This window comes from Mytilus trossulus, chromosome 13, assembly GCF_036588685.1.
Source record: "Mytilus trossulus isolate FHL-02 chromosome 13, PNRI_Mtr1.1.1.hap1, whole genome shotgun sequence".
In the NCBI taxonomy this organism is placed as follows: Eukaryota; Metazoa; Mollusca; class Bivalvia; order Mytilida; family Mytilidae; genus Mytilus; species Mytilus trossulus.
In genome coordinates, this window is record NC_086385.1 from 6,687,032 (window position 1) to 6,831,210 (window position 144,179).

The window sequence follows — 144,179 nt, forward strand, 5'->3', positions numbered from 1 at the left end:
GTCATTTCTGAGCTGTCCTCTGTTAAATCGTCTTCAACTGTGGGTTTCTCCATATCCCCCAGTGATTCAGTTTCTGCCATTTCAATGTTCTTGTCCTTGTTGTCCTCAATTCCTGCCATTTCACTGATATGTGTTTAAATGATTCTCAATTCACAGTTTAATATCTCAAATTGCAAAATATTGCGACCCAAGAATTAGATAAGCACTGAATAATATCTTAAGGCAGATAAATCCTAAATAACAGCTTTTATGTGTGACACAAGACAACAAATAGGGCAGCTTTTAATGAAAGCTACTACTGCAGCTTTTCATGAAAGCTACTACTTTGTGTATGAAATGACAAGCAAGGCAAAATCAAAAAGGACAGAACTGGGACAGATACTAAATGACACTATACATCAATAAAATGCTTATATTCAGATCAATTCTCAATAATGGAAATTTGCTCCTTTTTAAGGCGGCCATTTTGTATTTCAAAGATAGATCACAACAAAATCACCAAGTACACCAAGTCATTCAAATATGTTGATTTTTGTGCTTCCAGCATCAAATCCACTGTGGTTTGTGTAATACTGGAAAATATTTTAGAACGTACGGCAGCCATCTTGAAATAAGCCGCAATATTGAATTTTGAGGGTGGGTCCAAAGCTAATATTGCTCAGTACACAAAAATGTACCATCATGCAAAAATTGGTGCTTTCCTCATTATTTGAGCAATTTTTTCACCGATCGGCCGGACTATACGGGTCTCGAGGCCAATACAGCTGACCGAGAATCTATACCAGTGCCAAAACAGAAACAGCCAGTTTATAACACTTCTATTAAATGATTATAAGAAAATTAAAAACCGGGAGTGAACGTCCCGTATTAGGTCTCTTTGAACAATTACATTCCAGTCTATTGAGAACAAAAAACCAGAAGTAGACATTTTGATCGATACCACACAGCCTGATATTATAATAGGTACTGAAACCTGGTTAGATCCGAAAACATCATCTTATGAATATTTTTCAAAAGATCATTACAGCAGAATAAACGCAAACTCAAAGTCAGCCATAATTATTGGTGGAGACTTTAATTTAGGAAACATCAATTGGGAAACAACAAGCGTCATCCCTGGAAAAGCAAATCCAAAACAACATCAACAACTTTTAGATACAATAAATGACCATTCATTAGCACAAGTTTTTAACATACCAACTCGAAATGATAAAATTTTAGATCTTGTGTTAACAAATTATCCCGCCATCATTGAAAAAACTGAAACCATGCCACCATTAGGGAAGGCAGACCATGATATTGTATATATAGAATGTTTACTTACATTAAAAAGATGCCAAACCAAGCCACGTAAAGTATACAGATATAAAAATGCAAACTGGCAAAAAATAAAAGAGGATATAGATGAAATACATCAAAAGATCATACATAAAAAAGATAGTGCAGATACAAACACACTTTGGTTAATATTTAAAAACTAATTACAAAACACTATCACTGAGAACATACCACCGAAAATGATGAGAAACAGCAAAATTTACCATGGATAAAGGACAGTATTAGACGACAAATGAAAAAGTACAAGAAAAAATATCAAAAGTACAAATTGAAAGGCAAAGGGAAACAAGACCAACTCAAAAAATTAAAACATGATATACAAAAACAACAAAGAACATCTTATTAGAATTATATTGAAAATATGATATGTGGTATACCAGTTGATGACAACCCTACTACCATATCAAAGAGCTTCCCAAAAAAATTGTTCAGTTATATAAAAACACAGAAGTCTGAAAGCATTAACATACCACCACTCCAAAAAAAAGGGCGCACTTACATCTGACTCAAAAGCAAAAGCTAACATTTTAAATGAACAGTTCAAAAAAGCATTCACATCTGTAATAGATGACCCAATACCAGATAAGGGCGTCAGTAAACATCAACAGATGCCTGATACTCTAACACAACAACAGGGCATAGAAAAAAATGATATCAATATCAACAAAGCAGCTGGACCTGATCTCATTCATGGAAAATTTTTAAAAGATTGTAAATCATTTATCACTCCCATCTTATCAATCATATTCCAAACATCACTGAACTCTGGAAAGATCCCAGACGACTGGCGTCACGCAAGTGTATGTCCAGCATTCAAAAAAGGCGACAAACACGATCCTATAAACTATCGCCCAATATCATTGACTTGCATCTGCTGCAAACTATTAGAACATGTTGTAGCTAGTAGTATAATGAAACATCTGGAAAAAAATAAAATACTACTAGTATATTACTTACAACATGGTTTTCGATCCTCCCGCTCCTGTGAAACTCAGCTAATATCATTTATTCAAGATCTTGCAAATTCACATTATCTAAAAAACCTGTAGTTGTTAATTTCTGTGTCATTTTGGTCTCTTGTGGAGAATTATCTCATTGGCAATCATACCACATCTTTTTTTATATGTATTTGCTTACTATTTGTATGGTTCTATTTATATTACTTTGTGGAGGATCGTCAGTATCATTAGTAAAAAAAAATGTTAAAAGGTCGAATTGTTCCTCAGATTAGAATACATTTATTGGTTTTTAGTAATGACAATGCCTGACAAGATGCTAGGGGCTAGATGAGCTAGGAAGTAAACTTCTGTGCTGATTTTTATCAATTCTTTGATAATATTTCCTCCAAAGCTGGTCGAAGCAAAAATAAATTGACAAATATGAAAATGATTTCACCAAAAGAACTTTTTTGAGCATGCTTCAAAGACTCAAAACTGCTCCAAAAGTAATCTAAAAGAATTTCAGGCATGTCAAGTGGATATTATCAACATCTAATTAATTAGTCTTAATATGTCTAAATATCTAAAAAGTTAAAGTATACAAAAAGGTATTGCAAAATTATTCTCTTTTCATTTTTGTTTGTTATATAGATACAAATATAAGTGATACATGTACCACAAATACAGTATTTGTTGTGGTATGAAAGTGTAGTAATTAACATTTACTGTTACAATGTTAATTCACACAAATTTATTAGAAATAAACAATTGAATGAAAAATGTTGAACATGTACAATGAAACATAGTTTTAGAAATCAATTAGGCCAGATAGGCCTTATAATTTTTTTTAAACATAATCGAATGACCATTTACACTCAGGACCAAGTCATCAGTAGGCAGTACAGATGTATTAAAACAACCTAGCATCATATTGCTAGTAGCGGGAGAAGAATTGTCGGGTAAATTTGTTCTTTTTATAAAATTTGGTCAAAGGACATATAATGTTTGGTTCAAATCGATATATGCTTTTTATCTCCCTATTACTTACATTGAAGAAAGAGGTGATACTACTTTGACAAATGCTTGTACACGAGAGTTGTCTGTCAAATCTTTATTTCACAAAGAATGAATTGCATAACAATGAACTGAGCTCAAAGCAAAGTACTTTAATAATACACTTAGACAAAGAGCTAAATCCAGTGATATACTTTGTACTGCAGGTTCTTCATGAACATCCATTGACCAAAATTAACCATATCTCAATAAAATGCCATATACTACATGGTTGGATCAGAAGTCCTGAAAAAGACATGTTTTTTTTATCGTATTTTAAGTTTTCACAGGTTAAAACTTTCTTGTGGTATTATCATTCAGTATCTAGCAACTATCAATTTGCTTCATGCACAAATTGATATAGGTTGAGCGCTCCTCTGTTGGAAATAAGAACACACCTCCTGGCTCCACCTAATTTAAGTCAACTGATGAAGAAACATTCAAAACTATAAAGACTTTTCAGTGTCTATTTACCATTGCCACTGAAACAGTGATATATTTGTACACATATATAAGACCAAAACTGATATTCGGTCTTTACTACCGGTACATCTTCATTCCCCAAGTCATTTTCAAATTTTCCAAATTTAGCTATATTTAAGCGATTGAAAGATTGATTGCACTTTGAATGTATAGTTCAGACTGAGACACGTGTTACATGAGGAGCTGCTTTGTTTACAAATAATAATGTCACGTGATCACTCTCTGACGTCACAATTTGCATCGATCTTGCAGTACACTAGACAGTTCGCTCAAACAGTACCCATTATCATGCCCGCCCCCCCTTCGTGGGAAAAATTTGGTTGATTATATAGGGAATCATTGAAGCATGACTGGAGCGGGCCCCCTCTTAGGTCAGTCAGCGCCCCCCCCCCCCCCCCCCTTTTATGAAAAGTTCTGGATCCGCCACTGATTGCTTTACGTAATAAAGTTTGAATAGAATTGAATTTGACTGAAGTTCAGCATACAAAAAAAACGTGGATATGCAGAAGCATGACAATATATTACTGATAACGTGTGTACTAGTATATATTTCTGTAAACGAAGTTGCCTGTATACTTCACTTGAGCGAAAGGATATCTCTATTTGTGAATCGGTTTATTAACCCTTTGAACCCAGGGTCGAAGTTCAAGATGTTAACATATTAACGGAAATTTTTTGGGTTGCTTTTACATCATTGAGGCTATCTTAATTCTATTTTCATTGCGGGGTTTCACATATTTCAAATGGAATTATAGAAAAAATAGAATGTTGTTAGCAGAATCAAAACAGAAAATGATGAACACTTGATTATTTTTAGCAATACATAAATCTGGATTGAGGGTCTGTGTATTCACATTATTTGTAAAACTCTCCTTAATTATTCCTGTGAAGCGTGTGCTTTACATCGAGGCTTGCTATGCTTTACATCGACGCCACAGTGCTTCAACCAATCAGGGAATGTTTATTTGGGGAATTCGACCTATTCTAACTCTGATTTTTGCACATTTTAATCCAAATTATAGAAAAATGGAATATTGTTAGTACATATAAAATAGAAAATGATGAATACTTTTAGTTAAAGATGAATTGGATGGGGGTTCTGTGTATTCACATTATTTGTACAACTCTCCTTACTGATGCCATATTTTGGAATTTCCGTGACCTAAATGGTTCGCGAAATTTAATATTTTTATATATAGTGAAACGAAATGGGGGGTCCCTTGAAATGGAACTTGTTTTCCCTAAAATTATGTGATGATGTTGTTAAAACCTTACCGTAAATTTACTGTTCCTATTATATATTTATTGTACAACTTTGTGTAAACATTGTTAACTTTTTATTATTCTTTCCTTTGTTTTTTACAATCGGAACAGCTGTGAATTGTTTACTTCAAATGAAGTACACCAATGACGTCATAACCTATTTTTGTTATGACGTCGGCTCTGGGTTTGGTAATTTAGGTAAATGGTAAGCCAAAATGGTAAAAATGGTAAGCCGAAATGGTAAATGGTAAACCATTTTGTATAAATAAATACGATGGAGAGAAAGGATAAGGTTCAGTACGACTTTACCCTGGGCAAGTAACACACGCTAATTCCAAGCGATTTAAAATATACATGTACCGAAACCATTTACCAGACTAAGTAATAACCAGACTATTTCCGTATAATGTGGGCTTGTTAGTTCCATAAAAAGTTGTATTTAGAGAATTACTTCTCGAGAGAAACGTTATCAGTTTTGACATTGAATTTCCGTTACCATTTGCCGATTACCAAACTATCTTGTTCGTAAACTTTCTAGGTAATACCGTATTTATGTATTATAGTTCCGCTATCCATTTTCTTTACGATATTCTAATAAAGTAAGGTATTTATTTGTTAAACTAGAATCCTGTTACTTAAGTTATTTATTATGTCTACGAATTGCTGATATTTATTGCACGTATAAAATACAAGTTGATTTTTATTCGACGAGTCTGTTATTCTTACAAAAACCTAAACGGAACCAAACTAAGATCTATCAGAATACCACAACGTACCACAAAACCTATACAGAACCAACTGTAGATCTATCCGAATACCACGATACCAGAGAACCACGTTACCAAAGAAGAGTCGCCAGTTATAACTCTAGTTCATATATTCCAGTCTTATAGCAACACACTAAGGGTTCCAATATTTATAGTTAATACCAAAGCCTGACCGCTCGGTTTTCGTTACAATAGTATAGTAATTAAACTTCAAAAAGTAAATCGGTTCGATTGAAGTATTATACGGCGGCTTCACTGTTGTGCCTTTAAAATACACCTAGATACTGCACGTACAAACTATGCCGAGTAGAGGAAAAACGATGATTTTTCAGAGTTATTTTCAACCCTTTTCAGATGCATAAAGCATTATATTTAGGACTATTTGGAAATGCCCTTAAATTGTATGAAGATCAAGAATAACTGTATTTACCAATTCCATTCACAAATTATTTCTAGAACGGGTTTGTTGTGACGCCTCCGGGTGTGGGAGCTTCTCTCTGTATTGAAGCCCCATTGGTGGCCTTCAGCTGTTGTCTCCTCTATGGTCGGGTTGTAATGGGTCTTTCCCGCATAAGCAATTTCACACAGCAAAATAAAATGAACATGTTTACTTTTATATACAGTTTCTTTAATAAGGGAGTTTATTAGTAAATTGAGTTGTTTTCGCATCACTTAAGTAATTACATGTAACGAACTAACATAGGTCCCAGTAATGTGCAGTGGCTGATCCAGGGGAGGGTTTTCAGTTGGAACCGCCCCTTTTTTTGGGTGATCAATGCATTTGAATGGTTACATGGTTGGACCCCCCCTTTTCACCAAAATGGCCTGATGTGTTTCAGTTTAGATTAGAGTAACTGAGACAGATCCAACCATTTTTTAAAAGGGGGACCTCACCCAGGATAAGCAGAGGCGGATTTAGTAACTTTTCAAAAAGGGGGACCTACAAGGCAATGTTTCCCCATCGGGAAAATACTCCAAATCGGGAAATGTTACCCGATTAGGCAACATGGAGAAGAAATGTTACTCGATCGGGATACTGTAGACAAATTTGGGCATGACCCCTTTATAGGTGACAATAAGTTGTTGCTTTCTCACCTGGAATTCTGTAACCTGTTTGTAAGGATGAAATTGAGCCCTGGAGATATTATTTTATTTTGGCAGGTCAAAATAAAAAATATATGTATGGAGATAAAGGCAATGATTCCTCATGATTCCTCATCGGGAAAATACTCCAAATTGGGAAATGTAACCCGATTGGGAAACATGGAGATTAAATGTAACTTGATCGGGATACTGGAGCCAAATTGGGACATGTTTAAAAAATGGGTGACACTAAAGGTTGTTGCTTCCTCACTTTGGTTAAAAGTGAGTATAGGTGTGCTGCTGGAATTTGAAAAACACCTCGAGTCATATATTACCCATGACAGATAATCACAAAATTTCTGTCTCAGTTATATGTTTGTCTGATAAGTTGAAAAAGTGATCCATTCATTCAAGTGGCATGCCTGTATTTACCTGTAGTTGAGGCCTCATATCATGGAAATCAAATTCCACATTATTTTCAGTACTTGATCATTTTATTGACATAAATATATTTCAACAGAAAAAATTGTCACTTGGAACACAGTTAGCTCTTTTCATGTGGTGTACTATGCTGGAAATTGATGCCTGTGATTCATATTCAAGCAGATATATGACTTTAAGTTTAGGGCCCTGGTGATCATGCAAATTGCATGTCTTAAGCATCTTTGAACCAACATTGGGATGCTAATAATGTTGCATACTAGTTTTGGCACATGCCCAATTGTTTGGCCAAGAATGTCCTGCACAACCTGGTAATTTGGATGTCCTCTAGTTATAACATCAAGATCATCTTCTGATATATCTCATCTATGCTGGGAGCCATAACTTTGACTGCATGTCTATCAAAACGATTAGTTGGTTCTGGTACACATTTCATCACAAACCTTCTTCCAACCATTGGTCTCCTTTTATATATATGGTACCTACAAACAAATGATAACTAACCATAGAATTTGATTGATCTTTGATAGTTCATTTTTACACCAGGTGACTTTGACCTAAAGTTGAGGGATGATTTGGTCAACTTTACAAGCCTTGCAGAAGACATAAGACAGAACTATATGAGGTCTTTTATCAGTACATCTAATGATGAAACCTCCTCACAACATGTTATTTATGTTTCAGAGAAAGAAAAAGAAGAAAGTCAAAAAATAGAAAATATGACAAAAAAAGAAATTCAACAACAAATATTTCTCAAATTAGAAGATTTGAATGACTCCCAGTTGTTGGAAGAAATGTATCAAAAGTCTGTTAAACATAAAAACAAAGAAGCATATATTGAATTTTATTATAGTCTGTTTAAAAAAAAATTAACATCTATGTGTCTGCCTCTTGAGCAAAAGCGAGACATAGGCATGGTTTTACTAACGAAAACATTAACATTGCATCAAAGTTTGTCATTTAATATTGATTTTTTTTTATGATTGAATTATTTGGACATTTTAGCCCATGCATTTCTGACAGTTGGAACAGTCAAGACATACTTGAGTATATACCTCTTCTATTAGTAATCTTCTTATAGTTTTAGTCATTTTTTCAAGTGATAAAAATGAATGAGTTCCTAAAGAATGTGCCGAAGTTTTTAATAGCAACACTAAAAGCACTTCAATTATGATAATGATTTTTATATCACTCCACAGGAACTTAATTACAAAAGAAAGTGATTCACATCTTCTTTATATATACTAGAACACACCCGTGATATCGCGGGTCGTGACTGATATATAACTATGCGTATGCCTTATTTTAGTAATTGGTATTGTCATCTGATAAAGTCATGTCGATTATAACATGTATAAGGTGCACAGTTTTCTCTGCTTTCAAAATCTTTCTGTTTGAACCCGTCGACCTGGAACCTATCAGTTATTGGTAATATTAATAATTTGGAAAACAAAAGGGCCTGGAATGGAATATTTTTTACTCAACAGTATACAGCAAAATTCTAAATACACTTTAAAGGTTACTTCAAGCAGATGCCTTACAGTATAATTTTTTTTTATCTAGGAGTAAATGTAAAGAAAAGTAATGTTTTGTGAAGTTTTGAGAAAGGAAATATATATGCATGAGGTTTTATCAATTACTAGTATATTGAAGATATATTATTATTATCAAAAGAAACAATATTAATGTATATTAAAGTTTTAATATGAACGACAAGACTTTTTATTGTTAATATCAGACAGTTATTCATTTAGAACTGTTCTTTACCACATGAAAAAAGAAGTATAAAGTGAAAAGTACCCTTTTTGTAACTGGTCCACTCAAATTTTCATATGAAATGCTCAGGTCTGCTTCCTCATCTGTTGTTGACCCAATTTCCACTTCTGTTGCCCCATGAACAGCAGTTCCAAAAATCTCCAATGGATCCTAATCAAAAAGTAATATTATATCATTAGCACGGATTTCAGAAAACTTAACATAAAAATTAATTGATTTTTTTCAACATAAATGGAAGTCCTTAGTTTTAGGTCAACATCTCATGATTTCTTGACATTTTTTTTGTAACTTGTGTTTCCCAGTAGACTTGTCTTGCATAAAAAGACCATTGAATTATTACATAATGCAGTGTAGGGTCCTGTTGGCTCATGTTCTACATAATATATGAATTACTTGGTTTCGTTGAGTTCTTGGTTTTATAAGGTGATAGACATGGTATGTGAAATCTTATTAGAAGATACCCTTTCCATTAGACACCTTTTTTTTTTAAATAGACACCCTAGTAATGATTGTGGCCAAGTTTGGTTTAATTTGGCCCATAGTTTTAGAAAAGAAGATTTTTGTACAAGTTTACAGACGACGGACGACGGACGCCAAGTGATGAGAAAAGCTCACTTTACCTTTCAGGTCAGGTGAGCTAAAAAAATGAACAAAAAACAATATGTAACACCGCATCAAACGACAACCACTGAATTACAGGCTCCTGACTTTGGACAGGCACATACATACAGAATGTGGCGAGATTAAACATGTCAGCGGGATCCCAACACTCCCCTTTACCTGGGACAGTGGTGTAACAGTACAACATAAGAACAAACTATACAAATCAGTTGAAAAAGGCTTAACTCATCAGATGGATACACATAGAAATACATCTAACAAAAACACAGAGTGGACGGGACCGAGTACTTGTACATCCCATCAACAAAAAGACACTAAGAACAGATCTTAGAGTACTCGCAGTTACTGACAGCTAGTTCAAAGCTAATAACAACTAATAAAAAAAGTGATGCATCTGAGACTAAATTATCAATCATTTCACATCCAACATCCAATGGCACTGTAAACAACATCTCCGTAAAAATGAGGATGTGCTATCCCGTTTGAAATAGGTTTTCTACAGGTAGAACCAAACTTCAAAACCAAATCTTTACATCTACGGAAGAATTTAGTAAAGATTTTAAGTGATTTGTGGTAACGAAATCCCTGACTTAATAATTTACCAGTAATACATAGATTATGTCCATTAAAATCCAAAACGTTACAACAGACACGGGCATAGCGGAGGAGTTGTGATACACAAACACCGTAAGATAGTGCCAAAGGAACATCACCTTCCAAAATAGGAAAATTAACAATAGGGAACGAAGTATGGAAAGCAACACAAATACTTTTAAAATTATCACTACACTAGAACACACCCGCGAAATCGCGGTCATTCAGAACGTATTTGAAAGGATGTAAAGTGTTGTAGGAAGAATTTTGTAAAAGATTTAATGACTTGAGAATTTCAGGAAAAGTATCAAAAGTCATAGGTACTTGGGGACAGGAATATGTTTTTTTTAACCCTCCTCCTTTATTTCCAAAATTCCCATTTTTTGTTTTATTTTAATTTCATTATGAACATAGTACATTAAGTGTACATGTATTATGAACATTCCAGTCAGGAGCCTGTAATTCAGTGGTTCAGTGATATTTGTTTTTCGTTCATTTTTTGTACGAAAATAATTAAGGCTGTTAGTTTTCTCATTTGAATTGTTTTACATTGTCATTTCGGGGCCTTTTATATCAGATTATGCAGTAATTTGGGACAGGATAATTGTTTTTCTAGCCCGGCTCCTCCTTTTTCCACAAAAAAAAATCCTTTTTTTGGTTTGTTTGTTCTCTATTAATTTTAATGACACCCTGAATAATTTTAGCACTTTATCTGTATATTATGAACATTCATTCAAAGGGGGGGGGGGGTCGGGGCAGAGGTGGATTTAGGGGGCCCGCCCCCCCCCCTTTCTGCAAAATAATTGGTTGCTTATATAGGGAATCACTGAAGCATGACCGGAGCGGGCCCCTCTTAGGCAGTCAACGGGCCCCTGCGTATGCAAATTTCTGGGTCCGCCACTACGGAGGGGCCCTGATCCCATTGGCAATATCCCCGGCTTAAAAACATGAAATCTCGAGGTTCTGAATTTATTATACAAATTAGATATCTCGACATCCCGAAATTCGAAAAAAGAAATCCCGGATCCCGAAATGGTCAATCCTGAAATTTCGATCTTAAAAACACCCGTTCCAGACGTCCCGAAAGTGTATTTTCTTTTTACAGTCAATTCTCAGTTTAATAATTGATCCACAGGGGCCATTGATATAATATTCAGACCCTCTCTATTAAATAAACCCTGTGACTGTCGTGGATAGTAAACTTGAAAATGATATCAGACAGAAAATACACTTTATTCGTAGTATATGTATTTGTTTCACAGTAAAAAGAAAAACGCAAACCGGAGGTCTAATCTGACTTAAATTTCGTCCAATGACGGATATAAATATCGAAAATAGATAAATACTTTTTGCTTGGGTGGATTTGGATGACTTTTAAATAAAATGACCATAAACTTAATGAAAATCAACAAAGCAGCTGACTAAAGTGACCTTTAATGAATAAACTTTTTTGGGCAATTTTATCAAGTGAGATGTAAATATTTCTGTACTTAACTTTTAAATTCCACTTATATTTTTTTTCATGTTAAAAATTCAATATCCTTATAAATGCATCAATATCCCATATCCCATTTACTTTTAGGACAAATATCCCATATCCCTAAAATTAAAATGGCAAATATCCTGTACGTATAGACCAGCGGTAGAATCCAAAAATATTTTTTTTAATGCACCCACCGAACACACGGCTAAATTATATATCATTGAAAAGATAAAATTGTTAACTTTAATATTAATGATGCCGTAAGCATGAGAAGTGGTCGGAATTTTGCATAATTGAGGTCAAAGGTCAACAATTGAATAGTACAAAATTTTGTCTTTACTGTCTATTTTGGGCTAAATTTAGGAACATAAAACATATTAAACAATCAGGGGACAATATTTCATTCAACATATATGGAACCTGTTGTGAATACCAATTTTTTTCTAAAAATCGTCATGTTTAACGTTAAAATTGACGTTTTTCGTTATATGATACATTTTGTTTATTTATGACTTAATTTAGTTTCCATACAAGGATGACCTTGAACTTTGGTAATATTTTTTTCCCATAAAAATGAAGTCTGAAGACGACTTGCTACTATTCAAAAGGTTAAAGTCAGGTAAAGGAGGGATAAAAGTTAATTTCATTGATTTCAGTTTCAATGGTCATGATGGTTATTTTCGTAAATTTTTTACATTTTTTTTTTCAAATAAAGGCTGCCATATATATTTTTGCTGTAAAATCAAAATGAATTCAAATAAGGTTTATAAAATATGTTAGCATCATATCAACGTTTTTTGACGTTTTTTAACATTCGGAATGCCCGATCGTCCTTCCATAATAAACGGAAATAGCTTCAGTGTCAAAGTTAACTAAACGTGTATTAAATCAACAGAAAAGGTGGACAAAACTAAAAGCAAAACAAGTGTATGTATGAATTAGCATTATTAAGACGTAAATAGGTCAGGTAATCAAGCATCATCATCATCATCTATATCTTCCAGGTGTGTATTGATGGTTTTACAAAGGTCTGATGCTTGACATTGACAAAGTTCAGTACAGGACAAATTCTGTTCAAAACACACACAACTTTTTCTGCAAACTGATTTTCCTTTCCATGTGCACACCAAATCTTGAAGGAAGTCAGATGACATTTGACCTTCAAACAAGACAGGTTCAAGACCACACTATCCTTCTTTCCAACCAAACTGCAGAAGCTATCCAATAGCAGACTTGGCGATATGTGTAGTCATTCAGATATTTGGTTTTGAAAGAAGACCTAAGGACGTGCTGTTTGAAAGATGCTTCACAAGGAGGGAATCGGACCAAGCTAGAATCTTTACATGTGGCTAATTTCACCCAGAAACTGTTCAGATTATTATGGCAGCCTTTGGACTTTCCTTTAGGATCATAAAGCCTAGTTACGAGTTTCCGACTGACGGCTACTGAATCTTCTATATCTAATAAAGATATCTGGGACAAGTCAATGAAATCAACAGGCACTTCTTTTAGTGCCTTTAGCATGATTGGATTTCTTGCCTATGCGAAATAAAGACGATGTAGTATCACATCCTGTAATAGCATGTGCAGCTGGTAGAATTTTGCACAAAACTGAATTTAACGACCCACACAGCTCGTGAACAGGAATATAACGCCGACAATCCTTAATGCTAGGGATCATTCCTGTTTGAAACCACAATTCAGATATATGAGTCATCTGTGGGAAATAATGTACTAAAAGTACTAGCACGTCAGTATCCGGAGACTTTACAATAATGCGACCGTTTACACCGTTTTCCCTGTACAGTTTGTCACATTCAATGCATGCAGGATAATATGTGTATCTGCCTCTTCTTGTGTACTTGCCAATTCACTGCAATCTGATATACCTTTTGGACTTATTATTTTCACTATTTCTGGATTGGGAAATGATCCAGCAAGGTAGTTTTTGTCCATCCATTAGACAACTATTTTCTTTAATATATTGCAAAGTGATTTCACCAAGAAACTTTATAAGTGATTGCTTGTTTTCACCTGAACTAAGAAACGGAGTCTTAAGAGGCTTCACATCTTTCTGAACAAGATTGTTTATCACTATATGCATTCTCACGACGGGGAGGCTCATGACGCTCTTTTGGCTTGTTGAATGGTACACAGTTTATCAAAGACATTGTCTGCTCGTCGACTGGTAACGATTTTTCCTGTCCTCGTTTACCTTTAACCTGTTCAGCATGTACAGCGCTTGCATCTGTCATTTAAATCTGCAGTTGGAAAACAGCCCTAGCCATAGAATGGAAAGTATCCTTGTCATCCACCGTTTCCGTGTTTATGTCAATGTTATCTTATCCTTCCTGGATAAGACAACCATTGGACGACAGTGGTACAATACCGTTTGGAACATACACGCAATATTTGATCCTATCAATTTCCTGACTTGAATAGCTTGTTAGGTAACGCCTTACCTCATCATACGAACTGCAAAACCCATGAGCATTTAACGTTTCCACTAATTGTTTTGATCCAAATTCGTGATACAATTGGAATGCAAGACCAATTTGAAATGGAGTGATAACATTAGTACTCATTGAAACTATGTTTTCTGTAAGCGACATACATTTTCGCATTTTTTCTACGGTAGTATGATTTTGGTTTGTAACGGCCAGAAAAGACGTTTCATTTATTAACCAACAAATAAATTTGGTCAGGTTGGGGGGCATTGATTGAATTGACAACGGCAGAGAACATTCGGAAGGTGTTGGGTAATAATCATTGCTTAGATCAAGGCTATGTATATCACGCCTTAAAATATTGGCAGCGGTGTGTAAAATCTGTTCTTCACTTGTTGTATTTTTGGAACTTCCAATTTCCAAATCTAACTGTGCTATTTTGAGTTTAGATATTAGCTGACTTACAGCTTCGATTGCGTCACCGAAAGATATAGAGCTGCTGAACATGATATTTGATTTACCCTGGCCTTGTTGTGGTTGTATGACAATTGCATCGCCGTAATAATTCATTAACCTATTTTGCAATTTATATGTTGTGTATTTATCGGCATAGTTTTGTGGAAGCAAGACACGAAATTTCTCAAGCAAGGTGGACATCATAAAAGCCTTATGCTTTACCATCAGGTCTGAATTAATTTCTGATACCAGCTTCACAAATGCAGTATCGTGGTCAGAAGATTCTGCTTTTGCTTTTTGGGTGTTTTCAGTAGATATTTAGTTATACAGGCCGAATGATAAAGGGCATTTTCAGTAAAATTTTCATGTAAAACCATTGACTCAATTTCATGATCCGAATTTTTTCTAGCTGCCTCAAGTATATTCTTAATTCTGTCTTCTGATTCCACTTTGTGCAATTCAGCATCTTTTTTGTAAGTTTAGTTCTTACAAAAAAATGAAGGCTGTACTTTAACCTATAATGGTTTACTTTTTAAATTGTTATTTGGATGGAGAGTTGTCTCATTGGCACTCACACTGCATCTTCCTTTATCTAGGAATACCACTCTGATCGAGTTGTGATTCTAGTTGTGCTTGCAGCAGGTGAAAAAATGCTAGCACCACCTATATTCTCCGTTTCCATAAATTCTTGTTTATAACAAGATAGATTCTGCTTACTGGTGTAAGATTTACAACAAGATCTATGGTATTTAACATCAACATTTTCCGAAAAAAAATGATTAATAGAAGACAACTCTTCTTCAATCTTCAATTAGATCTCATCTTTCCGTAGTTTAGTAGCTTCAATGAAACTAACTTTGCCTTTGTCAGTGAAAATATATAATTTTTCCGGGCTTTTAATCTGACAAATAATGCATTCCAGCCATTCTAAGGAAGACTTCCCTCTCTTGGCACTTGTTGGGATAAGTTTTAAAGGACTACCGAACTGTGACATTATCCGGAAAATTTTCACAATAGATCCGGAATATTTTTTAAGCGATTACTTAACACAATGTAAACAATGATAAAAAAAAATAATATATTACCACTCTGGGTATTCCAAATAACAAAAAACAATGAAATCAACAACAAAGCAAATATAAAACTAGTGTAAAGACAAATTTAAACCCTTAAACTGATATTAATTAAACAATTTCAATGTGAAATGTAATCGACATTTGCCTTGTTCAGTGATAGAACTGAATGGAGTGAGGATTAAACAAAAATAAACGTCCCGGACGGTAATTCCGGAATTAGATAAATTGTGTAACAGATTGATGTGTTACATTCAAATTAAAAAAAATCTTGTAAATCGAATAAGAAATGTTCCAAACGAAAGTTGTTTTGTATAAAGTAAATATCGAAGTGTATCTTTATGCCAAATAAACACAAATGAAGTGTTTTATAATTATCCTGTTATTAACGGAAATCGGTAAAAATCGTGTTAACCACAACTACTGAAGTAAAACGGTTTTTAAAATGTTGATTGTAAATATTTTTAAAACAATTATTGACTAGTTTTATCGTCAGTTATATATTCTTACATTATAAAATAAAAAAAATAGCCGTAATATTGTGATTTGTAATAATAATTTACATTTTAGCGTATCAGGGAGTTTTTTTATACACTACATATCGCTCTAAAAAGCCATTTTTACGGAAATTCGACCATACGATTTTCTTACGGCATGTTTAAAATACAAGTTTAACATGTACAGTGGCGGATCCAGAGGGGGGGTTCCGGGGGTCCGCACCCCCCCTTTATTTTGGCCGATCAATGCATTTGAATCGGGACATATGTTTGCACCCCCCTGCACCCCCCCTTTCGAAAATACCTGCATCCGCCACTGATGTATTCTTTCATTTTAAAAAAAATCCAGGTGTGTGTTCTTTGGGTGCATTAAACTCCTTAACTAAGCGTCTTTTCAGATTTCGCCGCTGCACTAGTATACGTATCCCAATATATACCCTATACAAGCCTCTATATCCATGCTGCTGCAAGGGTTTACAAAAAAACCATAAAGGATGTTTTTATAACATTTCTAGTGTAAACTGTCATGACTGTATATATGTATCACAAAACATTCACATTTAAGATAATTATGCAAGTGTTATTTTGATATATTTTGTTATATTTTGATATATTTCATGATTTTGACCAAATAACATAGTTTTGCATAATCCATGTCTTTTTTGAATGACCCATATGACCAGTCAGTGGCGGATCCAGAAATTTTCATAAGTGGGGGCCCACTGACTGACCTAAGAGGGGACCCAGTGGCGGATGCAGGTATTTTCGAAAGGGGGGGTGCTAGCCCAGGGCAAAGGGGGGGTGCAGGGGGGTGCAAACATATGTCCCGATTCAAATGCATTGATCGGCCAAAATAAAGGGGGGGTGCGGACCCCCGGAACCCCCCCTCTGGATCCGCCACTGGGACCCGCTCCAGTCACGCTTCAGTGATTCCCTATATAAGCAACCAATTTTTTTCCCAAAAAGGGGGGGGGGCGGACCCCTGCCCCCCCTAAATCCCCCTCTGCCAGTCATTTCCATGTGCAAAAAATATTGATCCCCCACTTAGAATTTATAAAAAAAAATTGAAACCCCCTTTTCCACACACAGAAAAAACTTGATCCCCCATCCCAGATCAAAAATGAATTGATAAGCCTAAATACACCTTATCGCTATTTCCGCTTGACCCGAGAATCTGTTCCGCTTGAACTATTGGCGTCATACAACAATCACTTTTCCATTGTGGCGTCAGATATTTTGAATTATGACGTCATAATTTTACTGGACCCTGTGTGATGTCCAGTAATGGCGGACAAATAGCGATAAGGTGTATAAGATCAAACAAGATTCTTAAAAATTGTTCTTACATGTTTAATAAATTTCGAAACACATTACTTTTTAATAATAATTATAAATTAATAAAACTGACGGTTTACGATTTTAAACAGAACATACATTCCCGCCAATTTACCTGTAAAAAAGATGTGTATTCGGTCGCGACACCTGTTGAAAAACATGTGTATTACTAGAAAAGTAGAGTGCAATGATTGATGACGTCACGAACATGGAGGCCATCAGATAGAACTTTGACAAGTATGCTTTTTAAAACTTGAATCTGATTGAGTTAAGCAGATAGTAAGTAAAACTTTCAGTTTTGAACGAATACGTAACTCGCAAATTATTCGTTGAGAGCACATGTCAGCATATAAACCAAAACAATCTCAACGTGGTTCTTGGTGGTGAAACCTTTCATATCGGTGAGATCTCTCGACCTATTTATCTCCCACACATTTTAAAGAAAATATACAACGATCAAGAAATCAAAAGTTACAGAAAGTGATCCACGAGTTTACAGAAAGTGATCCACGATTATAACGCAGCTCAGTAGCTTTTCTAAACAAGTTATTGAAACGGTAATTTTTCACATTTATATCATTCCTCAGGCTCAGAGCACAGGAGTTTATAGAGACTGTACTGAAGCTATATTTGTCCACGAGTTATTACATTGTTCTATGTGAAATCAAAACAGTATTGAATCATGACTACAGAAGTGAATGTTTATTTTAATTCTAAAAGTTTGGGGATGATCTGCAGGCTCAGTGACATAAATGGTAGTTCTTAAATCAAAAATGTGGGTCATTATGGGGGTACCTTCATGATGAACAACTGATGAATAACAATAACAGTAAAAATAATTGCCAAATGACGTTAAAATTATACGTATTTCTATGAGACGATAACAAATTAGACTTGAGTTTAATGAATCATGTCAATTTAGAAAAAAAATTAATGGTAACCATGATAACTATTTGTGACCTTTCACAAATCACAAAACACCTTATCGCTCTTAGTCCACCATTACTGGATATCACACAGGTTCCCGTAGATTTTACGTCATAAAACAAAATATTTGACACCACCATGACCATAGTGGAAAAGTGATTGTTGTCATGGTTGTGTGCCAAAGTTCAAGCAGCAGGGTCAGATGAGATGAGCGATAAGGTGTATTAGGATATTTTGACAATTCATAGTTAAATTTTAATGGTAGCCAATAACAAATGAATAATGACCATTTGAAGCATTCATGAAAAGAAGACAGGATTGTAAAATTACATAATAAAATTTATGACATATGGAACCTATTGGCTATCATCAGTTACCAAGGTTACCCTAGTCCTTGTATTCCAAATAATTATGACATCTTGAAAGGCTATTATACTTTTTTCTTTAAGCCTTATATCACTGCCACAGAGCTTAAATTTTAAATAGCCTTCCCCATTTTCATTCTCAATTTTATTCCAAGACATCATAATTATTTGGACTACAGTTACCCCCTGTAGTTAATTTAAGTCCATATGGCCATGACAGCAAATATCCCTATATTTTGATCACTAATTATTAATACATGTAATAATTATATACAAAAAAGAAGGGGGGAGAATGTTTAGATCAGGTGTTTTTAAGCTCAGGATTTCAGGATTGACCCTTTCTGGATCGATCTGGCATTTCTTTTTTTTCGATTTTCGGAATGTTGAGATTTTAACAGAATTTCATGTTTTAAAGCCCAAAATTTCTGGATCAGCACCCCTCCGACTTCCCTCCTAAATAGATCTGTTATATGCGTCCCTACTTTCTACATTTTTAATTACAGCCTTTTATGGTCAATTTATTTGATGTGTGACACTGTTATTAAAGCCAGAATATACCCCTTAATCATGTACTAGCCTTTGGTTGGTCAGATTATTAATATTGTTTTTGTGCATGAACAGTCTTCACGATGAACTGTTAAATCTGCAGGCCCGTCAGTGAGGCCCAGAGATCATTTTTATATAGATTCTATTGGCCTCAAGATATAATTTTTACAGGCCCGAGAGCAATTTTACAAGTCTGGGCTGCCACTCAGCGTTAAGACTGTGTGAATCCTTCTAGCGATCATGACGGTTCTAACAAAAAATCGATACATGAGTTTTTTTACTCATTAATCCACCTACATTTAATGTCTATAAAAAAGCAATTTTGAACATCTGTACATATACATGTAAAAAATGCTGCTCTAATAAATTCTACAATCATGACAATTTGTAAAACATAAATATTTCATTTAAGAAATTAAATTTACCACTCTTGTAGCAAATAAACATTACCACAGCAATATTTATATTTGTTGTCATAGCAACAGTTATCTTGGTTACACAACAAACAGTTTTGTTTTGTTGTGGATACTGTTTAGAAGATGTTTGATATAAAACTGATGCAACAAACTGATAAATGATGAAAGTAGAGGGTGTACATACATGACATATTAGTTGTACAATTGTATAAATATATATAGGCATGCTCTAAAATGTGGTGTGCGCTCTTTGATATGGACTAAAAAAAAATGCAGTTTACTATAATCTAAACAATGTTTTAAAATTCCTCTTACAGTTTATGATTACTAATTAAAGTTATGATAGTGTTTTCATTTTTAAGCAGTATGTAGATCAAAACTTGTTATAGGTCACTCAAGCTCTTTAGAGAAATTTCTCTTTGACAAATTGTATAATTTACAAATGCCAAAACTCCTTCAAATAATGCATTTTCATCATCACAGGTTGACAGACCTGTATGAATTTCTCAACAGTAAAGTTTAAAGAATCATGGTTTAAGAAAATAGGGAATTAACCGATTAAATATCAGCATTACCCCTAGTGTGAATGATTGTATAAATTCTAGCTTAAGTTCCAAGATTACATGTACATCATTGTACATTACAATCTATTTTGTTATGTACAATGTAATGTATGTCTGTAATTAATTGAATGATGTTGTGATCATGGTGCATGTGGGGATGGTTATGATTTGAATTTTGGACTACAGAACCGTGGATAGTCTTAGAAATCCTGTCTGTTATTTTGCAGGTGGCTGAGTGGTCTTGAAGATTGGTTTCATAGTGTTCTATGTGTGTATTTAACTGTTGGATGCTAGTTTTAAATTATTCTAATGTATAATTATGCTATAATCTTATATGAGCTGGGTCATGCATTAATATATATACATCTACAGATATCTACAACTATTTGAAAATTGAGTTTTAATGTACAGCACAGACCAGGGACTTTCCATACTAAGGGGACTCGTCTCTATTGATTTAATTAAATGACAAAGCCGCCCAGCCTAAGGTAGCACCCAACAATAAACATAGTTAGTACAGTCAGGGGTTCTACTTATACAAGTGTATTTTATTTACTTGAAGAAGTAAAAAAAAATATACACATATAAGTAAATTTGTAGGATACTTATACAAGTGAATTTTATTTACTTGTATAGGTAAAAAAAAAATATTCTGAGTTATGTCCCTTCGGCATTCAGATTTTTTTACTTGTATAGGTAAAAAAATCTCCCTTTCTTCTTTTCTTGAATTCTGAATATTTCTTTGCTCTAATAGAATTTTAAATTGTGTATCCTTTGCAGATGTCTTTACTAATCATTTAAGTGTAATTTCATGGACAATGAAAGTCCCATTTGTCTGTTATCTTCTTAACACTGCTTATTTACAAGCCCCAAAGGAGCAATTTTTGAAGGCCTTGCACAAATATACAAGATCTTTGCTCAATCAGTTTCTTTGATGAATTAATGAGATGAAACATTGAACTTTAATGAAAAAATTTGAGCAAACCTGGGAAAAATCATTAAAGGCATGATTTTATATATCAAAACTTGAGGATTTTTGTGGGATTGTAAGAAAAATTTACTTATACAAGTAAATTTTTCAGAAAATTAAGGGGAGATTATTCTAACATGATTTATTTACTTATATGTGTATATTTTTTTTCACTTCTTCAAGTAAATAAAATACACTTGTACAAGTAGTACCCCTGACTGTAGTATAGAAAGTCCCCACACAGACCAGAGGTCATCTTATATTTTGTATTTCAATATTCCAAAATCAATCTTAGTCTTATACATACATGTACATGATGTACAAGATAGAGAGGGGGGATGTTGGATGGGTACTGATTACCAAATCCTGGGCTTAAAAAACATGAAATCCTGAGGTCTTGAATTTTAAGAAATTTAAATCCCGACATCCCAAAATTGGTAAAAAGAATTCCCGGAACCCGAAAGGATCCATCCCGAAATCCCAAGCTTAAAAATACCCGATCCTGACGTCTCGTAAAAGGTCCTGCCCCACTCATCATACTACATGTCTTTTACAGGTTGAAAAATCTCGACAGAAAGTCTACAACTTTTTTTTTCTCCCAAATCAATCAAAGTCTTATATATATTTGATGTCATGATATCACAGTAGCATGGCCATGGGTTTGAATCCTGGCGAGGGAAGTACCAAAAAAAAGCAAATTTACAGATCTAACATTGTTGGGTTGATGTTTAGACGAGTTGTATATATATACATGTACAACTCGTCTAAACATCAACCCAACAATGTTAGATCTGTACAAATATACATGCAAATGTACATGCACATGCATTTCAAGGATTTGTAAGGTTGATTTCCATCCGTCACAGCTTATATTAAATTTTCTCCTCTGCCACAACATGTGCAAGAATAAAATTGAGAATGAAAATGGGTAATGTGTCAAAGAGACAACAACCTGAACAATACATGTATATTTCTCAAGTTATATAACAATACAGATTTAGCACTATTCCACTAAATTGACAATGAAGTAATGAAGAGCACCCGTTGACACTGTTCAGATACTTGTCTACAAATCTAGCTCAGTGTCATCTTTTATAAGCTGCAAGTGTATTAATATCTCCATCTTACTTCCAAAAGATTAAGATTAGGGGCATGTTTTCTTTGAAGGAAAAAACAAGAAGTGATAGGCTATTCTTTGATCTTGTTAATGTTTTGGCAGACATTCTTTGGTCATTGTGACTACGCTGCAACAATGCATGTGATATTGTGTAATGTGCACTTCACAGATAAGATATAACATAGGGTTTCTTAAGTACAATACAGGTTTTTTAACGTGAGCTTATACTGTATACATTTATATACTAGTACTTTTCTCAGATGTGTCTCTTTTGATGTTTTTAATGGTTTTTTTTGTGACCACTCTGGCTTTTTTCTAGGCTAATTTGTATCTTGCAGACTGTTTTCCCAACATAAATTCAGATTTCTGTTGTTCTCGTGTAGTCTTCTCTAAAATTAGTCAGATCCGGTTGGTACTGAACATAAAAAATCAGATACATTTTGTTATTATAAGGTTCTCCTATTTAGAAATATCTTTCCATTATTCAAAATTATTCCAGATTCAGAGAATTGCTTGTCATAACTTATATTATATTTGTTAAAAAGTCATGGTCACTGAGGAGAGTGGACTCAACAACTGCATGATAGATACTTATATGTATATAATGTTTGTTCTTTTGTTGTTATTTTTGTATGATATATTGTGTTCATTTATATATGCCTTCAACCCCATTGGGGTATAAATGTGCATTTATTCAATAAACATAAACATTAATTTTTATATTTAAAAGTGTTGGTGATTTTATACGTGAGGGGGGTTAGGAGGGGTCTTGATCCCGAAATCCCGAAATTCTGGGCGCTTAATAAATACGAAATCTCGAGATCCTGAAATTCTAAAAAAGAATTCCCGGATCTTGAAAGGGTCAATCCTGAAATCCTGAGCTTAAATACACCAGATCCTGGAGTCCTGATAAATGTCCTATCCCTCCTCATACTTGTTTATGCTTTCTGGTAAAGCAATACAAAAGTTGATATGGAACCAAAAAAGTATGGTGTTCATTGGCTTTACCGGTACAACCTATACCTATTTATTATGATGTGTACCAAAATTTTTACTTTATAAAAGAGGACCACCAATTTTTCACTTGGACCACCAGATTTTAAGTTGGGTGTTCCTATAATGACCATGATTTCTGTTTTTTGGGGAGTAACAACCCCTGGTTGAATGTTTTAAACATTTATTAAAAGGGATACAGTTTTTCTACCTATTTTCAATGATCCTTTATGCAAAAAAATAAATCTAGTGAAGTTGCATTTCTGTTTAAAAGAGGACTTTCAACTTCAATGTTTTGGCTTAGAGCTGTCAGCCATAAAGTTCATAATAATATATACATTGACTTAAACTTGATCAATGCATGAATGCAATGAGCCGATGCATAATAAATTAAATATGAAACCCCTTGCAGCTTGTAAAGAAATGTATTTAAATACTTTTATAATATTTTTTTAATCCATCATACATTTTATTGAATTACTTTTAAAATGTAAGATTTTGAATTCGCTGAAGCGTATTGCTCTACACCTGAAGTCTCTGTATATATATCCTATATATTGATCACTACCAAGATGCATGCATCCGAAATGATTATCCAGTTTGTTTTGAAATTTCGTATACTTTTTAGAGCATGGTAATTCTAAATCATTTTTCGAATATTAAAAATTAATAATAAATAAATAACCATTTAAATGTAAAAAAAAGAAAATTTATTAGGCCAATTATAATTTCAGTGATTAATGGAGTGCTAGACATGCTAGAAATACACAAATGAGATATTCAAATCTGGTACCTTATTTCAAATATCATGAATATGGTCATCCTTCAAAAATAAATTATGGAACTGCATAATAGGCCCTCATTTGTATTTTGGCTAACAAATTTAAAGGCTAAATCATAGGAAAGAAATAATACATGTATATGACTTTATGCCTTTTCTCCTCACTTATATAGGTGATAATGATATCACTTGTGTAAGTAGCACCCCTGACTGTTTCTCCTCACTTATTTGGAGGGTGGCAGGACCTTTTTTCAGGCAGGATCAGGTGTTTGTAAGCTCCCATTTACCCCCCTCTTATTTTGACTAAATTTGCAAAATTTTGTTTAGAAACATAAGGAAAATGTCTGAATTTTGGTCTTCGATCAGACTTAGTAGTTGGAAAACATTTTTGTGCAGACTGAAATTTTTTTTTTTTGGTTTCGTAAAAGTATAGGCTGCAAACATACTATTTCCCCTGGCTTAATAATTAAGAAAAGTTAGTAATTAAATTGTCCAAAATCTAGTCATACAGACAGCGGTAATAATGCTTTAATATGGGCTTTGCTAGGAATGTCAGTTTTCCTATCGAAGGTCTGTGAGTGAGTGGCTTTCTCCCAAAAAAAAATGAGCGCTATGAAATAGCCTAAATGTGGTGCTTAAAAGTGGCGTTAAAACACCAAATATCAAAATCAAAACCTATAATTCTGTAAAGCCCATCCAGATCCTTATACTATAGAGTACAAACAATAAACAAAGTGTAATTGTTGTTTTTTCTTCAACAATTACATCACAGCAATTTAATCCTTCCCACTCATAATAATACATGTACTTTTTGTAGGTCATGGTAAACTAAGTACTGTGAGGTTTGTCATATTTTATTTCATTGATAATAAACATTAAGTTTATTGAAATCAATGTAATCGGCCATCATATATAATGGCAAATCACTAAAATTGGACTCAACTTAAAACATTCATTTTGCAGACTAATCATTAAATGTAGCAATAGGAATATTTGTACTCTATAACAAAACAACAATTAGTAGTTTATCTCAGCTATCCAGGCCTTTGGTAGTCTTGTATGTTTTTTTAATTTTAGTTCATTTAAAAATGTTAAATGTATTGGAGTTTAGTATGACGTCCATTTTCTCTGAACTACATAGTCATGGTAGTACAAATTCCTATTAAGGGACCAGCTGTACCCCTCCTTACGATGCTGAATTTTCTTTGCTGTGTTAAAGACTGACCAGTGGCCTTAATTCAGCTGTTTTCTTTGGTCTGGTTGTCGCTCTTTGATATATTTATATATTTTGGATCCCCATTGCCATTCTCATATTATCTGACCACTTCCACCATAAACAGGAATTATATTATCCACTTGACATGATGCATTCATCCCTTCATCTCATTCTGTCCATACTTAACGTCTTAAGTTTGTGTAATTCATGCATACATATTGTAAATTGTGACTTGGATGGAGAGTTGTCTCATTGCCATTCACACTGCATCTTCCGATATCTGTGGATTATTCTCAGATCATGCAGCCTGTAAGAAATGGCTTGTAAGTTGTGACTTTCATGGATTTTTTCAAATTTGTCAAAACAATTCATGTTTTCGTATACATGTACTTTTCATGAAATAGGTGGTATGATTACATGACTGAAGCTGAAACAAAAAAGAAATGTTCTTTGAAATTCCCCACATAACTCCTCTTTTTCATTAACCACTGCACTTTATCATGTTTATTGAAAATTCATATATTTGGTTTTAAATAGCATTAAGGTCATGGTTCACTGATGATTAAAATCCTAGATCTAATCATCTATACATGTTTGAAAAAATTTATGTAATAATTCACAGGCAAGAAAAAAAATAAACTTTAAATGATCAGGAGAGAGAAATAAAATCTCATAAAATTGATAAAAGGAAGATTTAATTTGAAAGGTATATCTTCATATTGATAACTTATTCAGGATATGATTGCAAAGGAAGATTTTAAATTGAAGATGATGTTTGCATATGTATTCTAAATGTTTATGTTTGGAAAATTTATTTTCAACATGTGCTCGTGAAATGTCACTTTTTTTAAGAATTTAAAGGAGTTATGTAAAATACAACGAAGATTTAGTGATGTAAAAATTTAGATTTGATAAACTTGAAAAGTTTAAATAGAGATGAATTTGATTTGCACAGGTGAGTTTAATGTTTTCTTTATTTTTTGCTTTTGTACGTCATGTACATGTAATTGTGCAGTAGTTTTTGCGTCAATAAGCATGCATGCATACACCTAACTAAATACATTTTGTGGTTTTTAATAAGGAAAGGCTCAAACTGTCTTTAAATAAATTAGGAAACAATTCACATCTTTTCAAAGTACTTTTTATTTTCTCTATAATATGTGAGGGTCGTGATTTGATTCGTCAAGGCTGCAAAGAAAGTAGTGAAAGCAATATTTAGCAATCCTACATTCCGTAGAAGTTGGCAACGTCAACATTTGGGATCAATTTTTTTTTTCAAGAATGCAAATTTTGTCAAACTTTTATAGAATTTTAAGAAACTTAGACAACTTCTATATTATTCAAAGACAGTATATAATCCTGTTAGCAAAACATTAAATATTTTTAGTATTCTTTTATGCTTTTTTCTTTCTATAAAATTCAAAATAATATGTTCCTGATATATTTATCTTACAATTTTATAAATTATATTGAGAATGATAGCTGGGTAGCTCAAGGTCTAAAAATCCTATAGAAATTCGTTCAAGATATATATATATGGCAATCGTCAATGGCAGTCAGCAGGGTTAAAGAACATCAGTTGTTCGACCTGTTAGTCAAATGCGTTTTGTTTAAATATACTTTTTCACGTTTTTGGTCTTTTGGAAAATGTTGTTTGTGCTGTTTTTAGATCCTTCTATAACAAAATTTGTTTGCCATGCACACGTATAAAAATTGCGGTTTTTATCCAACGCAATCATAGGTTTGAACGTAGTTTTCAATTTAGACTCGTTTATATATATATATATATATATTCACATGTGTTTGGAGTGTGCTTCACTAACTTAAGTTTATTTTATATTATCACCTTAAAGCATTCAAATAAAAATCTCGCAGTTGAAGTACAGCATAGTAAGCCTGACTACAAAAAAAGTAAAAGCCCTTATAGCAACAACAGACAAGACAAATTAGACTTATGTAGCCTTTGTGAGTCTCAGTCTGATGTTTAGTCTTCTGATGTCAACTTAGAAGGTATTTTCTTTCCTTGATCAAAAATTTGATCAGAATTAAAATGACATCTGATATGTTTTAAAGCGTAATGATAAATTGCCTGCTATAAAGAGTGGGAGTAAGGCGAAGGTGTTACGTTAAAATGTGGGTTAATTTTTACTGTAGCTTGATACATTTTTTTGCACACAAAAAAATAAGGAAAACATGAAGAAAATTAAGTTTAATAGCTTTTTAAATTGTTTTCTTTGTATTGTAATGTCAAGAAGTATGATTTTTGTTATAATTGTTGAACCATTATTAATGTACTTGACATGTGATATGTGTATTAAATGGAATTGATCATTCTAAACATGTGCTAAATATGGGTTTTATTTGTGGTCAGGTGGTGGGAGGTATAGGAGGAGAAAACAACAGCATAATTTTCATTTATGGCTCTTATAGATTTCATTACTTATTGATTAAGGAATTTTCAGATTTTCTCTAGGAAAGGTACACAAGATGTAAAATGTTAGTTTTCTTGAGAATTTTAATTCTGGATACCATTTCAATGTAAATGGAAGTTGAATCACATTTTATATTTAAATGCTAAGTCTTAATAGATTTTTAGCTCACCTGTCCCGAAGGTACAAGTGAGCTTACAGTGATATTGTTTGCCTTAAATTAGTGGAGAATACAGGCTTTTTCCCCTGGAGAAGAATCCCAATTTGAAAAAAATGGCTTAAAATTATTCCCAAAAAGACAATTTGTTTCCCAATTAGTGCAGTCTCAATAGTAATTGTACATGAATACAAACTGAAAACACTCATTTAAAGATTTTTCATGCCTAAAATGACTATAGGTGCAGATTTGAGGGTCTATTTATGTATCATCACTGATAAAATAGGGTCTTATTTTATAGCAGGGTTTGACTTGTGAAAATGGGTCTGTATATTGAAGTTTCAGTCAAATTCATGGTATATTTTAAATTTCCCAATTTGATGAAAATGACGCATATTTTCCCAATAAAAAAGGGTAGAGGTAGTTTTGAAAAAAGCCAACAATATCACTGGCTTATGCCATCACTTGGCGTCCGTCGTCGTCCTTCGTCTGTCGTCGTCGTCGTCTGTTGTCGTAAACTATTTCAAGAATCTTCTCCTCTGAAACTACTGGGCCAAATACTTTCAAACATTAACTGACTGTTCCTTAGGGTATCTTATTTATAAATTGTATCCGAAGTTTTGATCTATCAACAAACATGGTCGCCATTGCTAAAAATAGAACATAGGGGTCAAATGCAGTTTTTGGCTTATAACTCAAAAACCAAAGCATTTAGAGCAAATCTGACATAGGTAATATTGTTTATCAGGTCAAGATCTATCTGCCCTGAAATTTTCAGATGCATCAGACAACCTGTTGTTGGGTTGCTGCCCCTGAATTGATAAGTTTGCTGTTTTTGTTTATTATCTTGAATATTATTATAGATAGAAATAAACTGTAAACAGCAATAATGTTCAGCTAAGTAAGATCTCCAATTAAGTCAATTTGACCAAAATTGTCAATTGACCCCTTAAGGAGTTATTGCCCTTTAAAGACTTTTTTCACAATTTGTTCATCATTGTTCATCATGTTGACTTACTTTAAAAAATCTTCTCCTTTGAAACTGCTGTATCAATTTCAGCCAAACTTGGGCTAAATGAGTTTCAGAGTATCTAGTATAAATTTTTTATTTTATTTCCTTGTATGTCAAGAAACATAGCTCCTATGGCTAAAATAGAACATAGGAGAAAATGATTATTTTTCTTTGGCTTTTGAAGAAAATAGGACGATCCTATCCTATCCTACGACTACTTTTCTTTTTACCCCCTGCTGAAATCCTAGGGTCAGATGACATTACCCACAAACCCACTGCAGATTAGCTATGGTCAGGTGACAGTATATAGCTACTTACATGTTTTGTTTGCATGATCATGGAATGCAAGCACTTTTGAAAGTTTTGAACCTAGTCCTAGTTTTTGCTGGTTTGGACTTTGGTCCCAATTTATGAAGGCTCCTTAATATGATGCAATTGCTTGTGAAACAGGACTATGGTCCAACTGATTATCATTTTCTGACTTGCATATTTTTATTTTACATGTTTAATGCAATATGTCCATTGCAATGCAGAAGTGTGTTTAGATTGATAACTTATTGATAATCTTGATATTATTATGATTAGAAGCTAAATGTCACAGAAGAGAACTATAATCCCAAATCTTAAAGATAAGTAATATATATTCAACACCTGTAGATTATGGAGGATAAATTTATTATTACAAAATTCAAATTTATTCAGAAAATAATGAATAAGTTTGTGAACTTTCACAACTTATATGAATGAAATTGTGTCTCAAGGCCAGATTGATATAAAGATGATGTATATATCGTCAAAACTGTTTTCCCGAGGCTTGGAAATATCGTGGAAAATTGATTCGGCAAAGGCCTAATATAGCTGACTTAGGATTAATCATTCAGTAAAGTTCAAGCATCTTGAACACCTTGATGACCTCTTGCAGACGACAAGTTGTAATCTCTGTCACTTCAACTCTTTTTGATGTATACATGTAAATATATATGTAAACAATTCGTTTGAGATTTTCCGACAATTAGAGTTGTAAATAAATGTGCATTTTCTTAAATGTTGAAAACGGCAGGATATTTAACTGTGTCTGATAATAATGTTCTTTTACCTGGTAAAGATTTTCATACTACATGTACATGTAAGTTTCTGCACTTGATTTGTGAAGAAAATAGTTCATTGTATGGAGAAAGCACATGAAGGAGTTCTAAAAAAATAGTGTTCGAACTGATTGTTTCAATGTCAACATGACCTTATTAGGAGCTTAGCTAAATGTAAGTTTTTGGTTTTATTATATATGAGGGGGATAGGACCTTTATTGGGATTCCTGATCAGGTGTTTTTAAGGTAGGGATTTCGGGATTGATCCTTTTGGGATCTATAGCTGGGAATTCTTTTTCAAATTTCAGGACCTGGGGATTTCATGTATTTAAGCCCAGGATTTTGGGATCAGGACCCCTCTGACCCCCTCTTATATAAAAAATATACTTGAAAACTTCCAGTTAAGGCACTAAAAATACAGGTAATTTTTTTTTTTATTATAGATGTTAAAAAAAAAATACACTAAACTAAAGGAATTTCTTTTGCTTGCAATTGTTTTCTTAAATATTTACATGAAAACAAAAAGTTGAAGAGGTATTGAAAATCGGTAATTGTTTTTAATGATACAGAAAGTGGTCTATATCGATGACAGTACTCAATCATAGAAAACTATAGTACATTTAAATATGGATATCGGTAGCTATGATTCAGATCAAGATACTTAAGTGATACCTGAGAACAACTATTATATATTATCTCTTTTCGTACCTCACAATGATATTAAAAATATCTTGGTAGTGATAATGGGACCTCAGGCACAGCATTTAAACGCAGTCACCTTGACGTCACAGGTAGCCTAAAATGATAGAACAGTTTGATAGTTTAAACATGGGAAAAAAAATTGTGAGGACTACATTTTCTGATCGCCAGGATCATCTTGATCATGTGAATTTTATTCATGATACAGCATCTTAAGAATGGCATATTGGAAAATGTGGATGTTTTTATGGACCGGAATATAATTTTATGAGCATCAATGGCAATATGTAGATACATGCCTATAATGATAATGTTCTATGTCATGATTTGAAATTGGTGATTTAATTTGTAAATTACAACACATTTTAGATTTGGGATATTGAATTAAGTCAAATGCTAAATATATATTTTCTCTATTTATAGTGACTTTTATTGGGTTCTCAATGCTTCTGTATCTTTTACCAGTTCATACTTTAGAATAGGCCCTCTTCAAACTGATAAGTTTGTTAACTGGCACGGCTGCTTTTTCATGAACTGACATGTTGCATATATACATTTATACATGTACATATATATGTTTATAAGGTTTGAATCTTACTTAGATTAGATACTTATAAAGACTAAATTGTTTGCATAAATCCAAGTTTTTTAAAATGTTTTCTTAACCTACATGTCTTCTGTCCTAACTATAGATTTTCTGAGGACATAAACCTGTTCTTTTAATAGAAAATGAAAAATGAAAAGAATGATGGTTTAAATGTAATGTTGACAGTCAGGACATTATAACATATTTGTAGTTCCTGGATGTAATAAAACTTAAAAAAGTAGTAAATTATAATCTCAATATCTTCCTTTACCAAAATGTTTCCTTATTTATATAAGAACCAAATATGAATTACTTAGAAAAGCATTGTTTTATATTTAGTCGCCACACAAAATAAAAGGAATTTTAGACATATAAAAATCTGACCGAGCTCTGATATAAACAAGTCAGATCTTTGTGTTTCATGCTCATGTATTACCTTTCGCTTCATATATTTGTTTTCCTAAAACTGACATCAAAAAGTTAAGATGAGATACACCATGTTGTATGATTTAAACACATTATTTTCCAGATTCTTATCTTTTGGTGCCATGTATCTTCCAAGTATGAAATTTACACTATTGTGTCTGTCTAGTTCTTTCACCTAGACAAGTCATCAGGTGTTTTCCAAAAAAAAAAAGACTCACTCACTAACTGATCATGAGGAAATGAAAACAAGACTATAAAAATATGATTACAGCACATAATTAATTGTCTAATTTAATAATCAAAGTATAACTTACAATGATATTTATAAACTCTTTGTATATTATGATTTGTTTGTAAAAAAAAACTAATTTCAATGGTGTTTATTAACTCCTTGTAAATTATAATTTGTTTGTAGGAATTAAATCACTTTCAATGGTATTTATTAACTCTGTGTACATTATCATTTGTTTGTAGTAAAATACAGGTATTGAATTCTCATCTTAAGTGTGAAATCTTGTCTACTTTCAGATAAATTAAAGAAACCATGTTGATTGAAGCAGAGATGATGTGAAAAATGAATGAAAAAAAGTTGTAGTGCATCAATGGGGTGAATTGTGGGATAAATTATGTTGTCTTTCACGTGGTGTTGTTGTGTGGATTATAATTACTATGTTTTGTGTATTCCTTAAGATTTGGATTAAATATAATTATGAATAATGTTAATTGGATTAACTAATTATGGATGTTATTGATTGGATTAATTAACTAATTATGGATTATTTAATTGAAATTGAGTAGTGAAAACTTGAATCATATCACCTTTAACTATGGGTAAGTTTTGGGTAATTAAGATTTATAAATTTGTTACCATCAGTCATTGATTTGAGAGTGGCAAACTTGAGTTTACTGAAGATTCATTACGGTCTCCGTGCCCAATAATCGAATATGAATTATCATTGATATGGTCATAATTATAAGTTTAAGCTGTTTACAAAAAAATCAGAATTTTTGAAATACTGAGGCTTTTAAAATTTTCTACCTCAGGAATAATTACCATAACGTGTATTTGGCAAAACTTATAGATTTCTTTTAACCTAAGTGCTCTTCAACTTTATTTGGTCTTTTTAACATTATTAAATCCAGGGTCACTGATGTGTCTTTTGAAGATGAAATGTGCATCTGGCACAAAGGTAAAATTTCAAACCTGGTATCTATGATGAGTTTACTGACATATATATGCAATTTAGCCAGTTGATAATCGCTTTCATCAGTTAAATTATAGACTGACGTATGCAAATTTTGAAGTCGGAATGCAGTGTTATCTCAATTCTAATGCAACTTATCTTGATTCTAATGCAACTTTTTTTAAAAATCAACACATGCACATGTTGGATTTGAGAAAGACCACTTATTTATAAATTTCTATTGAAATTAGATAATTTGTCACTGAATTTGTGAAGTTATATCAGTACATGTACATCATGTACATTTATCTAGCATGGTAAAAATTATATTCGGTACTCCATATTTATACATAATGAACATGATGAAAGGCTAAATAGTTGAACAGCAATTCTAGTTATATTTAAAATTCTTTTTATGCTAAAACTGACCCTTGTGTTTTCTCTTTTGCAACAATTTTATGAATGATGACCGTATTAAAGAGTGTGTCTTCTTGTGAGTTTAAATCCCAGGCCCTTTTCCCCCAAATCACACTTAAAATAAGATGCAGTGTGTAATTACTTAAAAAATATATAACCCAAACAGACAAGTCATTTCCCCCCTTCCATTAAACAGTCAGAGTCTCTTAAATCAGCATAAATAGCCTTAACTATAGTAGATAGAAGATTTATGTAATAAAGATGATATCATCCCCCCTTTTTTCCCCCAAATATCTGTTAAATCAAGATGCAGTGTGTTCCTTAACAAAATATATAACCCAAACAGACAGGGCCATTCCCCCCTGCCATTAAACAGAAACTGTCTCTTAAATCAGCATAAATAGCCTTTACTATAAAAGATAGAGATTTATGTAATAAAGATGATATAATCCCCCTTTTTTCCTGAAATCCCTGTTAAATCAAGATGCAGCATGTGCAGTGTGTTCCTTAACAAATATATAACCCAAACAGACAGGGCAATTTCCCCCCCTTCCATTAAACAGAAACTGTCTCTTAAATCAGCATAAATAGCCTTAACTATAGTAGATAGAGATTTATGTAATAAAGATGATATATTAGATGTTATAATTTCATTACTTTGCCTCAAGTAGTTATGTATTATCTCTGGTTCATGGCCTTTTCTTTTATTTACCTGCCTTTGATGAAATTATAGAGCACCTGTGAATGAGAAAAAAAACCCACAACAAAGAGTTGTTTTCGTATTGTTTTTTCCCCTGTGAAAAGAACATTTATGTAAGATATAGCTAGGTTTACATGTATGTGTATAAATACGAGTAAAAATTGATATGGGATAAATTTCAAAGAGACCACCACCCAGCTAAGGTTTTTTGCACTGTCATGATTGTTATACTGATGAGGATCGTAGCTAGCTCATTTGATACTGATAGGGGCAAAACACCCCACTTTTTTTTCTTTGTTCCCTCTGTCCTTTTTGGAAAGATTAGAACTTGTTCTAAATCTTTACTTAGGCACCACCCTCCCTAACAACAGGACAGGTTAGCTACTGTTACTAAATGTATTCACACTAAAATATAGTTCCCTATGGTTCTCATGTACATGTGTGTATGTGCACATAATACACATATAAACTGAAAAAAATGGATATATTATTGGAGTAGTTCATTCAAGAATGTATGTCATTAAGGTGTGTTGATGTGCAGGTTTTTTTAATAAAATTTTGATTAGGTAGGTGGGTATTGATTCAACTAGTATGATTGACAACTGTCATTATCAAACAATCTAAACAATCAGAGACAAGGTGGACCTTTAAATACAATGCCCCACCTTCTAAACTGCTAATCAAACTGACCACATTACCTATCAACCTCAGTCTTACATAATTATACAGACCACTCCTATATGCATCTAATTCTTAATACACAAGTATTTGACCTCATAATTAAATACACAGATGTGTATATTAGATGTTTGATATTTATAAGGATGATAGATTTATTAATTGCAAATTACTTTTGATTTACATTACATAAAGTGATTCTGTAAATTATATCTGAAAGATAAATGATTAATGGATTAACAAGATCTTAAAAAATGAAATATGAATATAAATATGAATATATGAAAGGTATTCAAGTATGGCCTATAATGTACTTGATAAATTTCCAATAATCATCTGTAATTAATTAACAATTTAGATTAGTGCACTTTTTTTTATCAGGAATAAGCTTGAAACAGTTTTAAAATTTTAAAACTTTTAATTATAACAAACCATTGTTTATTAGTTTATTTCCCATCAATCATTATGTCTATTTTAGTCATTTGAATTTTTATTAGAAGTAAATATAGATTTTTGCAATCAAGAAAGAATCCACATTTCAATAAAATAAGTTTTTTTTGATTGGTTTACGTTGAAAAATAAAATTGAAGCCTTGTGTTGAAAAATACTTTAAAATTTGATCAAAAGACACTCTAAAAATTTTAATCTTCAATGCCATATAACCTCTGTTTCAACTTACAAAATGCCCTTCAACAACATTTTTAGATTATTTTTGTTGGCACTTTAAAGCTTTTATCTGCTGGTCTAAATTTATGTCTTACAAGGATAGTTGGTAGCATTTACTAGAAGAATTTTTGCATTTTTCTTTTTTTGAAACATGTTCAGAAACGGCAACATAATTTCGATTAGATATAAACTGCAGTTTAAATGAAATTGTGCAAATTTAGAGACCCATATTATTTAATTTGAGCTCATTTTATCCTCATACTGGAAAAGCAAGTTTCCTTCTAAAGACTTGCTGTAAATGCAATAATGCTTTATAAATGTTCATTTTTCAACACCATATCTTAATATGAAATAATGCAAACTACTGTTCTAATCTTTCCATGAGTGATATCCATCACTTTGATTGTGATCTCCCTTTAAGTCCTGCCAAAGAATTCTTTTGGTATTTTTACTTCCCCTGTGAAAAGAACATTTTTGTAAGATATAGATAGGTTTACATGTTACTTTTTTGTAATTTGTATGTGTATAAATTTGAGTAAAAGCTTAAAAAGGTGAAGTGGGATAAATTTCAAAGACACCACCACCCAGCTAAGGTTTTCTGCACTGTCATATGATCAATATAAATGATTATACAGCAGTATCTTAGCTGGGTGGATAGACATGAAAGAAAGGGGTGAAGTAGTTGTCACTTTTTTCTGTGGTGCCCTCTGCCCTTTCTAATGGTCCCCTCTTCACCTTGTCTGTGGTTCCATCTGCCTTTCTGTGGTTGTCTACCTTTTCTGTTGTTCTGTTCTATGTTTCTTTAATTTTCGAAATATATTCTTAAAATTGAATAATTTATCACTTCTCAGACAAGAACCAGGTTAAAAGTGTCCATTTTAAAATTGTTCCCTCTAAGCTTCCCTTTAATCTGAATTAGAACACTGATCAACTGTACAAATGCATACACCAGGCTCTTAATTTAGAATGAGTAAATTTCAATGACACAAATATATAACTAAAACATTGCAAAAGGCATCTGCAGATAAATATCAACAAAAAATTATAGTCCTCAACAAAAGTTGAAATTGTTGCTCATGGATATGTTAAGTATGTATAATGGGAATAAATTCCCTCTGACTTTTCATAAATCAACAAAACACAACATGGATTTATAAAAAAAACTTCTTAACTTTTAAGAAGGGCCTATCATAAATTTATTTTAAGAATACTATAATGTTTTATTATCTCCCCTTGGATTGAAAACTTTTTTTACACAGTTATCTCCCATGGTCAAATCTTTCAAATTCTGTGTAGGCCAAGAGTAGTTGTCATTTCTTAAAACCATGTTTTAAATGAATGAATTTCTAAGAAAATGATAAAAAATTTACAGAATTTTTTACAAGATTTATATTTTCAATTCATTTGACACTAATTTTCATGCATATGTTAACATGCTTTTAATTGTATACAGTACAGGTACATGTATTGAGCATGTTTTACGGTCTCAAGGGTTGATTGGGTTCAGATAGTTACGTAATTACTTATTATTTGCCTTGGTTATTACATAAACATGATAAACAAATTCATTTATTTGGCTTTAAACATGTTAAAGATGTACTTGGGTAAAATGAAAAAAATCTAGAATTTAAAGTTGAGATATTTTTAAGTTGGAAGAGCAGTTAAAATATTGATAGATTAAGGAGCTCCTTTTTTGAGATGGATATTTTGCATCTTAGTCAATTAGTGGCATGATCATGGTGGCAGGATCATGCCATTGAACTGTTTGAATTTTCATCATAAACATTCTAAGGCTTCGTACATGTTGTATACACATGTTTTTAATTTATTTGTTCATAGTTAATAAACATGATAAATTGACAGGCTGAGAAGGACCATTGATAAAATGATTGGCATAGCCTTTGAAAAAATAAATCTCAAGGTTAAAATGAAAGTGACATTTTATTGGCGAGTTAATTTATTCAGTGCACTTTTTTGTGTTGACTGTCTGTGCATCTGAAAGTGGGTCTCATTGGGGTCTAAGCATGACAAGGGATTGACAATTTTTTGTAAGCGTGACACATGAAAGTCAAATTATTGTGCCATGAAAACGGGAAATGAAGGCTAGCAGGACACTGGAAATTACAAAAAAAAATAGAATTGCTTTTGACTTACGTACATAGTGTAATTAGGGGGGATACAGGAATCTGACAAAACAGTTAGCGGGATCCGGGATCAGAACCCTCCAATGAGACCCCCCTGAAACACCATGAGAACCTTCCGATCAATTCTTATAGGATAATTTTATCATGTTTATCAACTTTGTTAAAGTTAACGAGAACTAACTCACTATTAATAGGCCAAAAAAATAATACATCTGTATCCTAAACTTAAATGCTAGCTACCCTACATTTACACTTTTTTAGCCATTTTTTTTCAAGCACTGTTAAAATTACATGAAAAAAAAAGATTGATTCCTAGTACATTTGTAGTAGTATGATAGTAACCAGCTAAAAAATGTTTGTTAAATAAATTGATATTGTGTAGCCTTAGTCACCTACCCTATTTTTTTCAACACATAAGCAGAAACACATGTATTATTTTTTTGGCCTAATCTCATTTGCATATTTAATCAGACATGCCGCCATGGTTGAAAGAGATCTTTTAATTTCGAAAAAAGAAATTTCATATGCAATTTGTTAGTAGGCGCTTTATCATGTTTATATGGGAATTTTTAACTTTCGCTCAGTTAATAAAATGACTCAGTAAAAAAGTAATATAAGCGTCTTTATCACTCATCTCCGCATGTTTAATACTTGTAAAAAAACTAAAAATTAATATAACGATAGTTATGTATTATCCCACGACCTCGCCACACAATGCCAAGGTCTGACATGTACATAAATCATCTTCTTTGAAATGTACAAGTTGCATGTTTCATGTATGATGTATATCATTTATATCTTTCTGGTTTGATAAGACCCACATTTTAGAATTGTAATTTGGAATTTCCATACATTCATATTTTTTTTTACATTGATATACATGTACATGTCAATGTATGTTACTCCATTTTATATACAAAGACATGCCTGTACCAAATCAGTTTGTTGGGGTTTCAGCATCTCTACCATTGTGCCAAATGATAACTAAATTTTAACTTTGTCATTTAGTCTGATTAATAATTGGTCAAGATGTTAATGAACAACAAGTTAGTTACAATGTACTAGATAAAAAATCCATTCACAATGCCCTCAATTTATACATGTATATCATAATATCATTTAGCTATTCCATATCTTAAGTAAAAAGATTGTTCCTTTTTGTTACTAATAATTTGGGACTAGATATTGTAAATGAACCTCTGGAGACTCTTATTATCATATTTATAGAATCCAAAACTGTCTGACTGACACAACTAGGAAATATAAGACTTCAACAAAAAATTGATTGAATTAATAATTATACATTTTATTTTCCACTCTAGGAGATATTATCAACCACAATTTTGACCTACTTCAGGTTACTAAAGTCAGAGTGACTCTCTCTTGATACCCTATACTGTGTCTCCTCTGTAATCAGATATACCATTATGACCTTCTTTGACCTTGTTTAGATGAAATTGATTAGAAAGTTTAAATAATATTTCCATTGTGATGGATAAGAGATTAACCTGGTTCACTTTATAAGGCCATACAAATAAAATGGCCTGATTATTAATATGTATCATGTTTATATAGTAAATCAATTAGGTCAACACAAAAAAGTGTGTGCTTTATAATTAAAAGGTTTTATACTTCAACATAGAAATAGTCATGATAGTCAAGCGTCATTAAAAAAAAAGCGTCAAATTAAAAAAAAAAAAAAATGTACAGTTTTTTTACAATGTTTTTGCTAAACATTCTTAAGGCCATACAAATGAAATTTGTTCAAACAAAATGTATTAGTCTCAATGTTTTCCTCCTTATACATGTAATAAAAATCAGTAGATCATGTTGGATAAAACAATTTGATATTTTGCTTAATCAGGCTTATACTCAAAACAATGTTTGAAAACACATTCAGAAATAAATATTTAATCATGTTACTGTCATCTGCATACAGAACTAACTTTACATTTATCAGATATAAGAATTTACAGTAATTGCATAAAGAATTAAATTTGACAAACCCTATTTTATTTTCCTATTAGGTGATAAGAAGAATGATTTAGATGAGGTGATGGGTAATATTGAGACCCAGTTACTCAAAGGTCTGCAGTCTGGGAACAAAACTGCAGCACAGAGGGCCTACACAGACCTACAGGTATGTTAATAGTTAGACCCAGTTACTCAAAGGTCTGCAGTCTGGGAACAAAACAGCAACACAGAGGGCCTACACAGACTATTTGACCACATGGTTACCATGGTTACTATAGCATAAACAGGATAAAAAGAGAACTTTTGAAATATTGGATGTTGAGTTACGTTAACGAAGGATAACATTTTTGACTGCTGCACAAATCATGGAATACACAATTCTGGATTATAAAGAAATAAGAAGATGTGGTATGAGTGTCAATGAGACAGCAACTCTCCATGCATCCAAGTCACAATGTGTAAAAAGTAAACAGATAATAGTCAAAGTATTACCTTCAACTTGGAGTCTTGGCAATTGACGTGTGTACCGAAACAGGAAGCTGTTAATTAAGGGACCCAAAATATATGCCAAATTGGATGGATGGGATAAACTTGGACAAGTGTATAGCACTTACACATATAAATTTCAAGGGAGATTATTCCTTTTCCTAATTCTTTCAACCTTCACAGTCAATTTCTATTTGCTTGGTTTAACATAAATAAAATTGAGAATGAAAATAGGGAATGTGTCAAAGAGACAACAACCCGACCATAGAAAAAAACAACAGCAGAAGGTCATCAAAGGGTCTTCAATGTAGCCAGAAATTCCTGCTCCCAGAGGCCTGTTTGATTGTTAAATTATGTGATAAATATTTGTTGGTCAGTTAACATGGTAAAATTGATCAGGCAATAATCATGATAATGCTAGTTGGTATGCAGGTGTATTATAGCATTAACACATATCAATTCTATAAACATGATAAAAATTACAAATGTGGTTCATTGAGTTTTTTTGCATAATTTTCATGATAAGTTACTGCTATTTTAGTTTTGACATTTATGTTTATTATCAAAATTGAATGCAGGCGAGACATACATTGACATATATCTCAGAATTAAAATTTTATCATGTTTATATTTTGAATATTGAGGAAGAAGACAATAAAAATTAAGAATTTATAAAACTTAAATCAATATGAAAAAAAATTCGTATTATCGAACTACACATCACCAGACTAATGTAACAGGAAAATTGTTGGTTGTAAGCTTATGAGGTGACTTCAATAATATAACCTAATGTATGGCCTGGGAAAGCACTTTCTAAGTAAGGCTATACTCATGTGAAGTGGATTGATTGTACAAATATTGTTTTTGAAATTGTTTTCGTAACATTATCATGTTGATCTACTTTACAGAAATTCACCTCACAATCTGTTCATGTGATTAGGAAAAATATTAACTCCATTCTTATTTTTGACACTTCATAAGCTTAAAATTTAATGTTTATCTTTTTTCAGAAAAGAGAACAAATTTTACGGATTAAGTGTGAATACAATGGCGAAAAGAGGTAATATTGAAAAAAAACTACAGGTAGCTAAACGAGAAAATTATAAGTATTAGAATCAGTGCCGACATTTAAATGTTTGGTTTGATCTCTTTAATACATCTTTATATATATATATATATATATGATAAAGACAGCTCAACACTTCATAAACACTGATATAAGTGGTGTGTTGTATAAGAGGCCAAAACTGCCTCAGGAGAGTTTGATTAAGATATGGCTGGTTGTACCTGGTTTTAAGTAGTGCATGGTTAACTATGAGTAGTCAGAATATGAATGGGGTTTATAGAGTAGATATTGATTGGGTTGGGGGAGGGGAGAAAGTGCAGAATAAAATGAAAAAGGGGCAAATGCAAAATAATGATTATGGTCAAAATGAATAGAGAAAAATTGTCTTGAGAATTGAAGAAAAAAAGAAATGAATGACCCCCAATACAGACATTCAACTCTAGGATTTTGCAATTTAAAAACTGCTAAAAGTTGGTTCTATATTTTCACTAAAAAGTGCAAAATCATGACATAAATACTCTTACAATTTTGCAAATCTGTTACTAGGGGGTGCATTTCTCTGTATTCGTTATCCTATCATATGCTTTTCTATTCATGAAGACTTAAGCTTGTGACCCTTATGAAAATTTAATGAATCGCTTATTATTGCAAATTCTTGACCTCTTCCAAAAATGAAAATATATTTGATGGGATTCTTGAAACATGATGATTGAAATAATGAATGCAAGTTTTATTATAACAAAAATTCACATCATGAAATAAACATCATTATTTCTGAATTTACAAAAGACATTTTTTTTTTATTTTTCAAAATCCATGTTCATGATGTTTTTGATCTAGTCTTTTGATGCTATAAAAAATGAAAGTTAAACGTTAAATACCAGTGAACTTGTTGACCTGAGAATATTTCAGTTTTGATCAATGAACCATCTTTACTATGATGTGTCTATAGCTATAGCTATAAATAAGGGGGAAAAAAAGAAACTTTGAGCATTAAAAAAGTCGGTCAAAGATCTTTTGAACATATTCACTTCTATAAAGTTTTTTAGGTGCTTATTGCTCTAGGCCACTATACAAAGAAAAATAACAAAGCTTAACAATTTATAATTTATTATTATGGGTTTTTTGTTGGCTGAGAAAATATACATTAAGTAATGCACAGTTAAACCAAATAAACTTCATGTTAAGTAACTTATTTTCAAATGTATCTTGGGGTGGTGTATTTGCTGTTAAGACATGTAAGATGTTGAAATTCTAGGGAAATTATTTTTTATATTCATATTGTTAGATAGTTTTGATTTGCCTGTGTTGTTGGGTTGCTTTATATACCATGTATACCATTATTCAGAAAGGAAATCAATGACCTCAAAAAATTAAGTATATTATAAACTCATCATAGATATCAGGACTAAATTTAGTATATATGCCAGACGCATTCCTGCTAACATGCTGAAAAAAAAAATACAGTTAACATGGTTAAGTAGGTAGGCAAAATATTAAAAAAAAACAAAAAACATTTTGGCTTAAAATTATGCTAGGAAGGGTGGAAATGCAAGTTATTTTATTAGCCAATTATTAAACACATATGATATAGATGAAACAATAATTTCAGTTTAAACTTCTTAATTATGAGGATGATTGAAGTTTTGAATGACCTTGACTGGCTATACAGCCCTCACATGGTTGGATAATTATGTCACTTAATAATTATAATTATGCTTCGTTTTATGTCCATTTAAAACCTTTAATTCTAACCTTGACCTAATTATTGATCACCTAATTGCACCTACACATAATTACCTTGACCTAATTATTGATCACCTAATTGCACCTATATTACCGTGTCCTTATTCCCAGGTCAATGAGTCACAACATCAAATGCATATTCTGCAGAAATATGTATCACTGGTTACTGCATCAGTAATTATATATCTTGTGTGTTCCTAGCAGAAAAAAACGGAAGAAAAATTTCTATGTATGGCAAGGGGATTGATTAAAAACAAGAGCTCAGATGTGTATATATTTCTAAAAAGACTGTCTTATTTTGATCTTATAATTAACGATGGCGCAAGAATTTGAACGATGGCGGGGCCATGGAGATCCCTGCTTAAATGTTATTAAAATATCCTTGAAAAATCTTTTTTTTTCACTCTTCCTCAAAAATTGGTTTCCATCCTGAAAATAAATAAATGACCGAAGCCATGTAATATTTGTTTTTAAAAACAAGAATTGTATATCTGATTTATATTTTGATATGAGCTTCACTGATGAGTCTTATGAAGATGAAATGCACTTCTGATGTACTAAATTATAAGTACCTTGATAACTATTATAATTAATGAATTCTATGTGCAATCCGCCTGGTCCTGTAAAAGTGATGTAGGACACTGTCGTGTTTAATAATGTCTTTTGTATCTTTTGCCTCTCTTTGAAATCTGTATGTTGAACATTGACCTACAAATTAATTTGTATTTTTTATGTCAATAAACATTTCCTTTAATCAAGTTTTTTTTCGTATTGATTTGTATACATAGTATACAGTTGTATTTTGTATACAAGTTTATATTTTGAAAGATACTCAAAGGTTTAATTAAGGCCCCAACTTGAAATTAAACTCAGACATCCACTTAAACTGACTGGTTTTGATATTAAAACAAAAACAAATCTTGTCATTGAAGAAAATTAGGTTTTTGGCAATTCGTTTTGTCTGTTTATATACTAACATGTTAATAGGAAGAATTAGATCAAATTTATAACATTACTACACTTAGTAAGAGGAAACTTTTCTCCAAGGCCGCGATCAATGAGTTTGTACTGCCTAAACTATATCTCTGTAACATATCTTATGGATGTTAGCCGATATTGTTTTTGACTTTTTGTCAGAAACTTTTGGAGTACTCTCTAGTCTTAAAGAATCTGGCTGATAACCTGATAACCGCAATTTACTTTTTATAATTTGAATACATACTTTATAATGTTTAAGTAGCTAACTTTGAAAATTCTTTGTTATTTGTTCCTTGTTTTTGAAAAAAAAAAATGCTAATGTCATGAATGTAAATAAATCTAGAAAGAATCATTTCCATCAAAATTTTCAATGGCTTTTATCTCGAAAATAAGGACACAGACCTTTTTTTCTGGTCAATTATATACAATCAATTTACAACAGTCTTATAAAATGCTTGTTGTTTTGAAACAATAAAATAACTGTGAACATCCACAAGTCTATGTGAATTAAGAGATCAGATATTACACAGCAACTTGTTCTTGTTTGCTTTAGTTTCTGACTTATTTATCTCGTAATTAAATTTGTTCAAACATTGGATTCAATATTATTCGTAGGATACCAATTTTTGAAGACTTCATGGGTACATGTACACCACAAATTTTAAAATTCATCAAAGTACAACTTTATGAATGCCTTAAGCTTGGACGAAGACTTTGGCAAACCCATCATGGCAAAAATTCATAGACATACAATTTTTTTCCATCCACAAAAGTTAGTCATGTTTGTAAATTCAACAATAAATGATTCAAAAGTATGCAGCTTTTTATTTTTTTTTTGAGGAATTTTGACATTGGTTTAATAGTTGAATGCAAAAGTGGATATGAAAAGTTTGAGGAATTTTGACATGGGTTATTTGAATGCAAAAGTGGATATGAAAAGTTTGCAGAAGGATTAGAAATTTGATAACACAGACTTTGACCAGACTGGGAAATTTAGATTTGTACCGTCATGACCGTTGTGATGGCTGTGTTTATTATATAATAACGGAAAGAAAATCGACGACAAACAAAATTAATGCATTGAAACATTTAAATATTTCTCTAGATCCGGAAAAGTTTATTTACATTATTTAAGGAATGTGCACTTAACAATGTTAATCTGTAATGAAATATGCAGTTTGCATAAAAATAAAATGTTTAAAAGGGAGGTAATCATCTTTAGTCAATGTTAACATGATAAAAGAAAACAGATATAGGGGGAGAACTGAAAAATGATGGGGGGCCAGAGTAAAACATTAGGGACATTCACTAAAAACACAATTGGCCTATATGGATGATTTTGATTGAAAAAAAGGGGGGGATCTTTGAAACGTAAAACAAGTAATAAATCCCAAATATTTGACACAGTTTGACCTGACATGCATAGATGTAGTTTTATTATAGTACCTATAAGGTGTTTCACTGATTGACTGTGAATTAAAGGGATTTGGCGTTGAGTCTTTTTCTTTACTTAGACACGAAAAAAAAGAATCGCAAAAATATTTTTTTATTTAAAAAAAAAGGTTAAAACATTTGCTAAGTAAAAAAGGGAAAATAAAACATACTAATAACTAAATAGCTACACTCTGCAAAAATATACCTTATTGGGTTGCTATAGCTAGTTGGTTAATTATGTTATTCCTTTTGGTCATTAGTCATCTCTTTTTCACGAATAGATGGTAGGCTACATTCTGCAAAAATATACCTTATTGGGTCTGTAGTTGGTTTATGTTATTCCTAATGGTCATTAGTCATCTCTTTTCCCTTATTATTTGTTAGGTTGTTAATATCTATATATGTATGAGTAACACATCCCTGCTCTAGCAGTATGATACTAATAGTAACTAGTCAATGATGTTGTTATTTTCAAAAGTGGATGGGTGGGTGGTCGTGAGTTTAAAAAGAAGTAGAAGAAATTTTTTTTCAATTGAACAATTTATTCATATATAAGTAAATTATGTATGATTGATAACTGGAAATAGAACGTAAAATTATGTTCGGCATATGATTGATGATTTCATTGATAACTTATGAATATTAATTATAGGATAATCGCTAATGAATATTCATTTAGATACATGTACATCAGATATATAACAGTTTTTTGTTTTTTTTGTTCGATTCATAAGGAATCATAGGGACTTAATATCTTGCCAGTTTACTGTTTCAGAAATTTGAAAACTCATTTGATATCACCGTCAATCCAAAAGTTTGATTAAGAAATTTGGTCATATTTAATCATTTTGTCAACTGAAGATGGTAGCTAGTACATTGGCAGATCCTGAAATTATCATAAGTGGGGGCCCATTGACTGCCTAACGGAGGGAGTGCTTCAGTCATGCTTCAGTGATTCCCTATTTAAATCAACCAAATTTTTTCCCAAAAAAAAGGGGGTATTTAGATTCTGTCATATTTTAGCAGACAATGAAATTGGAAAGCCACCAATCATGCATGTAAAACCTTTAATATATTTAAAAAAAAAATCGAACTTATCTCCAATAAAAGATTATCATATTGGGTAAAATTTAATTTGAACAAACATTATATAAACCAATATTGTCAAGAAAATTATCAAAATCCTTAAAAATCCAAAAAAAATAATTTTAAAAACAAACATCACCAATTATAATTCATTTTGAAAATTATCAAATCTTCACAGGTGCTATTCTCTTTATCAGATGAGAAAAGTGCAAAAAAAATTAAGAAAATAAAATGTACTTTAAAAAATGGGTGAAGATCGCATGATAAATAAAGCGTCTGGTAAAATATAGGTAAAATTATGCAGGCTAGTGACACTGTAAATATTTACTTATCATTTTTTACAGAGTATGTAATATCAGCTCCTTAGTAAACCATTTAGTCAGATACTTAATCAAGAAGAAAATTTTACGGGATTTAAATAATGTTTATTGAGACTGCATCAAATGATAGATCATTAATGCATGTACACACTGCATGTATTTTAAATCGGTCTTTTTCACTTCAAACATTTTGAGAAAGGAGCTTAAAAAAATGAAATATGCTTTTTATAGATTTTGTTTGATGTTCAGTTTGACACTTTGAAAAGACTCTTTCATATTGCCATCTTTTGACTATTGCATGTATGGAGTACATGTATATAATTTTCCGACTCAGATGTGGGACATTTTCACTTCAAACATTTTGATTAAGATGCTTAAAAAAAAATCAAATTTGCTTTATATAGATTTTGTTTGATGTACAGCTTGACACATATTGAATAGACTATTTCATATTGCCATCTTTTGACTATGGCATATATGGAGTACATGTATTTAACTTTCCGACTCGAATGTAGGACATTTTCACTTCAAACATTTTGATTAAGAAGCTTAAAAAAATGAAATATGCTTTTTATAGATTTTGTTTGAGGTATAGCTTAACATATTTACATGTATTGAATAGGCTACATGTATTTCATATTGCCATCTTTTGACTGGCATGTATGGAATACATGTATTTAACTTTCCGACTTGGATGTAGGACATTTTCAGTTCAAACATTTTGAGAAAGAAGCTTAAAAAAAATCAAATCTTCTTTTTATAGATTCTGTTTCATGTACACTCACTCTGCTTGATGATGATATTGAATTTAGACATTTTCATATTGCCATCTTTTGACTATGGCATGTATATGGAGTACATGTATTTAACTCTCCATCAGGTTATTGTCTCTGGTGAAAGACATTTTCCCATCAAACATTTTGAGAAAGAAGCTTAAACAAATTATCAAATGCTTTTTTTTTCGATTCTGTTTTGATGTACAGCTTAACATATCATGCATATTGCATACACTACTTTTATATTGCGCTCTCTTTACTAAGAAGTACATGCATATAAGTTTTTGACATGTTAAACCTACTTTGCATACTGTAGGACATTTTGAACTCATCCAATACTTTTAGCCAAGTAACAGCAACTGAACGACAAGATAAAAACAAGCTTGCAATCATGGCAATGTAGAGAAGAAAACAATTGATTTATATTTTCTAAGCATTTGCTAAATCACAATAAAATGAACGGAAATTTTTAATTGTGTAATGATTGTAAGCTTGACCTTTATAAGTCTGTTAGATTCTGTTGCTTGACTAAGTACCAGGATGTTTTTCTAGAGTTGTAAAAATTAAAAACTCCAGTCATAAGTTGGTACATTTTGTAACATGATTATAATATAGGTTACAAACACCTGAAATAAGGTATTATATAAAAAAAAAAAAGAAGATGTGGTATGATTGCCAATGAGACAACTGTCCACAAGAGACCAAAATGACACAGACATTAACAACTATAGGTCATCATACAGCCTTCAACAATGAGCAAAGCCCATACTGCATAGTTTACTAAGCTATAAAAGGCCCTGATAAGACAATGTAAAACAATTCAAACGAGAAAACTAACGGCCTCATTTATATAAAAAAATGAAATAAAAACAAATATTTAACACATAAACAAACTACAACCACTGAATTACAGGCTCCTGACTTGCATTTTTCATGTTGTCCTCCACTCAGATTATTTTAATTTTGTTGTTGTGTTGCTGTCTCAAATTAACACATGTTATTCATCTCCTTTATTCATGTGTTTTTTAAAGCTTTAACAAATGATCTATTAATTTGCTGTTTTGTTATTTTTTAGTTGTATTTAAGATAAAAAATACATCATAAAATATACATTTGTCTAGTGGGAAATTGTCCTCAGGTCAACCAAAGGAGCAATTTATTATAAAATATATAAACAGGCTTTATTTATCCACATGAATCATTTCTAAAAGGAATATGTGTTTAAGTCTTTATGTTTTTTTTTATCAATCATAAGTGAGAGTCCATTTTCACCACCGAAACTTTTCACTATGAATTTTCATATCTTAGCAGTACAATTTTAAATATGAAAATTGAACTGTTTTTGAGGAAAATATTGTACCACATTCAATGCAGTGCTAAAAACTATATTATCTGCACTATTTATATTTTTCTTTGTCAATTATTTTGAGAAAGGAGAAGAATTCAATCAGTTAGCTATAGAAAGGATCATATTCTTCATATGTAACGACCTTGACCTTGCGTGTCGTCTGCTGAGTGACTGCACACTGCAGACGACACATAAAAATGTCATATAAAGTGTGTGGGTGGCAGGATTGATTGACTAACAGGACATTTTATTTTGATATTTGTATACTTATGATAAGTATGACTTGAAAATGATGACAAAAATAGATTTACTATCGTTTGTGCTTCCTTTTGTTTACTTGGGCCATGTTGTCTGGGGTATTGAAGTCAGAAAACTAATATTTGTGTACTTTTAAACAGCTTTTAAGTAGCAACTTCAGAATTTTATAAGTTGGGAAAAAGAATATAAATTAGGTATCTTAATGTTAGGGTGAAATCAGTGAACTTGAAAATCATAAAGAAAAAGAAATAGCTATATTATCCTCTGACAGTAAAAAGACTGACTCTTTTAATTTTAAAATGAAAAATGAAAAAAAAATTAGTAATTTCTTCAGCGTTTTATATTAGTCTAAACACATATTAGCTTTGAACTGATATAACTTGCATAAGTTTTCTTCCTTCACAATTTTCTTTATCAAATAGAAGTTTGAAAACACACATTTTATTGCAAACAAATCTATTGGAAATTATTTATGAATATAAAAGTCAATCAAAAAGTTTTAAATTCTGAAAATTGTAAACATTTCGGTAAAGTTTTAAATGCCTTTACATCGAAAAATTATTGCAGTTTGAATAAAAAGTCTTTCAAGTATTGATTGCCATTTTAACAGAGTAATATCATTGATGCAGTGGATTGTGGTTTTATGTACGTTTAAACAGGACAAATTAGTTGTTGTTATCAAACGTGGAGTGTATTTGGTGCAAGCGTCACAAAGAAATAGAAATGCAATTTGTTATATAAAACTGTTTTTGTAAAAGAACAAGGTTTAATTGTATTAGTGAGGATCTGTAAGGGGATTGTCTGTTAGGGAGCTACCATTCGATTTTTATAAAATTCAAATGGTAGCTCTCTTAGTTTGTCAAGATCTCAAAGATATTAAAGATTTTAGGTTGACAGCTAGTTGAAAGTTGTCATTAACAATGGTTAAATATTTTGTTATAGACGGTATGACCTAAAACAGGATTTATATAACATGTATTAATTGATAGTCTTAGACCATATAAGACTAGATAAGTTATGTCTCAACATCTTTCTCCTCCTTCAAACTCCCTCCCTGGGACACTCTAGCGACTAGTCCAATACCCCAGACTAGTAAAGTTTTATTCAGACTTTTGAAAAACTTTCTTTTGACACATAGCAAAAATATCAGATTATATTGGTCTTTGTCTAGTAGTCATAAAATGATTTGGTGCTGAATGACCATGCCCCCCCCCCCCCCCCCAACCCCAAACCCCGTCCCCTAAACCAAAAAGATACTTTGTTATACCATGGGATCAAAGTGTTTAATCCTGACTTTCATCTTACAGATTACTCTCCTTTAGTACCCGTCAATAAAGGGGAAAAAATAGCAGCATTTTATACATTTTTGGATTACATTGTTTACCAAGACTTAATGTAGAGGTGTACTAGCAATGTATGACATGTTTCAAAATTTAAAAAACACATCTGAATCAACCTTGAGCATCACCCTCCTCTCCATCCCTACCCCCCTTTTCCTCTAAAAAATAAATAAAATAAAGCAGCCTATTATCAAATGGAATTGCAGTGTTGATCCTTAACTTAATATGACGATTTAACCTTGCAACACCTCCCCCTTTACCCCCTTAAAAAAGAAAAAAAACCAGTCTGTAATGTATCGTTAGATTTCAGTGTTTATCCTTGACTTAATGTAAAGGTGTACTGTATTACACAATTTAAAATGAAAATAACATCTGATTTAGCCTTGAGCAACACCTTCCCCTCCTCCAACCCCATTACAAAAATAAAAAAAAATAAATGAAAATAACATCTGATTTAACCTTTAGCTACATGTATCCCCTCTTCCATGTCAGGGGTACTACTTATACAAGTGTATTTTATTTACTTGAAGAAGTAAAAAAAAATATACACATATAAGTAAATTTGTAGGATACTTAAACAAGTGAATTTTATTTACTTGTATAGGTAAAAAAAAAATTGGCTGAGTTATGTCCCTTTGGCATTCAGATTTTTTTACTTGTATGGGTAAAAAAATCAACCTTTTCTCCTTTCTTGAATTTTGAATATTTCTTTGCTTTAATAAAATTTGAAATTGTGTACCCTTTGCAGATGTCTTTACTTATCATTTAAGTGTAATTTCATGGACAATGAAAGTCCCATTTGTCTGTTATCTTCTTAACACTGCTCATTTACAAGCCCCAGAGGAGCAATTTTTGAAGGCCTTGCGCAAATATACAAGATCTTTGCTCAATCAGTTTCTTTGATGAATAAATGAGATGAAACATTGAACTTTAATGAAAAAATTTGAGCAAACCTGGGAAAAATCATTAAAGGCATGATTTTACATCTCAAAACATGAGGATTTTTGTTGGATTGTAAGAAAAATTTACTTATACAAGTAAATTTTTCAGAAAATTAAGGGGAGATTATTCAAACATTATTTATTTACTTATATGTGTATATTTTTTTTCACTTCTTCAAGTAAATAAAATACACTTGTACAAGTAGTACCCCTGATGTCTTCATACCCCTTAAAAAAATTAAAAAAAGCTTGTTATATCGTGAGATCTCAGTGTTTATCCTTGACTTAATGTAAAGGTGTACTGTATTACAAAATGTACAGGATTTTGAAATGAAAATAACATCTGATTCTTAACCTTGAGCAATTTGTTTGATACAAGTAAAAGTGCATTCAATTTCAAACAGTGAGAAAATGAAGTAAAATTTTAACTTTTAAATCAAATTACGTGATCAAAATAGATAAAAATCTTCGACAATTAATTGTAATGTTATTGCTCAGTACTTTATGTAAGAACGAATGTTATGGATGGATGGGTTTGAAAAGCAGCTGAGATTAAAATAGGATCGAAATCGTAATTTATACTGAGATTGAAAAGGTTAAAATTTACTTAATCCGGTGTTGATCAGAAAAGGGTTTCTAATGAAATGTGAAAAAGACCTAAATGTTGGACTTTGAACTTGGAGAAAATTACGTGAACGTTATGATAATATATTTATTTTTGTATAAGGTCATTTAGTGACCTTTATTTTAGGGTCAATATAAACAAGATTTATTAGATTTATTTGAAATGTTTGACTACTTAGAATAGTCTGTGAGAAAAACTCAAACAATCAACTGTCCCAGTTAAGTGACCATATGCAGATTTTGGCAAAACATCAAAACCTGTTCATTGCTGTTATGAATTTTCCTTGGATTTTTTTTTTGTAGTTATTTTACAGTCTAATAATTGCATACAAAATTATAATATATGCTAGAAGTAGGTTAGCTTTAAATTTGTATCATTGAGAAAACAACCTGCCTTTGGTTTGGTTTGGGATGGAATTCCATCAAGTACCATCAAATTTCCATCAATTGTCCATCAAGTGATGATGGAAACTGAAGAAATTGAGTGAAGATCTAGGGAAGGGTACTTCCGAAACTTAAAAAAAAACATAGAAATTTGCTGGTCCTGCTAGTAGATCATATGGTCTTTGCATTTAACAACTTTTTGATTCTGGTCAATTATTTCTTGCTTAACAGTATTTGACTTATTCAAGTGGTATTTTGTCTTGCAATGAAGGGAGACAAATCCTAAAACTTACAAATTTAGACCTCTATGAGTCAAAAGCAGATTCAGACTTATTGATGTATGAGCTCTGACTGATCAATATGTTAAACATATCAAACCTGACTTGATTCTACACTTTAATAAAGTACTAGTGGAATTGGTTTCATGACTAAATATCTGTTTTGTTTTTCAGGAGCATCAACATACACCGACCATTGACATACAGCCACCTGAGAATGAAAGTATCAGAGATGTATACTATGGATTTAATGATATTCTTTACGCAGGCAAATGGAGAGGTGAACTTTTAAGGAAACATTTAGAGAAATATGAACACATTTATTGATAAAAAGAGTTAATTCCCTATACCAAAGTTATCTCCCTTCATTGTGATGTTTGTTTTCTTGGTTAATTTCACAATGCTTATTGGAAACAACAGGATTTCACTAAAAATGATCTGTCTTGTGCTGACTCTTATCTAATGAGCCAGTTATTATTTTCAATATATAGAAATAAGAAAATGTGGTATACATGGTATAGGTGCCAATAAACAGATTATCATTGGTCATATCAACTCGATTGCTTTTCTCACATTTTTCACCATTCCAGCTGAAGCAAGAAAACCAATCTTGTTGCGATGATCGATGATAATCCATAAGTATTTCCAATATGTTTTGGTAATATGTAATATAAGCTTTTTCTTCATTTGAAGGTACACATACCAATCACAAATCAAAAAGAATTAGACGCAGCCATTGATCTAGTGGACAAGAATGAGAAAATCACAAGTCTTCGGCTATTCCTGTCTCCTCCCGCTGGCTGTGGTTATACTAATGTCAGAAAACATCAGTCCAAAGACTCGACTAGTGAGAGTGGATTTGGTACAATGGTAAGTACACTGTACAGGCAGCCTTAAAATGCCATTGATTATTTCAATCACAGATGTATAAATATAACAAAGAGCAACATTGAAAATCATATCCATTAATTGTTTGAATGAACTTGTAGTTTAAAATTTATTCTATTTGAAAGTTTCTATGTGAAGACTTCTACTGTGGATTCATTTATTTTCGTGGGTACCAATGCAATTATCGTGGATTAAGGAAAACTTGCATATTTTTGTATATTTAATTTTGTGGTTTTGCTAAAGTCTGCATACATGCCTGTAGAAAATTTGTTATTCATTGAACATTTTTAATATCGTGGTTCCTCTGTACCCATGAAAGCCATAAAAATTGGTGTCCAACAAATAATAATTAATGCACAGTATTCCATTTTCAGAAATTTACCATGCAGTCCTATTTCAGCTTTTGGTACTTTAAACTCAGAAATAGTGATATTTTTATTATGGCCAAACATTTATCAAGGTTATAATCGCAATGATTTAAACTCACGTTTTTTGTTTTTATTTAATGAATTAAACAGGATTTTTCTCAATAAAAAAATTGCTGAATTTGCTATTATCACACTCTAACTATACCTTGCCACAACCAAATGTTATGGACACACAATACAATTTACCAACAAACACAGATGAAAAATCAATTTGAGTTGGACCACTCTTACCTTCTGGAGTTCTGGCCTTTAACAAATAGAAAAGTTACTGAATGTAGAAGTAGGGGCCAGACATCTGTGTCCCATGGACAAATACTTTATTTTTTTAAACTTTTTGATTTTTGTATGCTTATCATGCTTATTGTGAAGAAAATTATATATGATTATTTATTTTTTTCAGTCTTCCAAACATTCTGACTACAGAGAATCACCTAGCCCACCCCCTGGACACCTGCCACATGGAATATCTCATAGTGTTTCACGTACCTCTGTTAACAGTGAGGGAGAGTTCATTCCTGAAGATGGGGATGAGGTAAGATGACTCTTGGTATTAATTAGGTCAGAGATTTTGGCATGTGTTCATATGAGGGTCAAACTGTCTAGCTTCATAGGGCTTCTCCAAGTGAAGTTATTCGTAATTTTTAAAGGAAGTATGTACTGAAAAATAAACATGATAGAAGAAATTTGAAATAACAACATGATTGATACCATTCAATAGATTGTTCTCATCATTTTCATTTAGTTGAAATGAAAAAAAATCCTTTAAAAAAGGAGAATTATTTCTCAAATTTCTGTGCCAAAAGAGGGATGAAAGATATCAGAGAGAAATGCAAACTCATAGTTGGAAAATGAACTGACAATGCCATTGCTATTAAAGAAAAAGACTAACGGACGAATAATAGTACACAAGACACAACATAGAAACTAAAGACTGGTATTCTCCATGTCAACAGAAATCCTGACATGGTCAAATGTTTTTGTTAATGATTCAATTTATTTTACTCAAGCATGTTACAGTACAATTAATACTTATCTATTGGCAATACTGGAAATTTTAATCGGTGATTTTTGTAGGGTGTCTATCATAGTCCAGAAGGATCAGGGAAAATGACCGGTAGTATCTCCTCACTGGACAGTGGAAGTTATGCCAGTAGTAGCCAGTAAGTAATTAGTATATCTACTGAATTGCCTCTAGATTTTATTCACAAAATTTAAATGTAGGGAAAATTAATTTTGAATGTCACTTTCTCAAAATGGAAACTGCATCTGTAAATCCATAAGAAGTAATTTTATCCATGGTAATTTAATGTGTCTAAAGTATGTATGTTTTTACAGTAATGGTATGAGTCTTTAATATCAAAGAACTTATCATAAATTAAAAAAAGAAAGAAAAATTGAAAACACCATGGCTCAAGTTATAAAAAAAGAAAACTTTGTTTTACCTGAGCAATGGTATCTCAAGAGTTGCAGAATATTTTCTACATTTAACTCTGATACAAAAAAGCATGCATTGGTCCTTTAGTACCAAATTGTGATTATGTATTATGAAGAAACACTGTTTCATCCATGGGGATATATTGTCAAAGTATATAACAAACATTATCCTTTCACTGATGGCATTGAGTTGGAAATTAATAAAATAATGTAATTTATACAAAATCAATTTTCGTTTTATAGTGGTGACACCTACCCATTTAGAATAAGAGCTGGTTCACGGAGAAGTGTATTAACTGATGCGTCATCCAAAGATGAAACGGCGGGTATGTTGTACAATGTTATTTGCAATACTGTGGATTTATTATTGTTCCTTGTATATCAATTTTCGTGGATTTCATTGATACAGGGGAACAATGAAATTAAATGTTCAACGAATACAAAATTTTATATAGGCCTAATTTTGTATGCAAACTTTGGTAAAAACAACGAAGTCAAATATCCATGAACCTATATGTTTTCCTTAATCCACGAAAATAAATGAATCCACAGTAGTATTCATAAAGTGAAAGTAAAGGCAATCACTCCTATACAGTGTCTACTAAAGACTTCTGCAAAATCTAACTTATTCGTAGTTTTTCTTACTAATAATTTTTGTGAAGTATCAGGAGTTATTGAGTTACATACACCAAAAAGCAGAAAAAGAAAAAGCAATCAATGATTAACAGGATTGTAGGCAAGACAGACAACCAAATGTTACTTAAAATGATGATTTTTTTTGCTTTGTTTGTGTTTTTGGCAAAAAAACTTAACAAGACAAGAACAATCAAAACCAAGGAGTATACAAAGACTCACAAAACCAAAAGACATTTACATCAACAGTTATAAATAAAAAACAACACAAACTCCTAAAAAGTGTGTGTGAAATCAGGTGCTCTGGAAAGGTAATATAAAAAAGAAGATGTGGTATTATTGCCAATGAGACAACTGTCCACAAAAGACCAATTTGAAAATGACACAAACATTAACAACTATAGGTCACCGTACGGCCTTAAAAAAATGACCAAAGCCCATACCGCATAGTCAGCTATAAAAGGCCCCGATAAGACATTGTAAAACAATTCAAACGAGAAAACTAACGGCCTTATTTATGTAAAAAAATGTATGAAAAACAAATATGAAACACATAAAAAAAACGACAACCACTGAATTACAGGCTCCTAGCATTTCCTGCACCATATATGGCATATAGCCATGGTAGAGAAACTTTCAACAGAAAAATTAAAATAAAAGAGATATTGGTCATGATTTTTTTAATATTTTCAGCATTTCATTTGAATCTTAAGTCGAAGTTATAATAACAATGATGCTATTTTGAGGAACTACAGTCAAATCCTAAATTATTAGAAAGGTTGAGTGGAGTGAATTATTCAAAACAGAACATTTAAAATAAACAGGGAGATGTCGTCTGCTATTTTGCAAATTATTGCCAATGAACTGATCTCTAACATTATCCAATCAAAAATGCCATTACATTTCATATTGCATGAGAACTGATCTTGAACATTATCCAATCAAAAGTGCCATTACATTTCATATTGCATGAGAACTGATCTTGAACATTATCCAATCAAAAGTACCATTACATTTCATATTGCACAAGACATATAATAATCTTTTACAATTGTTTTGTTTTCAGATGGCAAAGTATGGTTTGATACGTTTCCACGGAATTACAATGTAAACACACATAACACTCATGACATTGAAGGCCACAGAACATTCCCGCGTGCCAGTAATATCGTACAGAGACGGCCTGAGTTAGGGAGCACACTTTTATCCCGTGGGAGTTCCGGTGCTCTCAGCAATAGTAGTAGCAGCAGTGGATTCCCTCCTGATCCAGACATGGACTCTCCGGAGGGCCGACTCAGTCTAAAGAGAAATAGTGATATAGATAGCCCTGTGTTCAATCCTGTATCAGATTTAGCCTTCTCTAAATGTAAGTAAAGAAAAATTGTAAAAAGTAAAATATTTTCTTATTTTAAAAATATTTTGCAGGTTGTTTTTTTTCGAAAATTAAACATCATACTAGACGGTTCATCCAGACAATTTTGTGATGAATCACAATTAAAGGTCCTACAAAAGGAGATTGATCACCTATCATGGCTATAGGTACTAATTACAAAGATACAAACAATAAGAAATAACCATTTAAAGAACTCTGTTTCCAAGGAGCAATTAATTTTTGGGCACATTAAAACTGGCTTTATAGGACTAGAACAGGGCAGATACTCAGTTTTAAAATGGTCCCAACCCAGGGTAAAAGGGGAAGGGGAGGGCTACCATATGTTTCCATTCAAAAACGTTGATCATCAAAATATAGGGTGGTTCCTTTTATACAGTTATTTGCAAGGGGCCATCATCTGTGTCCCATTGACATGTTTTCCATTTATTTTAGCATACCATACAGGTTTTTTTCAATGAAGATGTAGTGGGATTTAAATTTAGAAAAGCTTTTTTTCTAATCAGGTGCTAAGGGCTATAATACTTGCAGTTAGGTGAGAGTTGTGGTGTTTAAGACCTCAATGTGACTTTGAGGTGATGACAGGCAATAACAGTTGTTCCTTGCTTTTTGTTATTTTTTGTGTGTGTATGTGTATATAAGGATTTTTTTTTCTGATATTGATCAAAGTTTTTGTCAGATAAAAAAAGAAATAAATTAAAAGATAAATTAACAAATGAGAAGTTGGTTAGCCTGAAGTTGAAAAAAAACTTTGATGAAAACAAATTTTATATAAATTTTGATGCCAACTGTTTAAGGTCTTACACCGGACAAGCGTATGTATAATTATTTATCCCATTATAAATGTACTCTAATTTAATTGTAATTATGTTGTGTGCTGTGTAGTTTATGGTATACCTATCAATAATGTGTATTGGACACACATATATATGTACACACATGTATGTGGGATGATCACATGGCATTTAAAATTTTAATCCTAATAAAATTGAGAATGGAAATGGGGAATGTGTCAAAGAGACAACAACCCGACCAAAATAAAAAAACACAACAGCAGAAGGTCACCAACAGGTCTTCAATGTAGCGAGAAATTCCCGCACCTGGAGGCGTCCTTCAGCTGGCCCCTAAACAAATATATACTAGTTCAGTGATAATGAACGCCATACTAATTTCCAAATTGTACACAAGAAACTAAAATTTAAATAATACAAGACTAACAAAGGCCAGAGGCTCCTGACTTGGGACAGGCGCAAAAATGCGGCGGGGTTAAACATGTTTGTGAGATCTCAACCCTCCCCCTATACCTCTAACCAGTGTAGAAAAGTAAAAGCATAACAATACGCACATTAAAATTCAGTTCAAGAGAAGTCCGAGTCTGATGTCAGAAGATGTAACCAAAGAAAATAAACAAAATGACAATAATACATAAATAACAACAGACTACTAGCAGTTAACTGACATGCCAGCTCCAGACTTCAATTAAACTGACTGAAAGATTATGATTTCATCATATGAACATCAGGCACAATCCTTCCCGTAAGGGGTTTAGTATCATACCATCATAACATATATGAGAAGAACATAACCCGTGTCATGCCAACAACTGTTTTTAGAATAAATGTGTTTAGTTCCGACGCAAAGACCTCATCAGTGACTCAATATTAACGCCAAAATATGCAATCTTTAATGACTTGACAACAGTATCGTAATTATATCCCTTCTTAATAAGTCTATTCAAAGGTTTTGTAAGTTTATGAGGTGAATACTGACACCTTTGTGCTTTATAAAGAATATTTCCATAAAAAATTGGATGTGAAATACCTGAACGTATAAAAAGTCTGCATGTTGAGCTATATTTACGAATGATGTCTTTATACCGATGATAAAATTTAGTAAATGTTTTGACTAGTTTGTGATATCGAAAACCCTGGTGTAATAATTTTTCAGTAATACATAAATTTCTCTCGTTAAAATCTAAGACATTGTTACATACATGAGCGAATCGTACAAGTTGAGATATATAAACACCGTAAGATGGTGACAAGGGAACGTCACCATCTAAAAACGGATAATTAACGATAGGAAATGAAAAATCATCCCTTTTATCATAAATTTTAGTATTCAGCTTTCCGTTAGTGATATAGATATCAAGATCGAGGAAAGGGCAGTGGTCGTTGTAAGTATTAGCTTTATTTAAAGTGAGTTCACCAGGATAAATTTCATTAATATACATACTGAAGTCGTCATTATTGAGAGCCAAAATATCATCCAAATATCTAAAAGTATTATTAAATTTGTTTATCAGATGTTGTTTTGATGGGTCTTTGCTTATTTTTGTCATAAATTGTAACTCGTAACAATACAAAAAGAGGTCCGCAATAAGTGGTGCACAGTTAGTCCCCATTGGAATTCCGATAATCTGACGATATACGGAATCCCCAAAGCGAACAAAAATGTTATCTAGTAAAAATTCAAGGGCATATATAGTATCAAAGCATGTCCAATTAACATAGTTTTTTTGTTTATTGCAACTAAAAAATGACCTAAAAGAGTTTGAACATATATATTCACATTCTGATTTTTTGAATGCCCATTTAATTAGATGTGTGAATTTTTTCTTAATGAGAATGTGAGGCAATGTGGTATACAGGGTAGAAAAATCAAAACTTTGAACAGATTCAAAATCACCAATATAAGCATGCAATTTATCAAGTACTTCCAACGAGTTCTTGACACTCCAAAAGTAATTTATTCCACTATTTTCGAAGGCCTTATTTGAACAATTTATTATAAGGTTTTTAATTGTACCAAGTGTGCTGGTAAGAATAATAGACAATTTAGTAGTTGAACAATGGCTTGAAGACGAAATAAATCTATATTTGTAAGGGGTTTTGTGTAGCTTCGGAAGCCAATACATAGTTGGAACTTTCATTGTATTTGGCTCTGCTTGTAAAGCGGTGGCTAAAAGTTTATGTTTGTTACAGATTTCGTTTTCTGAAAATGGAGTCAGTTGGAATGTTGGTGAATTGGTGATTTCCTTTTTCAGAACCTCGATGTAAAATTTACGTCAAACAATAATAATATTATTAGCAGCTTTATCGGCCGGGACAAAAACAAATTCCTTGGCTAGTTCTTTTAGTTTATGTTTGATACGAGAAATAGGTTTATTGTGGTTATTGTTAATAGTAAAATGTTCTTTAAAATGTTGAATACGTATATCAACTATCTTCATTACTGAATTAAAAAAAGAGTCCAAAGATTTTTTGTCAGCTTTTTCCCGTTTTATCCATTTCATACAGTAAGTAAGGAGTGAGTCGTGGATGATATTACGACACTCATTCCAATTAATAATTGACGGGGGACGATATTTAGGTCCTTTACTGAGAAATGATTTTAACTCTCGGTCTTGAACGATGTTAAGATCTCCTGTTATAACATGGGAAATGGGTCCATAAATATATTCGGAATTACTGCAATTACATGAAGTAGGTGTATTTTCACTGATATTAACATCTTTACACAATTGACTATAATTAAACACAAATTTCCGGGTAGATTTCTTGTAAATATAACAAATAAGAGGTAGCTCAGTATTGTCAAAATATCCAGGAATTTGTTCTTTAACAGAATGGTCGTTAAATATACCGGCAATATTTACAAAATCAAAGCCTTTGTTGACATACTTAATTTTAATAAAATGTTTTTTATGATCTTCAGGGCGATCAATTTTGGGAAATAATTTAGAATAACAATATGCCATAATAATTTGAACAATTTCATACTTAGGACTGCTATATGAAATTGTGTTGCAATCCTCCAAAATTTTATTTAACTTATTAACCGGTAAAGAACAGAGTTTTGTTAACAGATAATGTCTGCCGTTGTTTTTTGAAATAGAAATAAGGTCCGAAATATTGGTATGATTGGCCCGAAATTTTCTTTGATTGCGATTTGTTCTACAACCGTGAGAACGGTTTTTACGAACAGTTTTAGAAACAATATCCAAAATGTTAACGGAATTGGTTCTAGATATATTACCAATTCCCATGATATTATCATTTAGACCGAGAGGGTAAACTGTCTGTAATTTTTTAATCCAATTTAATTCAATTATTTTCCGTGATCGTACAAACTTTGAATGCGATTCACCAGGCTGCTTATTTACTACTTCTAAAGGTTGAACTGCTAAATATTTAAAAGGATGGTTGTGCTTCTTAAGGTGTTGGTAAATGATACTTTTGAATTTATTAGGTCTTTTAAAACGATACAGATGTTCTTGAGTGCGTTTTGATAAATATCTCCCAGTTTCTCCTACGTACTGAATACCACATCCCGGTTTGTTTCATGTGAGTAAATAAATAATACTGTTTGTTTTTCAAGTAATATCAGTTTCAAAATTTAAAGAAAATGTGCGACCATTAAACGTGGACCTTACCGTATTGTTGGTGGAAAGACGGGGACATGTAAGTCATTTTTTGGCATGACACTTATCGATAGAAGGGTAACCACGATTTTTATTGTTAAAAATGTTAGCGATGGTAGTATTTTTAGATAACCGATTTTGAAAATTGAGACGTGTAGATACCCTTTGAACAAGTTTAGTATTTAGTATTTTTCCGTTTCTTAATTTCATAATTGTTTAGTTAGTGAATTACATAATAAAGGAGCAAAGATTGGCGTCCAGAATATGAACCAGCATACAATAATTAAGTTAAGTAAAAGTGATAAATTTGTTCGGCTGAAAATGTCGAACGCTATCAGTATTAATTACCCGAAAAAGATAGTGTATATCAGGGTATGACTGATGGCTGACCAATTAGTAGAATGGGGCTGAATATTGAAATACTACTTTTTGATAAACATTCCTAAAGTAATGAACTAGAGAAGTTCTCGCTCGGACACACACTCCATAATCTAGTATATTATAAGAGCATAAACCTGAACATGGAACATTTTGTATTCAGTTTTGATCATGCATGCAAATGATGTTATTTTGTTCACTGAAGTCGCTCTGTAGATGTTCTTTGGTTATTTGTGATATATTTAATAGTAATCATTTAACATTAAGGGACTCTCTTTTTGATATTATTAAAGATTCTTAATTTTAAAGACGGTTTCTAATCATATATTCAATGTATACAGATGTTTAGGCCTAGACATATTTTCTTTAAATATTCCAGATTTTTAAAAATTAAAATTTTAAAAATTAACTCGCATGAATATACTTGTACTCAAAGTAAATCTAAACTAAAAAAGCTGTTTACAATAAGTGTGTTCAACACAAATTTGGTTGTTTGTTTATGCATTGCAATTAAAAAATCCAAAAAACAGGTTGACTACTGTAAATACAGAAATTTTTTGAACGATGAACACAAATGCGAGATTAACGATTATGGTTTTAGGTAAATATGCATACAGATGGATGTTTCAGATATCAGAATGCGAGTTATTAATGTGATACTCAACTCACATTATTTGCATTACTGTAAATTTAGAAATTATCGCGAGGTTTTTATTATTGAGAATAATGCGACTGAGTTGTAAACGCAATAATTAAAACTCGCATTTTGTAATATTTTAACTGAATTAAGCATGACTTTTCTCAAAATCGTAAAAATTAAAATAGCATTCAAATGTTAAATGACAAAATCACAATAATAAAAGCACGCAATAATTTCTGAATTTACAGTAATAAAAATCTCAAAATAACTCTTTAACAGTTAATTATTTTTTCCAACTAATTCCAGTATTCTGTATTTCACCTTTACCAATATATTTAGGCCAGGAAGTGTCTAATTTATCTGTAACACTTTAGTGAACCTTGAAACAAACTTTTAATACCAATCTTTAGTGATTATGACTTTAGGAATGAAGGAAGAGCTCTAAACCTACCAACGACAATGCTGTACATGTGTGACAATAGTTATTTGATATGTGTACTGTTTGTTTAATTTGTTACTTGCAGCTTTTCAAATTTATAATAATGATTAGTGCTATACAAATACTGTTAGACTATGTTAAAAATACCATACAGATTTAAAATAGCTTAATATCAAAAATATTATAGAAGATTTTATTTTAAAAAACAGAAAAAAAAACACTTTGCCCATGAAAGTGTTGAAAAGAGAACCTAATACCAACTTTAAAAAGAATAAATGTCATCAAACTCTGGGAGGTTTTGTTTTTTGAGTACAGTGATATTCAACCACAATTTATATAGTAATGATAATTAATATTAATTAAGAAGACAATGTTATTATTTATTTCAGCTCCCCGTGCTCCAGTAAACTGGCAGATGGGTAAACTGTTAGGCAGTGGAGCTTTTGGAGAAGTATACCTTTGTTATGACAGGGATACAGGTCGAGAACTGGCAGTCAAACAAGTCACTCTAACAAGCATGAATGCTGAAGCTTCTAAAGTATGTTGAGATAAGGAAGAAGATGTGGTATGAATGCCAATGAGAAAACTCTCTACATTTTTAACAATTTGTAAAAGTAAACTATTACAGGTCAGAGTATGGTCTCCAACACAGGACCTAAGGCTCACACTGAAAAGCAAGCTATAAAGGGCCCCAAAAATGATTAGTGGAATACCATTCAAATGAGAAAACCAAATGTCTAATCCTTTTAAAACAAGAAGCAAGAAACACTTATGAACCACATCAACAAACAGCAACTACTAAACATCCGGTCCCTTACTTTGGGTGTTTTTGTCAAACATATTATTTAGAGTCAGTATAAAAGCACCATGGAAAAGTTCATCAAATACAATTGTAAGGGACCTAAGTACAATGCACATTAAGAAAATTTAAGAAAATTTTCCCTTCTAGTTTTGATTGAAAGGTGTCCTGGAAACCAAATCAAATTACTGTATCATCAGTTTCTATGGTTTGATTAATATGCTGAAAAACTAAGCAATCTGTTCAACAAAGGGACGATAAATTAAAAAAAAAATACAATTCTGTGGTAAAAATAAAAAATCCTTAGATGACAAACAATATTCCACATCACACTACATTGAGTAACAAAAACTGAGCAACATGAATCCAATGAAAAAAATGGGAATATATCTCAGGTTAACTAGTACTGGAAGAGTTGGTAGATCCTACACCACAATTTGTTCCTGTTTTGCTGCTCATGGAAACCAATCTGCACCATTAGCCATTAGTCTGATTTTAAGCAGATCAGTGCCTTACAGACTAGTAGTCACTTGTCCTATTTTAATTGGACTAGTATATTTTTGCAAAATTTTGTTTTGACACAAAAGAAAAATAATGGAAATTTGGTCTTTGGACTAGTAGTTGAAAAAGATCTTAGTGCAGCCCATGAAAGTTCAAATTGAATGAAAAGTCCCATTCAAAAACAAGAGGACCAATAAAATCATAATTGCATCCATAAAATCATTTATTGTTTCGTGGGTATCAATTTCCGTGGATTGAGTAATATTTACATTTTCATGGATATTTGATTTCATGGTTTTGCCATCTCTGCATACAAAGTTTATAGAAAATTTGTATTTTGTTGAACATTTAAATTTGTGGTTCACCTCTTCACACGTAAATTAGTATCCAATTAATGATAATATTGAATCCACAGTATAATAGTGTTTGTATTTTTAGGAAGTGCGAGCTTTGGAGAATGAAATACAATTATTACGGAATTTCCAACATGAGAGAATTGTATCTTATTTTGGTTGTCAACAGGGTAAAACTAGCTTATCTATATTCATGGAATACTTATCTGGGGTGAGTATATATAATCATTGATATTAACATTAGATGTCACTAAACTAACTCAAATTCAGTCGTTATATTCAGCTGATCTATGATTACTTCATTAACACCTGAATGCATAGACTGTATTGATTACTGGGAAGGAATATTAGGGTTCCTACTAAATTGACAATATGAAAATAAGATAATGCCAATGAGACAGCAATCTACTATAATTTCTAATATGACGTCCTTATTATGCTTTGTAAACAAAGCCGTGTTCTAATGAGCACAAAATATGTTTGACACATGTGCATGAACTTACTGTTTATATTAATGTTATTTCCATCGTTATCCTTTAAAAAATATACATTTAAGCAGCTAACATAAACTTTTATTATATTTTTTTATGAAACAACATATATTTACACTGCTCATAGTTTTTAAACTTATCAAATATGAAATGCAATGCACAGAGGTGGAAACGGGAACAGCCACACATTTTTACAGTAATTTCGTATGAGTTGACCTATAAAAATACTGTATTTGTCCTATTAAAATCGAAATAATTCCTTCATGTCATACTCCATGCTAATTTTAACATGAGTAGGCATTATTTTTGACCACATTTTACACCTCCCTAAGCTCAGTGTAAAATATCGACAAATATAATGCCTACCCATGTTAAAATGAGCATAGAGCATGACATGAAGGAATTATTTCTTAATTAAAATGTATTAAATGTATTCAACTATTGGCCATTTATCTTACTTCAACAATGAGCAAAACGTATACTGTAAAGTAACTTTTAAAGGCCAGACAATTTTAATGAGAAAACTGATGTCCTAAATTATGATTTTAAAAACAACCAACAGAAAAACCAATATGACCACATCAAACAAGAATTTCTTAATTACAATCTCTTTATTAAGAACTTATTGTATAATGTACAGCTAACGTTTTTTGTAGATTCTGAATCGCATATCAAGATTCTATCTTCTGCATATACATGTATGAAGATGTGGAAAAGACTTTTATACATTTCTTTAAAAATAGTATTATAGTATACATTTCTTTAAAAATTGTACTATATAGGCAAAAGCCACATGTGGAGTAAAAGAGTGAACATTGTTTAGCTTTTATTTTATTTACATGTCTTTTCGTTATGTGGATATTTATATTAGTGAACTTTAATTTTTTCAGGGTTCGTTGAAAGATTTACTTAACAAATATGGGGCATTAACCGAAGTGGTTTGTCGCAAATATACTCGCCAAGTGTTAGAAGGGCTGGCCTTTCTTCACAAAAATGTTATTGTTCATCGAGATATTAAAGGTAATTAAGAATTGATATACAGACGTCATTGTAATGAATTTTCGTTGCCAGATTTGGTTTTGTGCATACGTTAAGGAAAGTTTGATAAACTATGGAAAAAGTATATTATGGTATGATAAAAAGAATAGAAGTTGAAGATGGAATAATCTGCCATTGTAAAAGAAAAAAAGAGGCAACCAAAAAATCAACTCTCAAAAGAATATGTCTAGTGCTTCATATATTGTAGCACCTGTCTTTATATTTGAATAAATGTGTAGACAAAACGTTTTCAATGATCAGAAAAAGGAAGGAAAACAACTCACAAAACTCGGCAAAAAAGAAAAACCAACAAAAGATATAAACAAATTTGAAAGTTTTAAATAGAAATGCTTTATATTAATTTCATAACAGTTATTAGAATGATATTCTGTTTTTGTTTTAGCTGCTAATATTTTACGTGACAGTGAAGGCAATGTTAAATTAGGAGATTTTGGTTCTTCTAAACGATTACAGACAATTTGTAGCATAGCAGGACTTAAAACTGTTGTTGGTACTCCGTACTGGATGGCTCCAGAAGTTATCAATGGAGAGGGATACGGCAGAAAAGCTGACATTTGGTAAATAAATTTTCTTCTATACATAGTGCTGTTGATTCATTAATAATTGTTGGATACCAATTTTTGTGGATTTCAAGGGTACAGGAGAACCACAAATTCAAATGTTCAACAAATTTCGAATTTTCTCAAAGAATAAGTGTAGACTTTGTCAAAACCATGAAATTAAAAATCCACGAATATGTCAGTTTTCCTCGAACCACGAAAATTGTTACCCACGAAAATAAATGAATCAACAGTATAATGAAAGCATAAAATTTTCTCATATATAAGGGAACATGCCTAAAATTTAGAATGTCAAATTATTTACTGAACTTTTAACATTTAAAAGAATACATTTTCATAAAAAAGGACAGGACAGTCAAATGAATATAAACAGTGTTTTTCACTTACTAACACCAAGAAAAATATTTTATACATTTTACAAAATTAATTAAAGATATTGAACATACATCAATGATTCTTTCAACAACCCAACAATGCAAAAAAAACAAGAGCGTAGGGAAAGAACACATTCTAATTAAAATTGAAAGTACCAGATATTTTATGTTATACCTCTAGGTGTATCAAAAACAAGCTTTCATAGTCAAAAGTCACAAGGCTAACTTGCTATGGTGCAACCACTCTGAGGAGTAAGAACATAAAAACAACACTATATCACAGTATTGACAAAAAATTCACTAAGGGACTTCAGTTTTAATGAAAATCAAAAAGGCAATACACAGTTTGCATGGATTATGAATTTCTGATATGACATTGAGGAGTGATGGAACTTTATTCTTTAAAAAAGTGACAGGCTTATGTGCTCATGGCACAGCTCTTTATTATTATCTGATGGGCATTATATTTAACACCAATTATCATTAATGTGTGCATATATCTAACACCAATTTTCACAAATTTATCTATATTTTCCAGGAGTTTAGGTTGTACTATAGTAGAAATGTTAACTCAAAGACCTCCTTATGCAGATTATGAATCGATGGCAGCCATTTATAAAATCGCCACAGAAGATCATCCTCAATATAAACTCCCTAGTAACACGTCAAAAGAATGTGTACTATTGTTGTCCTCAACTTTTAAGAAAAACGTTAAAGATCGGCCAACAGCAGAAGATTTATTACGGCATAGATTTGTGGTCAGTGGGCCGACGTGATCTATATATTTATCAAAATATTGACCAATATCGAACAAAACCACCAAAAGTCTTTCAGAATGATCAGAACAAGGGAGATAATCACAAATTGTTTGTGTTGTCAAGGGAGATAATCGCAATGAAAATTAGTTTGTGTCGTCCACATTGAGGTTGCTTTGTACAAAATGATCGGCCAGTGTACTTAGACGATTTAAAGATTTCCATTGTAGACCTATGTATTGTATAAATAAACCTACATAGTATCTATAAACATTTTGGAAGTTGAGAAAAGATATTATACCAGTCTGTGAAAGTTTGGTAAAGAAAGATATGAAATGTTTACAAGTCAGTGAAAATTTTCAAAAGATGATTACTTGAAATATTTCAACATTAAAAACTCATCTGGAAAAAAACCCACTTTGTAATATGGATACATTCGTAACTATTAGTTTCTAAGTGAACAAGCTGTGTTGAGTTGAAGAATGTTTGATGATCCACTTAGTAATCTAGAAATAAAGGATTTGAATTCATATTTTAAAGAACAGATTATTTAAAAGGAGAGGATAGTAGAAGACCATGACTGAAATCAAAAACTATAGCTACAAGATCAAAGTTGGAATGGAAAGTTAACAAGTTATAACTTCTTTAAATTCAGAAATTATTGTGAGGTTTTTAATTATTGCCAAAAATGCAACAGAGTTGTAAAAGCAAAATTTTAAACTCTCATATATATTTTACAGGATTTTTCTCAAAATCGTAAAAAAATAAAATTGCGTTTAAGTCTAAAATGACAAAATCTTAATTACAAATGCACTCAATCATTTCTGAATTTACAGTAACTAAAGAGCTGTTTTTCAAAAGTGTATTTAAGAATAATAATTTTGGCACACTTTGAAATAAGGGTTATATTTTGTTATTTTATTGAACAGAAAAAAGTATACTACTTAAAAAAAAGGTACTAGTTTTAAGGCACCAGATGATAATGTTGATAGAACATGCCACAAATAAAGATATGAATGGGGAATGGGTTATACAGGGGAAACTTGATTTTTCAGTAAGAATAGGTAGGCAAATTTGTTTTTTCCAGTAAGGGAAAACATTGAAGGATAGAAATTGTTAAAATTAAAGGAGAGAATTTCTTTTCTTAAATACATTCAAAAATACCAAATAACAATGGGAAAAGGGGGGGGGCTTGTTGCCTTGCAAATCCTCAAAACACAGATAGTCTAATTGAATTCAATATTATCATCTGACTTTGATTTTACCAGGATATTTTATTATAATTTTAAATGAAATTAACCACATTAAGAAAGCAACAATCAATGAAGCCTTGGTATATAGCATGCAACTAATGTGTTATTTTGAATAAAGGTGATTGCTATGCCAGCTTTTAATTAATTACCTCAAAACCTTGATGATCTTCACTTAAACTTATCAAGATCATAGAAAACATAAATTGCTTTGTTAATTCACTGTAATATTGCAAATTCAGATCTTCAAAGATTATTTTTTGAGATTTTCAAAAACGTTTAAAAAAGTCAGAAAATTGCTCTCAATTTCACTGTAATATTGCAAATTCAGATTTTGACAGAGATTTTAGATTTTCAATAGGATTTCCATTAATAAAAAACATTTAAAAACATTTTCCTCTCAAATTTGTATTCCAGATACAAGGTATGAATAAAAGGCTGAAAGGTGCATTTTTCATGTTTTAACAGTTATAGAATTAACATGGAAATAAACATTTCATTAAAACATTTAAATAACACGCCAAACTATCATTTTGGAAAGCCTATTCAGAAGGCTGGAAGTTAAACCTCAGAGACACGCATTTTAACCTGTAATTATGCATAAATGCAAATCAAGGCTAGATTTATGACAATTGTTAGCAAGAATATTTATTAATAACAGCTCTTTTGCAAAGAAAGATAATTTTACTTCAGGTGGTACCCAACACCTAGACTAACATTAATTTGTCTCATTTATTTTTCATAAAATTTTAACAAAATGTTTTAATTGACCCTTTTACAATTTTTTTTTTTTAAATTTGAACCAACCAATTTATAATCAGTATATCATTGGTTATAAAGCAGTTTGACAAACATGATTAAATCATGTAGCTGATTTTTACAAAGTTATCTCCCTGCAGTGTTAGGTACCACCTTAAGGTAACAAGACATTTGTACATTTGTTTTAGTTGAATTTATTATACATTTTTAGAATGATATTTTCAATAGTAGTCTATTTGCCCATTACCCATTTGATTATGTTATTACACACCTTTAGCATAAGTTGTTCCCCTTTGTTAATCAGACTGCTTCTATACTAGAGGGGGGAGGGAGAGAACAACCTTTTTCTGGACTCCAAGAAAGGGATTTTTTAGCTGGGGATTTTGGGGATTTATCCATTGAGGATATGGGAAAAAACAATTTTGAACCTCGAGATGTCAGGATTTATTTTTATTTAAGTTCAGGACCTCAGGATTTCATGTTTTTAAGCCCAGTTGAGTATTTCGGGATCAGGATCCCTCCGACCCCCTCTACACTGGATAAAATGGTCTACTGCAATTGGAAAGCATGATACATTGAAAGGGATAAAACTGTTGATATCAAAAGGTGTTAGCTTGATCATGTTGATGATGATTATATTTTATTATATGATAAAATTGAGAATGGAAATAGGGAATGTGTCAATGAGACAACAACCCGACCAGAAAACAGTCCCAAGCCTACCGCTGGGTTATTTGTTGAACACTAGACACAAATGTGTACTACTTCAGTTGGAAAGGAAAACATGTGAATATTTTTTCAATAAAATGCACAGAATGCCAAAATTATCTTCCAACATATGCAACCTTAGTTTTTTTTCTTCCAAATTAGTGTTTTAGAAATGTTTTTTATATTTCTGCAGTGCTATTTTTTTTAATCATGTTAATGAAGGAAATATTTTGTTTTTGGTTTGTCGTCATTGGCAATAATATTTAGTTTTACTATAAATTCAGAAATTAAAGCAAGGTTTTATTATTATGAAAAATGCGAAAGAGTTGTATACGCACTAATTTAAAATCGTAGTTTGAAATATATTATATATGCATTATACATGCTAAACAGGATTTTTCTCAAATTCGTAAAAATCAGAATACCATTTAAGTCTAAAATGACAAATTTTCAATAATAAATGCACACAATAATTTCTGAATTTACAGTATGTATATTTCAGAATAATAAAGATATGAAGAGAAACCTAAGAAACAAAACTTTTGTAATGACCTAAAAATAGTTTGTTATTATATGAACAAAAACAAATATTTTTTTGTAGATGACTTGAGTTTGTTACTGTACTATTCTGTGATTTGTTAAATGATACTTTTTGTTTGTTTTTGTTGACATTTTGTACAAATATTGTCTATTTGTTTGTTAATACTGTATTATATGTTTGTATAGTGCTTACGTTCATGACAAAGTATGAGTTATTTATCCCGGTTTGTAAGAGGCAATTTCTCGATTTATATACAGTGAAACCTGGCTAAACCGAATCCTGCTTAAACCAAAAACCGTATAAACCAAATAATTTCCAAAGCACAGTCATATCAAATTGTATGCGTTGTGAACCTGATAAAACCGAAAATTGGTCAAAATCGAACAGAAAAAACGAGAGATTCTTCACTATTTGCTAAAAGCATATCATTCTGTAAACAAATTGATTTTCAGGATTTTCACACAAGTAGAAAATATATAAGAATATCATGAATATGAAACATTGTAAAAATGTCAAATTTCAGTATTCATTTCTGTGAATACGCATACAAAGTAAAGAAATTTCAAAAGTGGTATCTCCCTGCAATACCTTTTGATACCTGAAACTTGTTTTCAAAACTTAAATAGCAAAATAAATATAAAAAAATGCAAGAGACCAAAGAAGAACTATCTAGAATATTTCTTCATTTTCAGTTTTGACCTGCCTATATCTCCTGTTTTATTTAAATTTTTAAATTTGTTCTGTGTAAGATTAGTGTTATTAATGTAATAACCCCTCCCCCCCCCCTGCCTACCCTCCTCCAAAAAAAAAATTGACAACAATTGAAACAAACCTATTTCAAATCAAGATTAGAACTAATGTTGTATGACCTGATGAATATTCATGATTGTCTTGTGTTCGTTTTCTGGCCTAATGAATATTCATGATTGTCTTGTCTGGCCTGATGAATATTCATGTACTGTATTGTGTTCAACAATTATAAAATGTTCTGCTACCACTGCTGTCTGTCATATGTATGTTTCTATATTTTTATAGAAAGCTTTTTTTTTTAATGAATTTGTAAATAAAATCATATTTCATGGTTTAGAGCTAATTTCCTAATGCATGTTCAGTAAGACTTTGGTGAACTTGCTTCCTTTATTTGTATATTATTAGTTACATTGTGACATAATACCATATATATGGGGTCAGTAGATTCCATGAAGGGTGAGAGCAAAGCTTGAATCCCCATATGGAATTTACTGATCCCTTATATATCACTAGCACACTGTGTAAAGAATTTAACTACCTACTATCTTCACATGGAGTAGTTTGACTAGTAGCCTATCAAAGTGATCAAGTCTTTTATATACTTAGTATTAAGATCCTACTTCCATTGTCTATACAGAGAACCAAGGCGAAAAAGAACAACTGTTTAGCTTTAAATTTATTTCATGATGTACCAATTTCTTCGTCTGTTAAATCCTTTCAGATTTCTTTTTTTTTTTTTTTTAAAGGGGAAGTAACTCTGGTATGACAACTTGTTAGCCTTATGTTTTTTGGACTTGTTTTCAATTTTTTCACCGGTTGAATCCTTTTAGATTTTTCCTCAACACTGTTGTTTTTATAAAGGGTTGTGACATGTTTTTTCTGTTTTGAAAGGGAAGTTACTCCTTACTAACTCCATATGGTAACTAACCATGTATGATAACTAACCCTATATTTAATTATTTTGGGACACACATCAAATATATATAGTCATCACATGTAGTCCTTTAACCAATCATATCTCTATAAATCTATTGGAGGTAAGATAATGTAAAATACATTCAATCAAATTAAAATATAATAAATACAGGTTTGACTATGCCTGTCTATATTGTTTGCAGATGTCAATCTTAACTGTTAATGTCTATGTGATATTGGTCTCTTGTGGACAGTTGTCTCATTGGCAATCATACCACATCTTATTTTTCATATTAATTTCAATGATCAAGCTAACATTCATACAAACAATGAAAGCAAGCCAACCAAACCGTTACTCTTCAAGCTTTAGGAAATCAGCTTGAAGAATAGAATATATTTATCATATATATACACTCATATCTATATTTACATCAGTTTAATTTGTTATTTTTATTAAAATAAATGTATATTGTGATTGTTTAAAGATGATATTGTATATAAATGTTAACTTTTTTGAAAAAGAAAGTTACTACAGTAAATAATTTTTCTTATATCAGAAATTTGCTGATAATGTGAAAATGTTTTGGTACAACTTCTATTTGTAAAATGATATCATTTCATTAAAGTGCTGGTACTACAATAGTGCAATGGAGAGGTCAAATGGTCAAAGTCTGTCACTTTCTATCAATTCAAAATTGGTTAAAAAAAAGCTTTTGTTACTTCAATTTTGATTGGACTATATTATAATTTTTCTCTTTCCATCAATGGTGAAAATCAGATTCCTATGTAACTGCAATTTTATTGGACTTTATCCTATTTTTTTTAAGTGGTGAAACTAAGATTTTAATGTACCTGTCAAAATAGACAAAATTTAAACCTGAAATATCATGTTTGCTATGGTTCGTTCATACCATGTAAAAATCAATTAGTATGTTCTACTTTAAATTCAAAAAAGTTATATTTTAGTAAGATTAATATTTTTTTATGCCCATCTTAGGGGCATTATGTTTTTCTGTCTTGGCATCCTTTTGTTCAACTGTCTGTTCATCCGTCTGGCCTACTCTTTTGTTAAAGTTTTTGGTCACTTCAGGTTAAAGTTTTTGGTCAATGCAGTTTTTGATAAAGTTAAAGTCAAATCAACTTGAAACTTAGTACACTAGTTTTTTATGATATGATCTTGCTAATTTGAATGCAAAGTTAGAGTGCTGACCCAAAATACAAGGTCCATTGAACATACAAAAGGATAGTGCAGACACAATTTTTAATTTTTTGTAGTTAAGTCCAGAAAGTGACAGACTTTTATTTGTTTCCTTTATTTAATTTTAATCATGTCATTTTATATAAGTCACATGAGGTTATCATGTGATTTTGTATCATGTGACAATTTATGTTTGCACTTTGTGGACATGTGACAATTCAGATTATTTGTTTACTTCAAAGCAACATGGATTGAATTGTGTCTGCCTGCGGAACCTAAATATTTTCAGATTTTTATAAATTCTTCTTTTATTATCAGAAGGTCTTCCTTTAATGTGTTGAAACCAAATGATATTTTGCAACAAAATGTAAAAAGAATGTTAACAATTTATTATAGCATAAAAAACAAAACCTTGTTTCGAGTCAGAAGATCATTTATTTTTTGCCTTTTGTATGTTTTCTTTTCACTGAAGCTGTATCATGTGATCCACAATTTTATATGCTACATTTGTCATATGACCACACTTATTATATATAAATATGTCATGTGACTATCACACCTTAATCATGTGACAAATCACTGTACTATTATTTAATAAATAAATATCCTTGACCTAAAGTTGAGGATGAAAGGTCACAACTGAATAATCTTTCTTTTCACCTGGTGAGTAGTCTGTTGTTTTGTGTCGAGAAAACAAGAAAATTCTCTACTGTCATAACTAAGCTTGAAAGCAAATAAAAGAAACAGTAATATACGGCTGTTCAAAATTCATAAATCGAATGGTGAAAAAACAAATCAGGGTTAAAAACTAAAGCTGAGGGAAACGCATCAAATATAAGAGTAGAACTTTGACACAACAGAACACAACATTAAAATGTACCACACACACAAAGGAACTATAATATCATGAATATAGCAATGCTATTTTCCTGACTTGGTACAACAATTACCAATCAACTAGGCAGATAATATATTTATGACGAAAAATGTTGCAATTGTTATTACAATAATCTTGTCAACACAATTCGTGCAGTATCTGATTCTCCTTGCATAGTCTTTAGTTTTTGCAACTGAAAGCTTGACCTATGGATGATGATCCTGCGGCAGTGGCATCATTAGCGTAACCGTGATAAGCTTTATATTTTAGAAAATAGAAGACCTGGATGCTTTATACTTTGTATATAGATGCCTCATGTTACGAATTTTCTGTCTGTCGCATGTGCATTTAGGCGAGTGACATTCAGACCTAAAAAATATTTTTAATGCACCTATCTTACACACAGCTATATTATATATCATTCCAAAGGAAAAAAGGTGTAGATTCCATTTTTCCCTTGTCGTAGAAATGAAATATGGTGCAATTTTTTTTAAATTGGGGTCAGAGGTCATTCATAAAAAATTGAAAGAACAACACTTTTGTAGTATTGTTGTTTTATTTGAAGCAGCTGGTAATATGGCTTATTCAAATTTTACTTTACACGATACTATGATAACTTCTCTCTGATTCTTAGTTGCATATCGTTCATGGTTTGGCGATAATTGACGTCATTTTGACGTTTTCACTCTACTATAGGTAAAACGGTACTTTCTACAAAAACGACGTATAATAACAAATATTTGACGTTACATGTGTTAATATTTGCTATAATTGATGGTGTGCCATGCAAAATAAAAAAATATGATGAAATATTTGTAAGTTGGACGAGTAAAAGAGAGAGAAAACAACGCAATAAAGAGATTAAAAAGTAGACGTCTTTGTCACATCAATAGTGACAATAGTGTCTTGTTTGTTAACAGCCTATAAACCGTGTCAAGTTCGGAAATCACTATCTTACATGTTTAATACAACCACAAGCAAAGCTTAAAAGGATATATGAATCACATTTTAAGTCTGCCCGTCCGTCAGTCCCCACTTGTTTGCGTCCCGTGTCGAATTAAATCAGGTAACTTAAACATGTATACAGATATACAGCTGATCCAAAAACCAATGATTTCAAATATAAAATGCATTGCCTTGAACTATAAAACTGATGTTAAACACACTTAGTTCAGAGATGTATTATGGGATGGCACGTGGTTCTTTGTAAATTAAATCAGTTCATTTTAATAGTGGCATTGACATTTGAGCCGTCAAATTTTCAAACATTGTTTGATTCGTTCTAGTCTGGTTTGTGTCCGGTCCATATATTTTGAACCTTTGAACCAGGGTTTTCGAAACTAAGTATGCATATACATCATATAATAGAGGATGGTCATAAATTAAAATCAGTTCACTATGATATGGATCCAATCATAATGGAGTCCTGTCCGCGACATATATAGCTGCAAAACTAAGGTTTTTACATTGTCAAGGGCCTTTTATAGCCGACTATGCGGTATGGGTTTTGTTCATTGTTGAAGGCCATACGGTGACATACAGTTGTTAATGTCCGTGTCATTTTGGTCTCCTATGGACAGTTGTCTCATTGGCAATCATACCACATCTTCTTTTGTTATATTTACCAAACTTCAGATACAGAAGTCGGTTTTAAAAAAAAAAACTGAAGACAAGATTTATCGCAAGTAAACTGAACTCTTCATAACTTGCGACCAGCTTAAGTCGTAAGATTTGTTGTGAGACGGACCCCAGACGCAAAATTAGAATGCGGTGATTTACAAACTAAACTTAGATCCCACGGTGACCCTTGTTTTGACACTTGGGATTATATACTTTACCAACACTTTAATTTCTTAACGTGTTTTTTTTGTTACGACTGCATTATTTTCACTCACGTTTGTGCAGTCAAAGGTTTTGCAGTTGAAAATGCAAGCATTAATGTCTTACCAGTATTCAAAACTTAGATATATATAGATTTTTATCAACTAATATGAATTTGCGGGATATAGTTCGGCTAAACCTATATATAGTTTTTTTGTCATTCTGGAGGATTTTCTGTGAATAATCTATTTCTTTAAAAGAAACGAAATAAATCTAATTTATTACAAATAATGCAATTTTCTATTTTCTGATTTTTAACAATATAAGACAGTCGAATTTGATATTTTAAAACTGAGCCTGTGAAGCTTTTGCTTTACTGTACAAAAATTGATACTTCGCTGTTATTGACATAATTCTGTGTAACAGATGTTTTCAATGATTTCAGTACATGTACAAGTTCCCTAATGCATATTTTTTTCCTTCACAAGAACAAAATTAAATCATAAAGAAAGTATGACGTATTAAGACCACTCAATCGTACTCATACTTAGGTAAACCTACTGTAGTATTAGTTTGTTATGACGCCATGTCTTTGTTTGCCAGCTTTGAGAACATGTAGTTTGAATGATGATGTACTTGGTGGTAGACCTGACACGATGCCAATCTTTTTGGTTTGAAGTCTGATAGTATGTAGCTTGCTCAAATCGTCTTGATTAGACTTATACAGACGTATTTTTGGTTTTTGACACTTCAGAGTTTTCCTTCAGCACCGATCTACATGTCAATATGAATTTTGTTAAAAACTAGTGATAGATCCGCTATCTATTGATGATTTCGAAAGCGTTAAAAGAGAGTTTTCTTAGAAACACAAATTGATGATGAGCTATATAACTTGTAAGAGCATGAACTGTTGGTAAAGGTACAAATATTTAATAAAAGAAACTATACATGCACAATAAACATAGTGCATCGCCAACCATAATTAACACTGGTTATAGAACTCGTAAACAGCACACAATTGTTCCATGTCTACAATACAACGAAGTGTTAGACAATCGTCGTCGACCCTCTGACATTACTCCTCTTAATTTGTTAATCCGTATTTAGAATAAGAAGCCTGATGATATCATATAATAAGGCCGGTACCTTTGATTAGTATGATTTAAAGGACACTATGATCTCTGTATACCAGAGACTAAATGCTTTGAGGTAAACAACTATAGCTTATCGTATGGCCTAAAACAAGAAACAATGGCCAACACCGTAAAGGCTATAAATCTCTAAAACAATTTTAATTAGATACCCAAAAGCTTGATTCATGCTCAAAACTACAAACAAAAGCAAAATCATAAAAAGCAACTAACGACAACCATAATGAATAACAAATCAATTTGAAAGATATTAGGCATATGATCGCTTGTTTACGTTAGACGCGTGTTTCGTCGACATAAGACTCATCGGTTAGCTCGAACCAAGTAAAACTTCGAAGAATATTAAAAAAGAACCAACATTATCCTATTTAAAATACATCTTATGTAATATATACCCCCTGAGGTAGAACATTTATCGTATTTCAAATATCTTCGAAGAATTCAAAATTGTCAACTGAATGAATATATATCCCCATGTATTAAAGTATTTATAGCATGTCAACATACAGGTTCTTGACGTGGCCCTCGCACATACGCTATGCTTCCTCTAAAATACTGACCAAATTTGCACCATCGACAAGTCTACCGTATGCGATAGTTAAAACGGTAGGAAATTTAAAAGGTAAAATTGACATATTTCACGTTCAAGTTCATGGTAAAAATAACAGATTTGACACATTCTTGCGTACTTTTAGTTGCAAAACTAAAATGTGCCTTGATCCAATTGAGAAAGAAGTATTTTTCAAGAGTTATTCATAATCTCTGCTTTTTGTAAGTGCAAATTGACTAAGAACAGTATGATATTGGTTTTCTACCAAGAAAAAAACGTTGACATTTCAGCTCCTATGGTCCTTTTAAATTTATGTTTTATACTTTGCGTAATATAAGTACCAAAAAAAAATGCCTTCGTGGTTATTCATATTCTTTTTCGAAGCGTTTAGGTCCATTTACTTGAGGGAAATTAGCAGAGAAAGCGATTTCGGAAATTTGATTGAAAAGGGGGAGTGTGTAAAAAATGTATAAAATGCAGAATAATACTGTGATAATGATGTTTTAAACAAGTAATGAACTCTTGAATAATACGAACATCATTAATTTTGGTTTCGAGCCGAAAATATTTAAGAAATGAAAAAAAATATGAAAATTGGCACCATTTTTATAAAAAAAATCCAAAATTGTTACAAAAATCTTTTTTTTCTGGCAAAAAATATTTCTTTTATTTTTGAAAAGTATTTTTTTATACATTGACATGTTAAACGTACATAATGTTTGCGTTGTGACAACAGAAAATAAAGCTACATGTTAATTGTTTCACGCTTCAACACTGTTGGTCATTTTTCAATTTTGAATTATTTCTCGATTTTAATTCAATTTTTACAAAAATTGCACCGTACGATTTTTTTACGACCGACCAAAAAAGGAAGTTTAGATATTATACTATATCATATAAAAAATTCAGCTGTGTGTTAGGTGGGTGCATTAAAGTCACTAACTAAGCGTCTTTTCTGGAAATGTCACTCGCCTAATTGTCCTTGACGTCATTTTCATGGTTCACTGACTACGTATACTCTTCAATTAAAATGAGAAAAAACACTAAACAAATAAAATAATGCTTCTAACGTTTGATAGATCACGCCGCTATTTAAGGACAAAACAACATAAACATCACTCTGTTTGCATTTTGAATATACTTTCATCGTCTTTTTCAATATTGAATAACGAAATACATAGAAAAGTATTCCCTGAAAATATTCAGAGTAGTTCTTGAGCACGCTGAAATCGTAATACGCATACCCAGTGTCTTAATCGACATATAGCAAAACATGTTAACAATGTTTACCTTCAGCTGTACTTGTTTTTGTCTATTGTTAAAGTTCAGCTAATGTTTAAAGAGGCGTACATGTATGTTAACTTTTTATGAACAGAAAATCTTATTCACAATTTTCAGGCTAGTTAAAAACAATGTTAAATTTTTTTGGCTTGCATTTTATGAAATTTTTGACAATGTTTTAAGTAAGATATAAGCCTCTAAAAGTCCAATCTGTGAAATATTGAACAGCATGGACTGTTATAGGCTTATATCCTTTACAGAAAATCCATGTCAAACGGCAAACAGACGCACTTGAAAAAAGAAACATACATCATCCAGAAGAAAATCTATATATAATGACAAACAGTCGCACTCGAATCTAGTAACATTCATCACCCAGAAGAAAAGCCACATCGAGTGACAAACAGACGCACTCGAATAAAGTAACATTCAATATCCAGAAGAAAATCTATGTCGAATAACAAACAGTCGCATTCGAATAAAGAAAAAATCATCACCAGAAGAAATCTATGTCGAATAACAAACAGTCGCACTCGAATAAAGTAACATTCAATATCCAGAAGAAAATTTATGTCGAATGCAAAACAGTCACACTCGAAAAAAGTAACAAACAAATATCCAGATGAAAACCCATGTCGACTAACACACAGTCGCACTCGAATAAATAACATTCTTCACCCAGAAGAAAAGCCACATCGAGTGACAATCAGAAGCACTTGAATAAAGTAGCATTCAATATCCAGGAGAAAAAGTATGTCGAATAACAAATAGTCGCACTGGAATAAAGTTACATTTATCACCAGAAGAAAATCCATGTCGACTAACAAACCGTCGCACTCGAATAAAAAAACCATTCATCATCCAGAAGAAATTCTATGTCGACTAACAAAAAGTCGCACTCGAATAAAGTAATATTAATTCATCATATGTAACACAAAAATCTTTGATGGCGACGAACACCATCAGAAGTCGCACCAAAGACATGCACCATTGTATCTGTAACATTTTGAATAAAATCTCCAACTGTTATCTTGTTTCTTTGGGATATTTCTTACAACTCCAGGGCTTAGTTCTACCAGTTCACAGCTGAAGCTAAAAATTAAATCATAAATAAAATATAATCTTGAGGTAGTATTAGCTTTTACAGAGTTTAGATATATGGTGGTACTGTGAATTCCGTTATTTTTCGTTGGATACCAATTTTCGTGGCTTGTGTGGGTACAGGTGTACCTCGAAATTGAATGTTCAACGAATAACAAATTTTCAATGTGCAGACTTTGTCAAAACCACGAAATTAAATATCCACGTTCATGCAAGTTTTCCTGAATCAAGGAAGATTGCAACCCACGAAAATAAATGAATCCACAGTACCTTGACTAAAATTAATTTGGCTCGTTTAATTTTCATGAACTTTTGACAAATCATTATTCCCCCAGGGTATCACCAACCTAGTAGTTAGCACTTCTGTGTTTGGCATATATTATCATTTATAGTTAAAATTACAAATTAACTTTTTACAAAACGTTGACTTTTTTAAAAATCTAAGGCTTTTCTATCTCAAGAGTAAATTACCTTAGCTGTATTTAGCAAAACGTTAAGGGATTTGTGGTCCCCAGTGCTCTTCGTATATTATTTACCCTTTTTACCTTTATTTAGATTCTATCCTGGTATATATGATGAGTTTATTTGACTTTTTACCAAAAATATAAAAAATATAAAAAAAATTGAACAACATACTTTATTGGAAATATTTCATTGGATATATAGCAGAATAACAAACACACATTTTGATCATAGAAAAGCTTAATATTTCATTAACTATAGAATTTTGGTATTGTACATAATATATATTTCTGAAGGACCTGATTCCATACAGCTTTTTCTTTCGCGTCATATCCTCAACACTCTTCCAAGTAAAGAAGTGTGGTTTATATATAACCACTTATTCAGACTTTGATATTGACGTGATATATATATCTGAAGTTCCAAATACCAGTATACCTTTTCAACTGTTCAGATGTTTAGGAGGAATGAAAATGAAGAAGAACAAAACCTACCTTTGATTATGATAGTTTAGGCCAGTACATGAGGTTAACGTATCACACAGGGCGGCACATTCCAACAATGACGTGTTTTTTCTTGAGATCAAAATGTCAAGGACCGCTTTATAGTTTGTTGTACATCGTGAGAAATGACCATCGTAAAGGTTGTTCACAACTGCAAAACATATGTAAAATATTTTATATATGACCACGCCTTTATAAACACAGGTTAATAAAGTATGAAAATCTACAAAAAAATGAAAACAACACGTTTAATAACTTCAATGCGTTGGAAGCGTTTTTCTTGATTTACCTTTCGAACGCTCAAAGTCAAACATTTGAAATCCGAGGATGTATAAGTACCGATACCGTTGTAGAGCTATATGATAAAAATCATTAAAATTGTTAGCAAAATTCATCTAAAGTCAATTTTGCCTGAGGGAGTTGAAACCTCTGTACAAATGACATGTTTAAAGTGCTTTGATACATACACTATAATGGAAATGTTACCGGAGATCGCGAACATTAAAGTCTCCCGATTACGAATTCAAATACTTGTTTTACTATTTATGGATACTTAAAAGTCATCTTTCATATAATAATTTAAAACTGCTATAAGAAAGCAACAACAATAATGATAATACTTATATTAATATGGATTTCACTACAGCAGTTGTTTTCTTATCGTAAAAAATATTAAATTACAAAAATATCGGACTCCAAAGTCCCTAAGCAAATGGCAAGATAACAAATCCAAACACATCGACGAATGGATAATAATAGTTATAAAAGGTACCAGGACTATAATGCAGTACGCCAGACGCGCGTTTCATATTCATAAGAATCATCAGTGACGCTCATATCAAAATATTTATAAAGCCAAACAAGTACAAAGTTGAAGAGCATTGAGGATTCAAAATTGAAAAAAGTTGTGCCAAATGTGGCTAATGTAATCTAAGCCTGGGATAAGAAAAAATCAAAGTTTTGTAAACGGGAAATTTATTAAAATGGCCACATTATTGAGTTTCATGTCAACACCGAAGTGTTGACTACCGGGCTGATGATACCCTCGGGGACGAAACGTCCACCAGCAGTGGCATCGACCTAGTGGTGTAAATAGTTATCAAAGGTACCAGGACTATAATTTAGTACGCCATACTCACTCAGTAAAACAGTCATATTCCTGACTTAGTACACAAGATTTTGAAATTTTGGAAGTTTGGGTCCTCGATGCTTTTCAACTTTGTACTACTTTGCATTTATTACTATTTTAATCTGAGCGTCACTGATGAGTCTTATGTAGACGAAACGTGCGTCTGGCGTAAACAATTATAATCCTAATATCTTTGATAACTATAAGAACAGTCATTTTCTCACGTAGAAAATGGTAGACTAAACCATGTTTCATAGCTAGCTAAACCTCTCACTTGTATGACAGTCGCATACTTTTCCATTAAATTGACAACAATTTCTTAAACACACTTACACACATATTTATAGGATAAAATGTCAAATAGGAGTAAAACATTTATAACAAATTATAGAAACAGTGTTGTTATATGTGTTTAATTTTTTTAAATTAAATAATATTTTGTTAGACGAATTTAACATAACTTGTCCCTGTTGTTCAATGCTAAACAATCAATAGACTTTGAAGAACACAGTTTACAAGTTATTTTCTAAAGTTTAGTAGGATTGGATACATGTATCTGATAAACAATAACGCTTGCATTGAAGCGATAAAGACATAAAGAAAAGGGTTCTCGCTACATTGGAGATCCACTGGTGGCCTTCGGCTGTTATTTGCTCTATGGTCGGGTTGTTGTCGCTTTGACACATTCCCCTTAATTCTTAATTTTAATATTACCTCCTATTTGAACCTTCCATTCTCCTATTTTTCTCCAGTTTGTGTATATTCCTATGCTTCGTATTGTAAAAGGATTTAGGTCGATCCACTCAGCTATAACATTTATACCAACGACAAGTCCTTTTCCCATTATTAGAACACCGTTGGTGGTACTGATCCAGAATGGTCGGTATTCATCACATTGACAAATGTCAGGAGTGTTGATTATGTCCTGTTGCTTACTACCCGGTGTAAGTGAATCGTCATTCCGTCTTTGAATAGCTGATTTTTGATTTGTCCAGCCACCAATTACAAAATTATAAATTGGCTTTGAGGAGTTTCCATCGTCTGAATTGGACATAATAATTGACGCATCTTGACACGTCTTCACCTCAAATGTTAGTGTCGTAATTCCACTTAAATCGAGACCATTTATGTTGATATTAACAACGTACTTCAAAAAATCAGCGATTTGAAATAAATTCTTGTATCCAATATTGGGTGTTGTAAATGTATTTTCAATTACCAGTCCTGTAAAACAATATATATAAACCAATCCATTTCTGTCAGAGTAAGACTGGAAAATACATGACATAAAAGATAGGATAAAACGCTTGTATTAAAGGGGCATTAAAAACCAAAGGAAAACAGACAGCACACAAAACATTAAATCGAACTTTGGAAACAACAGGAGAAGAATCAAAATTGTATTTACTAGGCTGATCCACTCTAGCCAAACAGATATAGGACAGGGAACCAGTCTATTCCAGTTACCTACTTAATTAATTTGCTATGTCCTACGTCTTATAATTCAGTTTGAAAAAAGGGCACTTTATTCAGGTAAATTACGGAATTGTTTATTAAACAGGGGTGGATCTTGGATTTTAGGTGAGGGGGGGGGGGGAGAGGGGGGACGTACACTGAATCGTTTAGGCACGTAGAGTGAGGCGAACATTGAGGTTAGATTATCGAAATATACTTTATTCAGCTGAGGACAACACATGCTTTGCACATTTTAGTAGGGGGAAGGGGGCACCCCCGCAACCCGCGCCCTCGCATGAATCCTTCTCTGTATAAAAGAGTCATCGTTTCGAGTTTTGTTCGAAATCATCAACGGTACATACATTTTGAAACTCTGCCCCTTTTGTTAGAACTCAGTATTTATGTAATTCGTCTGATTGTTCCTGAACTAATGATGTTAGTTCTTATAATATTAAGTCGAAGAAAAATAGACAATGACATACCAAACAAACGGAGGAACAAACATAATATGTACCTAATACTACGCTACAAACGTTTTTTATATTACAGAGGCCCTTTATGGGGGTGTTCAAATAGTCACATTATCACGTAATCATGTATAATTGTGTTGAACAAGATGATCAAATAATCAAAAGTACCGTTCTAGATTATCAAATAATCAAATAATCATGAAATGATTTGTCTGGTAATCAAATAAATCATTATATAAAACGGCCAAGTAATCAAATAATCAAAAACCCAACGTGGAGAGACTATTTACTGGATTTGTTATCACATAAGCAAGACGACGGGTGCCACATGTGGAGCAGGATCTGCTTACCCTTCCAGAGCACCTGAGATCCCCCCTTGTTTTTGGTGGGGTTCGTGTTGTTTATTTTTTAGTTTTCTATGTTGTCATGTGTAATATTGTTTGTCTTTTTGTCTTTTTTTAATTTTTAGCCATGGCGTTGTCAGTTTGTTTTAGATTTATGAGTTTGACTGTCCCTTTGGTATCTTTCGTCCCTCTTTTAAAGGTAGACAAAACCAAACAAAATGGCTTTCTATCAATCAGATAAAAAAGATATTTTACTATTTTTAGGTGTTTTTTATTAATGAATTTAGTGTAAACTTTCATATGAATAAAGGGGAAAAATTAGGCAATATTTTTGAATGTAGTAGAATATGCAATATACATGTTTTTTTATTATTCAAATTTGAGGATTGTGTATGGGACATTAACATGGTTATCCTTGTTTGATTATTGATTTATTTATTCTAAAACTTACGACAGAAAAATAAGACATACAACACATGCAACAATTATCCTGCAACTAGCCGTTTTTTTTTCTATACGAATACATTTTAATGTATGCTATATGCGTAGAACATAAAATGTTGTTTACTGCTTTAATTATGAGCGAGCGACAGTATTCACATTATTTTTTTAGTTGCTTCTTTGCAATACACGTTCAAACACTATATTAATAATAAAGATGATAAAGACATTGCTGATAGTTATCAAATGTACCAGGATTATAAAAAGTAAAATCACAAAAATACTGAACGCAGAGGAAAATCAATTGGGAAAGTCCATAATACATGGCAAAATCAAATAACAAAACGCATCAAAAACGAATGGACAAGAACTGTCATATTCCTGACTTGGTACAGGCATTTTCAAATGTAGAAAATTGTGCATTAAACCTGGTTCTATAGCGCTAACCCTCTCACTTTAATAACAGTCTCATCAAATTCCGTTATATTTACATGATGCGTTAAATAAAGTCACAATTAATAAAATAGTCAAAAAGTTGATTCACCAGACGCGCGTTTCATCTACATAAGACTCATCAGTGACGCTCTAATAAAAAAAAGTTATAGAGCCAAAAAAGAACAAAGTTGAGACTGTTTTAGTAAGCTCAGTAAATTGTTAATGTTTTGTTCTGTTTTTGATAAAAATTCAGATATCGGATTTGATATCAATAAAAACTGTAGCTTTGACTTTTATTTCGAAAATTTTCTCGTCACATTGAAGACCTGTTAGTGACTTTCTGTTGTTGTTTTTTCTATGGTCGGGTTATTGTCTCTTTGATACATTCCCCATTTCCATTCTCAATTTTAAAGATAAAATAACGAGTTTTCGGGGTTTTCTCACTCGGAGGTACATGGCTCAAATTATATAGTAATGTTAAGATTTTGCAGGTTGTTCTCGCATATGAGACCTCTCAAGCAGTGAAAACGTATTCAATGTTTATTTAAACATATTTTGATATACAACGTAATTGATACTGTTCTCAACATAACCTTTCAATTTTATAATGAAACAAACAAAAAAAACAAACAAAAAAACCTAATAGCTTCTTTTTAGTTTTGTATGCATTTACGAATTGTTATAGAAAACCTGAATTTCGAAAACGTGTATTAAGAATATATTCATCAGGCAATACAAAGAATAAAGTTATGTTAGTCTTACCTAAAGTCTTCAGAGCAACAATACTTAAGAGGAACAATTTTTGACAAGAAGCCATCTTCTACTTATTAACCGAAATTATTGTAAGGTTATGAATGTAGTTCTTTTCTCAACTGATATAAATATCAACAAGATATATAAAATATTCAGCAAAAGTCGATGTTATCATGCATGCCCCGTTTACAATTCCATAACGGCATTTTGATTGGGAAATTTAATACACATGTGTGGTATAATTTTCCCATGAAATGATTGGAGATTGTATGAATGGGAAATCTTTTTTGATAAATAAGTCTAAAATCAACTATGTTTTCCTTATGGGTGTACCTTGACAGAATTTTTTAAAATAGGCCATTTCTGTCTTTCATTGTCACTGTACACATTTCAAAGGGTTTGTTCTTTTATGAAACACATTTTCAAGTTGAAGTTTGAATTTATCTCTTCAAACTGAAAAAAACCCCAAAATACACAAAATATCTCTGTCGTTAAGCTTAGCTTCAATTAAGTCTCGTTTCGCTAGGAAACTTTTTTTTGGTATTTAAACATGAAAATGTTTGGAAATGACTACCATTGAGGAAGGAGTCGGAATGTGTTGAACAGCTACTACAACTACTTGTAGAAATTAAGATTGGACCGGGATTTTTCTAATCCCCAGCTCTATACATGAGATAAAAGAACCATACACACGTGGCAATCATTATGATGGTCAGTAAAATCACCAACGACGACAATACGCTGAAATTCACATTGTGACGATCATCAAGTTTATGTTCTTGTTTTGAGTAATAGTTCAATCTAACATTCAGTAAAGCATAAACTAACTTTGTTATTTCAATATTGCATAGTATTCGACATAAGACATATATACTTAAAGATTTGTACTTTGTTATGATCAGTTGTAACACAAGTTGATCTAGAGTAAGGCGTAGATGCTGAGATCTTGAGTAATTTGACCCAACGCTTGCTTTGTATTCACATAAGCAACACGACGGGTGCCGCATGTGGAGCAGGATCTGCTTACCCTTCCGGAGCACCTGAGATCACCCCTAGTTTTTGGTGGGGTTCGTGTTGTTTATTCTTTAGTTTTCTATGTTGTGTCATGTGTACTATTGTTTTTCTGTTTGTCTTTTTCATTTTTAGCCATAGTGTTGTCAGTTTGTTTTAGATTTACGAGTTTGACTGTCCCTTTGATGTCTTTCGTCCCTCTTTTGCTAATTAGGTCAACGTTTTGACATACCGGTATTATCATAGTAGATACTCTGTGTAATAAAGGACAAATGTGGGGACTTAAATGTGCTCATAATATAAAAATGGTTATAATCTGATCGTGTGTTGGAGGTAACAGTGACTGTCAACAACTGATAAAAATAGTAGGACGTGGATGACTGATAAAAGTAAGTAGAAAAAGTAGAAAATATACAAAATGAAAAGGGTTGGAACATGTAACAGGAAAATCAGGATTTGACCACAACAGTGCCAAAATAGTTGTACTGTTATAAATAAATAGTGTTAACTCCGTTTGAATATTATTAGGATTGTCGTTTATCAAGAAAATATATTGGATTATTTCTTTTTATGGGTGCTTTAATTGGCTACAAATTAGCAAGGAACAAAGGCTTTTGGAATGAATTTGACCTTTTTACTAATTCAACTTTGCTAAGACGTGAGTGTATATGCATAACTCTGATTTAATTAGTCTTTAAAAAAATCGTCTCTGATTTCTTTTTAATATAACTTATGCAGTAGTGAATTTTCTTAATTATTCTTCGTGACTAATATTTCATCAGAAAATAGTATTGAAGGAATTCAGGTATGTTAAGTAAAAAAGCTTAAACAAGGAAATAAAACACCCCCCCCCCCCCAAAAAAAAAAAAAATAAACTGAAATCCCAACAACATTATAAACCAGAGAAAATAAAAAAGGGGGAGGGGGAGAAAACAAAAGTAAAGTAAAAAACCAAAGGGAAACGGGAATAACACTTATTTCGACCAAAAGGGTACACTAACATAATACTTGAATTACATGTCGTAGAACATAATAAACTTCTAGTATGTCAAATGAGTACAAGTCTACGTGTATGCTTCATTAAATTAAATTTTCGCTGAAGAGGAAAATTGTCAATGTGATATTTGTACATGGTTTTTCATTGGTTGATCATTTATAACATGTATAAGTAACAATACCACTCGTATTAAATAGCGATAATGTATTTTTCTATCAGACGAAGACGGACATTTATTATTACTATTGGGATTTAAATATTTCTTTTTTTAAATATTGCAACGAAATCTAAAAATGTAGCTTCCGGAATATCGTTTCAGGAATCAATTAAATAACTTTACATAATTGATGAGATTTTGCGAAAAGTGAGATATATTTTTTGTAATCTAACCTCGTGTCAAAACGAAATCTTATAAAACCGTTTATGACTGATGCCTCTCTCTGCACTGGAGATATTTGACAGCACTGCTTCCTTAGATTTAACAGTATTAACAAAATTTAGTCACCCATTATACAAGATATTTCATCTTTCATAAATATCAGTGATAGATTAATACCATATCGATAAACGGAACGAGTAATAAACAACTGTTATGTCCTTAACTTGGAACAATCATTTTCCTACCACAGTAAACAACGGGTTATAACTGGTTTTAAAGTAAGCTAAATCTCAAACTTGAATAATAGTAATTTATAGAGGTGTAATATAGTGAGAAAGCAGTTGATACAGCTGATTTTCTTTATGTATTTTTCCTGACACATTTCTAAACTTGGGTCATATAATAAGGTATTGATACGTTTTTGATGGTACTGCGTTTGCTAAAGTGCTACATCTCCTAAAATATGGTTGTATGTGGATACTTAGTCTGAAGGGAGTTCTCTTGTTTTCAGATTTGGGGCCAGAATGTTTGTTGAAGGATGCAAAGATTACAAACATCTGCCAATCGAATTAAAGCGGCTTACTATCACGAAACTAGATTTGATATCCTTTATATAAGACCGGATCAATTGATTCAGAATTATAAAAAATGACACAAAACATTAACAATTTTTCGTCAGGAAGAAACCCAAATTGATCTGTACTTTTAATGATATAAATGAGTATAAAATGTCGATTTTCTTTTATCTAGCTATAATGTATTTTTCTTTAAGACGAATACGGACGTTTGTTATTAGGATCTAACTGTTTTTATGTTAAATAATGCAACGAAATTTTCAAATGGAGCCTCCGGAATATGAGTCAGGTGTCAATTATACTTTACATTATTGATAATATTTGGTGAAAAGTGAGATTATTTTCTTGAAATTTAGCCTCGTGTCAAAATTAAACCTTAGGAAATCGTTTTAAGACTGATAAATCTCTCTACTGGAGACCTCTGACAGCACTGTCACATCTAGCTTTCACAGAATTTGTGCGCACAATATAGTTATGTTTAGCACACTAACTATTAGTTAAAGTTCAAAATATTTTCATATCACTCACAAAAAATATTCACTTGTGCGCACTATATGTCATATTGAGCAAAGAAAAATTAAAAAAATTGAGCCCATGCAGTAGTATATAGTCGCATGCAATATATTTTGTGTATGCATAGATCCCTAACGAGGCATCATAAAAATCAGTTCAACCTTTTTTTGATTTTTGATTGATCTTTTTGGTGTTCAAACTATAGTGCATACACACATTTTTTTAAAGATATAAGTGAATGATATGACATGTATGGCATCGTTTTACTATCGATATTATGCAAAGTAAACAAAGTAAAAGTTAGTGGTGTAAATACTCAGTATATAAAACGTCTTAAGAATAATTTGGAATACATTATAATATAACCATATTAAAAAATAAATTTAATTAGATAGCTTCCATAAATCTCACCCATCTGTTGACAAATGACTCGTGTTTGTCTTTAGAAATATATAAATATTGTAATATCTCGAGACGTCTTTTAAAAAAATTTGAGAAAAGCTTGCACATATATGACCAGTCTTTCTGGTTTAGTGTTCTTTACATAATTAATGTAATACTTTGCCTGTAGGAAACAATAATTTAAAACTAAGTTTTATATAGCTTGTTGTTCGGTGTGAGTCAAGGCTTCGGGTTAAAGACCGTACTTTGACCTATAATGGTTTGCTTTTATAAATTGTAATTTGGATGGAGAGTTGTCTTATTGGCACTAACACCACATCTTCCTACGTCTAAGTTATCAGAACTCAATACGCCAAAATTGACACTGCCTTTATTCCAAAAAAGATTAACTCCCAAACTGAATACAAATATACCATCAATTGGAAAAATCTCTCCAACATTTTTTTATTTCTGTAAATTAAAAAAAAAATGCTCTGTATTTTCTATTTCTTTACAACTGGCACATTCATTAGTTAAAGAAAGTTTATATTTTTCAAGAAGATAATTTTGTGAGACTATTCTGTGTAAATGTTTATATTGGAAAGCTTGTAGTTTGCGTTCTATAGAACATTTGAAAGCTAGTGAATATAGTGAATAAATATTTTTTCCATTGTTCGTCACTAATTTCTATATTAAAATTTTCTTCCCATCTGTGTTGTGAAATAGGAGAAACAGTTCTCCGTTCGATAAAAAGTGAATATACATCTTTAGCAAATGATTTACTGATAGGCATTTTTTTCCTTCTCATTCTCATACACGAATCCAAATTTATTAGAATTCAAACTCCGAACTAGCTCGTCTTTTATGCTCACCACGTCAGACAAAGGTTGTGATCTTATTCAAATTTTTACAACAATCACTCGAACTCTAATGTGATCTTGTTTCATCTCACACACAACAATCAAGCATTAAAAAGAGCGAGCGCGGATGGTTTTTTCTAACTCCATGCAGATTGAATAACGTCAAAATAGGTGAAACGTGTATAACAGATGCGTTATTTATTAATCCTACTAGAATATTGCAGCATAGAAAATTTAAGAAAAGGAATATATTCCTTTAAATTTATTGATTAAATATAATCCATATTTACGTAAAATAAGGCATATGAAATATAAGAATTGATTGCAGTTTGTCAACGAATGTGGGCAAGTGCTAATTGTTGAACAAATGGTTATGTATAATAAACAAACACGTCTAGGGGACATGCTTATTACACATGTATTAGATGAAAGTTATAAACTACAACAAGAAATTGACATTCGAACCTTTGATAAAGGCACACCTGTCGATGCCACTGCTGGTGGACGTTTTTTCCTTGAGGCTATCACTATCCTATAAAACAGCACTTCGGTGTTGACATGCATCAGTGTCATGTGGCATGGCTAATACTAATGTTTCCTGTTGAATAAACCCCTAATTTGTTACAAACTATTTCAAAGCAATATCATACAAAGAAATAAAACATTTACCTTAAACTAAAAAATCACCAAATTGACAATAGGGGAGCAATTTGGTTGGATATATCGATTCAATGAGTCAGGTGGTGTTTGTCGTTAGAATTTGATGGAACCAAATCGGGTCAGCTGCTTAAGTTTTAAACAAAATTATACATTTAGTGACCGAAAAAAAAAGTATGAGTAAGAAAGCTTGACAATACACAGTAATATAAAAACATAGCTAAGTCTATAGGAAAAAAAAATAAAAAATGTCCCTAATTGCACGACTTACCACCATAACGGGATATACACTGGAAAAAAAACCCACGTGACTTAGTAAGTTTTTCAAAGACAGTTTGAATCAACTTAAGGTTTATGAGCCCTTCTGGAGCTATGTAAATTACAAAATGTCAATCTGCAATAGTATCAAAACAACAAAGATATTAAATACAAGTGATGGGCTAATTTGAACAATTACCTAAGGGAACCTACGTGCAAAGCATTGGTGTTTATTGTTATATTGTATTTAACAGAGAAAGGGGAGTTTGTGGCAAATAAAACCAGGTTTTTGTAGAAAATCCCCAAACTTTAATAAAAAGATTTTTGTTACAAAAATTCAAAGATAGATTACAAACTAGTTGATCTATGATGTGTTAGCCTTTATTATTTACCAAAAAATCGTAAACAACCTTAAAATTAAAAAAAAAAAATTGGGCTGAGTCTTTAAAGTCGAGCGCAACCTAGAAGGTGGATTGGTTGATATTTGTTTTTGTTTTAACCAATATATAAGGAAATCACTGCTAGCACTGTATGCGATAATCATATGTCTACCATGCACTCAATTGCCAAATATAAGAGTGCAAGGGGAAATGCTGTGTATTCTCTATAAAATTTTCCTATGTTTAGCATTGAATCAAAACAAGGGTACATAATGCTTAAGTGTCATAAAAAGACTAGGCACCTCTTACAGACAACTGAATCGGAAAACTGAAGGATAAAATTTGTCCATTATATGTGGCATTAACTAAAAAAAACCCACACACGTCTACATGTAATAGTTCCGATTTGTGGTAATAAGCAAATTCGTCACATATACCAAAACGATTGACAAGTGTGGCCTCGTCTTAATCATTTAGCAATTTGACTAACTCATTTCGTTTAAGTTCTTTTTACAGACATCATGTTAGCACAAACCTATTCAGCGTTCCTGACAAGCCTGTGCCCAACAAGTGGTTTCAACGTATGATTACTTACTTCTATAAAATATTGCATTAATTATATGAGATAAGTTAATAGTGCCGATCAGATTAATTCGGTGATCTTGATGGCCCAAACATACACGACAAGGTGAAACCAAATTCTTGATTGGGTCTGTTTCGACTTTTAACCGATCGCAGTCTGACCGCACACCTCTCAAACTCTACTAGTCAATGCAATAACCGGATCCTTCTCAACTTCAACTCAAGTCCTTTCTGAACATTGATTCCAATAGCCTTACTAATCCCCGATGCTTAGACGATCTATATTCATTCACTTGACTTGTTAGACTAAATTAACTATACACAATATATGTATTAACCAGACAACATCGATTGACCTGATGGTATAAATGATATATGGAAAGCCAGGAAAGGTCGGGAATGTAGAATTTCAGTATTTAAACTTTTACGTTTTTTATTTATCATTCTGAAGATCACGGAAGCTCCTAGTAAAACTATAGACTTGAACTGTTCGAAATACATTTGCAACTGTGGGTAAGATTATAAGAGCTCTAAAGAAACAGGTTCAAAGCTGTGAGGAGCTTAAAAATGAGCATAGCAGAAAAAAGACGGGCGTTGTATACCAACGGTGCCGAGAAATCTGGGTGAGGCAGTGGCTCACACGTTGACCACAGTATGAGAGACGCTTACTAGAGTTCAACTGAGAGGATTCAACAAGTACCTAAAACGTTTTCAAAGAGCATATTTTGGAAGCTTCCTTTAACAATCCGAATTTTTCTGATTGGATTCCATTAATATATCCCCAGAATTTGAAACTTAAGAAACAACACGGCTTCCTCCGCCTCATTTTAAGACTTTTACCTCGTACAGTCATTGAAGTCCCAGAATATATGACAAACGAAACGATTTAAATTTTGAAAGTATCAATTTCCACAACCTTAGTAGCAATATACCAACTTCACCTGCATATGGGATATACATTTCCCAACTTATTTGATTTTCAAGAGCTAGCATTCCCTACTGAAACTTTGTAAGCCGTCACCAGTGTATGAACAGAAAGTTTAGAAGTCGTTCTGCTTTCTTTGATATCCATTTAACGTGGCGCAGTACTTATACATCCCTTCAATGTGTTTGTATTATATTTGCTGGTGTGTTTTGTACGTGTGACCTCTTGTGTTTCTATGGTATATGAAATGGCTCTGTACTTTTTAAAATGTCGCAATTATGTCATTTAAAATATTTTTGGCATTAAGCTTAAAATGCCTGCACATATTTTTTCAGGATTAAGGCTTAAATCTTAGTCTTTGAGACTAATGCCACACATCATTTAGGCATTAGTCTTCCTGCCTAGGCGTTAGCTAATTCCCTAGGCTTTAAGCTTTGTGTCTAATTTCATTTATTGTCGCAAACATATCTAAGTAAGCAATCAATGTGGTCGTTAAAATTTGTGCTTCTTTCGTTAAACATTTTTTTGTTTTGATATTGTGACACAGTGCTGACTGCTGTACATATATTTTGATAATGTTGCCTTTCGTTGTGAATATGATGGCATTTGGTGTGACTGTCGTACAACTAAAAACCAGGTTCATTCCAACATTTTCTACATTTGAAAATTCCTGTATCAAGTCAGGAATATGACAGCTGCTGTTCATTCGTTTAGTGTGTTGTATCATATAATTTTGTCATTTGATTAGGGTCTTTCCGTTTTGAATTTGCCTTGGATTTTAGTATTTTTGTAATTTTACTTTTTAAACTGTATCGCAAACATATTTCAAAATTCAAAACTAAGTTTAGTTATGTAGACAGGTTTATGAAATGATTATTTAGTCTGACTTAGCCGTATTTGGCACAACTTTTAGGAATTTTTAGGTCCTCAATGCTCTTTAACTTTGTATTTGTTTGACATTTTAACTGTTTTGATCTGAGCGTCACTGATGAGTCTTATGTAGACGAAACGCGCGTCCGGCGTATTTAATTATTATCCTGGTACCTTTGATAACTATTAAAGCGAGATAAAATATAACATCATATATTTTTTTCAATTTTTAAGTTGGCATTCAATTTCTGTATCTTGTAACTGGCGAATCAACTGTAGAGTTAGTGTATCGTTAATGTGGTTTTCGCCTTAAAATCAAGTTAATCAGACCCAACTGTCTTAAGATATGTATATATCAATGACAAAAAAGACATAAACATGTACATAAGTATATTTATTTTTCTCTAAAAGTTAAAGGCTCTTATACTGATCAGCGGAGTACTTTACATACATAGTTACCTTCACCTAGAATGCTCAAATCAAAACATGAATTGATATGAACTGTATTTGAAAGTTTGACATAGAATGCTGTTATAAATGAATGAAAGTATGAACTGAACATAATAAAAAATAAGAGTATCACTATAATAAATGTTAAAAATCAACGAATTTATAAAGGAAAAACGTGGTTATTTCAAAAATAAAACTTTAAATTTGTGCTTTAATCAAATTCATATATCAGGTATAAACACCAATGATGATAAGTGATACTAAGAAACTGGTTTAATGTATGCTAGTCTTCTGTTTCAATCTGTGCCTCTGAAATAATAAACAATCATGTGGAATATAGTGTTTACATTTTCGAAGTTTCTACTTCTTGATACCTGACACAAGATCCTTATTTCAATTTGTTTTAAATTAACATCTATGTTACGCATATTGAAAGTTATTTTATCTTTGATACATCATTGCTTATAATTCTAATTGGGGTTAAAAACTATAAATGACCGTTGATTGTCACTGTGTGTCGTCCATGTTGTCGTAAAGTGCATTAGTCTTTTGTCTCGATTTGTTGGGTCGAACCCTTCAAAGTATGTATACGTTGTCTTCGTGTTGTGCTGTGTCATACAGTGTTTACCTATCAAAGGTTTCGGAAAGTGTTAGGCACCCACCAACATAATGTCTATGTATGTGTCAGTCTAAAGTCTGGATATTTTGATTTAGTGATTATCATTCCTTTCTGTATATGCAATTTGCTGGGTATTCTAGCTTTAATTGTTCTGCATATTATGATGTCGTTGCCTATTATAGATTTGTATGCGTGGTATTGTTTGATCATTGTTGAAGGTCGTATTATAATCAATATGTGTTTCATCGTTTGGTATCTACTTTCTAACTGTCTCGTTATCAATACACCTTGTATATCATTTAGGTTATTTTTGAAATTCCTTAATTGATGTGTTCGTCAAAATGAGAGATAACTCCTTGGAATGATATGGTTAAATAAGGTATTTTTTATCGTATGTTTTTCTATGTTGTGATGTTATGCTATTGTTTCAGAAAAATGGATAAGGTTTGGATCCATTAAAACGTTTAATCCCGCTGCAAATGCTTGCACCTGTCCTAAGTCAGGAATCTGATGTACAGTAGTTGTCGTTTGTTTATGTAAAATATACGTGTTTCTCGTTTCTCGTTTTGTTTATATAGATTAGACCGTTGGTTTTCCCGTTTGAATGGTTTTACACTAGTAATTTTGGAGCCCTTTATAGCTTGTTGTTCGGTGTGAGCCAAGGCTCCGTGTTGAAGGCCGTACTTTAACCTATAATGGTTTACTTTTTAAATTGTTATTTGGATGGAGAGTTGTCTCATTGGCACTCACACCACATCTTCCTATATCTATTAAAAAAATGATTGTTTCTATTGAAAATTGAAAAAGCCATAACGAGAAAACTGAAAGCAGTGAGCTGTTCATGTAATATTGAAGGTCACTATAGCTTTGATATCTATTAAAAGAAGGGGAAAAACAAAAACACACCTGACAAATCAAGGGGTTTGTTATTAATATACGTATGGTAGAAACTGTTAAAGTCATTTTATATCAAAGATAGGAACACACTTACTATTCAAACCAACAACCATGTCGAAGATACATATTTACTTAAGGATTTAATTTTCTCAAATTTATTAGTCAACACCATTAAACACAATTGTTTTAAAAAATTAGAATAAAAGAAAATAAAATTCCCAAATATTAAAAACAGAATCTACATTATGCCGTTTTCAAACAAATTTAAATCGATGAAACGAAAACAAATCTTGAGCAGAAACCGCAACAGAGGGAACACATCAACCATAAGAGGAAAACAACAGACAAATATACACACTGACCTGCAACAAACACAGACATAGATATGGAGGAAGAGTTGTCTCATTCCCACTCATACCATATTTTCCTATATCAATAGATCTATGGACTGTTCAATAACAACTGCAATATTCCTGACTAACTAACATGACTAGAGGATTTTTAACCTGGTTTTGTGGAAAACCATTGACGTAGAGTACGTCAACACGTCAGGAAACTTATGACCACAGGGGGCATACAACTTATGTTTATTTTGTTTGAAGGAGTTGAGACTTAATTGTAGGAACCGTTTGCTTCCTTCCAGTTCTGTTTGTTTTGTTTGTTAAGAAAAATACGTATACCATTACCTGAGTGTCTTATATTGAGTGATAAGTTGCTAGTAGAACTGAAATAGTAAAATATATATTTTTGAAGTATTTATAACTACATTCCATGCATTAACCATTATTATCAGTAATACTGACATTGCTTATAGACTACAATGTATAGCTACGAAAGTTCTTCTACACGAACCAATGAAAATACCTAATCAATAAATGCATACAAACACAAACAGCTTAATATATATTTGTTTGATTCTGTGTTTATAAACTTTGGTTTTCCCTTATCTTTATAGAGTTATAAAAGAGTTTATCGTGTGCTCTTGTTAATATGAATCGCATAATGGAACTTTATACACCAGATGTGAACATCAACGCTTTCACTTTTACAATTAGATCGAGTTTGACAAGGTAATTTTGAAAGTAAATTAAAAACGTTTATAAAGTTTGATCAATACACTTCTCTGTTATTCTAATCATTCATCGTGATAGTAAAATACACCAGTTTTTTATGTATTTTTTGTTTTTTTATTTTGTCTGATGAGGGTGTGTCACTGCTAACTCCTGATCGATGAAAGTTGTAAACAGTATGTTGCGAATAAAATGTCCTAACTTTTATGTTAAGTCATTGCAGGGCTTTACATTGGACAGGACCGAAGGGATTAATTATCACATTGTTTTGAGCTACGAGGCCTCTTTGCATAACACAAACTCATTTTGTGCTTAAGCTATCTTCGAGAGTTGAAAATCATACGAAATCTACCCATCATATAAGGACAATTTGTATAGTTCAATGTTAAGATTACGGTTTTATAAATTAACAATGTTGTATGCCTTATGGAAGTTTCATCAAACAAGATTTATCATTGAAGCTCGATTTATTTATGTAAGGCCATAAAAAAAGCGAAAATCTGGAGAGTATTGAGGATAAAATAAGGTCTTACCAAATAGAACTAAGGTAATCTCTTCCTAGGGTAGAATATGATTTCTGTTGACTTTAAAATTATTTGTTTACCAAAAAACTAACAAATTGTTTTTGTTCTATTTGATTTAGTGATGACTAATGTTCCTCATATTTTGACAATTTTACCTATTACGTCTGCTTTGTTTACGCATCGTTGTAAATAAATTGAATTTGATACGACTGTCATACAAGTTAGAGAGGTTTATGTTTATAAAATCAGATTCAATCCACCATTGTCTACCTTTGGAAATGCCTGTACCAATTCAGGAATATGACAGTTAGTGTCCATACGTTTAATGTGTTTCATCATTTTATATTGCCATTGATTATGGACTTTTCATTTAAAATTTTCCTCGGAGTTCATTTTTTTTCTTCTTTTCAGATTGTTCCGTCAGCAATCTAAAGATTGGTAAATAATAACCACAGTAATAGGTACATGTAAATATTATTGTTATGTGCAACTTAATAACACAAATATATCTTCAAATAAAAATACAAAGTATTATCCATTTTTCCCGCATTTTCTTTAATTGGCGCTCGTTGTGTAACTCCAGCCTGGACTACAAAATATTAAATTGAACTATTTAATGTAGTACGTTGCACTTGTTTAGTTATAAATCATGTGTAAATGCTTTTAAAAACTGTAATTTAGAAAGTCTTGATCTAGAATAAAAAAAAATACCAGTTTGATAATTGAATGAAAAAAAAAGTAATTTCGAAATTGGTAATTCGCCTTGCAAAATTTTATTAGATATTTCGTTAAAAACTTTATAAGTTTGGGAGAAATTGAAAGTTGCTATTATGTTTTAACTAGATTATAGAAGCCGGAAGTAAGATCGGTATTTTAGGAATTTTGTCTGGTTTTTTATATCGTTTTATGTGACTCGTGTCGGAATAAAAAGTTAAGCTTAGTCTTACTAATTGAAACAGTTTATCGTGTGTTCTCCAGTTTCGCCAATGTCCCGGGTATTGGAAAATGTATCACTTTGTCTTCTTTTAGTGACTGGTAAAACTTATGAACATTTAAATCAGTGTTTATAGTTGGTTGCTAATTTTTTTGTGTTGTATTGTGTTATAATTTTTTAATTTTTGTTGTATACATTTTTTAAAATTTTTTTTTCAAATCGGTGCCTTTAAAGCAGACAAAAAAATATGTATTTTCTTGTTTTGCTCATAGGTAAAGGCCAAACTCTGACCTTGTTTTGCTCATTGGTAGAGGCCTTACTCTGAACTTGTTTACTTTTATCTGCGTCATCCGGACTTTATTGAAAAGTTATTTCATTAGTAATAATAAACACCTTCATGTTCTATATTACCTGTTAACTGTACTGGAAGGCTACTGCCAGTGCCCACATAATTAACAGCAAAACAAGTGTATTCTCCAGTTAATGATATCTTCGCTGACTCAATTATTAACGAGGGATTTTCAACGGTGACTCCTAGATATCCAAGGGAATCTGATGAAATCATTGTTGTATGTCCATTTATATATCTTTGCCAGTACACCTTAGATACTACAGGAAAGGCATTTGTAATGACACATGTTAGAGCTATCGTATAACCAATGCCTGCTAGGTGCGTTATGGATGGTACAACCACCTCTGGGAGACCTGCAAAACAAGACAAGACAAGTTTACAAATACACGCAGGCACACATTGTGTGCAACAAGAGCAACATATTGTTAGTATACAAAATGATAAATTGGTTAATGATTATTACATAAATGTTCTATGTGTTATACAAGTGCTTTAAAAATGTTACGAACTAATACTAATTAAAAACAGCAAGACTGCAATCAAGAAATATGATGAAAATACGTCTGTTTTTTTTTTAATTTCCTCACAATGATGCATACTGATGTCCTAGGGATCAACACACGCCAAAAAATAAGAATAACGAAAAAAGTTGATCTACCAGGTCTATCGGAGCGATAACAGGACAAATATTTTTTTTTAGCTTTATACCTTAATATTGTTATATCTCATTTTATGTTTAACATGCAAAAAGAATACGATGCATCTTAGCTACCATAGAAAGGTGTTTTGTGAAACGGTAACGTCTTATACACGCTCAAACTGACATTTTGAAATTTGTATCTCTTTTTTTTTTTACATCTCCATGTTTTGGAAGAATGAAACGTTAGTCAAGGTTCTTAAGAAAAAATCATTTGGCCATCATCTCTATATTGTAAATTTGGTGTTGCTATTTTCAACATATAAGCTAAGCTTGGTTCTTTACAGTATCTATGAAATATCGTCGAATAGATTGCAACTTGGTTTTGTGTACTTTTCCCGCCATCACGAGTTGGTGGATCTTTAAGGAATAACCGTTTCAAAAATGATATCGGATATGTGCCTTACGTCGTAACTGCAATCCCCTTCCCTTTAACGAATGTAACCTACCGAATTAGACTATTTTCCGGATTTGTTATCACATAAGCAACACGACGGGTGACACATTTGGAGCAGGATCTGCCTACCCTTCCAGAGCACATGAGATCGCCCCTAGTTTTGGTGTGATTCGTATTGTTGATTCTTTAGTTTTTCTATGTTGTGTCATGTGTCTGTTAGTCCTTTTCATTTTAGCCATGGTGTTGTCAGTTTGTTTTAGATTTATGAGTTTGACTGTCCCTTTAGTATTTTTCGTCCCTCTTTCTGATTTGTAGCATTTTTCCGGAAATTAGTAGTTTGTTAGACCTCTTTGTTTTTTTCTTCGAAAAGTAAGGAAACAGTGTTTTAAAATGTTGATTGTACAACATGTCTATGTAAAGGTATGTACCTCCTATGACAGTAAGTTTAGTTGATGAACTGTACCCCATTCCAAAAACATTGACAGCAAAACATTTATAAAGTCCTGAGTCCGAATCTGTTGCATGTAGCAAAGTCATCGATGGATTGTCAACCGTAATTCCTTCTGTACCTAATGTCCCATTACTTATCACCTTGGATATACCATTATATATTTTTTCCCAGTAAACTTTGGTTGGAGGTGGATTGCAGCTAATCGCACAAAATATCCGCACCTTTTCTCCATACTTTATTTCTGGTAAATCATCTGCGATCGTGACAGTTGGAAGCTCTGTAATATACAAAACAATAGTATGTGAAATGTTATCATATGTAAGCTACTTACACGTCATTTAATGTCAAACTGAAAGTGTAGATTCTTTTGAAGGAGTATATCTAATTTTTTCGACAACTTTACAATGCATACCTAACAGTCATTATAGTGAAAACATTAATCAATTCATTTAATTTAATAATGACCTACCTCCAATTACGTCCAACTTTATGAAATCGCTAAATCCTGTTCCGATATCGTTTATTGCTACACATCTGTACGTTCCTATATCTGCAGTAGTACTTTCCATTATAGTTAGCGATGGTGTATCTACAGAAACGCCTTGAATACCAACTGTCCAATTATTCAGTATGTGTTTACTTCAATAGGCTACTTTCTCCCAATACACATTGTTAGCAGGGGGGTCAGACGATATGTTACAGTATAATACAATTTCTTCGCCGTACCCTATGAAATAATTTTTACCTCCAACGAACACCGTCGGCACATCTGCATTTATAATATTACAAGTAATATATTATGTATGTGAGCATACAGGTACTATTCTAAACAAAGATAACACTTTCAAATGGTGTGTGCCCGAATGGGTTTTCATACACATATTGTACAATGTACAAACAAAACACAAATATAGTCCACAAAATCATCTTAAATCCAACAGACAGAAAAGCCACACTTTGAATAATATGATAGGATATTGCCTAATGTTTACGAAGATGGATATTTAGTCTAGGTTTAAAAAAAATAAAAATAAGAAGGATGTTTAAATCTGTTCAAATCAATATCATTATATGTTTGATGGGTCAATCTATTGTATGTGTATCAAGGAGCAGTAGCTATATATAGTTTACTGCAGATTGTATCTTGCAGAAGAAGATGTCAATGACGGAAACACATAAAACGTGAGAGAATAGTGGAAATACAGAGATAGTGAGACAAGATATTACCGTGAACTGATGTTCATGTTTCAACAACTTTTCGAATCCATTTTGAGTCAAATCTTTTGACTGTAAAATAATGCGAGTACGCTGTTGCTATTGACTAATTTGCTATATGGTCAAAGTTCTCATTGTCGAACGCCTTTATGTGACCTATGGTTGTCACATGATACGATAATAGATACCTTATAGAGAGTCACCTCCTTTGCCAATCATATCACCTCTTCCTATTTCTATGGTATTTATTGAGATATCATACGATGATTTATTATTGTTGTAGAAGTGATGCGGTTGACTGTAGTTGAGTGTCGTCTTATTTTTATCAGATATAAATCGCATAATTTACAGTTAAATGCACTGCACAGAAAGGTCAAATATTTCATAATCAAATGTGTCTGTGTTTTGATTTTACGTATTTACTAAGATTATGTTATAACGGCATTGATGATTAACCCATTTTGCGTGCATGCTACTAAAACGGGATTATATACCAACCTCCAGTTATTGTAACATATATTGGTGTACTTTGTCCTGTTCCAATATCATTTTTCACGTAACAGATGTATGTTCCCGATTCAGATGCTGTAGCATTGAGAATTGTGAGAGATGGTGTTTCTATTGAACTTCCGGATATTCCCTTGGTTTCTTTTACAATCTCTGTTATCACTCCACTATTATTGAACTGCCACTATATTTCACGAACGGGATTCCATTCAGATGTTTGAAATGAACAGTCAGTAGTCAAAGAACTCCCATAATCCACAACATAATGGTCTGAATTAGTTTTTACAACAGGATATTGGCCTGCAATGGAAAATGCCCATTATTTGAATGGTGAAAATTATTCCATGGGGAATTAACTGCCAACACAAACTGCTATAGGCCACGTGAATGTAAATATGAACAGTATTAAATGTTTTTGTTCGCTCGATATCGAAAATTATATATACAAGGGGAAACAATAAAAACATCACTGTAAAAATCCGCATGCGTCCGTATTCACATGTGGATGCATATCAGAAACAACTAAGACCAAACCTTCGATAGAAGTTTCATGCATACCAAATATCAAGTCACGCTGAAAGTCAACCGACCAAAAGAAAAGCAATCACAATAACAGGGTGGAAGCCGTACGGTGACATAAAGTTGTTAATGTGTGTGTCATTTTGGTCTTTTTTGGATAGTTGTCTCATTGGCAATCATACCATATCTTATTTTTTATATTTGGTGTTATCCGATGATTTTTTAAAACATTTCCTGCTCCCAAAGAGATGTCGGTTTCCAAACGCTCTTTGATAACGTATCATACGGTGTAATATCAACAACTTAAAGTATGTCAAATCTAGTTGCAAACGAAAACAGATGGATAAATATTCCTTTGAACTTGACAGTTGTTGGATTGACCCTTCTTTCAATTGCAGTAAAACATGTTTAATTAACAGATGGCTTGACTGATTCAAAGCACAATGTTTTTATTTGGTGTTGTTTTTTGAAGATTATATATAGGTAACAAAGAGGTAAACATATGATTGGTAACTTCTAGCGATGTTTCTATATAAATTATATATATACATAATAGTATATAAGGCGGATAGTTTTCTCGTTTGGATTGTTTTACATTGTCTTATCGGTGCCTTTTATAGCTGACTATGCGGTATTGGCTTAGCTCATTGTTGAAGGCCGTGACCTATAGTGGTTAATGTCTGTGTCACTTTGGTGTTTTGTGGATAGTTGTCTCATTGGCAATCATACCACATCTTCTTTTTTATATTATCTTTTTTTTATTTCAATAAAAATATGGTTTAGAATTTGTTTATAGTACTGGGCAGGATAAAATTTTACACATGCCTTGTATAACATTATTTGAAACAGGTAAAATCGGAACATTTTTTTATAAAGGTAACTCTATGGTTATATTATAACTAGTAGAGGATTTTTTACTCATTCTTGCGATATTGCTGCTAAGGAGAAGAACTCTTATAATTTCTGAATTAAAATAGTCTCATTTGTAATAGATTTTGATATTTGCATGATCAATTTAGAAGAATAGTCACATTCGATTCAAACGTATATAGATGAGGGGGACGAAGCTGTAATTTGGTATGTTTTTATCTTTTATAGACTGTAATTTAAGCCTAAAAAAGTAATATTACTGTTGCCTGTATTTATCAAAAACATGAAAGTAATTGGTGACAATAACGAATGGGTGACAATTCAACTATCATTTACCAGTCTTTTGTAGAATAAGGTGGATTAAATCTTTTTTTAAAAGCAAGCTATGTGAAACTCTCATCTGTACATTTTTGATGATCGCACCAATCTCATTTTATTGACAACGATTCGTGAACAAAGCAAACATACATACTACAATCCTTGGATGCAGTAAACTTCCCACTAACACCATACACCATTACACCATACATTTTGTACCATTACACCATTACACCATACACCTTGTACCATTACACCATACACGTTACACTTTTGCACCATACACCTTACACATTACACCATACACCATTCCTCATTCTCTCTACACGATCCGAAATTACCCATAAAGCAATTATTAGTATTGTCTATGTTTACAATTCGAGAAAATAAAATAAACAGAACTTCATTTTCAACCAATGAAATGCCATACACCATCATTCACACCATTCCCGATCGCACGTTACACAATCACAGCATTTCTCAAACACAATTGCACCATTCCCCTTTACACCATACACCATAGCACCATACACCTTACACCATTGCACCATAAGCCATACACCATTACACCATACAAGTTTTTTTTGGAAGTTTACACCATCCAAGGGCTGTAGGTTAAAATATGACTTATAGGGGAGCACCAGTCAATTATGTGACAATCTTAATAAATATAAATACAAACAAATATGTAACAAATCAGCACAAAAAGACATAAATGCAAAGCACAAGAGCAAACATGAAATACAAGAATACAAAATGTACAAAAGAATAATAACACAGTGACGATATGTAAAAGTGTAGAGCCACGATTACTAGTATTTTGTAGACAAATCGTGTATCTGGCATATACAATTCTAATCATTGAATCTATGTTGAGGTCACTTTATAACTAGATCAGGAGAACACATTGCCTATGTGACTCTCATCTAGGGATCATTATATTGAAAACAGTAATGATTATGCAAACGTGTTTTGATACAACTTACTTTTTTCGTTAATGGAAAGTACACCATGTATCGTATCTGTTTCTGAATATATGACAAAAGGTCTTCGCAATCCTCCGGATATTTTAACTTGAAGGAGCTGCATATCATTTGAACAGTATATGTCACCATCATATGGGGCAATATGCGCAATTGTTATTCCATAGGCCGTAATGGTAGCGTTTTCTTCTGTTGCTCAGCCCATATCGTAAACTTGTATATGTATGATGGCTTGTTTCGAAGATGAGACATTTTTACATATGTGGTTAAATTTTCGGGGTACGAAGTGTGATTCATTTTTCCGTAATTTAGCAAACCACGAGTATCCTTTTGCGATGTCGCTCCTCATGGTAAAAAATCCCAATTTTAACACAATAAGTTCCTTGAAATTTTAATACTTTGAACACATTTCATAGCTCCATGGTTTTTACCAATTTATTCTGTGTTCCCTTATTTTCTAAATTAACACTAATGGTTCAGCTCAGTCATTTGTTTATCATAGAAATGTGTCAAATATCACTACACAGAGATTTTTTGTTTACACGTAACTTTTGTGTTCCTCATTTCAAGGCGCATTAGGGGTATTGTCCCATATGCATAAATGCCCATGCTTGCTCCAGGTGTAAGTGTGCTAGAAACCTGCATCATATAAGTACCATTCGAATCCGTGGATTTTAATACGCCTTCCACATTTTCCATCCAGTAAAGCTGACCATTTTTATCATCTGATACAAAGATATATGCTGTACATTATCATTCATTAAAACATGTTAAAATGTCATTAAATACACCAATTTTATACTGGTTAACGTTGTGAAAACGTCTTTTTTTTGGTGCAAGGAACCAGGGGATGATGCTTAGTATAAGACTCTGGTAGTTTAAATACAAAATATTTAGTTTATATACAAAATATTTAGTTTATGTACAAAATATTTAGTGTATATATATATATACTTGTAATTTATATACGTCAGATTCTTGATAGATAGAAATTTGCTCTTAATATAAAAGCACACATATATAACGACAGCTTACAGACTCCAATCATATATATTTTTATATAGACGACTTATGCATACAACAATGTACTCACCTATGCTAATGCCAGTGACTTTTTCTAACTTTACATCTATAAATGTATGTTTTTTCAGAACCATCGAGTCTTGATCGACTTATTGTTTTATTGGTTCCTAAGGTACTGTAGTACAGCCATCTTTTTGTAATATAAAATTGATTTTATTCACAAGAACTAACATAAGATATACATTAATGCATACAACATATATAAAATTTGAGAGAAGCAGTGTGCTCGAAAATTAGACAAATATTCTTTCAAGATCAAATGAATTAGACGTAAGCAACCGTATATGAGTCAAACCACATCGAATAGTCTACTTTGAAAGGCATAAAACAATTTAACTGATAACAAACTAATGGCGTTATTGATAAAAAACAAATTTCTGAAATCTAATAATAGTATTAGTAAAGGCAACAGTAGTATATCACTTTTGAGTATTCACAAATCGATTTGTTGAAAATATATCCGAGTAAAAAAACCCAGATCCATGCATTTTCGTGGTTATTTGATAACGTGGTTGTGCCAATCTCTGCATAAAAAGCATACATAAAATTTACAAATCGTTGAACCTTTTTTTTTCGTGGTTAACCTGTTCCCAAGAAATCAATGAAAATCGGTTCCAAAGAACAATAATGAATCTAAGTTCTTCACAATGTCATGAATGTGTCTATTATACGCGGTTTGCTTTGAATTATTATATTACTATATCAGAACAAAAACAAAAAAGATGTTCATAAAAATCAAAAACATTCGACACAATATACAATGATAAACTTATAATATCTTTGGAAACCATGTAAATTGTGGGTTAATTTTTATCTGCGGGATACAAATTTAAGTAAATTTGATGGATTAGGTATGCCACACATTTAAATGTTAAACGAATTTTAAATTTCTTCTTCACATTGTTTGCAAAACGGGATTTTCGCAATGCCCCGAAGACCTTTGGATGTTATCTACTCTTTTCTTTTTGACACATTCCCAATTTCCATTACTAAATTGTGGAGCCTGTAATTCAGTGGTTGTCGTTTGTTTATGTGTTACATATTCGTTTTTCGTCATTTTTTTTTCATAAAGTAAGGCCGTTAGTTTTCTCGTTTGAATTGTTTTACGTTGTCTAATCGGGGCCTTTTATAGCTGACTATGCGGTATGGGCTTTGCTCATTGTTGAGGGTCTTACGGTGACCTATAGTTGTTAATGTCTGTGTCATTTTGGTCTTTTTTGGATAGCTGTCCTATTATCAATCATACCAGATCTTCTTTTTAATATATAAACCACGTTATCAAATAGCAACGAAAAAACTTTTTTTTTTGTCATTTTCAACAGAAAATATTACCTAGAAATAAATAAATCCACAGTATACCAATTCATTATTATTATGCTGGGAAAGTAATATTAAAGGGTCAATGTTCAATTACATTTATGTATGTGTCTGTTTTTAGTCCGTAGCAAGTTATTCATTCGTTCGTTCATTTCTATTTAAATTTTTTGGATTCAAAAGCGATCATATACTAAATAAAGACGGCGTTTTTACCCATTTGAGCCGTTTCTGCTTTATATGTCGGGGCAATTTAGTTTTTCACGTTCATGACGTTGTACGGTGACTTATAATTGCTTTTTGTTTAATCAGTTACATATCAAGCAGAAATTGAAGAGATTAAAGTTTTATTCTTTCTTTGAGTTATACAAATTATATACATCAACTAATATACAATATTTTTAAATATATTTCAGAAAAGTAGGCTTACCTTAATATGTCGTTTTTATCAAATCTTGAAAAATAAATATACATATTTTTATAATCATAATCTAAAGAATAAATGTCACTTTGAAGATCAGTCAGTAAATATGATGCATCTCCAGTATCCAGGTTGATAACTTACATGTAGCTATAACCCGTTAGGATAATCATGTTTGGAAGACCTGGAACATACAACTCTACAGATTACATTCATAACATGATCTTTGACTTGCAGTTACAAAAAAATCTTTCAAAATCCCGTCAATATTCGCACATATTTAACGCCTAAATCAATTGTTTGTTGTCTTGACGTACATGATTTGGAAGTTAGCTTTAATTGCCCGTGAACTATCCTTCACACATTTGCGAGTTATATGATGCCGGTTCGTTTTGTATAAATTATTTTTGATAATGTAGTGGTTTTTGCCACTCGCAATGGTCTGTCAGTAGCCAGTTAGGCAGTTGTTATCTTTGGTTCATATCGATCTTGATTGTTATTCGTTGATTGTTTGTGTTATAACACACATGTAAACACTTTTTTATAAAACTTAAAGAAAACAAAACATTGAAAGCAACTGTATATATTTTTTTCAGGTTGCTAATGATAGTGTTATGTTAACTTGCACAATAGTCTCGAAGAGCTGGTAAAAAAGGCGAGCAAAGTATTATTTTCCCTTAGAATAATGATCTCTCTTTGATATTTATCTTTTTCAATGTAAAACAATCTCTTTGATACATTGATCAAACTTATTTTAACATACAGCTCAGAAATATCCCTTTTGTTTATTTCCTTATAAACCATAAGACAAAGCATATAGCCGCCCCTCCCCCAAACAAAAATAAACACAAATGTGACATTGACCATCTCAACGTTTTTGATAAAATACTTAAAAAAACCACCATTCTATCATTTTGAAACTACCTCCGTGGAACCAGGAGAAAACTTCATCAAATATAGAAGTGATATTGGAATGAGGTAGACATCTATTGTATACCTTGCTATACTAAATATTGATAATTCAAACCCAGTATTGAAAGAGACTTTATATTTTTTAGAATTCCTTTGCATTTCAAACGTGTATTGATGGAATATATTGTTAAAAAGGGGGTCCAAAGATACCAGAGAAGCAGTCAAACGCATAGATCGAAAACAAACTGTCAAAACCATTGCTAATTAATTAAAAGATTAAAAGACAAAAATACAAATAATAGAACAAAAAACACAACATAGAAAACTAAATACTAAGCAACACGAACCCTACAAAAGCAAGGGATGATCTGAGGTGCTCGGAAAGGGTAAGCAGAACTTTCTTCACAATAGCATCAGAGATAGAGCGACAAATTGTCATGTATTTTACAGATGTTAGCATTAAAAAAACATTTATAATGTGCATTTCATAAATAAATAAATATAATTAAAAAAATTACTATCATTCCGATTTATAGCTGAGTATGTGCTTAACTCATTGTTGAAGGTCGAACGATGATCTATAGTTGTTGATTTCTGTGTCGTTTGGTGTTTTGTGGAAAGTTGTCTCACTGGCAATCATACAACACATTTCTTTATTATATCCAATAATATATTCATCCAAAACCTAGAGCAAAATGTATAGAAAAATTTTGCTCTACCAGTCAGGGGCATTACGTAAAAAAGTAATTTTTAAAAGTTTCTTATATGATATAATAAAAAGGAAAATGTGGTATGATTGCCAATGAGACAACTGTACACGAGCGACCAAAATGACATAGACATTAACAAGTATTGGTCACCGTCCGGCCTTCAACAATAGACCCGATATGACAATGTTAAACAATTCAAACGAGAAAACTAACGGCCTTATTTATAATTATAAGAAAATGAACGAAAAACAAATATGTATTACACTAACAAACGACAACCATGGAATTACAAGCTATTGACTTAGGACAGGCTCATACATACATTTTGTGGCGGGGTTAAACATGTTAGCGGGATCCCAACCCTCCCCTAACCGGAGACAGTGGTATAACAGTACAACATAAGAACGAACATTAAAAATCAGTTTAGAAAAGTTACTTATATAAGTTATATTGATTGAAAGTAGCCTCATTTTCAACATTACTTGTATAGGTAATTTTAATAGTGACTTGTTGAAGTAATGCCTGACTGTTCACAAATTCTTGTTTAGGAGTAAAATAAATTAGTAAAGATTATAAAATAAACGTTTAAGAGTAAGATTGTAGATGACATGAATTGATCCTTTTTTGTCAATCACCTACTACAGATACAGTTAAGTCGGCTTCATATCTTGACTTACATCTAGAAATTGACAATGAGGGTCGGTTGAAGACAAAACTTTACGACAAAAGAGATGATTTCAGCTTTCCTATTGTGAACTTTCCATTTCTAAGTAGCAACATTCCAGCAGCACCTGCATACGGGGTATATATCTCCCAATTGATACGATATTCCCGTGCTTGCATTTCCTATCATGATTTTCTTGATAGAGGGTTACTGCTCACAAGGAAGCTATTAAACCAAGAGTACCAAATGGTGAAGTTGAAATCATCCCTTCGTAAATTTTACGGACGCCATCACGAGTTGGTTGACCGTTATGGAATAACCGTTTCACAAATGATATCGGATATGTTCCTTACGTCGTAACTACAATCCCCTTCCCTTTCATGAATTTGACCTACCGAATTAGACTATTTACCGGATTTGTAATCACATAAGCAACACGACGGGTGCCGCATGTGGAGCAGGATCTGCTTACCCTTCCGGAGCACCTGAGATCACCCCTAGTTTTTGGTGGGGTTCGTGTTGTTTATTCTTTAGTTTTCTATGTTGTGTCATGTGTACTATTGTTTTTCTGTTTGTCTTTTTCATTTTTAGCCATGGCGTTGTCAGTTTGTTTTAGATTTACGAGTTTGACTGTCCCTTTGGTGTCTTTCGTCCCTCTTCTAATTCTGGAATTAATTATATGACAATTATGGAATTTAGAACGTTTGAAGGAAAAATTCTCAATTGTTGACTAATGGTTTTAATGTGTACATTATGCCTTATATATGTATTCGCAAAGTTTTGTCGCTATATGTACAGTTATAAAGGAGAAATTCAATATTTAATAAAAAAATATTAACTAATTCCTGTAGGTCTTGACGTTTTCTCCTGCTTTTTGCATGCCGACATTTCAGATATAACCATTAAAAGTGAAAAGTGAAACGAGGCATGAACTTACAAGCCTGACATGAATTCGTTTGAATACCTTTACGTTTCACCTCAAAATACCTTTTGGTGTAATACCTTTAGGCCGAATTTATTTTAAAAAGTGTATTACATAAAAGAATAATGAACAAATTAGATTTTCGAAAATATTTTTCACGGACCACTTATTTATGATCATTTATGACTTTGAACTTTGACTTTTTGACGAGTTCCTATATAAACAGTATAAAACGACAGACCATGGTAATTTATTTATATTTTACTTTTACATTTTTCCGTATCAAGTTAGTTAGTGGAATAAAACAACCGTTCGATATTATTGACAAGATATCGACACGCATTAACGACTAAATTAGGTTACCGTGGTTTTGGTCCTTTATGGTTTATATGCATATCATAGTTTTTAATAAGAAGAGATGTGAAAATGGCGGCACGCAAAAAAATTGATACTCTAAATTTTAAATCGATGGTGATCTCTTATCTTGCAGAATGAGATTTTGATATTCATGAATTAAAGCATTTTTCTACATAATGCACATAATATCATTTTTTATTTTTTTGCGAAGTTTCTCTTTTACTATAGTGTCTTCAATTCATACCGATATTGATGAAAAACTAATGACGGGTTTTGAACTTTATGGTATTAAGATATAATGTGATTATTTGCAACCGATATGCTAATAAAATGGCAAACGGTCTTGTATGTATCTGTAGTCGTAGTAAAAACCAAATTGACCATATATTTATCAGAATAAAACGTGAATAGTTTTAACACAACAACGCGCATAATTTTTTTTATTCGTAAAATTGTTTATTTCACATGTTTCATGCAAACAACAAAAATCTCTAGTAGTAAGACATGAATATTTCATGAAGTTTCAGCAACATTGGAAGATATCAAAATTATACGAGCACATCATATTTTCAAAGACATAATGTTTTCCAGACCCAATACAAAACATGGACTCCAGTTATTTAGAAAAAGAGTTTTTAGTGTATCGTCTGTTTCATTCAAATTGGTACTCTCAATATAAATAATTTAACAAGTTGTCTATTATAGGGATGAATGATGTGATGTATTTGAGATATCATCTATAGTTATGGAAAGTTTATGTATAAGAAAGAAGAACAGAAACCGGTAGAGCTCATATATGCAATAAAGAACAAATAGAACAACACATTTTTAAAAATACTTTAACGTAAGACCTTGTAAGCAAAATTTAAGTTTCTTTCGGGATGGTTTTCGTTTTTCTTTCGCTATCTCACTTTTGTATTTGGTTTTGTATGTGTTTTTTCAATGCTCTTCAACTTTGTACTTGTTTGGCTTATACATAATTTGATATGAGCGTCACTGACGAGTCTTATGTAGACGAAACGCGCATCTGGCGTACTAAATTATAATCCTGGTACCTTTGATATTTATTTAGTTACGTTTTTTCGTAACTTTTCTCTCTTTCTTTCTTTTTTTGTTTTGATTTTAATTTGTTTCGCTTTGTTTAGGTTTTAATTATTTTCACAACACTTATATGTCTTATCTTATGCAGGCTGCTTACCTTGGCGAAAAAAGCATAGCACACTTATCGATGTACACAATATTAGTGCGTGGAACTTCATTTTGTGATCCACAGGTTTCAACGGAAAATACCAAACGTTACTTTCTTAATTGTAACAGCAACTTTAAATAGGAATATTGGTAAAACCATTACAATACTTTCTAATAATAAGGCCTATATATTTGTCTTTATTTTTTTTAGGACTACGTCACCAATATTAAAATCTATATATAAACTTAATCGTGTATGGTATTAATTACATGTTTATTTTTAATACGAATCACTTAGCAGAATTTCATTCTACACTTTCGTTGACAATAATAACCAAGTACTTTATTATTACAACATTAGCATCATTTGAACAAGTTGAAAGCAAAAAGTAAAATTTAAAAAAAAAAATTAACGGAAAATTCAAAATGGAAAATTCAGTATTAAATGTCAAAATGAAAAGCTTTAAATTAGCGCAAAAGTAGTATACGGCTTTTTGAAAGTCTTAAATAGATTGAGAACAAAAATATGGGTTACAAACTATAACCGAGGAAAATACATGAACTATGAGAGAAAAACAACAAAACAACAAAATCACGGAAGCACAAAAAAAAAAAAAAAACAACACACGACAATGCAACAGACACAGAAACGAACTATACGATAACAACTGCCATTTCCTTACATGGTACCGGACATTTTAAGAAATTGTGAGTTGAACCTGTTTTGTGGCGCTTTATTGGAAATGTAAAATATAACACAAAAATGACATAACATGACAGGAGTACACTACATATCACACCAAACAAATTAAAACAAGTTATATTCCTGAATAGTACATTTCCTTATGTAGTATAAATCAAACCACGAAAATCCGACGAATATTCAAAACGAAAAGTTCCTAATCAAAAGGAAAAATAAAAAGCTGAAACGCATCAAACGAATGGACAACAAATGTCATATTCCTGACTATCGACCGGTATTTTTATATGTAGAAAATGGCGGATTGGACCTGGTTTCATACGTCTAGACCGTTTGAATGTTTGACAATTGCATCAATATCAATTTCATTGACAACAAGGCGTGAACAAAACGAAAAGGCATATACAAGTCTGGACGTTAAGACTACAATTCACTATGTTGAATTAAAACAGAAATTGAGCGAAAATCACTGATGCGCATCGTAATTCATCATTTACTATTTCCGGTTGACAATTAATACACTAACACAGATCACACAAGGAAACAGTTGTAGAGTAGTTAAGGGAAGTAAATAGCGCTGGAAATATTTTATAAATTATGTTTTTATAGGGACGTTGTAAGTAATAAGTTTCTTTTTATTTAGCATTGTACAATTATACATAAATAGGTATCAAATATAGAGTCATATTTCGATGTATTATTTGGTGTTATTTTTTTAAATTTAAAAATCACAATAACACTATTAACACATTGTATGCATGTTTCCATTATCGTTTTCATTGATTTGCAATGCTTGTAAACTTGTAAAAAATTCTTATGTTTTATATACTGGTTAATGTAAGAGCACCTGTACGTAGGCTTTTGTACAGTGAAATAAGTTGTTAAACATGTTAACAATGGAGAAAGAACGTCTGACCTAATTTTTTTTTTATAGTCAACGACACTATATTTAAACATTGACGACTTGACATACAAAAGATAAAAATCTTTAGTAGATTGAATTTCCCTTTTTTTGACAGATACCCTTAAATGAAATTTAAATAATTTATTATATTAGTTAATTGTGTTTAAACTTTTAAAGTTGTATTAAACCACGGACTGTAAGCAAGATATTTTAAATCTTGTGGAAAGAGACGATTTAATATGTTTTTCCCCGAGGGACTAAATAAAACAGGGTATACGTTGAATGCATGCATTGATGCATAATGTTAAAACCATAAAACTAAGTGGTGATACACGTTTCTAATTGATATATCTCAAACGGTATAATTTAAAACACAATTTACCTAGAATTACATGTACCAAAAGTGTTTAAAACTCGGATTCAGATATTGAAAATAATACCAACTTTATGCTATAAGCTTACCTGATCTCACTTGCAGAAGTTTGATTGAGTGGTAATTTGCATTGCGATTTAGACGCCGATATAATATGCCGTTTTATATTTCTTCGGAAACAGTATAGCTTCTTCTTAATACCATGCACTGTATCTTTTAAATAGAAACATGCCATTTGAAAGTTGATTTGGATTTTTAACTATTTTGATCTGAGCGTCACTGATGAGTCTTATGTAGACGAAACGCGCGTCTGGCGTATTAAATTATAATCCTGGTACTTTTGATAACTATTTGCACTACTGTTGTATATACGTATATGAGAATGATATGCTTACAAAAGAGAACAATAACCCCTCCTAGTTTTGGGTTGGGTTTTCTATTCTGTATTTTTGTACTGTTGTTTGTTTGTTTGTTTCCTTTTCTTCGACATGCTATTTTCTGTTTATTAACGATTATTGTCCATGAATAACCTTGTAAATTCTTTCATAAACCTGCAATAAACAAAAACGGAACACTTATCATGGTTTACTGTATACATTGCTGTATACATAAAACTTCAAAGATTGCACAATGGTTCAATGTAATCATTAAAAAGGAGATGTTGTAGCATTTGTTCAACTTGATTTTTCTTTGTTTTAGAATTTCAAAATAACTTACAACAAAAATGGTATAATTTGAAAAAAAAACGTTTCACACAAATACTGAACTCTAAGATTACTTAAAAAAATATATCATAAAACAGACACAACCAAACCTAAGACTGCATTAAACTTAAGGCTGCATCAGCCAACAGTACATTGGATACACAACTGTCTAAAACGAGTTGGTTAAACACTATTCCAAATATAAAGTTGAAGCTTAACCTTGTTGCTAGATAAACCTCACCATTCTATGACAGTTTTCAATAGGATTGCTTTTTTTTAAATATTTTATCTGTACATGCCAGTAAATGCAGATGCGTTATTTGAAAAATAGCAAAGATGACGGCGAGGATATTACCAGACCAATATTATTCCACATATTCCTACTCTTTGTATCGATACCATAAATACTGAACATGTATTCTTCAACATTATTAACAAGCAGACTTAACACATTACACAGCATATATCACCAAAACAAAGAATGCTCGAAATGAAAAGCACATTCATTGTTTTGTTTTGTGTTTGCTACATTTCATTTTAATTATTCAAAAAATTAAACCACAAAAATACTAAAATCCGAGGAAAATAAAAAAAGGAAAGTGTTTTATCAAATGGCAAAATCAAACACACCAAAAGGAATGGATAACAATTAACTGTCATATTAGTTTTCTTTTCAATAAATATATATTGTTATGAGATCATTTGTAGCTCAATAATTACAAAAATAATTGAACCTTTCTTTTTGCGTTTGTCATAGTGTTCGATTTACTGGGGATTTACGTTGGTTAAATACTATCTTTTTATATTCCAAACAATACAGATACATTTAAATGACATATATTGTAACGAAAACCTAAGTTCATATTTTTCTTGTGTAGCTGTTTAAAGAACAGAAATATATGTGGTGACGCATTTTTCTACGTCAGGGTATTGTTGTGTTTTTCAATATGACATTTTTTTACGTTAGCTGAATCGATACTTTTGAATGATATTTTGTCAAAATGCATTACATTTTACAAAGCAAATTACTACTAGGTTTCTATCTTTAAATGATATATATATTATTAAGTTGTACATATTTTTTTCTTTAATTTAACTTTAGACTTTTCACCTTTTGACCTTTTGTGCTTTTGGTTTTGATGTTTTGCCCTTTGTGAAGTGAATGAAGATAGCGGTGAGGAATCTTTTAAATAAATGCGCATGTTTATATTTTCAGAAGTATGATTTGTCTGCTAAGATAGTTTCGGTTACCGTATCAACGTATCATTTGTGTTCATCAATAATAATAAACATAAAATTACTTACATAAAGGAGGGTTTGGTTGGGGTATTTTATTTCAGTGTTCTTATTTTATGGATTTTTGTTCTCTGTTCTTTTATTCATTTTGTGCAATAATGTACACGTATTTCTTATTACTGTTTTGATTTCGCCCATTTTGCCCATCATTCTCTATTTTTTTTATTTTTTGTATCTTTTTTTATTTATTCTCCATATTTTCAACTAAATATTTCTGCATTTCATGCCCATTATCTTCTATTCTGTAACCCTACCCAATTCCTATACATATACATGTATGTTATATACTTGTTAAAAAACAATCATTCACTGTAAACAAAGTTACGAGTATTTGAATATCAAAACGTCATAAAACGGAACATACAATGAACCGAAACCTGTCGTAAAGAAACCATCGAACAAATACCTTAATTGTAAGACTAAAAGTAACAATAGAAAATGTATAAGAACTATTTAAATATGATATCAAAGAGACAACTCTTCATCCAAGTTACAATTTGTAAAAGTTAACCATTATAGGTCAAAGTGCGTTCTTCAACACGAATCCTTGTCTCTCATCGAACAGCAATCTATGAAAGACTCCACAATTAACTTATCTATATATACTCTTCGGATGAGTTGTTTTCTTCTTGTTTTTTCTGCATTTATACTGAATTGAATTATACCTTATATGGCGAATTAAGACTGAACAACAACGACTGACACCAAAACAATTGAATTGAACTTAGGTGCTCTAAAGGGTAGGACATTTCTGTACTATTCAATTATTGATTGCTATTTTTTTTTTACATAATTGGGAAACGAAGTCGTGTTTTGTTACGACATATGAGCCATATGTTTAATTATGTATGGCTAAGATATTCTAAAGCAGTCAAACTAACAATGCAGACGTCCGTAAAACTGTAAAGCAATTAATTAAACCACTTTATTCCATTTATGCAATAGATGCATTGCAGGTACAATGTAGCTATAGTAATATTACACGATGGGAATCATAATAAGAAATTCACGCCCTGGAATAATGTATCACCGGAATAAACGTTTATAAATGAAAGAAAGATGAACAGAAACATTTCTCATTTACATTTTTTTCCCCACAAATAACCGTTTGGGGTGAAATCATTATGTTTATATGAAACATTCAAGCTAAACATGACTAAGGAAATTATAATGAAGTATTTGTCAGTGTTTACAACACTTTTCAGAATTCTTTAACCTGTAAAAAAACAGTTTGCATGTTAATTTTTAATACCTTTCCCGTTTGCGTTTCGGTCGTTCAGTAATTGTTAGTTTCTTGTTCACATCAAGAACATACGGAACTGACTGCAAACGACTTATCCTAAAACAAATTATACTTTTCAGTTGATACTAAAATCAAATTATAGTTTAAAAACTAAGATTAACTAGCAAATTTATGGCTTTAATAAAATGAATGAACCAACAATCATCGGTGTGCATCGTTATTCATGATTTAATGTTTCAGGTTGACAAGTTATACACTTGAAAAGATCAGACAGGAAACAGTTGTGCATAGGTAAAGAGAAGTAAATGGCTCGTAGGATTTTTTTTAAATAAGTATTTTACATATTGACTTGGTAAGTAACATGATTCTTCTCTTATAAGTCCAAATATGTAAATTATATAAAAATATAATAAAATCAGAGTCACACATAACCGATGTATCATTCTGTATCCATATTTACCCACACTCGTGTGATTTTAAATAACATTTGTAGAAAAGTATCTGCATGTTTACTTAGTCTCTTCTTTTAATTCATGTAAAATTATGACTTGCTCTTTTTAATAAATGCTGTATTATGCATAAAAAATGTCAACAGTAGTATACCGCTGTTTGAAAACCATCAATCGATTGAGAGAAATTATTTAATTTGGTTGAACTGGTACATAAGAACACTCGCACACAGACCTTCGGAAATATTTTATGTTAGTCAATCAAGTGACAATAGAGAAGGAATGTTTGGCCTACTTCTATACAACAACAATACATAGGGGTGATAAAGTTACACTTTAACGACTGCATATACAATACTAAAGAAACATACACTATTTTAAATGAATTTTAAATATGAGACCAGTTAATTGTAAACGTTTACATATAGTTATCAAAGGTACCAGGATTATAATATAACATGCATTGATAACAATATATTTGCAGTGTCCATGTAATTAAGTTGAGATGATTATTTACATTTTCTTTTTATTTGACACACCACCATGATTTCTAACTTCACATATTAAGCACGTCGGTGTTCATGTCATGTAATTCAATATTTCTCTTTTTTAATTCATACTATCCATGATATCTGAAGATTAACTATAGTCTGACAAACGCAATTATAATTTAAGCTTTGTGACGATTGTTGTAATTTGTGTGTCAGTTAGACATCTATTGTAAAATAGAATTGAACACTATTTTTTTTTACATCTTTCCTGATATGTAAGCAGATAGCTGCAATGGTAATTAATCATACGCATCTTTATATTTCAGAAGTTTGTTCCATTTTGATAAAATAGTCGACAAACTATTTCTGTTAATCAACATGGAATTGCATATTGTGATCTTGTTTGAATTTGTTGTTTTTGTTTGTCTTATAAGTAAAGGTAAGGACTGTGCATAAACGTACATGAGGGTCTTAATTGGAGTCTATTCTTTCTTAACTGATTTCTCTAAAAACAAAATATACCCTTTTCTCTATTTGTAATTTTTGTTGTTGTTGGGTTTTTTTTTGGAAAAGGGGGTGGGGGATTTTCCGTATTCTATATATTTCAACAGCCCCTTATATCATAATTTTTTTCAATCTTATGCAGTTTCTTCTGCCATTTTTTCTCCATTGTTTCATTTTCTGGAAGCCATGTGACACCCTCACACATGGATTTGGTATTATAGTCAATAACATAAATTTTCGTTAGAAACCAAATGAAGACAATGTAAATTAAACAATGTTAAATAATCACCTTTTAAAAAAGAACTGATCAGAAGCAAAAGTGTATGTGAATGCAAACGGCCTGATTTATCCTGAAACGAATACATATGATAAACATATAGACAGATATGCACCAATTTGAACGACACATTATTATAATAAAAATTTAAAAAACGAGTTAAAGTAGTAGACCCAGTAAGACACCTTTTGGTGAATTGTTAAAAATGTCAACTCTTAGATTTTTGTTCGGAAGAATAATACTTTTGTCAACTGTAAATTAGTTGTTTTTTACAATTAAAAGAATATGCATAAGTTAATAGCATCAATGATTCCAGTAAAATTACTGCAAACTTTATAATGTTACCACATGTTTAGACATTTTTGTTGTTTGAAATGTGGCTGCACTGTTGTTTAGTCTGACTATTCAAATATATGTTGCATTAGATAAAACATAAATAAAGGTAAGGACTAAATACACTTACGGCCACGTACACTTTTATCAAAAATATAAACAAAGACACGTTTGATGGCATATATAATTGATTTGTTTTATATCTAATCTTGAATTTGAGCGTCTTTAATGACCAAACCGGTTAAATTTGTTTTGCCAAAAAAGGCCCATTGAATCTACTGATATCGGCACTTAAGTAGTTTAATTAAATGTACTTTAAATTTTACCGGACCATATGCTTTTGTTTTTAATTGAGTGTATTACGATATATATTATTGATTACCTGTTATATCAATATTGAAAAAAATACATATTTTTATTGAATATGAATAACTTGATAAATAAAATGAGCAAGACGGAGTAATAGAAAAACGGACCTAGTAAATCAAATACGAGAAGAGGTGATAATAACCGATGTATCCACCAGCGTTAAAACGCAGTGGTAGTAGAAGACAATTGTATGCCACCATACACTTATCCAAAATGAAACTCATACTGCATTGTATAGTCGGCTAAAGAAGTCCTCGACATGAATAATACATTTAATGCAATTGCCTCTGACATAGTTCAAACCTGAGTTCGATAGTAATTTACGAATATATGAACTAAAAATGCAGAAAAACTACAAATCATGTCAAAGTTTGAAACCAATTAAATGTCAAGGTATCACATGTATGTTTAGAATACAAACCCTAGCTTTATTTTGTTTATTTCTGATATTAAAACACATATCACAGGACATAGTTTGTCCAATCGAAAATCAAATAGCTGGCTATTTATAGAAATACTGTTTTTTTCACACGTACATGTTTGTTGCTATTTTATATCAATACTCAATTCATATTTCAGGCTTTCAAACCAAGCTCCTCTTTTCAATTTCTAATGAATTACACGAGTTTAACCTGGAAACTAAGAAAACAACAAGGCTATTGATCAATCTGGGAAGCGACATTTATTCCATTGCATACGACTATAACAGTGGTTACATTTATTTTCCAAGACTACAGTCTAACGACATAAGGAGGTAAGAATTCGCAATACACTTTACGATATGACAAAGCATTGTTTATTTCATTTTCCCTTAAACATTTACTGAACTGACGCATAGATATTTTTTTTATATTTATTTCTAAAAACATGATTAATCCTTCAATCAAATCTCTTGGAATATATGGATGAAATACTTGTCATATTTTTATGTATATTTCGAAATATTATGTATAGTGTTTTTGCGTTTTTCAAATATATTTTCTCTTCAATTGTGTAGGTGAAATTGAGAATGAAAATGGGAAATGTGTCAAAGATACAACAACCCGACCATAGAACATACAACAGCAGAAGGTCACCAAGAAGTCTTCAGGTCTTTACGATGACCTCATGATTCTCTACAATTGCACATTCACTGTTGTTCGAAGAGATTCGATTCAATATATATCTTAAAATGTGGAAAAAACATGTAACGAGCTTTATAAGTATGTCATCAAATGTAACTTAATGGTTTGGCTTACACGAATAAAACTATATATCTAAAATAATTGGTCAACAGCATGTTTTTGAGGAGTCAATATAAATCCATCAATATTCAAAGAAAGTGGCAACACTGATGCTTGTAGCCAATACTACTATAATGTTGATCTTTTTTTTGTAACAAGTTTCCTATATAGTGAAGGAATCGAATTCTGTATATTATCGTTATGTTCCTTTTTGTTTATTATTCTGTTCACAATCAATCAGATTGTTATCAATTTTCATTTATGATGTTTTACATTTTATTGATGAGCAAAGTCAATAATTTAATAACTTGCCCTGTGGTATAAGTTTTGTATATACTGCATATCTCAAAATACACATCCTAACGTTCTTCTGTGTCATTTGGTTTGATTATTTATGTGCATCTTATTTGAAACCTTACCACATATGCTTTTTAAACCTATGATCTACATTCTACTGACATATTGTAAATTAGAAAAGACATGTGGAATCAATCTATGTTTAATCATTGTAATAAAATTAAAGCTACTGCTTTTCATATGCATCATCCCAAAGACAAAGTTCGATCTTCAAAAGGAAGCGGAAAAAACAACCCACAATAAACTGTCACTTTAATGTAATGTTTTGACGTTTATTAGCACCAGTTCGATCGGTCATTCTGTTTGTAAACTGACAAAGAATCATTTACTTTAACAACAAGAATAGTCACCAAATTTTTTTGTTGACAGTGAACGTAAACTCTCAGGTTGCACATGTATTATTTTTATGGATATCATCATTTAGTTTTGTTATGCTCTTTGCTAGTGATCAAATGTTTACAAATGAGATAAACTTCAACAATTTAAATATAATTTTGATATTGTTTTATTCTTAGATTGTAGTATCCTTCAGAACAACCTTACAACTCTGAGCTTGTGACTAGTGCAAGTGAACCAATAGGTGTTATAGTTGATTCTATACACGGTCACGTGTATTGGACAGAATATACAGCTAAAAAAGATATATAGATGTAATTTAAATGGTACTGGTAGATTACTTATCTTGACTGATAATGATGCACTATATGCTATAACATTGGACCATCGTATCAGGTTGGTATATATATATATTTTACAGTTTTAGTTGAGTAGCACTTCATCAGGTTTTTTTCAAGTTTTTCCTGTGTATATCCTTCAACAAACTAGACCAGGAATATCACCTATAACATGTATAATAAGTAGTAATATTTGTAGTTATATCTATATACAAACGTCTGGAAGTAACATAGTTATCAATCAATCAGTATTGAATTAGTTTAGAACTGTGTGTAAGCTGATATTGGCATGTCGATGTAGATATGTTAAAGCTACCTGATATAATTATATAACACACATTTAACTTATTATGAGAAAAAAAATTGAATTTTCGTGTGTTTAAAACAACATTGCATGTGGTTGTATTATAGTACAACCTATACGACGAACACCAGGAGAATACGACGATCAAGATTGGATGGGACTGACATACGAAACGTGATTGATGAGGAAGCCTCTGTTTTGAGTATTGGTATGTTATCTTATGGATATACAAATTTGTTATCACTTCTGGAGTACTGAGGTCGATTTCGATTGTTTTGCAGAGTTCGAATTGTCTTCTCTTATCACTTTTGTGTTTTGGTCCTTTTTAGTTTGTTGATCATTGTATTATTATGTGGCTCCAACCGAAGATTTTGAATATTCATTTGGTATTTTTCGTAAGTATTCTTTAATAATACTTAGGAAGGTAAATCAATAAAAGAGCATCTGCTGAATACAAATTTATAAAATGTCATCTTGATTGATTATGTATGTATAATTAGAATACAGTGGTGTTTAAAATATTGACAGGTTATAGAGCTCTTTCTGCGATATCTATTTTTCTTCTAAATGATAAAAAACGGCTGACTCGAACTTTTACCTTTTGGGTGCTATGATACATCAAAAGATAGAGAGATAAAGAGGACAAAAAAGAAATATATATTCAAATGGTGGTCAATAAAAATAAGTTTTCATATTAAAAATAATCACACAGGTTTCGATATTTAACCTTTGCTGTTAAGGCACGAAAATACATCTTAAAACACGAAAATGTATCAAGTCAGGACCCTCTGGCCTTTGTAAGTCTTGTAAGGATTTTAATTTTAGTTTCTTGTGTATAGTTCGGAGTTTAATATGACGTCCATTATCACTGAACTATACACATGGAAACAAGTATTGCAACACCTTGATTTTTCATAACTTTAAAAATCAGCCTTTTTTTTTGTCTGAAATATAATAAAATATTTGTATAATAATATTGAAACATAGTTTATGATAACATTGGCATTAAAGCGCGTAAAAATATTTGAAAAAAAAGATTTATATAACCACAATTTTGATAACAAACAGAAGTGTTTTTGTATTGTAGGCAAAGGGTTTCCTTCTGACCAACCTTCATTATGCTTGATTTTCCCTAGCAAATGGTATAGGGGTCTTTTTTTTTTTTATCTCGTAAGGTCTTTCACATTGTTTATTGCCCGATTGTTATTCTGAAAACGACTTATAGTGGAATGGTGATGACCAACAATAAGTGCGGTGTTACAAAGACATCCCTGCTTCTCTCATGCTGATAATCTGTCATCTTGCTGCAGTTAAGAGTTGTCGAGAACCCATTACAAGGTGTCAATCACATAACTTTAAAAACTGAAGTGTTGAAAACAATGAGGATATAAACATCTGTTTTGCTGTTAGCACAGTAGCTGCATGTGCAGATAAGAACTTGTCGAGTCGATATTTATTGATTAAACTCAGGTGATGACTATTTTACCATATTATATCACAAAAAAATGAAGAATGTTTTTTTGATTTCAATTTTAATACTTTTTTTCATTTGTATAGTAGACATATGTATAAAGGAATCAACTGAAGGACGCCTCAGGGTGAGTTTCTCAATTCATTGAATACCCATTGGTGGCCTTCAGCTGTTGTTTGCTCGATGGTCGGGTTGTTGTCTCTTTGTCACATTCCCCATTTCCATTCTCAGTTTTATTTCATTTAAGATTTCAATGACGAAAGACTTTACTGGATGAACTTCGCGACAGGTGATTTGAAATCTGCACGTCTTAATGGAACTAATGTCAGTAAAGTGTTTAGCACGAACACTACCACGAAAAATGTAGGCATCTATGTACTTGCTAGAGACATATACTGTGTAAATGTGAATCAGATATTCAAAGTCTCATTGCCACCAGTGATTTCGGCGAGTTTCATATACGCAGGAACCAACAGAATATTTGGTTTATTTGTATATAAGGAAAAGCGTGAGTACTTTTATATAGAAATTTACATAGCTTTACCGAGGTTAATATCTCAAATAAACAATGACAAATGAAAATCATGACTACACACTAAAAGAGGGAATCCATTTCACTATACAATGATTGAGAAAGTTGCATCGACATGGTAAAAAGTAAATTCACATATTTAATAAACTCCGAGGAAAATTCCAAACGAAAACTCCCTAATAAAATGGCAAAAGCAAAAGCTAAAACACACCAAACGAATATGCAACAGCTGTCATACATGTATTCCTAAATTGGTACAGGCATTTCTTTATATAGAGAATGGTAGATCAAACCGGGTATGATATCTAGCATAATCTCGCATTTGTAACCGTCGCCTTTTATACACGAAAAATGGAAACGATGAGTGTGTCATCGTATTAATCATATAAGTACCTGCATCTTTTTTAGGTGTCACAATGTAAATTTAAAAGTAACTTAAAGGCACTTGTTTTACTCTTATCTTTTTTTACAGCAAAACTATCGATAAATACATGCATCAAAATGAAATCTTTTACTAAATTGAAAAATAATTAGATATAGGAAGATGTATGATTTAAAGTCGTAATAAGTACGTTTCTAGCGGTAGACTATTGATTTAGTTATATGTATTCTGTTTGCTTGTTTATTTGTTCTTTAGTTTTCAAATCAGTTGTTAGGTTCATGGTTGTAACATAGAAAATAGTTTAATCTACTTGTCTACTCGTTAACATATTATCAATATAACATGTGTGTAGCAGTATAATTCATTTATTTTTCTCTTCATATATTGTTTAACTCGTTTGATATAAAATAAGTACTGCTTGTCGCTTTCATGTAAATATGTATACATTAACTGAATGGTTTAAGGTCGTAGCAGATTAAAATCAAGATGCTACATTTGTGAGCGTGACACACACAGCTGTTTTTAAAACAACGTATATTACGTCTAAAGAGGGGCGAAAAATACCATAGGGATAGTCAAACTCAAAGATCGAACGTAAAAAAAACAACGCACTGGCTAAAAATAAAAAAAAAAGAACAACAGGCAAATAATAGTACATTAGACACAAGCTAGAAAACTAAAGAATAAGCAACAAGAAGCCCGACAAAACTTTTGTGTGATTTCAAGTGCTCCGGAAGGATACGAAAATAAGTTTCATATATGCCACCGGTCAAAATATTTCTACTTCGGATTTTTTAGTCTGTAAATGTTCATATACTAATTTGTATCATAAATTTATTATGCAAAACTAGTTTGTTTGTGATGTTCTCTGCATATCTCTTACTAACCAAGCTGCTTTATTTTACTGTTTTATATATATTACAATACATTACTGATACGATTCTAATCTGCATTTTATTGTATGTTTTATAATCAGAACATTTTATTTGCAAATGAAACGCATAGTTTGATAATAAAGTATTTGCGATTTAAATTGCGTCATAATATAAACGAGAGGCGAATAAAGCAAGACGGACATTCGAAAAAAAACTGACCAGGCATTGGTTAAAAAGTATACACCAACAGACGATCAAAAGTACACACGATACAGCATAGAAAACTGAAGACTGAATACCACCAACCCACATACTTAGGTTGCCCTGTATGTACGGCAATGAAAATCCTGTCATGTTGCTTATGTTTAAGAACTGGGAAATAAATTCAATTCAGTTTAATGATATGATCAATGGTAAACTGTGGATTCATTAATTTTCGTTGGTACCAATTTTCGTGGATTGACGAAAATTTGCAAATTCGTGAATGTTTAAATTCGGTGTTTTGGCAAGTTCTGAAAATCTGTATATTATTGAACATTTAAATACGTTGTTCTCCTGTACCCACGACATTGGTATCTTACGAATATCAATGACCTCACAGTATTCCATTGGCTAGATACCTTTTTACTGTATGTTGTTAACATGCCAATTGACTTTTTATTTTATTGTTCTGATACATGTATATACGAGCAAGTACCTTTTTCTTTATATCCGTTCGATTGGATTGACATCGAGGTGAGTAATACATTATTATAGTTGATAACATTCTGCACGATGTAAACTTGATAGATGGTCATTTTACATCCTCATTTTGTCAGAAACGACATACACTATCATTCAAAATAAATAAAACATGTACCAAAAAAAAAAAAAAAAAATATGATGCGAATATATTAATTTGCACACATTATTTGAGTTAATTTATACCATTTAAACAGTGTCTACTGCGAGAGGGAATAAGACCTTATACCTATGCGCTAGGTTCACTTGTTTGTAAAGGCTTTGGTAATTAGGTGAAATCGAGATATATGATTTTCCGTTGACAATTTGATACATTCAATTGTTTAGATCTGAAATGTGTGTATATCTTTTTAAGGAGTTAAACTGATAACTTTATGCAATACTTCAAGTGAAACAAGATTCACGAAGAAAAATGTAATATCATTATATATGCAACAATATTATTTACTGGTATACTGGCACACACTAAAAACGGGATATCAATGATAAACTACACATTAATTGAAACACAGTATACCATACCTTATATCATATCAAATTTTCGAATAGCATACGGATGCATTGAAAAGCATGTCAAAACGCAGCCTTTTTGTTGTAGAAAGGTGTCCAAAACGAGTCTTATAACACATTTTTGAGTATATGTGGAACAACACAGATTTGAAAATATCCACATTATCTTAGTAAACAAAAACAGTTATGATTTTCATCTCTTTTTTTTATTTTCATTGTTTAAAATATAAAAAAAACATTGACAAATTGATAACACATCAAACGTGCATAAAGTTATCAATCTAATGTGAATCGTTAATTTGTTTTCCAGCTTGGTTAATGAAAAAATTACAATGTATATTAGTTTAAAGATTGACAGGCAAAGATCGATTGAGCACATCAGGATGGAAGAGACACTATTAACAATTTTTTCCAGAATAATCATGATAATGGGGAAAATCCGCTGATGAACATCAATATTTCACTGAAAAATAAATACGTAAATGACGTTGTCAAAATTAACAGTATTAAAACTCGCATTTAATCTTTGTATACTAATGTAGTTTAAACCTAAGATATGTATGTGATGGCTAATATGGTCTTCAACCTTTATCTCATGTGTTGATATTTCACGTACTGCCTTATAATTATGCCGTCCATAACATAAGATGTCAGTTGTTGTATTTTTATTTCATATTATCTTATATTAGTTATAATGCAATTTCATTTGTTAAAGTTAATGTATAATTGATATTCACAATATATCAGTACAATTGTAGTGGTGGGTTTATTTTTTATTGTGAAAATGGCATCCCACTTATCATATGAAAAAGTTCATCTGGCATCTAGAATCTATGATAAACGAGACGATTTTGATTTTGAAATGATCCAAACTCCGCAACCTTATTAGCAATATATCAACATCACCTGCCTATAAGATATACCTTTTCCAACTTATTCGGTATTCAAGAGCTTGCAGTTGTTACTTAGATTTTGAAAAACGTCACCAAGAAAGGTTTTGTAGGATGTAGAACGTTTCACCTTGTTAAAGTCCATCGGAAGATACCAAGACTTTGTTTATAGTATTCCGTAGCAACTTCACAAATAATACACGATGGCCTTAACTATAAAAAGAGAAGATGTGGTATGATTGCCACTGAGGAAACTGTCCACAACAGACTAACATGATACAGACATTATCAACTATAGGTCACCGTTCGGCCTTCGACTATGAGCCAAGCCCATACCGTATTGTCAGCTATAAAAGGCCCCGATATGACAATGTAAAACAATTCAAACTAGAAAACTAACGACTTGCAGTAAAGATTCTGTGTACTGACCTTTTTAGCATCTTAATAACGTGTGAAAGTATGATCTAATTTGTCGTTTCCAAATATTGCTATAATAAAATAAAAACAAAAGAATAAATCTTACAAAGCCGCCTACATTTTCATTTTTTAGTTAGTAGTAAAGTATATTTCGACTGATAAAGTGATAGTACAATAAACACAATTGCATATAAATCACAAAACAGTTAAAAACATGTTTTCCCCATCAACATAGAAACAGCATTTGCTACTAGCAATCTGAAATATATAAGATTTAAAACTTTTTGTTTTTAAATATTGCACTCCTACAAAAACGCTCTCCCTATTTGATGGCCGAAAACGAGCATCATTTTTTTTTGGCTTTTTGAGCCAAACTTACATTTTTCTTTTTTTGGTTTCATATAAATTTGTCCTCATATTAACACTGTTACATAAAGTATTCATGAGAGTAATTGCATAACACTTTATAAATCACTAATAATAAAATGCAGTTCTAAATAACATCGCGTAGTTACAACAAAAAAGAAAGATAGCTATCAAACGTCCATGCACTGTAATTTGTTTTAAGATCCGTTCTAAAGAAATATTGACAATAACACAATGTTGATACAAACGAATTGACTTTATAATAAAACATCCTCAATGAGACTACAATCTAAGGAATTATATTTTATTTAGGCTAACAAAAAATTAGCGATCACTCCTGCATACCTTGTTTCAGTAAAATGTAAATGTTTCTAGTGTTTACACATCAAATGTTGTCTATTTATACAAAAAAAGCATCGAGCAGAACAGGTTTGGAACAAACTGGTTTTCCTAAAAACGATATATTAAACATGGGAGACAAACATAAGGTTTCAAAAACAATAACGGTACCAGTTTTTCTGAACCAGATGCGCATTTCGAAAAAACATGTCTCTTCAGTGATGCTCGTTGCCAAAATATTTGAAATCCAAAGTTTATATAAAAGATGAAGAGCTATCATCCAAAAGGTCAAAAAAATATAGCCAAATCCATGAAAGGAATCGGAGTTTATATATTTCAAGCTATATATATTTTTATTCTCATCAAGCCAATGCATTACATCGGCACAGAGATAACAAATAGAACAATAAATATTTACAATCTGTACAAAACAAGCAAGAGAGCTTACAAAAGTTACAATCCAGGAGTACACTCACAATATAAAAAAGGAAGATGTGGTATGATTGCCAATGAAACAACTATCCACAAAGGACCAAAATGACACAAACATTAAGAATTATAGGTCACCGTACGGCCTTCGACAATGAGCAAAGCCCATACCGCATATAGTCAGCTATAAAAAGCCCCGAAGTATGTATGTTTTTTTTAAGGACAGAGCTACATTACTTTATTTGACAGATAAAGACGAAGACATAGTTATTGGTATTAATCAATTTGTTGGAAATTTAAACATCGAAATTATTCACTGTAATCTCACCATTAACACTTTAATCATAACACTTGTATTGTCAAACGGAATACAATCATAAATACAACATTAAAAACTGAGAAACGGATATGACTAACCAGTAATTGTATATACACCGTACATTAATTAACACAAACCCCATCAAAAGTTGGGGTGATCTCAGGAGCTCCGGAAGGGTATGCAAAACCTGTCCAACATGCGACACCCGTCGTTTATGTAAGAATTTCATTATTATATGTTTACATAAGGAACGAAGAAGAAAACATGTAGTCGTTGGGTGTACTGGTAATTCTTCGAAAGATCGTAGTCTACCTGACGAAAATTATATATTTGCTTTCATTAGACTTTAACCACAAAATTAATAACGGTATATTTCGATTTAAACGTTTATCCAATTGCTCTTTCCTTATTTCTTACAGCATTCGTCATCAATTTAAAAAAGTAAGGAAACTATTCAAAGTTACCAGACACTAATTATTTAAACAATACGTACGTTTCGTGTAGAAATGACTCATCAACGTCGCTCGAATCAAAAGAGTTTAAAAGGCAAATCAAGATCATGGTTGAAGAACACGTTATGAATAACAGCCTTTAATGTGCTTTTTCATATTCATGGACATATAATTTAAATAACGGTATTGTATCAATATTCGCCACAAACAATTTTCTTTGTCATCTACTTGACCATGTTGACGATATCATTATCAATTTTATATAAATTTGAAACGACTGTCGTACAAGTGAGAGGTTTAGCACTATAAAACAAGGTTCAACCAACCATTTTCTACACCAGAAAATACTTGAACCAAGTCAGTTATTTGACAGTTGCTGTCCATTCGCTTTTGATGTGCTTTGTTATTTGATTTTACCATGTGATTATTGAGTTTCCAATTAGATTTTCCTCTGGGTTCAGTATTTTTATAGATTTTACTTTTATCATGTTTATTATTTACTGATTAGGTACATATTAATAACTTACTTTTGCTGCATAAGTTTTTAACTAATCAATTATTGCTTTACAACATAGAAATGAATTGACGTTAGTGTATTGTTGACATGTTGACATTCTTCGGATCGATAGCTTTCCTTTGCTTTTGTTCTGAAGGTAAGTTATATACGCTTTGACACATTCCCCATGTCCTTTCTCAATTTTATGTTTTACATTTTTTTTGTATTGGTATACACATTTGATTTTTCGGACTATTTTGCAGATTGTAAACTGTATATATCCTGAACCTGCTACATGTTCCTATCAGAAGTTTTCTATGAACAGGTCTACAAATGTTCATATCGTTGTCACATCGCATTCGCATTTGTAAATTAGTCTATCTCTGTCTCTCTCTCTCTCTCTGTCTCTGTCTCTGTCTCTCTCTGTCTCTGTCTCTGTCTCTGTCTCTCTCTGTCTCTCTCTGTCTCTCTCTCTCTCTCTCTCTCTCTCTCTCTCTCTCTCTCTCATTGTTAAAGATCGTTTGTATGCCTATATCAGCTAACATCCACTTCATATGAGTTTTGAGGGATAGTTTTCTCGTTGACAATAATACCACATCTTCAAATAAAATTAACGGTACCAATTTTCTTGCACCAGATGCGCATTTCAACAATACATGTCTCTTCAGTGATGATCGTCGCCAAAATATTTGAAACCCAAAGCTTATATAAAAGATGAAGAGTTATAATTCAAAAGATCCTAAAAGTGTAGCCAAATCCGTGAAAGGAATCAGACTTTTGCATGAGGGAGATACATTCCTTAATTTATAAAAATGACATTTTCTGACATCTTCACATCATCAACTTCTTTAATAATGCAATATTACAATGTCATATTACAGCTTGAAAATTGAAACCTTTTTATCAAAAATCTTTATATTAATTAAGGAATGACTGTAATATTTTTTCTGTCTATGAAGAAATAACATTAAAAATTTGGTGCAAACTTAATAACACGCGAAGCGGGTTAGCCAACCGTGTGCACCACATTTTTTTTTTTATGTTATTACGAAAAGACAGAAAAAATATCACAGTCATTTCTTATAATTTAATTCTAAATTCCATTTTAAATCGTAGAAAACCATGAAAAACTGTTAACACGTTACGGTCACATGACTAAATTATGTCTTTGGGCTGATAACAAAAACACGTCAGGCAATCAGAAGACGTGGTACTTCCAAAATTAAACTATAAGTCAATGTTTTATTTTCTGTATTGTCAGCAAATAATTAATATAGCAAATTATTACAAAAAGGGTACACCAAACATGTATAGTAAAATGAATCTATTTAAATCGTTTATTTCGATTTCAATTATTTTTTCTTACAACATTTACAAAATGACGTAAACGGAAATACACTGAAAATTACTGAAGTGTATTAACTTTAAATGACCAGGACAACAGTAATTATACTGACTTGAAACTGATTTGTTTCCTGTAATCATAACTAAAGAAAGTTGACAAAAAGATTTGGTGAGTAATGATTTGTATACTTTAACCTTATTGTTAATCATTATTTCATAACCACAATATTCATTTCCCCACAATCTCTCGGAGGTCTAATAACAAAATATGAACGTCGATTTCTCATAACGCAAAACAGATGCATTTTTTTATCTGATGCAATTTTATACCAGTTTTCAAATATTATGCAATTGCAACAACTCATTGTAATTAGGCCACGAACGTATTTATTTACCTATTAGGCATGTGTGCATTATTTTGTTTTTTAATTTCGCTGCTAATATAAATAATACAAATGTTCGTGTCTGTTAAATACATCAACTCGTCATTTCACATAGAAAAGTTAGTATTTGACACAGCTATATACAAAAAAAGACGAATATGGTTTCTGATTTAAATGTCCTCGTGACAATACATCTATAATACACATTACCAAGATAAAATCGGAACACAATAAACTGATACCTTTTCTAAAGAGCTTGTTTGATTAAACTATCCATACATGTATATAGCGTTATTCACATTGAATACTCTATTACAAAGAATAGAAACTATTTATTCAGTAATTGCAATATGCATGATACAGTCTGATATTCAATATCCTCTGTCTGACATGTTTTACGGGGTGATAAACATTAACAATTATTACTCACTTAGACCTAAATGACAGTTGTTTTACCTGTTTTGCTGAGTGTTCTTCAGAATCGTTTGCAAATACAGTGATAAAAACTACTGTAACACATTTATTCATATTCCTGACTTGGAGGACGTGGCATTACTCTAGATGGTTAATAGATATAGGAAAATATGGTATGAGCGCCAATGAGACAACTCTCCATCGAGGACACAATTTATAAAAGTAAACCATTACAGTTCAAGGTACGGTCTTATCTGGATATGAAAATACAATTACATATCACTGATATGTTTATGTTGATAATTTGTGTTTATTAGTATGCATATGGTATGGTAATACTTAACTGATGAAATGCAAACTTTCTTAAAAGTTGGAGATATTTCATTTAATTAACCAATTTAAGTATAGTCCGATTTTATATTATATATTAGCAAATTTCATTATATAATTTTGCTTATAAAATTGAGAATGGAAATGGAGAATGTGTCAAATGGACAACAACCAGACCAAAGATCAGAAAACAGCCGTTGACCATGGGTCAACTTTATCTTTACAATCAATCGTTCATTAGTCTCGTTTACATTGATATTTGGAGCAAAATTAAGATATTGTATCAGCACAATTTGAAACAATGTGTGATGTAGTTTTCCAAATTTGAAAAAAAAACACCAATAAACACGAACAACACACAATAAAAGTAAACGGTAAAAGAAGAGCTATTCACTATACAGACAAAATGCACTCTCAAGTCAAATTGGTATAATTGGAAAAAATTGTCAAATTAAGTATTCAATCAAAATCTGATTCTTAAACATGTTATTTCTATTTGACAAATCACATGTAACGTTACGCTGAAAAACAAAGCTTATATTTTAAAAGTATCATTGGGCGCATTCTGTATATTCAAAATGATGTTTAAGCTGTATAACCAAGTTATTCTTTTATTTAGTTAACAACAATATGAAATATCATGTGGTGGTTTTGTCTGAGTTGCTCCTTTTTGTCTGCTTTATTAATCAAGGTAAGGCATTTATAAATGTGTGAAATATTATTATTTACGAAAAATATTGACACTTAAAGCAAAATTTTAGTAAAAGGACAAAAACGCAAACTTGATAACCGTACAATCGGAACTATGAGTAGGTCTACATGTATGTCGTAATAGAAAGTAAGCATGGTAAGCATGTGGTATAAATACAAAATGCATATGTGGAAGGTACACCTTGTAGTAATGTCCAAACATTATATCGACTGTATAAATATCATCTTTGCTAGCTTTTAAGAAAACAGTCGAAGAAACTAAGTGTTCATTTTTGTAATTATAAATTCTTCAAACAGTTATCCTATATTAGGAGTTTTTAAGTTTTTGAAACCGACATTTTAACGAAATTTGTCAGGATAAAAAAATAAAATTGAGAATTGGAATGTGTCAAAGAGACAACAACCCGACCAAATAAAAAAAACAAAAACAGAAGGTCACCAACAGGTCTTCAATGTAGCGAGAAATACCAGCACCCGGAGGCGTCCTTCAGCTGGCCCCTAAACAAATATATTCTAGCTCAGTGATAATGAACTCCATACTAATTTCCAAATTGTACACAAGAAACTTAAATTAAAATAACACAAGACTAACATCGGCCAGAGGCTCCTGACTTGGGACAGGCGCAAATATGCCGCGGGGTTAAACATGTTTGTGAGATCTCAACCTTCCCCCTATACCTCTAACCAATGTAGAAAAGTAAACGCATAACAATACGCACATTAAAATTCAGTTCACGAGAAGTCCGAGTCTGATGTCAGAAGATGTAACAAAAGAAAATAAACAAAATGACAATAATACATAAATAACAACAGACTACTAGCAGTTAACTGACATGTCAGCTTCAGACTTCAATTAAACTGACTGACAGATTATGATTTTATAATATGAACATCAGGCACAATCCTTCCCGTTAGGGGTTTAGTATCATACCATCATAACACATATGAGAAGAACATAACCCGTGTCATGCCAACAACTGTTTTTATAATAAATGTGTTTAGTTCCGACGCAAATACCTTATCAGTGACTCAATATTAACGCCAAAATATGCAATCTTTAATGACTTGACAACACTATCGTAATTATATCCCTTCTTAATAAGTCTATTCAAAGGTTTTGTAAGTTTCTGAGGTGAATTCTGACAACTTTGTGCTTTATAAAGAATATTTCCATAAAAAATTGGATGCGAAATACCTGAACGTATAAGAAGTCTGCATGTTGAGCTATATTTACGAATGATGTCTTTATACCGATGATAAAATTTAGTAAATATTTTCACTAGTTTGTGACATCGAAAACCCTGGTGTAATAGTTTTTCAGTAATACATACATTTATCTCGTTAAAATCTAAAACATTGTTACATACACGTGGGAATGGTACAAGTTGAGATATAAAAACACCGTAAGATGATGACAGGGGAACGTCACCATCTAAAAACGGATAATTAACGATAGGAAATGAAAAATCATCCCTTTTATCATAAATTTTAGTATTCAGCTTTCCGTTAGTGATATAAATATCAAGATCGAGGAAAGGGCAGTGGTCATTGTTAGTATTAGCTTTATTTAAAGTAAGTTCAGCAGGATACATTTCATTCATATACATACTGAGGTCGTCATTATTGAGAGCCAAAATATCATCCAAATATCTAAAAGTATTATTAAATTTGTTTATCAGATGTTGTTTTGATTGGTCTTTGCTTATTTTTTTCATAAATTGTAACTCATAACAATACAAAAAGAGGTCCGCAATAAGTGGTGCACAGTTAGTCCCCATTTAAATTCCGATAATCTGACGATATACGGAATCCCCAAAGCGAACAAAAATTTAATCTAGTAAAAATTCAAGGGCATATATAGTATCAAAGCATGTCCAATTAACATAGTTGTTTTTGTTTATTGCTACTAAAAATTACATAAAAAAGTTTGAACATATATATTCACATTCTGATTTTTTGAATGCCCATTTAATTAGGTGTGTGAATTTTATCTTAATGAGAATGTGAGGCAATGTGGTATACAGGGTAGAAAAATCAAAACTTTGAACAGAATCAAAATCACCAATATAAGCATGCAATTTATCAAGTACTTCCAACGAGTTATTGACACTCCAAAAGTAATTTATTCCACTATTTTCGAAGGCCTTATTTGAACAATTTGTTATAAGGTTTTTAATTGTACCAAGTGTGCTGGTAAGAAGAATAGACAATTAAGTAGTTGACAATGGCTTGAAGACGAAATAAATCTATATTTGTAAGGGGTTTTGTGTAGCTTCGAAAGCCAATACATAGTTGGGACTTTCATTGTATTTGGCTCTGCTTGTGAAGCGGTGGCTAAAAGTTTATGTTTGTTATAGATTTCGTTTTCTGAAAATGGAGTCAGTTGGAATGTTGGTGAATTGTGATTTCCTTTTTCAGAACCTCAATGTTAAATTTACGTCAAACAATAATAATATTATTAGCAGCTTTATCGGCCGGGACAAAAACAAATTCCTTGGCTAGTTCTTTTAGTTTATGTTTCATACGAGAAATAGGTTTATTGTGGTGATTGTTAATAGTAAAATGTTCTTTAAAATGTTGAATACGTATATCAACTATCTTCATTACTGAATTAAAAAAAGAGTCCAAAGATTTTTTGTCAGCTTTTTCCCGTTTTATCCATTTCATACAGTAAGTATGGAGTGAGTCGTTGATGATATGACGACACCCATTCCAAATTAATAATTGACGGGGGACGATATTTAGGTCCTTTACTGAGGAATGATTTTAACTCTCGGTCTTAATAGTTATCAAAAGTACCAGGATTATAATTTTATACGCCAGACGCGCGTTTCGTCTACATAAGACTCATCAGTGACGCTCAGATCAAAATAGTTAAAAAGCCGAATAAATACAAAGTTAAAGAGCATTGAGGATCCAAAATTCCAAAAAGTTGTGCCAAATACTGCTAAGGTTATATACTCCTGGGGTAAGAAAATCCTTAGTTTTTCGAAAAATTCAAAGTTTTGTAAAAAGAAAATTTATAAAAATGACCATATAATTGATATTCATGTCAACACCGAAGTGCTGACTACTGGGCTGGTGATACCCTCGGGGACGAAACGTCCACCAGCAGTGGCATAAAGATGTTAAGATCTCCTGTTATAACATGGGAAATGAGTCCATAAATATATTCGTAATTACTGCAATAACATGAAGTAGGTGTATTTTCACTGATATTAACATCTTTACAAATGACTATAATTAAACACAAATTTCCGGGTAGATTTCTTGTAAATATAACAAATAAGAGGTAGCTCAGTAATGTCAAAATATCCCGGAATTTGTTCTTTAACAGAATGGTCGTTAAATATACCGGCAATATTTACAAAAGCCTTTATTGACATACTTTATTTTAATAAAAATGTTTTTTATGATCTTCAAGGCGATCAAATTTGGGAAATAATTTAGTATAACAGGATAAAAAAAGCATATTTTGTTTTTGTTTTACAATTATCATAGACCTTAAATAACTAGATCAAATTGAATTAAATCCCTTATGCAATATACACTGTCGAAAGAAAAGTGAAAAACAACCAGATATGAAAGATTTATATTTGTTCTTCGTTTAGTTCAATAGATTGATAAGACGCATAAGATTGATAACAAACAAACAAAAAATCAAAAACAAAAATAGTCATGGACAAAAACAGCTGAGGCAGTTTTTGTAATCGAATTTAAGGTCATACGACCGTGTTCTTTTTTTTTTGACACAATACATCAACGATCACCATATAACTGTTTGTTATTTTAATTTAAAAAAAAATAATATCTAATAAATGATTGTTCATAGCCAAATTTTAATAAAGGCACAAATGATAGTATTATAATATTTGTGATATATACATGAAAAAAGAAAATATCAAGTATTTTTATTTGTTACGGAGATAATATTGTAAGCAATTTCTTTAATTCCTCTTAATTCACATTCAGGTCTTCAAAACAAGATTATATTTACAAAAAAAAAAGTAAAATCACATAAATACTGAACTCAGAGGAAAATCAATTTGGAAAGTCCATAATCACATGGCAAAATCAAAAAACAAAACGCATCAAAAACGAATGGACAAGAACTGTCATATTCCTGACTTGGTACAGGCATTTTCAAATGTAGAAAATGGTGGATTAAACCTGGTTCTATAGCGCTAACCCTCTCACTTTAATAACAGTCTCATCAAATTCCGTTACATTTACATGATGCGTTAAATAAACAGTCACAATCAATAAAATAGTCAAAATATGGGAACATCAGTCATCATCGTATAACAATTTAACAGGACACAACAATATCTACTATCTACGAACACATGGATTGATTTGAGTGTCTGACGTCAGAAAAATTATATACGTCACATAAATTTGTCGTTCAATGTGCATACAATAGTTATCAAAAGTACCTGGATTATAAACAATTTTAAATTTTACATAGGCAATGAGCGCAGACAGGGTTAAAAAATCAAAAGTATGTAAGAATAAATTACAGAAATCAAACTAGTCCAAAAGTTATACATAGAATTTATGAGAATCCAAAACTTTTAAAAGGAACAATTTAACAGGACACAAACACCTATCCACGAACACATGGATCTACTTGAGTGTCCGACGTCAGAAAAATTATATACGTCACATAAATTTGTCGTTCAATGTGCATACAAACAATTTTAAAATTTACATTATAGGCAATGTACGCATACAGGGTTAAAAAATCAAAAGTATGTAAGAATAAATTACAGAAATAGACCGAGATTCAAACTAGTCCAAAAATTATACATAGAATATATGAGAATCCAAAACTTTTTAAAGGGAACAATTTAACAGGACACAATAACATCTACTGTCTAAGAACACATGGATTGATTTGAGTGTCTGACGTTAGAAAAATTATATACGTCACATAAATTTGTTGTTCAATGTGCATACAAACAATTTGAAAATTTTTTCATAGGCAATGTACGCATACAGAGTTAAAAAATCAAAAGTATGTAAGAATAAATTACAGAAATAGACCGAGATTCAAACTAGTTCAAAAGTTATACATAGAATTTATGAGAATCCAAAAATTGTCAATTCCACTACGCCATTGATTGATTTTGACGTTTGTGGTTCAACGTATAAAGTAATTCATAATAGAAATATATCATAATGACATATTATAGACAAATATCATACTGACGGGATCTTTTAAAGTACAGAGTCACGTTATAAGCACAAAAGAAATACAAAGAGTCACATATACAAAACAAATCACCAAAAAATGAAAGCCAATACAAACACATTGACGAGATGTATAAGTACCAACCTATGGTAAAATTAAAGAATTCAACATGGACACTGGAAACGTATCAGATATCTTTATCGACCAACAAAGTTACATACATTGTTTTGTTTATGACTCTAACAACGAATATATATATTTCCCAAGAGCGGACAAAAACGATATATTGAGGTATGTGTTTGGTATAGAGAAATGGAAACTATGAATCACAATACAAATATATTAAAATAACTCTTATTTTGCATATCATCGCTTTAAATATGCAAAGATCTTACGCTCCTTGTTCTAACTATAATAGTTATTATTTTTATTTTCATATTGGCAAATGTTTAATACAACAAACTTGAAAGAGAATCCAAAGTATCAAAATATCTATTTGATGATTGATACGAACCATCAATACATCGTCAACTTTCTTGTACAAGTGCAAATTCCTTTATCTTGCAATATTTTATCAATGTTTTCGCTACCTCTCGTGGTTGATATCGAACCGACCATTTCATTGTCCGAAGGGAAAGGTTAGAATGATTTAGAATGAATAGCATAACCTTGAAGATGTTAAAAGACAATACATTTTATAACTTCTGACGGCCATCCACCAGTAGATCACATGGTAGTCCCCTAACAAATTCTTTTCAGGATTTTTACAGGCAATTGGCTAACACGAAATATATAACGTGTAAAAATTCTCCGAATTGTTAAGAATATGAGGTTGTTGATAAATGTTAGAAAACAAAGAAATATTATGTTTACAAACATACATACATATACTTGTACGTTTGTATCCCCGCATTTAACACTCTTTTAGTTAAAAGCCTCAAACTAAATCTTGTTTGTGCGTTAATCACATATATAAGAACTAGGCTAAACGAAATTAAGGTATTGATAATTCACCTGATGTCTAAACAAATATCCTAAAGACATTTACCAACAATGAAATCCAAAGTAATCTTAGGTCTGTCATATGTTTCTTTGGGATTTTAACCAATGAATGATACATGGGTGTTTCTGCTCTGTATTGTAAACATGAAAATGGAAAACAACACGTTATGAAACTAGATGTTCAAAGCGTATTTCTAGATTAACCCTCATCATGAACTCTCAAAGCCTAATTTTGAAAGCCAAGATGTATCATAACCAAAACAGACAAAGAGCAATATGATACACTATAAACATAAATTTAACTAGCAATCCACGCCGAGCTTGAGATATATTTTGAAACTTCAGAGGCGGTGTGAATCAATCTCGGATACTTAAAAATAAGAGAAGAGTTAAAAGAGCAAAATTAGAACAAAGCCAGTAATACTGTGTTGATCCCATCTGAGACATAAGGGATATCGTATTTCAGTTTATTTGTCTACACCTTTTGTCTATCGTTTATCAAGAGAGGATAAAACAAAAACAAAGATATACACAAAGTTTGCAAATCACCAGTTTGATTGATTATTCAACAAAAGTGCTGTATGAGGATTGTGGTTAGCTGTTCCACGTACAACAGCAAATTGAATGCATATTCGGGACGGAAACATGTTATTAAAATTAGAAAATGAACACTGCTTTTTACTAGACCGACGTGCTAAGCGGAATTTTGAGCATGCTATTTCACAAAATAACAGTCCAAAGAAAGACTTGTCACCCTACCCTTACACATTATTCTGACTCTGAGCCGACCGGTATTTGCTCTTACTCCTTAATGCCGCCTGCTAAGTCGAGAAGTAGCAAATAACAATTTATAAGTACTTGATTCGAACGGGGCGGGTTTAAACCAGCACCTACCGTACTCAGGGCGAACACGCTACCACCTAGTCGGCCAAAGGTATGTACGTGTTTACTGTAAGGGAGAGAGTCACATTACCTGATCTCGAAAATTTATTATGAAAAAAGGACAATAACAGTTGAAAGGGTTTTAATTCTTTGTTCTTAAATTGATGCATGTATAAAACAAGCCATCGATTTCAACTCCATCCTGCATTTAACTGTACATACTTCCGACTAATATGTTATAGGTTTTTTTATGAATTATCTCAATCAAATGATAAATTAAATGTAATTAATTAACAAACACTTTTATGTAAAAAAAATGTATAATAAAGAATATCTTCTTTATCGTTTTTTTTTTAAAGATTTCGCTATCCATCAGAACAAGTTTACATGACAGAAACAGTAACCCAGGCAAGGAGGCCAATAGGTGTTGCTATTGATCAAGTGTTACAGCATGTTTATTTGACAGAACGAACTGCATCAGAAGAGCTTAAGCGATGTAATTACGATGGATCAAATAAGATTTCGATACTTCAAGATGGTGAACTATATGCTCTTACGTTAGATTACCGGAACAGGTTTGTTGTTATCCAGCTATCAACTGACATTTGACTAAAGCAAAAACTAAAGAAACCAAAACAAAGCTAGTTCACCACTTAATTTTGTGCACCTTTCTTATAAGTAAGATATGTTTTTTAATACGTGTGACAAAGCTTAGCCAATCAGTTGAAATATTCTGTCCACCAATCTGTACATGCATTTCTGTATTTGTACAACGCTAGCATATTCATATGAAATTATATAATACCATTTTTGTTTTTATGCAATTAGACACCTCTAGCATATCAAATTGCAACATGCAATATAAAGGGTTATTCAATTTAATCATGTTCTCCTTCGCTTGCTGATCAGAACATAAAACTTTTCTTATTACTTCAAAGACAACTGAAGACTTATGTGAATTGAGAGATGCACCAAAGCAGTTTTGATAAACGTTTTTCAAAAAATTGTTTCATTCAAATTCAATATATTAATCAAAATTATATTAAATTATTTCAAAGTCCAAATTATCGACACAATTCTTGAATCACACATTCTACAAATATAAATAATATGAATTAGAACAAGAAAAAAATAAACTTCCTTACAAACACATTGTAATAAATAATATCTAAACATAATTGTAGTACTCGCTTGGTGTTTTCTCGATAATTAGAAAAATGCGCCACAATAATTATATAAAGGTCTAGAACCTAATTACTTCTTATAACGCAAATAAAGTAAATCATTTTATTAAATAATAAATATTATTACTAATAGAAATTGGAATATTCTGGAAGTAAGTCATGGAAAAACGAGTAATCTAGAAATCAAAACAATGATATTATGAAGCACTAAATGCAAATAAGATGATTTCGAGGCTAGAACATATCTTCAGAAAGACCTTTTCAACAGCACAACCCAGACAATGTAAAAAAAATCTTGAAGTGAACAAAACGGCTTGCTAATCGACTTTGAAATTGAACGAATCATTTTA

The 144,179-nt window shown here is 31.7% G+C and overlaps 2 protein-coding genes across 3 annotated transcripts; one reads left to right on the forward strand and one right to left on the reverse strand.

The window, feature by feature from the left end:
• Window positions 1-17,789: 17,789 nt before the first annotated feature.
• LOC134694590 (mitogen-activated protein kinase kinase kinase 2-like) lies at window positions 17,790-69,017 on the forward strand. 2 transcript variants are annotated; one of them, XM_063555616.1, is made up of 15 exons: window positions 17,790-17,885; window positions 32,465-32,767; window positions 39,753-39,865; window positions 41,196-41,245; window positions 52,939-53,044; window positions 53,458-53,634; window positions 54,481-54,612; window positions 55,155-55,240; window positions 55,758-55,840; window positions 57,214-57,513; window positions 63,807-63,955; window positions 65,156-65,281; window positions 66,452-66,581; window positions 67,003-67,177; window positions 68,093-69,017. In XM_063555616.1, exons 2-15 carry the CDS (start codon window positions 32,764-32,766, stop codon window positions 68,328-68,330), a joined length of 1,869 nt encoding a protein of 622 aa, XP_063411686.1. In that variant the 5' UTR covers window positions 17,790-17,885; window positions 32,465-32,763; the 3' UTR covers window positions 68,331-69,017. The 2 variants fall into 2 exon arrangements, with proteins under 2 accessions (XP_063411686.1, XP_063411685.1); XM_063555615.1 differs by having other exon boundaries at window positions 17,831-17,927.
• A 31,444-nt stretch (window positions 69,018-100,461) lies between these two features.
• Window positions 100,462-103,949, reverse strand: LOC134695370 (peroxidasin homolog). The gene is made up of 4 exons (XM_063556599.1): window positions 103,696-103,949; window positions 102,452-102,751; window positions 101,960-102,259; window positions 100,462-100,790 (listed from the first exon to the last, which is right to left on the reverse strand). Exons 2-4 carry the CDS (start codon window positions 102,549-102,551, stop codon window positions 100,462-100,464), a joined length of 729 nt encoding a protein of 242 aa, XP_063412669.1. The 5' UTR covers window positions 102,552-102,751; window positions 103,696-103,949.
• Window positions 103,950-144,179: the final 40,230 nt, after the last annotated feature.

Bases quoted from the DNA above. Each gene is read 5' to 3' on its own strand.
- LOC134694590 (XM_063555616.1), top strand. The intron at 54,613-55,154 runs GTAAGATGACTC...TGATTTTTGTAG, and splicing joins TTCCTGAAGATGGGGATGAG to GGTGTCTATCATAGTCCAGA. The intron at 65,282-66,451 runs GTGAGTATATAT...TAATTTTTTCAG, and splicing joins TCATGGAATACTTATCTGGG to GGTTCGTTGAAAGATTTACT.
- LOC134695370 (XM_063556599.1), bottom strand. From the start codon at position 102,551: ATGGAAAGTACTACTGCAGATATAGGAACGTACAGATGTGTAGCAATA. The intron at 102,260-102,451 runs GTAGGTCATTAT...TGTATATTACAG, and splicing joins AAAGTTGGACGTAATTGGAG to AGCTTCCAACTGTCACGATC. The intron at 100,791-101,959 runs GTACATACCTTT...CTTGTTTTGCAG, and splicing joins TAAACTTACTGTCATAGGAG to GTCTCCCAGAGGTGGTTGTA.